A 144,179-nucleotide genomic window follows, 5' to 3' on the forward strand; every position below is an offset into this window, starting at 1 on the left:
TCTATTCTAATGTCAAGAAGGGGCTCTGTTTTTGATTTCTTTGAGAGCCCATTCGTTTCCCCAAGTAGGCCGGTGCACTCATTTGATTTCCTGGGCATCGCGATTCCGCTCTTTGTACATCAGAGCGCTGGCGTTTAGGAGACTGAAAGTTGCATGTAGGCTGTCTCAACTAACCGGGGCTTGGTTCCAGTTGGAAATTGGGCCCCAGCTCCCATATTTGGTAAATTGGCACCAGTTGCTGAGCCGTCTTCTGTAATCTGTACAGGCTTTCCACTGGGTGTTGCAATTGCTGCTGCCCTGTGGTGGACAATGTGTTTACCAATGCAGAGGTTGGCAAAAAATATTCCCTATAAGCCAAGCTCAGGTCATCTTGTTCACCCACACTCTCCATGTCCGAATACACTTCCATGATGCTGTGATCCGAACCTTTGACAGATTTTCCAGTGGGTTTTACCAACTTGTCAATTGGGCCCTTTAGCCCTTTGTTTGCTTATTTGACTTCTTTGCCTTCTTAAGAGGCACATGCTGGCTGTTTGCTTGCATGTTCAGCAGCTGTTCGATTTGGCGGGTTGTTGGTTCCAACCTCCTTGATTGTAAGGGACTGGCTTTGGTTTGGTCTGCAAACATCCTCCTCTATTGCAGGGGGAGACCAACTATGCCATAAGTTCCTCATGAAACTCAGTGAGCCGATTCGCCCTCGGTTTGGGAGAATCGTCTGATTTTGGGATGCTTTGGTTTTAAAGTGAACCATTTTGTTTCCATCCCCACTGTATTTATGCCTTGTTCTCCATTTTTCGCTGCTCGGTTCTTTCAGTTTCTTTCATTTTTGGAGAGAGGGGCACAAGGACAGCACTAGTACAGGCTTCTTGATCCACACTCCTGACTGTGGTACCCCTACTTTGCCATAACGTTCATCTTGGCATTGAACCCTTCGATGGATTAAACCTCCAGAAAGGCCTATTTGAATTGCAGTTAGGAAGACGCGCTGTTTGCGAAATTCCTCTGAGATCGAGTCATATGAATTCCCCATCTGGGAAAGGGTAAAGTTCAGAGCATAACGGGCAGAGCCCAGTGTGTTGGGTATGTCGTGTATGGTAGTATGCATGTGGATGGATCCCTCTTCGTTTTGAGGGGAATCCTGCAGTGAAAGGTCCAGAGGAGAAGGCATTTGCTTAGGGACCAAGGACTCAGACGTAAACAACGTTGGGGATTGGGATACATTTTCATCTGTCACAAATTGAGGTCCTGGAAAAAAGATTGGCTCAATTTGATGTAGCAAAGCATTGTTTTCTCCAGATGATCACTTCTTGCACTGGCTCCGCAGGGGGCTCTATCATATTTTGTTGTAATTATTCAAAATAGTTGTAGGAACGCCGTGTCTGTAAAAAATGGGGAAGCACTGGAGACACAGTGGGGCTTTGTTTCTGAAAGTCTGCCTCCTGATCGGTTATCCCAGTGTGTGCAGCCAGGTTTTCGGTGTGGGAGATCTTTGCACCGCTCCAAAGAGTATATACTCATTTGTGACAGGCTGGGCAGATTGAGCTAGACCGTATAGAGGGAGAACATAGAAATAAATGCTCCCTTCTGTATTATAACCTTCATATCGATGCGAGAACCGTTTAGCAGGCACAGCGTACCCGTGTGACTCACTTTACTCAACAGCAAGCGCTCCTTCCTTCCCCTGGCTTCCGTCCACTGCCTCTTTGACAACACTGGCTCAAATGTCCCATGGGGTGATGTAACCTTTCCGTAGAGCAGGGCTGGGAACATCAGGAAACCAGCAGGTAACACACTTGCACTAATCCGCTTCACTGTAGCTGCAGGTTTTAGCGTGGATGCTCCGCCTTCACACAGATGGAGACGGTAGAAAGACTCCTGTTTAGACTGTCAGGGTAGAGCTACAGTAACAGTAAACACACTCCCAGCACTCCCTGGTCTAACTTGTTTAATTGGTTGTGTCCATTGATCATTGTTACTAAAGTTCCTATTTTCAGAGCCTTGATTGACATTCTTTTATTTTGACACCATCGTAATATTGTTTGTGTTGCAACTTTATCAGCTCACACCGCCCCTGAAGATTAAGCCCATCCTCAGGCCACGTTAGCAAAAGAGGTGAAGGTGATATACCTATAAGGCTGTGCCCGTTTCATTTGTATCACTGCTGGTTTAGTAGCAATGTCGGCCCGGGTAGACAGTTTAGCAGGTACTCATGCAGAGCAGAAGTCATTTTTTCGCAGCTATGAAGAGCCATGGTACAGTCAGTATGATAAATGCAGCTTGTATGTTAGGCACTGCCACATATTATGAAATATGATATAATAACGGGCCTATACACAAGTGTTTCACACCCTCTGCTCCCAGCCTTGCAAGTTACCAAGATCCCCAGTCCATTCTTGCCACCCCAATTGCCTGCGCTCTACTCCCCTCCCCTCGATTACTGTCTACTACTACTCTACTAAAACATCAGTGACACTCTCCCCAACAAACCCCTTCCAATATCTGCCAATCTCTTTTTTTATCCCCACTACCTTAGCAGGAACAGCACTCGTCCTCTGGTCTGCTGACACTTCCCGTGCTTCTTTTGATCCATTGTCACCCAGGATCATTTAAGGTGCCGACACCCCTGCCTTGCACCTACTGCTCTCACATGTTCAACATCTTGCGGTTCACTGCAATCTTCCTAACCTACAATAGGTTGCCTGCTGTTCTACTCTGTCACTACTTCTGATGGGGGTCTAGTTGGGGGAGGGGTGAGGGTTGGAAGGGTAAACAACAGCTGATGCCATAAACTCTGCTCAACACGTCATGTCTTACTTCTCAACTATTTCAGATTTCATGAGCACAAGGTGCTCAGCTGTATCATCATAAATTGTGATGCATGGACTGAGCAGCACCTTAACACATTAATACCCGCATCCCATTTGAATTCCACAGTGAAACAGCACTAGCCCATGCTTCAAACCTCCTCACCACTCCCAACAGTCTCTCAGATTTCTGATGCCTTCTGCACCGTTGCCACCTTCCTTTTTGACTGTTGCACCACAGCTTGTAGGGCAGTGCCCAAGCCTATATTGGTACCTACTTACTGAAATGCCAGTTTGTCTCCTCCTTTAGAGTTTCTCTGGCACAAGCTTACAATTAATTTCCACAATATCAGGGCCTTCTGTACCCAAGTCTCGCTCACGCAAAGTCTCTTGCTTCAGAGGGTCTGATAGTTATAGACACAAAACAAAAGTTCCTTCTGTTAATCTTCATGCCGGGCGATTATTTTTCACCCGCTGATCCCTCTCACACAAGCTTCAAAACCTTTCCTCAATTTTAGCCTCCCTCGATCGGGCTCAGACCATCAACTCACTGTGGACATCTCTCAGTCGGGTTGATGCTTGTCATCACAATGTTCACAGGTATCTTACTATTTACCCCAATTTGTAGGCATCCCTCAGTCGGTTTCACGCTTGCCAATTATAACAGATCACTTAGTTTTCAAAACCTGTCAAAGACCTTTGACTGTACAAGGGATTTGGCTTGACCCTCGTATGACCACTTTGACACTTCACGGTGGCCTCCCCTAGGCCACCTGGTCGCTGTAGTTTCAATAAACAAAAAGTTCTTAGTTCAAAATGTTCTCTTTCTTTTAGGAGAGGAATACCAGTTTGAGAATTTCGAATGAGCACCCACGTGGCACCGGACCACTCTATTGCAGGTACCAATTGGACTCACAAAAGACATCTGTCTATTATCTTCAGATACAATGTTGCCACTGCAACCTTGAGCCGAACACAGTCTGTCTACTATCAGCTTCTTCTGACTCACCGGCTGTGCTGAACTCGTTGGCATTTCATTACCCGCTGGAGTCAAGGACAGTACCACAATGGCAACCACTTCTCCCCGCCGTGGCAATCAGTGCGGGGGGTTTTCACCTACAACTGACAACAGACACCACTCGCCAGCTGTGATTCCCAGTCTTAAGTTTCCTTTCATGTAGGCTTTGCAGGTCTGTGTTGAAAAGTGCAAGGGTAATTCCCTCCTGCTCGTACTTTCAGATCTGTAAGCCTTTCTCCTCCATTCTAACTGCTGTCCTGGAATGGCTGCGTTCGACCTTGCGCAAGTATGCTCTGCCTTTTATCCCAGTGGGGAAAGGAAAGGGCAGTCAGGTGTGTGTAGTTATCAGCAATTGCCTGACCCTTGTGTTGGGACAGGTCAGGTAAACGGCTCTGGTGTTAGGCTGCTTTCTTTCACAGGGTTTGAAAGTGTTTGTGTTGGACGAGGGGGCGGGGTAGAGCTTCTACATATCCTACGGGGTAGTATGGGGAAAAGGTGTTGTAATAAGGGGATACCGCATCTCACCTTTCAGTGACCCACTTCCACTCCCTGAAGACCCCCCACCCATCCAGGTGATCCTCCCGCACTGGCCCACCCCCAGGAACTGGATCCAATAGCGATGGCTGTGGAAGACAGATACTAGGGGACTAGCGGGTGAGACACCTTCAGGATTTTCTTAGTCCGGGACATTTAAATCACTGAAGCAAGAAACGCAAGCAGGCTGCTGGCAGGAGAGAGTTGCTCATCTCCGTGCAAAGTGAGGTCTGGAAGGAAGTTGGTGAAGCTAACCTGCTCAGAGGAACCTGAAGGGAGAAGTCTGCTGGAAGTGGATGAAACACAGCAAAAAATGCCAAAAGCCAGTGGAGGGCTACTGGGCACTTGCTGGCGTTGGAGCACATCACTTTGCTCGCCAGAAAGCAGCAGACCACCATCAACAGTGGACCTTAGAAGAAATGAGATGCCATCAAGAACCGGTGCGTCCATAAAGGGACAGAGAAAAATGGGGTGTATTGGCGGCCGCATCAAACCTTACTGATAGCAAAAACAAGAAAGAGAGAAAAGGAACAGTTTCTAAAACCAGAGAAAGACTGAAGAGGCAGTTTTCTAAGAGGAGAGACTTTCAAGTTTGTCAATGCATGCTGCAAGCTATATCAGAGACAAAGAGACCATATATAAAAAACCAATTATATTAGCCAAGGAGGCTAAAAAGCAGAACCATCAAAAGGTGGGAGAGTGGGCAGGAGTTCACATATGAAAAGCCCTGGCAGGAGAGTATACCAGGTATCCGAATACCACATAAAAAGGAAGACAACCAGTTTGAAGAGAACCTTTGCTGTTGACCCACGGGAACGCCAAGAACTGTTCTTCGCACCCGGGAAAGACTGTCTGATCAATCAGAATCCAGCTTTCCCGTGCAAGATTCCCACAGAGTGCATCTCCCGTCAGGCAAAAACAAAAACAAAAAAAGGCTATCCTTGCCCCGGTTTAACGGCCCATTGTTTGGGCCTACAAAGCTCAGGCTAGTGGGCAATAAACACCACGTCCGCCCCAGCGGCAAAGCGTAAAAGCTAGATCTGTCACCCAAAAAATGTGATGAAGAATCCAGGGGAAGGGAAGAACCCTCTGGAGCAAGGATGCCCACACTTCTTTTTTGTGGGAGTTATCCCAAATAATACTTTGGACACAGGATGGTTTGGTTTTGGACTTCTGACACTGACAGATCATTAGTTCTGAGTTTAGGAGGGAAAACTCCACTAGTGCAGGGACAGCGAGCCCTTTTCCCAACTTAGCTGGTGTTAAAACAAAAGTCTTCAGCCAAAGCCTATCTAACTTTTGTCCCAGTATCATTCCTGACTCCTCAGTTATTAAAATCCTATGGAAAAGAAAGTTCATCCATCGCTTTTCTCGTAAGAAAAGTGACAGGTCATGCTAGCAAATGTTTATACAAAGACAGGAAATGTAGAAGGTGGGTTTAATTCACTGGATCGATTACTCAATTGTGTATCAATCCATTGATTTGTGAACACATCTTAATTTCCTCCATTTTTTCTTTAATGCCATATCTCATTTAGCTGAGAGTTAAGGTATGGGAGGGAACTCTTTGCAGATTTGAACACCAGAACCTCCTTCTCTTTACCCCACCTCCTCCATCACTAACACCTCCCACCATGTTCACCCCTTTCCCACCCATCTACTGAACCCATTACTACTTCTTTCTCTTTATCCCCACCTCCTCGGTCACGACGAGCTCCCTCCATGGTCACGCCTTTCCCACCCCTACTGCCCCACCTCCTCTGTCTCTACCCACTCCCCCTCCATGGACAAGGAAGTTTAAAAAGTGGACAATAACATTCATTCCAGCATAAAACTGGAATAGAGGTGCTCACCCCACTAATTAAAACAAATGAATCGCCTCTGTTCCAGGACGCAGTTTACACAAAAAGTCAGGGAAAAAGATTTAACACAAATGGAGTTACTAACAATGTATTTTTAATGTTAACACAGTGACATATTGGCTGAAGCTCAATATTCATTTCATCAGCATTTCATTCATTGTATGAATCCCGGTGGGAGACATTTACATTAGACATGTCAGTTTATCCAAGACCAGCTTTATTTTGTAAACATTTATTCCACTATTCCTTCTTGGAATTTAGAGAACAGCTGTGATATCATTACACCCACAACTCTCATTTCAGACAGAAAGGCACCATTTCATTTCCAAGTTTGCACGACGTTTATCGTCTCACACCACAGAGGATATTTCTATTCCACCGGCTCGTTCGACTATTCACAAAACGTCACTTTTCTAAAGTCTGTATAATTTAACAAACACTTGACATTTTCTCTGGGCTCTTCACATCAAATCCATTTCTTATAAGATAGTGCTTTGATAGTGGGCATGCACCTGCCCTTGTGCAATTGCACCTCCACCTGTCGATCCCAGGCTAGGGAACCATCTACTAATCCTAAATGCACCAATAGAGATAGGCAATAGTGTAACACACTAGAGGGGGTCCTGGGGAGAAAAGGAAACTGTAGTGCTGTAGAACATGCAACATAGTGGAAACACTGCAGCATTCAGGGAGGATGGCACTCCTTCTGATGAATGCATTTCTTGGAAACGGACTTCTGGAGTAATATTGTAGATTTCAGTTTTATTGATGCTACTCTCCATGTTTTCACTGTTGAAAAACAGTCTTTGCACATGTGTTGTGCCAAGTTTAGTCCAATTGCCATATGAGAATATAGACTTCTCCATTTTCATTATACATGAGGGCTCCAGAATCTCTATGTGTTGATGTTGAAAGTAAAATTACTTTATCAGGGTGTACAAAAATAATTCCCAGTAGAGGCATTTCTAATGGATTCCTTCCTGCCACAGATTCTTAATCTATGATATCCATATCCTAACACAGCAGTTCTCTAGAAAAATGTATGCAGTCAGAGGGTTCGGCCCAGCTCTGTGTCAGGTCTGTCCAAAGCCTCTAAGTGCTTTGCACCAGAAACAAAATTGAGGCCAGTAGAAGTAGTGTAGCCACGCCCCATGACCTCAGTTCCTTTTTCCACGCATTCACGCCTCAACAACACCGCACAATGATCTCCATAGGAATATGTCCCACTTCCCATCAACACTTTCATGTCGAAAAAGTATGACATTTACAAGATCCCGTAGGTTTGAAGCCCATGGATTCTAGAGAGGAGACACTTCCCGAGGAGTTTTATGGGAGTGGTGACATGCTGGACATGGCAGCTAACCTGCCAGGGGCAAGCAGTCCGGACAATTCCCTGTAGTTGGACATTCTACCAGTACCAACACCAGGTAAAACTCAAGCTGCTTTTTAGTGCTTGATGGCAAAGGTGGGCGATACCCTGGGTTCCTCTGTGCCGCCCAGGTCCAGAGTGCAATACGAACTCTGCGACATTCTAGACCATGCACCAAAGAGGCACTCCTGCCCTGCAATGTGGTGGTAGAGGCACCAGTGTTGGAAGCATGGGAGAAACCTGCCTCCGTCGACCCCAATGGACACGGATCTAGCATGGAAGCACTGTCCTGCACTTTCTGACCAGCCTCTGAAAGCCTGGTGGTACAGGCCACTACGGCGAGCCTGAAAACCTCTACCTCTCTACCTTTTCCCTCACTTACACCAGACAGGTAAAGCAAAAGGCTGGACGCATGGGGCAAGGAAGTGTTCGCGTCAGACAGCCTAGTGGTGAAAGCCATGAATGCATCTTGTGCCATGGTGAAGTTCTCCTTTGGCCTCTGGTTGGCTGTAGTCGGTGCAGCATAGCATGCTCCAGAGGGCAGAGAAGCAAGGAGACTGTGGTACTGGAGAAATAGGTGTCCCTGACGGCGGCTCATCTGGCCAAACGGGAGAACATCACAGCAGATGCATGGAGCAGACAGACCTCGGCCTACCACAAATGGGAGCTCCGTCAAGAAGTTCTGGTGGAGATCTCTCTTTAGGGGGTGACTCATCAAGTGGACCTCTTCTCTTCCAGTGTCAACCGGAGAGGGAGTTCCACTGCAGGGAATTTCCTCAGTAGGGAGCTATCGGGGGCATATTGACTATCGAGTGGACTTTTGATCTCCTTTATGGAGTGCCCACTGATCCCAGTCATCCCACTGGCCCTCAGGAGATCCAGCCTGCTCAAATGCACACTGATCCTGATCGCCCTGGGCTGGGCCAGAGAATGTGGTATCTGGAGTTGTTGGACAGGTCCATCTGCCCTCCCTTGTGCCAATGAGAAGACTTGCTCTCCCAGTCAGAGGGGCAGGTTCTCCACCTGAACCTCAGCAGCCTTAACATTCATGTTGGAGTACTGAGGTGCTATGATAAAAGGAGTGCTCCTTTCAATTCTGAGGCCAGCTACAAAATCCATTTATGCCTGCAGGCAACATACATTTTCACTTTGGTGCCGTAGAGGGCCCTGGATCCTTTATCCTTCCTCTGCCCCAATGTGTTGGATTGACTGCTTTCCTTGGCCCAAGCAAGCCTGCAGATTGACACTTGGAAGGTTACCTTGCCACTATTTCTTTGTTCAATAGGTCCCTAGAAAAGGGCTTGTTTTTCACAATCAACACTGTTATGCAGTTCTTGTGGGTTTGGTGTAACCAGTTACCTCCCTGCCAGTCTGTAGTTGCAGTGTGGGATTTGAATTTATTTCCAACTTTTCTTATGTGCGCTCCATTTGGACCCTTTCATTCCTGTTAGATTGATCACCCTTATGGGTGATTTTTCAGGTTGCCATCACGTCCGCGAGATGAGTGAGTGAGCGCCATGCTTCGTTTCACCTCTGCATTTGTTTTTTTTCCCTAAGAGAAGGTGACTAGGAGCGAGACCCTCCTTTCTGCCAAAGAGGATCTCGGATTTCAATCTCTCAGATCCATCTTCCTGTGTTCTTCCCTCCACCTCACCCTTCCAATGCAGATTAAAGATTTCATAGATTGGACCCAATACAGGTCCTTAATTTCTATGTGTCTCAACCTCGAGAGGCTAGGAAGGATGACCAGATTTCTGTTGGCTACGCCGGTGCTCGTGCTGGCAGGGCTGTGGCCAAACAGACCCTCCAGGTAGTTCATTCTCTGCATCTCAGAATGCTATGGTCTGGGTGTGAAGGATCTGGCCAAGGGTCTCGGGCTCATTCTACCAGGAGGGGCTGCCACCTTTGCCCTGCAGAGGGGGTTCCCTTGTCCTGGACATTTGCCAGGCAGCAACATGGGCATCTCTGCACACGCTTGATAAGCATTACTGCTTGGATTCCCTTGCGGGCCAGGATGCCCGTTTTGATAGGGCAGTCCTTCCGAGTTTTGTGGTTTAGGTGGTGTGCTTGCTTTCCTCCCTCCTCCAGATTACGTACTGCTTTGGGAGTCCATCAGAGATGAGGAATCCGTGGCAGGAAGGAATCCATTAGTACAACAAATGACTTTCCTCTCAGTAATATTCCTTCTGATGGATGTTTCTGCCATGGATTCCTCATTGCACTTCCGACCTGCCCCTCTTCTGGGAAGCTAGTACACCATCAGTTCTACAGTCCCTCAGCATCAAGAGTGCTAGGAAAGAAGGGTGGAACTGAGGTCATGGGGCACGGCACTGCTACTTCTACTGGCCCAGACATCATTTTGGTGCGAGGTGCGAAGAGGGTTGGACCGATACAGAGCTTCTGCAGCGCCCCCTATTGGCAGAAGCGTTTTTGGAGAACAGCTGCACAAGGATATGGATATCATAGATGAGGAATCTATGGCAGGTATATCCATCAGAAAAAACATTACAGAGAGACAAGTCATTTGTTCTTTTTACTCAAGTTGAAAGAAATTGCAACTTTTTAATTCACACTTCTTTATGACTAGCAATTCATGTAAAATAAAATAAACATTACTTTATAGCTTCTCTACATATCAAGCAGAAATCCCTGTAAACCACCATCCACTGGTACTGCATGGCTGGTATCACTGGGATGAACATATTCATGAACCCGAGTGGGAGAAAGCAGGAAGGTTGGCACCAATTTGTCCATTGCTTCCAAATTTACAGTAGGGAATTTGGCTACTTTTTTTAAGGGAGTGTTTGCCAATTCTTGGGGAGTAAATGGTTAATACACCGCTTATCTGTAGGGTTGGCATTAAGAGTTGCCTTAATATTTCTCTATGGCACTTATTCACCTAAAGGTTAATGGGTTCTAACAGTATGTGGTCATTCCAGATATGGGAGCAAAAGCCAAAAAAAAAAGTATACTATCTAGAGGAAGGGATTTAAAAGTACAGGGAGGACAAGGGTGGGAGGATCCCATGCAGAAAGGGGAGTTTGTCATAAAAAGCAAAATGAGTTAGACAAAGCACCTTAAACCCAATCTGATGGGGTCACAGAAAGCCAGTGTGTATTGTAATGAAACAGTTATATGGCCACATTTCTTAAGGATGAAAAAAAGCAGGTTGGCACTTTGTGCCACCTGACATTATTCACACATGCCTAGGAGCACAGGAAAAAAGAAATGGCACTGCCATAGTCAAATGTGGAAATATTTAGGGTTATAACAACTGACAGAGTTTGACGGTTGTGAAGCATCTATGCAAGGGCTGGCTGACTTGCTGAGGCGATGCTACGCTAGGATCCGGTCAGAGGGAGCAGGGGGTGCACGCCTTAAGCTGTCCTTTTGAGTCATGATTGGGACAGTATTGCAATGGGGTTTGCTTGACTGAATAATGTACTCCAATTTTGCTAAGCATTGGACATTATGATATACATTGAAATGTATTGCTTGATATATGGTGATTTTCCATTGTATAGGTTTGACGAGCCTATACAAGCTATTACTTTAGGTTTAAACTATGTGATTTGCCTTTAGAAATGCAATGCCAGTTTATACATATTGATTCAGTGATAGAGCAGGTCTATTGGGACTATGATTTTCCTGTAGCATAAGGGATAAAGCTGGACAGGACTTTTGTGTCTTTGTCAATGGAAAGACGATTTAAAACCCAGGAGGAGTTGGACAGGGGTTTATATGCATGGCATGTATTTGAATGCCCTTGACTAAAGAAGTGATGTAAATTGATTTGATTAGAGAAGATGAGACTTCTTATCAGACAAACAAATGTGTTCAAATTCTATGTGAACGTGGAAAGTTGGAATATTGTGTTATTCTAGAGGGAAAATATGAGGGGTTTGTATATGTGTAAACAAATACTTCCTTTTTACATTCTTGGCTCTAAGACTTTGGTACAGTGAAATGATAATTGATAACACGGTTATGTAATGCATACTATGCTTTTCTCCCGGAAGCCTTTCTGTTTTGTGAAAACCTTCTCTATCCCTATATATGTGCATGAGATGCAACAGGAACTACCGTGGATGTGTTAGAGAACCTGGCAGTAAGTTGTAAGGGATGTACGTTGATAAGCTGTGCAATGGAGTTGGGAAGGGAAATGCACTCTGAGCCCCTCCAAATCCACTTTTAGAATCTATGTAGCAAGAGCATAATATCAGTACTGAAAAAGACAAGATGCCCTCTGGGTTCCATTTCAGTAGATGGGAGCTTCCCTGTTGCACGGGGAGGGCGCTAGACCTTAGCTAAACCAAGAGCTGGGGGGGGAGACCTCCATTTAAGCTCAGAGCCCTTCCTAGCTACTGGGGTCCCAAGGGGCACCTCATATATCCTATGAGAGTCTATAGTTATTGATTCAACCACTGACTCTTTAAGCTTTTCCAAAATGTTGGTGCCCATAAATTTGCATGAGGTCCTTAGGCAAGGTTTTTCATAGGATGGTTACCTTAATACAGAAAGTACAGTCTCCCTTCTGAATATTCCAGAAGGGATGCATTCCAAACAGCAGTGATTCAACAATCATAATCAGCCATCATTCGTGTGCCAAAGGAAACCGAGAACCACTGTGGAGGCAGGTTCTTCACAGTATTAGTCAGCCATGCCAAACTCAGTAACATTGTAGAAGCACCTCCTTCTATCAGCAGCACCTTCAATTGCAGAAGAGATGTCACCACCTCCATGTCCTGTCTCATGGCAGATAAGAACATCCTGTGTACTCAAGTATTCGCCACATTCACTAAACTGAAATGGACCATGGCATGCATGTTTTGTCTGGTGCCTAATAAGGTGACTTTTCCGACTGAAGCATTTTCCACATTCAGTGCACCAATAAGGTTTCTCTCCCGTATGTGTTCTCTGGTGGTCAACAAGATTTACCTTATACAAAAACCTTTTCCCACATTCAATGCACTCATAAGGTTTCTCACCTGTATGTGTTCTCTGGTGGCTAGTAAGATATCCCTTCTGAGCAAACCAATTCCCACATTCAGTGCACTCATAAGGTTTCTCAAATGTATGTGTTCTCTGGTGAATAGTAAGGTGTCCCTTCTGAGCAAACCCTTTCCCACATTCAATGCACTCATAAGGTTTCACACCAGTATGTGTTCTCTGGTGGATAGAAAGCTGTCTCTTTGTAGCAAACCCTTTCCCACATTCAGTGCACTCATAAGGTTTCTCACCAGTATGTGTTCTCTGGTGGATACTAAGCTCTCCCTTTGTAGCAAACCCTTTCCCACATTCAGTGCACTCATGAGGTTTCTCACCTGTATGTGTTCTTTGGTGGTTAATAAGATTTCCTTTCAGAGCAAACCCTTTCCTACATTCAGTGCACTCATAAGGTTTCTCACCTGTATGTGTTCTCTGGTGGATAGAAAGCTCTCTCTTTGTAGCAAACCCTTTACCACATTCAGTGCACTCATACGGTTTCTCACCTGTATGTGTTTTCTGATGGACCTCTCCCTTAGAAGCAAACCCTTTCCCACATTCAGTGCACTCATACGGTTTCTCACCTGTATGTGTTCTTTGGTGACTAATAAGTTGTTGCTTCTGAACAAACCCTTTCCCACATTCAGTGCACACATACGGTTTCTCACCTGTATGTGTTCTCTGGTGGATAGTAAGCTTTCCCTTCCAAGCAAACCCTTTCCCACATTCACTGCACTCATAAGGCTTCTCACCTGTATGTGTTCTCTGATGGATAGTAAGCTTTCCCTTCCAAGCAAACCCTTTCCCACATTCACTGCACTTATATGGCTTCACACCTGTATGTGTTCTCTGGTGGCTAGTAAGCTTTCCCTTCCAAGCAAACCCTTTCCCACATTCACCACACTCATAAGGCTTCTCACCTGTATGCGTTCTCTGGTGGACAGTAAGCACTCGCTTTGTAGCAAACCCTTTCCCACACTCAGTGCACTCATAAGGCTTCTCACCTGTATGTGTTCTCTGGTGGACAGTAAGCACTCGCTTTGCAGCAAACCCTTTACCACATTCAGTGCACACATGAGGTGTCTCACCTGTATGTGTTCTTTGGTGGATAATAAGATCTCCCTTCTCAGCAAACCCTTTCCCACATTCACTGCACTCATAAGGCTTCTCACCTGTATGTGTTCTCTGGTGGATAGTAAGCTTTCCCTTCCAAGCAAACCCTTTCCCACATTCACTGCACTTATAAGGCTTCACACCTCTATGTGTTCTCTGGTGGCTAGTAAGCTTTCCCTTCCAAGCAAACCCTTTCCCACATTCACTGCACTTATAAGTCTTCTCACCTGTATGTGTTCTCTGGTGGACAGTAAGCACTCGCTTTGTAGCAAACCCTTTCCCACACTCAGTGCACTCATAAGGTTTGTCACCTTTATTCATTTGCTGGTGGCTGATAAGTGTATCATGCAAATGGACACTATTCTCATAGTCAGTGCACTGATAAGGTTTTTCACCTATGTCCTCATGTGGGCAATAAGTATGTTCTTGAAATGGCAATTGTTCCCACATTTTGTGCATGTGTAAAGTGTCTTGCCAGTTTATTTTTTCAGGTGCCTAGATTTAAGAGGAGCCTTTTCAATTAACCTTTTCCAAATTCAGAGCACAAATGAGAAATGCTTTTCTTACTGCACATACCACATTGTCATGGTCGTGCTATATCCCCCAGGATATACAGAATCAACACACTTGGTTACTGGATGTTACCACAAAGTGATTGCATGGACGGAAGCCATCATGTATCACCAGGCTTTGCAATCCTAGTACCTGAATACTCTGAAAAGGCAACTGGGCCCCAAACGTTCACTCTTCTAACATGCTTGGAAATTGCATATTCTAACAATGAAGCTTTTCCCTGCGATAGTCCAGAGAATCAAAATCACCATTGCATTTCTGGGGCATCAGTCACCTATTAAGATAAAAGGAGACACCCATTATTAGTTTCAACATGTTCACAATCACAGGCAGCACACATAATAAGACCCACTCAGTAGTAACTCCTCACGTAATGACTTTGAAGTGCCATCTATTGGGGAAAGGAACCCTAATAGGTGGCAGAGAAGTGGTGCTCCAATGGGAACATTTAGTGGAACAGGTAACATGCAGCAGGAATAATGCATTTTTATTTAGAAAATGTTTTGCATCCAAAACAATAGGGGGGAAAAACAGCCTGGGTGAACAAACATTTTAAAAGCATATTATCAAGAACATGTATATGTTCTAACAATATCTTTATTCAGAAATGGCTACATTATCACACGGAAGTTCCCAATTTCCACACACAAATGATAAAGGAGTTTGCCACCAATCGGATGTCGGCTTGACCAGTCCACTGTGTAATAACGGATGACTTGTGTATTGGCCAATACATGAATAATGTAACCAACAGCACCATCGAGGAGACTGGGATTGTGATTTAAAGGGAAAGCAACAATCTCTTCCCTTGGTGAGAATGGCACAGGCCATGCTGCCACTACATTCGAACATTGACTTTAAACCTCGATAAGCTTGTTTTTCTGGAGATGAGGGATGGTTTGGAGTTTGTGTCAGAGACCAAAAAAATAACGTTTATGAAAGACTCCAAAATATCATCCCATTTGCCTTCCGAATTGTTCACATAAATGTCCCATTGCCAGGTACAAAATTTAATTGGCCAGAAGGATCCCACTTCTCTTTCCCTGTTCAAAATACCACGGTGTAGTTTTCATGAGGTGGTACACACTTGGTTTTACTGTTAGGGAGTGGGTGTACATGGGTCTGTTACTTACCAAGATCCCATAACAAGACCCCTTTTTGTGGATTCTGATCTATGCACCTTAGGTTGAATCTCAGCGCGCCCCTTTGTGCTGTTACCATCACATCCCTAGTAACCAATGGAGATGTTGCCCAACCACTGCCAATATCCACAAATTGATGCCACCATTCGTGATTATACACATGATTGCCGTCGATCTAATGTGGAGATTATACTCACCCTACTCCAGGGGAATCCGCTCAGCATAATCCCGCGGATCCATGATAGGGTGAGAATTTCATTGCCAGCATCTCTTGCAACCCATATAGCAGCGACCCTGGAATAAGATGTATTTACATGTGAATAGTATGCATACTCTCCCTCCCCCCCACAATGGGCAAGTGTCCACCTGTTCGTCTGTCAGTCCTACATTTATTGTGTGGGTAGCTATCACAACAATATATGCGAGAACCTTTGACTGTCCAGTATGGGGGACAAACACCAGCTTTAGGTGACACAATGAACACATTTTTTTGAGGTGCTAAATGTTCCCAGTGGATAATCCTTAGAAAACAACCTCCCCCTCATCTCAGGTGCATCGTCTGTGCAGCCACCACCTTAAGCTCTGTGAGCTTAATCTCTCTCTCTCTCTCTCTCTCTCTCTCTCTCTCTCTCTCTCTCTCTCTCTCATCATGATCAGATATTAAGTGCGAGTTAGTCACAATTTGGCGTGCGTTTTCTCGCTGGTGCCTTGAAACTCATTACCACGTTTGGACGCTTCTCACCCTTCTTCACCAGTGCTGAGAGGCGGAGCACGATGCAAGAATAGGATGGCCCTGAGGTGTCAGGAATAAGCAATTCTTTGTTTCTCGCGAGAACTCAAAAACTCACATGAAGATGGCAACAGCAGGCTTGAGAGTGCTCGTCCCTACGTGCCACAAGTTGGCATGAGGGCAACCAGGGTCCAGAGTACCCACTTGGTGGGCAGCTTTCAACTCTGCTCTGTCGTGAACCTGCTACAATTTAGGGAGAGCTTGGATCAGGGAGAGTCTTGGGGACATAACTACAGTGTGGGCACAGGTAAGCGACTGACAGCGATACAAGATACTGCCTCACAGCACTGCTCTATACCCTCACAGAACATCACCATAAATTATAATAGAACAGCACAGTACCATGCCCTGTTAACAAGGTGTGTCCGCTGCATCATAACATATCACTGCTGCATTAAAACGTGGTGACCGCGCCCATTCACCATTGGCAGAAACGGTAATTCCGTCCAGCGGAATTACTGCCGAAACCGAGTCCATGGGAGTAATTCTGCCCATATTTGGTGGAATTACGGATTACTGTTACTGCCAGAACGGGAAGCACAGCTGCGGCCATTTTGAAAAACTCTATCCACCACTTCCTGTAGCCATCTAGGAGGGAGAGAGGGAGAGAGGGAGAGAGGGAGAGAGGGAGAGAGGGAGAGAGGGAGAGAGGGAGAGAGGGAGAGAGGGGGAGAGGGGGAGAGGGAGAGGGAGAGGGAGAGAGAGACCATGTGCAAGGGGAAGGTGCCTCGTCAGAGGCTGAGAAAGCAAACATTTTGTGAGGTGGACCTGCAGGTCCTTGCTGACACAGTGATGGTCCATGCCGAGGAGCTATATGGCTCCCAGCACCTTAAAAACATCAGTGCAAAGGAATGCAGCCATCTGGTTAGGCATCTGCAACAACGTCACAGCTGAGGGCACAATCCCACAGGACACTGAGGACTGCAGGAAGCGGTAGAATGACCTAAAGGGCAGTGTCTGGAGCCTCCTGGCCAAACACCAGCAGTAATCATTAGACACCAGAGGCGGCACTGTGGACCTCCTTGACCTGACCCTCCTGGAAGAAGGCCAGCTTCATCCTCCACATGGAGTGGATCAAGGGAGTGCCAACCCATAGAGCCAGCAGCCAAGTTAAATCTGATGAGTTTGAATGCATCCCCCCAACCCTTCCCCTCACAACGCACTGGCCAAACGATCATAACAAGCATGTGGCCCTCAGCATAGATGGGCCTGATGGACAGGTAAAGATGTCACCACATGGCAATGCTCCAAAAGGAACCACCATCCAATGCGTTTCCAAGCAGATCCTGGTTCAGGCATGGGCGATCTGGGCAGTCGCATGGTGCACCACATCAGCACCCACACCAAACACGACAGATTGTCATGGTCTCACAAGGGCACCCCCTTGCTGGTGTGGTGAAGGCATCCAATTGCAATGGAAAGCACCCACAACCCGTACTGGAGTGGGGAGTTGATTGCAACCGAGCACCGCTGCCATACCTGCATGGTGGTAGCCTTCTGGTATTAAAGTGGTGCTCAGTTGAAATCATTAACGTCCTGCTCCAGCATTGGTGCTGGGTGCTTTACACTGGAATACAGCACTCAAGCACCAGCACAAGTCTGCAAGGCTGCCCTATGCCGTTGTGGCACAGCCACCACAAATTGTGCCAAGACCACGTGCCTCTCTTGGTGGTGGTACCAATGAAAAACAGTATGAATGTGCATGGAAGCAATTGCAATTATATGCAGCACCCATGTGCTCTGAGAAAGGACAAGTGCCAAGGGATCTCTGTTTCCCTGTCCCTTGACAATCAGGTGGCTAGTGTCTGTAGTGCTGGGCACTTTAAACTCTGCATCTTGCGGAAAGTCTTGCCTTTTATTCCTGCTGAATGCCAGGCCGTGGTAGTGGCAGCTTTGGTCCTCAGCACTCTTGACTGCTGCAACTCTCTCTATTTAGCCCAGCCTCGCTATCTGATTCAAAGGCTTCAATTACTGCAAAATGCCACCGTTCGTTCTACACTCTGTCCTCCCTTTGTATGCCACATCTCTCCTCTGCTCAAGAAACTTCACTGGCTTCCTGTGGCCAGCCGGCTCTTGTTCAAATCACTGTGTCTGATGCATCGTGCCGTTTATGGCGTGGGTGCCGAGTACCTCCAAGCAAAGTTTGTTCATTACACTCCTGTCCGCTTGCTACGCTCTCACTCTGCGTGTCTTCTCACTGTCCCCCGTTATCGTCTGTCACGTATGGGAGGACGTGCCTTTTCGGTGGTGGCTGTCATAGCGTGGAACAAGTTGCCTATCACAACTGAAGACCATCTTACCTTCTGCCGGTTGCTGAAAACCACTCTGTTTTAGGCCATCTCTCTCTTATGGTACTATCAGTCATTTTTGCTTTTTATTCCTCCTGAGTAACTAGCGCCAAGATGCCTTCAGGTGTACGTGCGCTTTACCAAGTTTATATAACATAACATAACAAGGTGGACCCCCCACCCCCCCAGGACACCCGTACATACAGACCACCTTGGCAGCACAGATGCAAAGAGCACATGCCAATGAGGTGTACAGCCTCTGCAGACACTAGCGCCACCTTACTGTGGCCATATGCATTGGCCTGCAATGAACCATACCGTTCAAACCAAATGTAGGATGCCCCCCCCACCATGTAGCACATGTGTAAGTATGCAAAATGACTAACATCATGTGATTGTTCACCCAACAGGTTCACAGGCGACGGAGGAGGAGGAGGAAGATGCATGCTCATCTACATCCCATGGCCAGGCCAATGCCAACAGTCACCACCCCTGTGCCGCCATTCGGTGGGAAAGGAATGGGCAGAATTGTGACAGCAGGGCCCAGCCGAGCCGCACACGCCAGCGCAGACACAGCACCAGAGAGCAGCGATCATGACACAGCTAAAGGTATGGCTCCTGAAACCACCCACCCCCCAATCCCACACCAACAGACAGCCACTGCTGTCATGGCAGGGGAGCCAGAGGCTGGCAGTCACACAGAAGTAACTATGCACGCACCCGTGCACGCACACACCCACCTGGCCCACGATACCCCCTCGTCACATAAGTGGGGCACCCAGCTGCATTGTCACTGTGGCCAAGTGACAGCAATGGCAGGTCATACGGCTCAAGCTGCATACACCCCAGCACACTCCATAGCCCTCAATCCAAGCATCTCAGGATGCCATATGGAGGAGGCCGTCGCTATGAGCAGCACCAGGTGCGCTTGAAGACCCATGCGGACACACAGGTCCAACACCTTCAGGCCATCCGTGTATGTGTTCAGGGCACCTCACGGAGGATAGCAAGTGCAAAGGACCAGGACAGACAACAGTTAGCTGTAACATCTGCCACCCTGACTGTCATCACACAGAGGGTGGGGGAGATGACAGAGCGCCTCGGCTTTTATAGAGGCAATGCAGGCCAGTATGCTCTCAACAATGCAATGCATCCGGGGGTCTGAGTCAGACCAGTCCTCCGTCTGGGGAGGAGGAAGTTGCGAAGGGTTTTCGCACATTTCAAAATTAAATAATAGTTCACTTGAAGCAATGCTAAGACATTCCTTATCGTGTACATGTATATTCCTTATTCTGTACAGTGCACCAGCAGTATTTTCTACCCATACCATACCTGCCCTCCTCACACACGTCACGGTTAAGGAAACCGCCATGAGGACTACCATGAGCAACAATGAACAATGAAACCCGCCCACCCCCTACAAACGTTACATGACACTACATAGGGACATATTGTACTAGACATGGGTAAGATCCCCCGCCTTTCTTCTCTTTCATTTCAAAGGGTGTGTCAGTTGCCACCACCTTCACTCCGCCTCCTACTTCTGCCTCCGACTCTCATCCTGACAGAGCCCTCACTAACCTTCATATCTCTCTGTCTCTGTCTCTCTCACTCTCTCTTCCCTTGAGACCCACCACCCCCTCCCATAACACCCGATTAGGTTTCTAACCAATTCCGCTCTAAAGTCGCATCCAAACGATTGCGCCCCAGGTCCTCCAGAATTATCGAGGACAACATTGTTTCCCTTGCTCCAGCCTTGGCCAATTTCTGCAATCACTCCTTTGATTTTTCACTCAGCAAGCACTCCTTTGTTCACCTTCTCCTTAAAGCGTATTCTGCCAACCCGTCCTATCCGGCTAATAATTACTACCCTATCTCCATTACCCCCTTTTAGGGGAAACTCTAGGAGAAGCTGGCAATCTCTCAGCATAGCCACCACTCTGAATCTGTTGGTTGCCTCCATGTCCTCCCGTCTGCGTTCTGAGCTTCTAGAAACTGCTCTCCTGAACACCAGTGAAGACTTCTGTTCTCATCCTACTTGATCTTTCCTCTGCCTTTAACACGGTCAATCATGCCACCCTGATAAAAAGACTCCATGACACCCTTGGCAACACAGACTTGGCTCTGGACTGGTTGACCTCATTCCTCTCTGACTGACCTTCTCAAGTTCAACTGGGCTCCTTTCTCTCCACCATCTCACCCTCCACCTGTGCTGTCCCACAGGGCTCTATACTCTCCCCTGGCTGTTCAATATCTACTTGGCTTCTCTGCTAACATCCAGTGTTCTGCAGATGACACAGCTATCCTATCAAATATGCTCTTCTACCCCCCGCTCCCAACTCGTCCTCATTCATTCATTTCTTCTACACTATGGCCACCATCCATGGGTCCCCGTCCCCTCACCCTCCTGTGAAGCTGAAAACCTTGTGTAATCTTAAACTCCTCCCTTTCTATCTCCGACTTTGCCAAGAAGGCTCACGTTCAACAGCGCATTCTCAGAGGCATTCTCCCTTTCCTCACCTTCCCCCAGAAACTCAATGTCTCCAGAGCTCTGGTTCCTTTTAGGCTGGACTACTGTAACAGCCTCTTTCTGAATCTGCACCCTCCGCCCCCTTCAACTAATCAAGAACAGGACTGCAATACTGATCCTTGGCCTCAAGTCTATAGACTGCATCTCTACAGCCCTAAAATCTCTCCACTGGCTCTCGGTTGCTGCAAGGATTAAATGCAAGCCCCCCTGCATCATCCACAAGTTTTTCTGGGGCCTGGTACCCCACTAGGGGGGGTAAAGATCTCCTCCGCAGGTGCCTTACACTCATGAGTGAGCCAGATCTCCTTAAGTTCCAGATGCTTCTCAGACCCTCCTGTTCTTCCCTCCCCCTCCCACTCCCACTCCCACTCCCACTCCCCTGCCACAGTGACTCAAGACCTTCCTTTTTCTCCTTTTCCTTCCCTCTCCCCTGCAATTTTACCCAGCTGCCCTGGACTGGCAGCCTGGTTCCTTCAGAGTCATACAGGGCACCAGCTTCCCCCACCCCCTCTCATCTCTATGGATGACCGTAAAGATGAGCACATTCAGGGTGTGCATGGCTGAGTGAGTCGGACCAGATGAAAGAATGGTGAGGGGATAGTCAGGTTGCAGAAGAGTAATGTGGCTGCTTCAGAAGAATCAAGATGAATATTAAAGTCTCAGAGGAAGAGAAGCTTAGAGGTCAGGAGAGAAGAGGCGAGGTTGACACACGTCGAGAGGAAGAGGGAGACCAGCCCAGGGGTCCTGTAGATGGTGGCAAGTGTGGGGGAGACACAATGCTTGATTACGAGGCAATCAAAGGAAGAGAAGGATTGTGTGGGTATAATAGAAGCAGAGGACCATTCACGGAAAACAAGTGGCCTTCTGCCACCCGACCGGTTAGGCCTGGGCTTGGAGAGGATCTTGTAGCCCTCAGGAAGGAGACTGTCAAAGCACTGTTCAGTGAGGGTGAGGAGGTCAAGGCCAAAGTCATCAAGGAGCTGACGGATGACAGAGGAATGTTTAACAGCAGATCAAGAGTTGATGGTAGCTAAGTGAAGCTGGTTGCTACCTTTAATTTAAAGGTCTTCCGAGGAGGGGTACAGGGACAAAGTACACCCGTCGGTGGGGCCGAAGAGGCCAGCAGGGTGGCAGATGGAGGAGTGGCAGGAGAAGGGAAGAAGTTATTGAGAGATGGGAGGAGCCTGTCAAGAAGGAGGAGGTTGGGCTGATAGCCTTGGACCATGACCATGATTGTGCATTTATCATGTGTACCAGATTGGCACTTAGATGAGAAGTGAGCCAAAAGCACTTCCCATCTGGTTCCTCCATTAATGATCGAAGAAGAGAAAGGGGAGAGGACTGAGACCATATGGGGAGTCCATAGGTCCAGTAAGAGAACGACAAAGAGGATGTCAGTAATAGTCTGCCTGGAGGAAACATGGACATAGGTGACAGCAATGGGAAGGCCTGGGTTAGAGACCAGGACACCTTTCTTAAACGTTTTCCTTCCAAGCTTCATAAGAGAGGGAGGATAGGCAATAGAGTAGCAATTAGAATAGACAGGGGAGATGGAGAGCACCATGGGGGGCCGGGGCTCTAGAGGCATACCAAGAGGAGAGGGAGCGAGAGAACTGCACAATGCACGAAAGAAGGCACCAGGCGGCTTAACAGCAAAAAGTGAATCAGGTGCAGGGAATTTAAACAAGGGCAGCAGATTTAAAAAACATCCAGGTTTGGAATTTCATAGATTCAGGAAAGATGCTAATATTTAAAAAAGGGCAGCAGAATTAGAAACATCCAGATTTGGGTTACCAAAATACAGGAGAATGCCAACATTAAGTTACATGTTGAAGATATATTGGAGATGGCCCAGACCCAAAGAATGCTGCTGAGTAAAATGGACGTTGTAGCAGAACAAGGTATTTTCTTTGCGAGACAGAAATTCTGGGAATGCGGGGATAAGAGTAGAAAGTTGCTAGCTAACAGATTAAATGGGATGGCAGAGAGGTCGCTTATTCAGAGCGTTGAGATTGAACAAGGTTGTATGTTATAAAATACAGACATATGTAAATGCTTCAAAAGATTCTATGAGAAATTTTATACAGAAGAAGTATTTCCATTGGAGGATTTATTTGCACATTTAGATATCCCTAAGCTAACATTAGAGGAAAAGGCATGTCTGGAAGAGGAAGTGGAGGCTAACGAGATCCTGCTGGCAACTGAACAACTTAGGGTAGGAAAATCCCCAGGAATGGAGGGTCTGCCGCTGGAATTTTATAGGAGATTTAAGACTTTTAGCACCTATTTTGTGTAAATTAGTCAATCTTTTTATACAGGAAGGGGAAATATGCCAATCGATGAGTGGAGCAATAATACCTTTGATACCAAAAGATGGAAGAGATTGTAAAAATTGAAGTACAGACCCATTTCATTACTGAATGTGAACGTGAAAATCATTTGCTAATATTATGGCAAATAGATTAGAAACATGTATTGGAACATTGATTGATGAGTCACAGGTAGGATTTATGACCAACAGATTTGGTGTGTGTTGTTGGCTGGAACTCTGGGACATGCCTATCCTTCAATAGTGGATACCTGTCCTCTTCTTCGGCCCAGTACTAGAGTGGAGTTTCATATAGGAAGTGTGCATTACTCCAGTCCCCTTCTTCATCATCTCAGTACTAGGTAGGGGTGAATGGGGAGGTATGGGTTGGGATTGCATAACACCCATAAAGGTTGAGGTAGGGTAGGTCAAGTCTATCCCCAGTCTATCCCCAGTCTATCCACAGTCTTCCCAAGGACCCTCCACCCAGATAATCCTCCCTCGCTTGTCCGCCGCCAGGATCAGGACAAGGATCCAAAAGTGATAGCCATTCCCTGGCCACCTGAATAGAAGATCCCTTGGAGTGTTTGAGAGAGTATGATAGGTTATTTATAACGCGCTTAATAAGGTTTCTAATCGCAGACCTGGGGATCGAAACTGTGTTGCTCTGTGTCGTCTTGCTTCCCAGGTGAGCACGTTGCCACTGAGCTATCCTCATGAGTACCTTCAGGTTTCTCACATACCCTTCCCCTATGCAGGGGGGACAGTCATGCTTAACAGGGGAACAGGGAGAGGAAGTCCACATTCCCTTGCACTTGTCCTTGTCCTTGTCCTTCCCAGTGTTCCACTGAGAGGCAGTATGGTTGGTGGTCCCAAAAACACCACATAACCCTAGGGTTTGATTCCCCTCTATGGTGAATCCAGACTAATGGAGAGTGGTCTGTAATAAGTCTGAATCTTGATCCCAGTAAGTAGTATTTAAGATGTAATATCACCCATGTTATGGGTAGTGCTTCCAGTTCAATAACTGTATATATTTTTTGCCTGAAGAACAACTTCCTGCTGATGTACGGGATGGGATGTTCTAGGCCATCAAGATTTTGAGATAAGATGGTACATAGACCTGACGCTAGACCCGACGGGTGTAAGGAACTCATGGTGTCAACAGTAAAGACAAACACAAGTGAATATGATTCAACAATATGCAGGTTGGAAAAACGTCAAATCTAACCTAAATCTAAGACGGGCGCAAGCTTCGACCATCAAATGAAAAATAAGGCAGTCCTTTTGGCACCTGGTTAAAGTAAAAGGGCCTATACTAAAAAGCCTATTGCCAGTCCTTACAACTAATAGAGAAAGAGTGTGGGATACGGTGTACCATAAAGAAAAGAAGTGCTCACAAATAAGTCAGGATGTGCTAGCCAGGTTTCTCCCTTCCCCATGTTTTGAGCACAGGACAAGGTGGCACTTCTGAGTACAGGACACCCTCGAGCTTTCCCAGCACGAGCTGACAGCTACCAGGTTCCCCGACAGTAAAGTCTCCTTACACAATAAGTCTCTTTCCCTCGAGGACCCAATGTATTGCACAACAAAATAGTTACAGTGATAGTGGTTCACCCCTGGATCCCACTATTCCAGGCACAGCCCCTCTGAATTCTCAGCCTCCCTCAGTCAGGTTGACTATCGCTCTTGTTCACACGATTTCTCCTTTTCTTTCTCCAGTCTTTGGGTGATGTCTTTTCACCCTAAGATCCCTCTCTGATGCGCTCAGACACTTCTTCACTGATCACCTCCCTCCGTCGGGTTCACTACGGCGTCTCACAACAACACTTGGTCTTCTTGTATTCACAAGTCTCAAGGTCTTTTTAAACAACTCCTGTGGACAATTTTCCCTCCCTCCGTCAGGTTCACTATGCCCTATCACACAGAGACCTTTTTTCGTTCCCACTATTTTGTTGGTCAAAGACTTTTGACTGTGCAGAAGATTTTGTATGACCCCTGTATGACCACTTGGACCTTTTGGTGAAGGTCCTCTTAAGGCCTTCTGGTATCGGTAGTTCCAAAATATGGAATTCACCAGAGTGATTTCAAGTACACACCCACATGTTGCCCGATCCCTCAGAAGCTGGTTTTCCCTTAAAGTAAACAGTTCTTTGAACTTCCCTTCGTTTGCTACTTTGCAAGTTTCACTCACAGTTCGGTTTCGTATCAGCTCTCCTCTCAACTCACTGACTGTGATGAACTGTTTGGTTTCTCTGGTATCTGGAGTCAAGGACAGTACCAAGGTAGCAAGTGTCTCTCTTGGTCCTGCTCATCAGCGTAAGTATGCTCCGTGTTGCTACACACATTAGCTATCGTCCACGGTCTTACAGTTCCTTGCAGGGAGGTTCCGCGGGTCTGGATCAGAAAGGGCAAGGTTGCATCTCTCCTTGTTGCCCCTTCGGTTCTCGCCACCTTTCGCCTCCTCTTGAATTGCTGTGATGGGTTAGCCATCTCGTTGTGCAGTTTGCCTTGCTCATAGTGTGCTCTCGTGCTTCACCTTTTATCACAGGGGTGGGGGAAGGGCTGTTGGGTGTGCATGGTTTTGGTCAATTGCCTGACCCTCATATTGGGACATATTAGGTAAATTGCTCTTGTGTTAGTCTGTTGTCTTTTGTGGTGTGTGCTTGTGTCGGAAAAAGAGGGGGGGGTAGTGTTTCTGAATATCCTACGTGGTAGGATCAGGAAAAGGTGTTGAAAGAATGGGGGGATACCGCATCTCATCCGGTGTCCCACTCCCCGAGAACTCCCCCCTGCCCCCATCCAGTTGATCCTCCCTCACTGGTCAACCCCCAGGAACTGAATCCAATAGCGATGGCCGTGTCCTAGGCCACCTGGATGACAGATCCCCGGGGACTAGCTAGGGAGACGCCGTCAGGTTTCTCACATACCCTTCCTCCATGCGATGTAGCCACATTTGTTCACAGGGGAAAATGGGAAAGAAAATCCACATTTCCCTGGTCTTTTCCCTTCCGGTGTTCCACTGTGAAACAATAGGGTTGTAGATCTAGAAACCAGTGCACAACCTGAGGATTGGACTCTTTGCGTTGGCTAATCTAAACAAGGGGTGAGTGGTCTGTAACAAGTGTGAACTTTCCTCCCAATGGGCAGTACCTAAGATGGATAATGGCCCACTTGATGGCTGGGGCCCCTAATTCCACCACAGAGTCATCTTTTTCACATGGGAACAACTTACTCACTGGTATATAGTATGGAATGTTTAAGTCCATCGCAAATTTGGGACAGGGCGGCTCCTAACTCTGTGAGGGGGGCATCCATCTGTAACACAAACTCCTTTGAGAAGTAGACTACCTTCAGGAGTGGGTTCTGGCATAGAGTTTGCTTTAGGAGGTTATAGCATACTTCATTGTTGCCGTTCCAATAAAGTTTCTGGGGGTACAGTATTTTTAAGTATGTGAGCCGGGCTATTTTGTCTGAAAAGATGGGGATAAATGTACGGTAATATCCTATCAACCCAAGGAAAGCTCCAAGGTGTCTTTTGGTCTTGGGAGTTGATGTATCTAAAACGGCTATTACCTTGGGGCTGTACATTCCCATTTCCCTATGAAGAAGCAAAGACTTTCCCGATGTTAGAACGATGAAGAGATGGTCCTTCCAGGTCTTACTATAAATGACAATATCATCAATGTAAGCTCCAGAAGAACAAGGCTGTAGGATTTTATCCATGAAGCGTTGGAACACAGCTAGTGCACATTGTAGTCCAAAAGGGAGAACGCAGTTTTTTTCCTTATCCGGCCCATATACAGGAACCTGCCAGTACCCCTTGGTCAAATCTAGGGTGGATAGAAAGGAGGCTGTTCTGTTCTGAGGTTATCAATTAGGCAATCGATGTGTGGCATGGGATATGCATCGAAGTTCGATATGGCATTAAATTGATAGAGGTATGTGCAGAATCTCCAGGAACTGTCATGTTTATTGACCAGCATGATAGCAGAGAACAATGGACGAGGAGGGCTCAATAATATTGGCTCAACATTTTGTTGACTTCCTCGATCACCATCCGTTTAAGGGCTTCTGGTAGACGATGGGGTTTTAAGTGAACCACTTTATCTTTAGGTGTTTGAATATAAATGGTATGTACCTTTTACGCTTCCTGGTATTCTGAGAATACATCAGGAAATGAGACCACTACATCTTTTAGATCTTCTCGTTGTTGGATAGATAACGTGGAAGGAATGAAGTCAAAGTTATCTATGTCTTCAGGAAACAGGCAGGCTAGAACTTTGGCATAGGTGGCATTCTCTTAACACTCCTTCAAGAGGTTTGTGATATAAGGGAACCTTCTGTTTTCTGTTTGGTTGGGCTATTGTATACGTGCCTGTTCCTGTTCATTCTATTATCTCATAAGGTCCGTGCCACTTGGAGACAAGTTTGTTTTCTGAGGTGGGTAAGAGGGCCAGTACTTTGTCCTATATAAAATCTACTTTTTATATCATAACTGGCCTCTTGCTGGCTCTGGGCCTTCATATAAGCACAAACCAAGTCCCCAACCAACGTCATGTGTTCTTGCATTCTAATGGTGGTTTGAGAGATTGAATGGGGGCAGTTCTTCCCAGGTTTCCCCGAGCATGTCCAAGACATCTCTCGGCTCTCGGTGTTTTGGGGGGTGGGGGGGTTTGTCATTGCAAATAGTGCCCATGGGATCATTCGATCCCAGCCTTTCCCGCCCTTGTCTACCAAATTCCATAAAATTAGTTTTAGGGTCTTATTGAATCTTTCTACCAGACCATTGGTTTGAGGATGGTAAACAGAAGTTCGCAAGATGGTAATTTGGATTAGCTCTTTCACTTCGGCCATAAACTGAGAGATACAATTCAAACCCTGGTCTCTTAGCATTTCCAAAACCTTGTCTTTTAATAGTGGAGTAGATTAGTCCAATGAACTACCTCCTTGACTAAGATCATAAGTCTTCTATATCTGTCCTCCCTGCCTTGTTTTGTTTTTTGTGCACCCTGAGGCCTTTGGGTGTGTTGGCACGTTATACGAAACAAAGTAAAGTAAATGATGCTCCTATTCTTAATGCAACTTGCTTCAATCAATAACTGACCGTCTCTTCAGTTCATCAGTATGACCTCAATGTTCAGCTAAACAAAAACAAAAAAAAGACACCACCCTCAGTGTTCAGTCTATAGTGGGATTGCACTACTATAACCAGAACATTCCTAGCATGATCATGAACTGGGGTGCTGCAATTAAACCAAGCACTATGCTTTCTTCGTGATTAGGGACTCATGCTCACTTATTAGTGCAAGTGGTGATCAGTCCCAATGCCAACAAAGACCAATCCATGGATTGCACAGGTTCAATGAGCTTCTTGAGTTGTAATGGTATCAAAGCTTGTACATATTCTACATCAGTAAAATTACCTGTAACCCCAGAATCAATCATTGCTGAAGCAAGGATGATGATGTCATCAAAGACTAAAGTGACTGATACAGAGATATGTACTCTACTCGAAGAGGCATTTTAGGGATATACGTAGGGGTGAGTACCCTTCCTCCCGACATTCCCCATACCCACACTTCACTACTTTTCCTGACTGCAAACTTTTCCTGAAGGACATGGCACCCTCTCCACCCCCCCATTAGGACAGTTAAGCATTGCTCATTCCTGCTCCTTTAATTAATTTCCTCTTGACTCAAAGGTTCGGTTTTCAAATACCTTATCTAACCTTATGCAAGCAGTCACCTCATTCATCTGTTCCCCTTTTCTTTCCATTAACCTTAAAGTCAGGTCAACCAAATCAGCACCAGACAGCATCCTTCAGATCATCCTCAGTCCTCCCTTCACAATGTACTGTCTGCCCATCTGAAGAGATATTTGGCAGATAAACGCAGCGGGGAATCCACCCGACTTTGGATGCACGAGGAGCCCCGTTGACAGAGATGTGGGCCTTTGCTCAGTACAGGCCTGCGACCACACAGAGGCCACCGGTACGCTGTGAGATCTGAGGTGAGGCGCTGCAGTACAACAAAGGGACGATTTACAGCAGCACACAGCACAATAACCATACCGGTCTGCGAGGCACCGTCAGATGTGTCTAGGAGCAGAGGGACAGCGCCTACAGCATTGGTATGGCAATACGTGGTGTTAAGAAAGCTTCAGATATGGGCCGGTGAGTCCAGAAATCAGAAAAGCTTTGAAACCCTTTCCATTGTTGAAAGTGAAGACTATGTATCAAGTGCGGTCGAGTTAAAAGGAGAATGCCTGTTAGTGGAGCTCCCTATGTTTGAAAGTGAAACCGACATTGTGGAAAGCAGAGCAGAATAGATACAATGTGACCAGGGCTCTGGCATTCTCTTACTCAGTTGCATAGAATGATCGCAGGCAGAAACAAAAGTAACCAAAAGATGTTTGCTGATGAAGTGATTTAAAAGCACAGATACGTTGTACAAATAAATTGTGGAACATATAGTGCAAATTAAACACACGAGCAGAGGATAAGGAAAGGGGAGTGTCCCCCTGGCAAACAACTATTTGCCCTTCCTGCGCAAAGTAAGTGACGGCTGGCCTGTCTTATTGCCTCATCCAGCTATCTCCGTGAACCGTAACTGTGCCAATCCTATTCTGCTTTTCTCCCTTGAACACCAATTTTCTTCACTGCACTCTGTGTTCTACAATTGGTAAATTCATTCTAGTTGTGATTCTCCCTTTCATCTAGCATGCCTGTGTGCCTGTGGTCACTGCACTGTGGTTCTGCTTAACATCTTGCATCCATTTTCTGCACTGCATTGTGATTGTTCTTAACATCTTGCATTTTTGCATTGAGATCCTTTTTAAAATTGAATCCTGAACCCCACCTACTGCTCTGCATTTGTATTTATGCCTCCCTTAGCTACTAGGCTGCCTGAGAGTAAGAGTCAGGACTGCAGTGCAGCACCCCACCCCACTTTTTTTCCCCTTCTCTCATCTATCCTCTGCCACTGAGATGGAACTCACCATCTCTCTAAACTACTCAAAACTATCACCCATCCTCCCTTGCTCATGAAAACCGAATGTTAAAAGCGCACACACACAAAGACACCTTGGATGCAAATCCTGGCCTTACAATCGCATTCACCTACGTTAGTGCATCTTCCAGAGAGATCTTCACCGATATCCTCTTCTCTGTCCCCTCTCCAGACCTATGGACTTCTCATCTCTACTCTTCCCACTTTCACATCCTCTCCCATTAATTGTGGCACCAACACCAAGTGGGAAGTCTTCTTGGCGGGCTTCTTCTCATCACGCTGCATCGCAAATGTATACCACACTGGCACTATCCTGGCTCAGGGTCCTCAGGCCAATCTCTTTACCTTTGACTGGATCCTGCAATCCCTCATTAACTTTCTTCCTTTTCCTGCCTCTCCCCCTGCCACTCTCTCTGCCGGGGCCCCCTTGAAGTACCACGCCCATGTGATCCACCTCAGAAAACCTTCAAAGGCAGAGACCGTCTCCACCTGGCGACTTGTCTGCTCAGCCAACAAATACTCTGCTGACATTGACTCCTTCAAAGCACTGACTTGGATATTCTCGCTCTTACTGAGACATGGTTCAATGCCAGCTCAGTCACTGTATTTGACTCCCTCCTACCCGATGGCTTTAAGATAATTTCCAAGCCGTGGTGGGGTTGCCTTAATCTTCCCAGAGTGGGTTCTTTCTTCCATCTTACCCATTCAGCTCTACTCTTCCTTTGAGAGCCAGATATGCAATCTCTCCCTCCTCCAACCTGACCATTGCTACCATTTACCGACCTCCAGGCGCTACCTCCCTGCATGGGCTGATTTCTGTTCCTCCTTACTTTCAATCTGTTTCTATGAGGTGACTAACTTTCAATTGGACTCCCCTGGCACATCATACACCATTCATTGGCCTCCGCACCTCTCTATCCCTCTCCATTCTCCCTTCTGGTCCAACCCACTCTGCTGGACACACTCTGGATGCCCTCATTCACTCCAGCTGACCTCTCATCTCCTCTACTCACCCTTGTCTCTTGGTCAAACCACTCTTCTTTCCTCCAACCTGGGTCCCTGTGGCCCTGTTTCCGCACTTCCAAAAGCCCTGCCAACCTCCTTCACGAACATCCACCCGATGAAACGAGCGTCAGCTGCTGCCTTCACTTCCACATTTATCCTCCCCTTGCCCACCCCCAACTCAAACCTCTACCACCAGCACCAGCAACTTTCTCCTGTCCATCACCAACACCCATGACATTATTGCCAAGTGCAACACCTGGTACGAAGGTTATACATATTCCAGCACATAGAGTCATTTGAGGTCAGTAATAACAGTTATTTGGATCACCATTACAATATTGCGTTTTAAAGAGGAAGTGGCTGGCTAAGTGGGAGCAGTTACTTCAGGATAACGCTTTGCCTTTGGTGAAACTGACTATGTTTCCATTGTATTCTGTTTACAACAGCAAGACCTGGCAAAAAGAATGCTATCGCTTTAAGGGGGAAATGAAAGTGAGGGGACGCAGTGTTGAGCGGACGTGCTCCACCTCCCACCTCCCACCTCCCATACTTAGTTTCAGCCACTCCACGAATCGGTTGGCTAAGTGGGAGCAGTTACTTCAGTTAAATCAGTAAAATTAAAGATCACTACAGAAAGGGAGAGGTTACTCTTACGGCACCCGCGTTGCACAAGGTCTGTATCGGCCCTTGCTGGATAATGTGTTCGGAAGCCCAGATCGCCATCAGGTCACCACTAACAGGCGTTCGCGTAAGGAGCCATCTAGGAAGCTGGTTTCTGGTCTATTGTAACACAAGTAAGTGTACGCTATACACAACACCGTTGGTGAAAGTCACGCAGCTGGAAGACAGTTGGAGTTGTTCCTTTCATTCTAGCTGCATTTGTTTCCGACTCTGTGGTCACGACAGAAGCGTATACTTAGACAGGATATGTTTTGTTACTTGGCATTCATATAAGCGCTTTATATATCATTGGTATGACTTCAAAGCGCTGGTAGGTTGAACGCCCTCGGGAACCGCAGTTTGAGTCAGTAGAGAGTGTGTCGAATGGTGCGTGGGCGCACTGGGTATGTGTGCATCTGCTGTGGTTGGTGCACGATAGCTGCTTCTTAGCGGTAGGTGTGGTGCTGAGGACATCAGTTGGATGTGTTCAGTCTGGAGGGTGGACACCCAGACTGGGTTCTGGCTACGTTAGGCCTGAGGAACATCTATGCTAGCCGGAATGTGCTCAGGTAGCTGTGTTTTATTAGGGTGATAAGGTGTTTGTGGGGTCATGTTAGTATGTGAACAGCTAGGCCGAATTTATCATGGTATAGCTGTGTTCTAGTTGAATGATGGTGCATAGGGGAAAGTAAGCGTAGTAGTGTGTTATGGTGATTATCAGTAAAGAGCCTGAGAGCAGGACAATGGGGGTGTGCATAGCGGCAAACTTATATAAAGCGACAGGATGGATAGGGGTAAACATGGGATACAGATAAACATGGGGATACAGGTACATAGCATATGAAGGAGATACAGATATGTTGCAGCATCCGCACTGTCCGTGCAACGGCTGTACCAACCATAGCATCCACCAGATCTGCGGCATACGCAACATCTGCACAATCCTTAACATCTGACAACTGCGTTGTCTTTGACATTCGCACCATCAAAGAAATTTGCTTGGTCCGTTCCATGTAGTCCCAACTGTCCCATCCACTCGATCTGTCCCATCCACTCGATCTGTCCCATCCACTCGATCTGTCCCATCCACTCGATCTGTCCCATCCACTCGATCTGTCCCATCCACTCGATCCGTTTTTCGCTCAATCCATTTCACTCACTATATCCGTTTTAGTTGTTCTATCCGTTCCATCGACTCCGTTCTTTTATTTTCTTTGTTCGAAACAACCCTGGATTTCTGTTTATTGTGACTATTCATTCTATTTGCTCTAAGCATTGGTTCTTTATGGGAAGAGCCACGTTTTGAGTAATTTGCAAAACGACAGGTAGTCTTCGGTGTGTCGAATGTGGGATGGAAGCGAGTTCCATAGAGTGGGGGGCCAAGGCTGAGAACGAGAATCCTCCTAACCTGACTGAGTTGGTGATTGGTATCATTAAAAGGAGGGCAAAGCTTGATCTTAGAGTGCGCGGTGGGTGGTAGGGTTTAAATTTGTCATGTAGGTATAAAATTCCGGTTGTGTGCACTGCTCAGTGGGTGATGCATAGGGTTTTTAAAGTCGCCCTTCGTCCAACTAAGAGCTGGAGAGGTGTGGTCTCTAGGGCCAAGTGCTGAAAGCATTTTGGCTGCAGCGTTTGTGCTCTTTGTAATTTAATGAGGTGGCATGCTTGGACCCAGAGGTAGAGGGAGTTGGCGAAGTCCAGCCTTGACATTACAATAGATTGGACAGTGGCAAATCTGTTGGGAAAGGAGAGGTACGGAAAAATGTGTCTAAGAATTTTGACGTGGTAATGGCAGGACTTAGAAACGTTGTTGATTTGGCGAGAGAGGTTTAGGTCGGAGTCGAGAGTGCATCCAAGGTTTTTTACTGTGGTCGAGGTGGTGGGTGGATTGCCCATGGATGTGCAAACCATGATTTCGGTTTTAGTGGGGTTTAGGAGGAGGTGGTTTGTAGTCCCCCAGCGATCAATGTCAAGGAGGCAGACTGCGAGTTTGGGCACACAGTTGGAGTTTGAGTTGAGGAGTTTTAGGATTATTTTGGTGTCATCTGTATAGTTATAGCACAGGACATTGTGCGGGTGGATTATTCCCGGGAGGGTGGACATATAAAGGTTGAATAGGAGGACTGATAGGCATGCACCTTGTTGAGGAAAGATGCTATCCATTTGAGAGCGTTTCCACAGATTCCTAAGCAGTGGAGGCGGTCAAGGAGGATTGAGTGGTTCATTGAGTCAAAGGCGGCAGAGAGTACTAGAAGGATTAGTGCAGAGCATCCCATAGATTCCGCAGCGATCTTGAGATCGTCCCAGAATGAGGTAAGAGTGGTTTTGGTTCTGTGTCATGGTCTGAAGCCTGATTGTGCAGGGTCTAAGAGGTTGTTGGATTCGACAAAGGCATTTAGTTGGGAGTATGCGGTTTGATCGATGAGTTTGGCAAGGAACCTGGTGTTTGAGATTGGGGCGGTAGTTTTTGGGGTCAAGGGAGAGTTTATTTTTAGAAGAGGTTTGACATGTGCAGTTTTGAAGGCGTCAGGGAAGATTCCCGAGGTGAGGGAGTCATTTAGGATGGTTATTGCATACTCTCCTGCGCAGGTGGATGAGAATATTTCTTTGAAGATTGAGGCAGGGCAGGGGTCAAGGGGGGAGCCAGATGGTTTGCGAGCAGAGAGAAGGTTGAGAAATTAGTCTCTCGATATTGGTGTGAACAAGTCAAAAGGTGGGTTGGGTTGTTGTTGCCGTGGCAGGCAGGGGGGTGACTGGTAGGGCAGATGCATTACTTGGCGGGGACAAGAGGGCCAGTTTGTTGTTAAGAGAAGTTGTTCTGTCGAGAGCAGTGGTGTAGAAGTGGAGAGAGAGTGAGTCGCTGAGTGACTGAGTTGGTTTGGTGAATTCAGAAATTATTTTGTGCAGTTCCTTGCTGGGGTTTTCACAGTTGAGAATTCAAGAATTATAGTGGACTTTTTTTGCTTTTCAGATTTCGGCTTTGTAGTGGCGATGGTGCCGCGCCAGGGTGGATCTACAGTTGTTTTGCATTCTTCAGTTCTGGCGTAAACCATCTGGGATAAGGGCCAGGGCGAGCAGAGGATTGGCAAGTGAGGGTGAGCGGGGTTAGTGAGATATTGAGCCAACAGTCAAAGGAGTCGATGGTTAAGGGTTCATTACGTGGGATGGTTGAGGGAGGAGTTTGAAGCAGGGCTTCCGCTGGGTCAGGGAGGACCTTTAGTTTCTTCCAGCATTCGCTTTGATTGAGGGGGGGGTTTGTTCAGGTATGGGGATGGAGGCGGGCAATCGAATGGTGAAAAGCCTATCTGGTCGTGGGAGCTTAAAATGGCATCAAGGGTGTGTCCTTTAGAGTGAGTTGGGCCGTTCATGTTTAGACGAAGGTTAAGCGCATCTAGGCAGTCGACCAGTAAGTGGGTCATGGGGTTGGTGGTAATGTCAAGCCAAGTATTGAAATCCCCTAGAAGAGTGAGGGCGGGATGGTTTATTTGGATGGTGGCTATCGAATCACAGAGGTTGCTTGAGAAATGTCTGTCATAGCCAGGGGGTCTGTAGATGATAAGGACACTGTGGGAGAACACGGGGGAGGGATAGTTTAACGAGAAGTGATTCACAGGAAGGGTTGATTGTTTGTTTGTTTATTCATTTATATGGTGCACCGGACCAGAGGTTATGACGGCGCAGGCATAACAAGGATATTCTCAGCTTAGTTACAGTGCTGTACATTAGTTTACAAAGTGTACATAGGTTAATACAGTTGCGTCGGGAACAGAGATATAGTTACAGTTTATACATATTTACAATAATACCATCAGAGATGTCAGTTATTGGTCTTTGTTCTTTAACCACTGAAGGTAGTTGTGTCTAAAGTGGAGGTAGGATTGCGGTGCTCTTACGGATGGTGGTAGGGAGTTCCAGTGTTGGGTAGCTTTCACCTGGAAGCTGTTGCCACCCATTTTCGTTTGTTTGAATCTAGAAATGGAGAGCAGGTCTGCATTGCTATTGTGTCTGTTGGCTGTGTATCTAGCTATTCTGTCGGCTAGGTAGCGGGGGGCTGCATTGTTGAGGCATTTGTGAGTTAAGGAGGCTACCTTGAGGAGGATTTTGTCATTGGTGGTGAGCCAGTTGTGGGTTCTCCTAATATTGGAAATGTGTTCTCTCTTAGGGAAGCTGACCACTGCTCTGAGAGCATTACTTTGTAGGATCAGGACCTGTTTATTGGCACCTACATAGAGAGCATTGTAATAATCCAGTTTGGATAATACGAGGGCTCTGGCTATAGTAATGCAGCTCTGGGTAGATAGGAAGGGTTTGACTGATCTTATGAGCTTGCATGTGTAAGCAGTGGTGGAGGCCATAGAGCTGACCTGTTTGGGGAAGGAGAGGGTGGAGTCAAGGTAAATACCAAGAGTTTTCACTTCCCTGGCTACCTTGATGGAGTTGCCATCTATGATGAAGCTGGAATAATTATGGTCCAATTTGTTTAGGTTATTGGTGGATCCTAGGATGAGGAGTTCAGTTTTGTCATCACCCATGCATAGACTATGGGAAGCCATCCACCAAGGTGAAATCCAGGTTGTAATATCCTGTCAGCGGGATTAGGATCTGGGTATCATAGGCATAGTTAGTGTAAGGTGATACCCTACCGTTGAGATCGTCAAACAGGGGCGTAGTGAACACGTTGTACAGTGTGGAGGAGACGCAAGAACCCTGAGGGACCCCACATGTGATGGGGATGGGGTCAGCAGAAGCCAAAGTGGAAAAGACACGCATGGATCTGTTACTGAAGAATGACTTAATCCAGCCAATGGCTTCTTGGGAGAAGTGGGCAGCCGAGTCTAAGTGGTTGCATAGGATTTTGTGATCAACAAGATCAAATGCTGCCGAGAGGTCTAGGAGAAGCAGTAAGGCAGTTTTCCCATTATCTCTCAGCGTGTCAATTTGAGCCTTGAGATCAATGAGAACAGTTTCTGTCCCGTGTTGGGGTCTGAAGCCTAATTGCCGGATACCTAGGAGATGATTTTGTTTGAGGTATTTTTGTATTTGTTGATAGGCTGTCTTGTCTAGGATTTTAAGCAGGAAGGGGACGGTGGTGATGGATCTGTAGTTTGTGGGTATGTAAGGGGTCCAGGGAGGGTTTTTTTTAGTAGGGAGGGGGGACCCAGGATTCTTTGAGGTTATTGGGGACAGTACCTGAAGAGAAAGAGGCGTTGATTAGTTTGGTAATGAATGGTGAGAGGTCTCTTGCTGCATCTTTGATTATTTGTGGTGGGCAGAGGTCACCCTGGCAATTAGATGGCTTGAGGCTAAGTATGATTTTTTCCACTTCTAGCGTGGAGACTTTGGAGAAGCTGAAGCGAGTGAGTAGGCTGGGGGAGGGGTGCTGATGAGTAGGGCGCAGGGGGGTGTTAGAGTTAGAGGAGTTGGTTAGTGCTTCTTTTTTGTTGTTAATTTTGATTTGAAGGCCTGTTATTGGAGAGGGCATTTTGGACACTGGTGCACCATTGTTTATATTTTATACAAGTGTCTGAAACTGTGATAGGTGATTCCAGCTCTTTTAAGATGGTAAACAGTTCTTTAGTGCTAGACTTGGCTTGTAGAATTCTCTGGTTGTACGATTCTTGTTTGGCAAGGATAATTTCTTTTTTGTAAGTTGAAACTATTTTGTTAAGGATCAGCTTGTTGATGTCTGTGGGGAATTGTCTCCATATTTGATCCTTTTTGCGTTTCTCTAATCTGAGATCTTTTAAGTGGGCAGTGAACCAGGTGTTCAGGTGTTTTATCGGCTTACATTTTCTCAGTTTTAGTGGTGCGATAGCATCTAAGGCAGACCGCATACTATTGTTGTAGCTTTCGACAAGATGGTGGGGGTTGGAGTTGGCTGGGAGATGGTTCAAGGTTGGGAAAATGAGGGGGATGAGTTTATCCGCAGTTATGTTTTTCTTGCTTCTCGTCGGGGTAGCTATAGCTAGTGGGTTATTCGTGATGGGGCTTGAAGCTTCAAGTAAAAAAGTCAGGAGGTGGTGGTCAGACCATGGTTGTGGGGTGATGGCGGTAATGGAAGCCATACAGTTATGGTCTGCTATCCAGTCAAGGGTTCTCCCTTTGTTGTGTGTGGGGGTGGACACTCTTTGGGTAAAGCCTAATTCTAGCAAGGTATTGTTGATGCTGGTCGCTTGGGGGTCTTTTGAGTCATTGAAGCCAAGGTTAAAATCTCAGAGGAGAAGGCTCTGCGAAGCATTTTTTAAGGTGTTGGAGAGATAGAGTTAAGGTCTTCCTCAAAGGAGCCTAGAAGTCCTGGAGGTCTGTAAAGTAGGTGGAGGGTAATGGTTTGGGAGTTGGCGGTGGGGAGCTTAGCTGTGAGAGATTCACACGATGAGTTATGGTTAGTGGTGTCTAGTTTAAAGTTGAGGTGAGTTTTGGCGATTATGGCGAGGCCTCCGCCTCTAGATTCTGTTCTGTCTGCTCCGCTTCGCCTTGTGTAGATGCCCATTACACCCCCACCCCATGCATATGCCCACTACACCCCCACCCCGTGCAGATGCCCATTACACCCCCACCCTGTGCAGATGGCCACTACACGGCCCTTGTGTAGATGCCATTACACCCCCACCCCGTGCAGATGCCCCCTACACGGCCCTTGTGCAGATGCTCATTACACCCCCACCCCCTGCAGATGCCCATTACACCACACCCCTTGCAGATGCCCACTACACAGCCCTTGTGTAGATGGCCAATACACTGCTACCCCGTGCAGATGCCCATTACACGCCCCTTGTGTAGATGCCCATTACACCTCCACCCCATGCAATGCCCACTACACCCCATCCTGTGCAGATGCCCACTACACGGCCCTTGTGCAGATGCCCATTACACCCCCACAGATGCCCATTACACCCCAACCCCGTGCAGATGCTCTCTGCACGGCCCTTGTGTAGATGCCCATTACACCCCCACCCAGTGCAGATGCCCACTACACGGCCCTTGTGTAGATGCCCATTACACCCCCACCCCTTGCAGATGGCCACTGCATGGCCCTTGTGTAGATGTCCATTACACCCCCACCCGCGTAGATGCCCACTACACGGCCCTTGTGTAGATGCCCATAACACCCCCACCCCGTGCAGAAGGCCCATTACACCCCCACCCCGTGCAGATGGCCACTACATGACCCTTGTAGTCGTGGGTTAGGATTCTTCTCGGTCTGTATGGACTTGTCACAGTAGGGCTGGTTTCACAGGGTCTTCGGTGTGATGGGCTGCGGGTAGCAGTCGAAGGCTTTGCAGTGGTGGCAGTGAGTCTTCTGATCAGAAGGTTTGGGTTCTGATCCAGTCCTTGGCAGAAGTTCTTACTCAGCTTCCCTAGATCTTCGTCCAACAACTCAATGTCTAGGTCTCTGTGTGGCCATTCTCCCTTGCGACCCACTGATCTAAGTCTAAGCATCATAAATTACATACAAATTGAGGAGTGCCCCCGATTACCTAATAGTTTAGGTCTCTGTGAAGGTCTGCTCTCCGTGTAAAGATTGGAGCTCTAGACGATATCCGCAGGGCCTTGTTCTGGGATATCATTCTTCCGGTGTCGGTCATGGCAGGTCATCCAAGTTGGGGACGTATATGTCAGCGTAGGTCTGATGATCACCTTGCAGACGTTGATCTTTGTTCGGAGGGGCATTCACTTGGTCTTCAGGAGTTTATACAGCGCTGCCATCTTTCCTATTGCCTTCTGATGAGTATTTTCAATATGGCTTCCCCAGTTGAGTTGCTGTCCAGGGTCACACCGAGGTAGTGGCCGCTGCTCTGCCATTTGATGGTCTCCAAGTTAAGGCTGATGTGCGGGTGCTCCTTGATCTTCTTTCTGGTGAACAGCGTTGCAGTTGTCTTGCTGGTGTTGAGTTCTATCCGCCAGTTGGCCAGTTGCTGTACCGCATCTAGATGGTATCCAATGAAGCTTGCAGGTTCTTCGCCACTTCCTTTTCGCTGAATGACTAGGAGATGACTACAATACCTTCCGCATACAGCGCCAGGTCGGTCTTGTGGAGATCTGTTGGGATGTCGTTGGGGAAGATGTTGAACAGGAAGGGTCCGAGGTTCGATCCCTATGGCAACCCTGCACGGATGGGATGTGATGAGGACATCTAAGACCGCATTGCAGCATGGAAGGTGCAGTCTCCTAGGTAGCTTGCCATCGTCTTCACCAGGTAGTTCGGAAATCCCAGGTTAATCATCTTGTACAGCAGTCTCTTGTGCCAGATTCAGCCGAATGTTTTGGCGACATCTAAGAAGACGGTTCCGGTGGACTTCTTGATGTTGAATCCGGGGCTGATGGTGTCCACTACTATCAGCAGCTGATGGGTCGTTGCATGCACCTTTTGAAATCCAAACTGCTCCTTTGCTAGTAGATTTCTTTCAGAGCGAAGCCCCTAAAACGGGCGAAGAGGACCTTCTCCAGGATCTTTGATAATACAGAGAGCCCAGGTGGTCCAATGGCAATTTGTGCTCCGGCAAAGAAACGGACCTGCAGCCTCCCACTGTTTGCGACCTCGGAGAGTGACTGCGGATTGGCTGAGCCCAAGCCCAGCGTTGCCAGGTCTGAAAGAAAAAATAAGATGAATACCCCTTCAAAACAAGCCCAAAACAAGCTGCCTCCCAACCAAATAAGTGGAAAAACAAGTGCACCAGTGGATAGGTCTCAACATTAAGAAAACAACAATGCAAATATATATAGAGAACACAAACATAATATGTTTGAACAAAAAGCATTTATTAAAATTGCATTTTATTTTTCTAACAACTGGTGTCTATTTTCATTTCTTGTGTATGTGTGACTTATAAAAGCACATCATTAGCTTTTTGGATCCTTGGCTTCTCTGGTCCATCTCCAACTGGTCCTTGATTCGTTGTTCTTCTCCGGACCTTGGCTCCCTTGCATACCTACCAGGTAGCCCGATGAATTTCGTGACACTGAGTCAGCCCAGGAATTTCCTGTAAAATGCTACAACTGGTATTTTTGGTCTTCCCATTATAGGTATGGCCCTACTAGAACCACCATGCAAAATGAAAATCCAGGACTGGCTCATGGCGTCATGCATGACATGCACCCCCCTCTTGGCAGCAATGTCCTTGTGAGTTGCTCCTCTTTTCTGTCACTGGTCCATGTGAGTCACCCTCCTATGGCCAGTCACCCTTCTGGTCTTGTGCAAGCTGGTTGATCGCTCTCATCTAGTCCTTGGTTACATATGGTCCATCACCCCTCTGTTCACTGGTTCTATCATGACTTGCTCCTCTAGTCCATCACTCCTTACATTTTGATGTAATCATAAAGTACCTGCGTGGTTAACTGGGGATAATTTTGGACGAAATAAGGTAATATGTTCCCATCAAATGTCCAAGTGTAGCCCATGGTTACATAAGTAAGCACAGGTTACAGTGTAACAGGCTCAGGCTTTGCCTTCATGTGTCTGGTACTATTTCACATGCCACTGAAAAGCTTTATATGCCTAATTACTGTCATAATGTAGGTACATAGCTCATATGCGTATGTAAAGCTGTACCACCTTCTCTGCCCCCCTTAGCCGGCTCAGCTTAAAAGGGGACTGGCTTTTTTAGCTTAGGGTGTTATATGTGTAAACCCACATTTACTGTGGTTTTTGTTGTGTGCATGGGCTATGTGTCACGTTTGCGTGTCGGGCCTGTTTGTTTGTTTTCCTTTCTCAATGTTTGTTTCATTTATTCTGCGTGGGTTTTGGTGCGCAGAGTTTGTTAGTACCAACATGGTAGCTCCCACCAGCAGGTGGAGCGGGGCTGTCCGTGAGGTGATTTCACCTCAGGACCGGCACAAGCTCCCCTGCCGGCAAAGACCAGTGGAAAGTCCCAGCGGAGGTTAAGAGCCCGAGGGCCTCGTGAAAGGTAGAGAGCCGGGAGAGACCAGAGGAGAGAAGGGAGCTCCAGACCCCCACGGAGGGCATCCAGGCCCTCGGTTGTGCCCGGGATGTCCGTCCACCTGCATGCGCTGGCAATTTCTCTCTCCCCCAACCGGGGTCGAGAGAATGTGCAGGGATTCGATACCTGCAGGTGCCCTTGGCTAGTGCTAAACCCTGCCCACCCCGCTCATGAGAGTAGAGCAGAGTTGGGTCTGCGCTGCGTCTTAGTTCAGGTAGGAAAGGGAAACAATGAGAAAAGGACATTGGGCCCTGTGTGTGCCGGCATATGGCGAACACATGGGCGATGTAGGATCAGCCGGAAAGAATTACTCTCCACACCCGTCCCATGTGACGCTGAGAGGCTTGCCACTCTCAGTCGATCCGCGGGATGTGGGGATGATGTAACTTGCCTAGTAAAGAGGTGAGTAAGGCCCAGTTGTGCCCTGAGGGGGGTCTGTTCACACATGTATTTGAAGGGTCCCCCTTATCTATCCAGAGGCCAGTTCGGGCCCTTTTTTTGGTGTATTTTTAGAATCGATCAGTTTCTTTCAGATATATCCGCACTGGAGAGGATAATGATTAAACCAGCTCAGAGCTTGGCACTTCGCCAGTTTGTGGGGAATCTGTGAATTCCCACTGGTATCGAGTCTGTGGGGCCTGGCATAGCGCAGTGCTGAGGTGTATCACGGCCCGGTAGCCTGACTGAGTGATTGGTGTAGTGTTTTTGATAGTGTTGTATGCCCCAGTGGTAGACTGCAGCTACCTGTAGTGCGGGGACGCTGGTCAGATAGAAGTGATTATTTATTTATCAAATGTGAGGGTGTCCATCTTCAGGTGACCCCAATGATATAATTGATTATTTATTTAGCGAATGTAAATGGGCAGGTTCTCAGGTGCTCCCACTGATATAATTGATTATTTATTTAGCAAATGTGAATGCGCATGTGCTCAGGTGCCCCACTGAGTTAGTTGCATATTTATTTATCAAATGTGAATGCACTTGTCCTCCGGGGACCCCACAGGACCTATCAATATTATTGCAGCTCATGTGTAATAAATGCTCCTGAAAGTGAGGGAATGAGAACTGTCAAGTATTTGGTTCTTTCATTGACCAGCAGAGAGCACCTCTGCTAGAAGCACAGTAGTGTAAATTGGTTCATGTGTATCAAGGATTGGGTTGACAGATTACAGATACATAACCGAAAGCGCTTCACGCTGTTATAAGAAATAAGGCTGTCTCTTTTTATTTAACCAGGAGCACCAGTATCCCTGTCAGTTATATGGGCTGACCGACTCTAGGCTCTCAAGAGGACCCATCCATAGTCCCCTGGGTTTTATCTTTTTTTTTTTGCACATGTGTGCAGTAAGGTATTAAACTCCTCTGCACAGGTCTCTTACAGGTTGCAGCAATCATCCCTACAGATTAAAGGGGAGAAACACCTTACGCTTTTTGGAGGCACTGCTGAGATCCCAGGGGGGGCTTTATCAACAGGAACTTGGATCCAAATCTTAGTGGTTATTTACACATAGTCAAAATGGTGCATGAATATGTGTTACACTGCATACGAGCTGAAGGGCTTAGCACCGAGGCCTGTTTCATCATAGGTGATGTCCCTTTACACATTACGAAAGATGAAGTATTATCCATGACTGGTCCTTTAGAATCCATCACTGGTCAAGTGAAAAGTGTGGGCCGCATACCTGGGCCCGATACCAAATGTTATATGCTACGTTATGGTGGAGTTTCTCTTACAGGGAAAACCTTGCCCACAGAAATTCAAGGTGGGGATCCTGCGTTTACCTACCCAATGTGGCACTTAGATTCTTGGCACAGAATACCTCTCCGCCCAGAAACTACAACCCCCACCAAGGATATTTTGGTCATTGCTGCTGCGGTGGCTGAAGCAGTTAGAGTAGCTATGGAGCTTCAAACATGGTCGCCCCTTAATTAGTGAACATGGGGCCTACTCCCGTTTGCATCTTTTTTCAAGGATGGTGGATGGCCACCACTCAACTCGTTTATGTGACTAAGATCAAGACTATGCCCAAGTGGCTGCTTGATTTACTGCACTGAAACCAGCTCCAGCCCGAGCATTGTCGGGAAGCGCACAGGAGGTTGTAGCGGAGCAGCAGCTAGAACCTCGAACACAGTAGTAAGCGCTGCTGTCAATAACTCCCATATATCCATAAGGACACAAAATTCCAAATTAATAACTACTAAGCACCAAATTAAGACTCAGGAGGGTCCAAAAGATGAACATATCTGTCTAGTGCAGGAGCTTTGCAACTCTAAGAAGATGTCACCAGCAACCTGCAACAGACTACAACCTCATGCCCGCTGTTCCAGGGGCATTCCTGCGGGCATGATTGGGCTACCCATGGCAATCTGAGTTAAACTTGAAGGCCGAAGGACTACAGAACTACTGGACATTGGCTCCCAGGTCTCTATTGTCTATGAGCCCTACTATCACCAACACATGTCACATCTTCCGATAGAACTGCTGGAGGGGCTAAATCTGATGGGAGTCGGAGATGCTGCATACCGATATCTGGGGTACATCTGCGTGAAGATCCACCTTAACCAGGAGTTGGCTGGTGTAAGCACCACTTTGTCGCCCTAGCATTAGTATGCACCACCAAGAACCCATTTCCGCAGGTACCCCTGGTCATGGGCACCAACTCGGCCCTCTTTGGTACCCTAGCCAGGATGTGTATGGAGATGGCAGGACCGCAATTTGCACATTCTCTGCCGATGCACCCAGCTTGCCAACAGGTCTACCCTAAGAAAAGCATGGAGAAGGTGGCACAACCCGATGGGCCCGTGGGAGATGTGACCACCACTAACTACAGTCAACTTGACATACCATCTGGCCAGACAATAATGTTGCCTGGCCATGTGCATCTCCAAGGTCAAATCTGTTACAAGAAATTGGTGAACGAGGCCCCTGAAGGTGAAAAACTGCCTGGAGGCCTGACAATCGCACAGTTTCACATTGCTGACTTGGTTGGACATACGGCTGGAACCTGAAGAACATATCATCCCTTGGATGTGGACAAGATAAACTTTGGGGAATCACTGCTGATGGAACGCGAAAAAGATAATCTACGAGACCAGCTGGCCCTGAGGGCAGATGTGTTTTGAACCAGTGACTGGGACTTGGATGAAGCCAAGGGAGTGCAGCATCACATCCGTTTGAACAATGACACCCCTTTAGAGAAAGATTGTGACGCCTGGCACCTGCGGATGTGGAGGATGTCCAGCGTCATCTTGTAGAATTGCTGCAGGCAGGTATAATCCAGTTGCCAGCCCCTATGCCTTGCCTCCCACATAGTGGTGGTGTGAAAGAAGAACCAGGATGTGCGGCTGTGCATCGACTACTGGTGGCTAAACAGCAGAACTGAGCCAGACCAATATACCACCCACTGATTGGATGAGGCACTTGACTGTCTGGTTGGGAGCTAGTGGTTTTCAGTCTTAGATCTCCGGAGTGGATGTTACCAGATTCTCATGTTACCTGAGGATAAGGAGAAGACGGTTTTCATCTGCCCCTTAGGATTCTACCAGTTTACACGGATGCCACAGGGGATATTGGGTGCACCAGCCACATTTCAACGCTTGATGGAACGAACAGTGGGGGACATGAACCTACTTGAGGTGCTGGTTTACCTAGATGATGTGATTGTGTTTGGGAGGACCTTGGAAGAACATCACCAAAGGTTACTGAAGGTGTTGGATTGTCTCCAGCAGCAGGGGCTGAAAGTATCCCGAGAAAAATGCCAGTTTTGCCGCACCAGTGTAAAATATATTGGCCATGTCGTATCTGCCGAAGGCGCGAGTGTGGATCCCCGCCAAGATAGAAGCCCTCGGGACTTGGCCCTGCCAGCAGAACCTGCGAGAACTGAGAAGTTTCCTGGGGTTCTGCAATACTTAGCAAAGATTTGTGCCAGGTTTTGCCAACATAGCCCAACCGCTCACGGAATAGACCAAGGGTTATCCAGCCCCACAGAAAACGGCGGATAGCAGTAGGAAGCAGTCCACAACCCGGTATCATCCTAAAGAGAACGTTGGTCTGCGATGGACTGAGAAGTGTGAACAAGCCATTGCCCAGTTTAAAAAAAAAACCTCTTACTGAAGCGCGGGTAGTAGCATACGCTGATCCACATCTGCCCTATATCCTACATGTGGATGCCAGCTCTGATGGGTTGGGCGCCATACTCTATCAGGAGCAACAGGGAACTGTCAGACCCGTGGCTTTTGCCAGCCGGTGACTGACCCCTCCGAATTGTACTACCCCACCCATAAGCTGGAGTTTTTTACCCCAAAATGGGCAGTGTCTGAAAAACTGTATGACTACCTGTATGGAGCTACCTTCACAGTGAGAACAGACAACAATCCACTAACATACATCCTCAAGTCCGGCCACCGGAAAACAGAAACATGCCCAATCGCCAGATCTATTGCAAAGAATGGAGGTCCTTAGTGATGAAGGGAGGAGTACTGTACAATGAGAGTCAAATCCAAGGGCGCCTTATACACCGGCTTGTGTTGCCACACTCATTGCGTCCACTGGCTCTGCGTGCTCTGCATGACCAACATGGACACCTGGGAAGTGAACAGACAGAGTTGGTACAAAATCGATTTTACTGGCTTCGCCTAAGCCCTGAAGTACAAGAGTATTGCCACACCTGTGCCCATTGCATCGCCCGAAAAACCCTCAGTCATCCAGCTGCATCACTTCAACATCTATGGACGTCTGGACCCATGAACTTAGTATGTGTGGACTTCCTGAGCCTTGAAACTGACATCGGAGGGACACAGAACATCTTGGTAGTGACAGATCACGTCACTCGATATGCCCAAGCATATTCCACCAGAGATCAGAAGGCGACTAAAGAATCCAGACTCATCAAAGAACTCATGCAGTTGATTGGGCTTAAGAAAACTAGAACATACCCTTACCACCCTCAAGGGGATGCACAAGCTGAAAGTTTCAATCGCACATTGTTGGGCATGCTGGGGACACTGAGTGCTAAAGAAAAACTGAAGTGGAGCCAACATGTGGCCACTCTCGTGCACGCCTACAACTGCACCAAGAATGACAGCACTGGATTCACCCCGTATCAGCTAATGTTCGGCTGGGACGTCCGGCTACCCATAGACTTGAGCTTTGGGGTCTCCTCTGATGGGACAGGGGTAGAAAACTACTGCAAGTATGTGAGGGACCTTCAAGACCAATTGTCCCAAGCCTTCCAACTAGCGTGAGCCACTGCCAAACTTAATGTGCAGCAAAACAAGAAGAGGCATGATGATAAGGTCCGGTTCCACAATTTGCAACCTGGGGATCGGGTGATCATTAGGAGTTTAGGGAATAAAGGACGAAACAAGCTGGGAGACCGCTGGGAATCTCAGCCCTATCTGATTAAGCGTCAGTTGTCAGGGTTGCCCGTGTTCAGACTGAGAAGGAAAGAGAAGGAAAGGCCCCCTGAGGGAGGTGAAGACCCTCCACAGGAATGATCTCCTGCCCATGGGATATGGTGTGGAAATGGATCTGAATGTTGCTAAAGTTCCTTTTTCCCCCCCAGTAAGAGGAGCACCAGAAGTCATCAACCGGAGTCTGTCCATGAGGAAATTCAACAGCCTGCAGGCCCAAGTACTGTACCGTCTGTAGCCTCCAAGTCAAGAGAGAAGAGAAACGTGGAGGATAGTGAGCCTCCAATCCCTGAAGGCTTAGCCATAGGAAACTGGTATGGAAGTGAGGATCCAGGGCCTGCAGATCAGACTGGGATCAGAGAAGAGGTATCGGGTTTTGGGGACTCCAACACGTTCTTCCCAACTCAAGGGGAAAGCATGCAAAGGCCAGACTCTGTGACTAGGATTGTCGTGGCCACAGGGCAAGGAGCACAAGCTCCATCATATAAAGGGTCCAGTTGGACCCAGTGCTGGCACCTTTGGTGCCAGGCTCATAAGAAAATGTGCTCTGCACACTTTTATTCTGGTGCACGTGCTATTTCCGCCCCTGCAGGGCCTCCACGTGCATCCAGGTTGGGCGTGGCCATAGGAATACATTGGGCTGCACGTGCAGCATCTTCTGGGAGTGGAAGGGTGGGGCCACAAGCAGAGCAAAGGGGTGTGGTTGGAACCAGGCTATTTAAGCCTGCCCAGCCCGCATGCAAGCGCTTCGCGTTAGTCTGCTTATAGCTGCATAACGCTCACCGCCGCCTGAAGTGCATCTTACCTGATTCCAGCAATACCATCGTCTGAAGCGCATCTTACCTGATTCCAGCAATAACCATCGCCTCCAGCGCATCTTACCTGATTCCAGCAATACCATCGCCTGAGGTGCATCTTACCTGATTCCAGCAGCAACCTCAGTCAGAGCGCATCCTTACCTGATCCCGGCTTCCAACACTTACTCGGGAGTGCATCTTCGGCCAGCATCCTCTTGGATCCAGGCATCCATCACCCACCGGCAGATCTTCAGATAGCAGCAGTCCCGTCTCACTTCGCCATGCCACCCCTGCAAGAGAAAAGGACAATCAAGGTTAGAAACAACATAAAGACAAACACTAAGGTTGCGCGCAACACAATCTTTGCGCTTGACCTTAGAACCAAACTTACCACCTATTGGAACATCGTAAACTCCTCTGTCCTCCATTGGGGCTTGCTTCTTGCAACGCAATTCCACTGGGCCTCACATCACCTATTGGGATGTAGTATAATTTATTGTGTTTTGGAGTACAGCGCCACTGCATATGATCACATTATTGCTATAATTGCCATATGTTGCCAGTGTAACATATGGATATGCAAATTGAGACAGACTGCAGATTTAAAAGCACACCAGCATATTTTTTTTCTTTTTTCTCTTATTTGAAATGCCTCATTTACAGGAGACCACATTAGCTATCTAATTGACTGACTTAATTAACAAATACTAACACTAGTACTAACTCAATAACATTATAATATGCTCTCCATGTGGAAAAGAGAGGCAGAAAAGACATGCTCTGAGAGTCATTTTAAACGTGCAGTTAGATTTTTTTTTCTTGCTCTCTCTGTTCACTGTCTTTGCAGGAAGCAAAATCTGCATGCCAGGAAATTAGTTTAGATACAGTTTCTTACTGTAAAAGTGAGCTATTGTCGAAGGAAGTAGGATACAGTCTTTTGAATTTGATTGGTGACATGTAAGGCTGGGAGGATGCAACAGAGTTTTGCTGGACAAGGTCTGACAGAATTGAGATCAGATTGCTTTGACAGAGCTGCCGTGAGGAGTTCGCTTTGGCAGGGCTGCTGACACAGACCTTCAGAGGCTGGGCATTTGTGGTCTCACTTGGCACCGGCTTGAAAACTATGTTTTCGCTGTGCCCTTCAAACTGCAAGTTTACGAGGATAATCCTGGGCCATTCCTCAGAGGCAACAAGCCAAGGGAGTTCGCGCCTAGGAGAGCTACAAATAGCTGGTAATTATCTAAAGTGAATTGAGGGTGTGCCGCACGGATTATATGTTTCTCAGGCAGGAAGAATAGCAATAGGGAATCCCTGTGTTTAACTGCCACGTTATAATGTTGCAAAGTAAATGCTGTTTCATTGATGTAATTTTTTCCTTTTTGTTACAAATAATGTGAAGTGAATTTCATTGTATTATTGCATCTGTTTCTCTTCTGTTTATTTCAGAGACAACTGTCTAACAGGAAGGGTAATGTATTATTTTGAAATAAAATTGTTATAACACATGTAGAGTGTTTTTGCTTTTGTCTTTTTTTTTGGTGCATCTAAAATAATATCCTGCGAGAAGGGGAAGATGTTTAAGTAATACATGTGTCATGTTTCCCATACAGATGGACTAATATCATTAGCAATTATAAATAGCTGTGTGCGTGATTCCACTCAGTGTGTGTGTGTGGTTTCTGAGCGGAATATAATACAATAGTTCTTGCTGGGCATACATGAATCAGCAAAAAGAGGCCTGTGGAAACATAGTTCACTAATGTAAATAAATTAGTGATAATACCACAGGTTATTGAGAATCCTGTATGTGAAAATGGTGGTATTTCTGAATGTAGGTCCGAGGCCTCTAGAGATAACACGAACAGTCTAAGCAAAAGGAAGGGTTTTTTACATTGGGGCCACAAATAAAACAGAAAAATTATGCTCACCAAAATACCACCAACAAAATGTATACCACCAAATGATTCTGTGTACTGAAATAAGGAATGGTCCCTGAAAGGAAATAAGGCCAAACCCAATCTAAATGCAAGGAGTAATCATTGCAAATTACCATTATTTTTGGCGGTAAGAAATTACCGCCAGGCCCCAGCCCACCTAGGCGTGACCATATTTTTTGATTAAGGAAATCTAACACCATACACATTCTGTGCATTATATCATTGCCCATGTAAAAGTCATTTTGTGTCCCACTCACTATCCAGACATTATGGTGAATTGTCTTTTGTCCAATACTAATCTTCAGCATGCATCTGCCTGCAGTTCGGTTTTCAAAGTCTGGACTTTCCAAACCAGAGACATATTGGTTTTTAATTCTAAATTTCGGGATCTCCTCCCTCTCCATTATTTTTTGCAACAATTTCTCATTAATGAAACTCCTTTCTTTTTCAAGTGCTAAAGTGGCTTTTGTTGTTTTAGAATAGTCATTTATACCAATGTGAACCCATGGTTGCTCACCTTACATGTGTATTTCAGCAAGAGTGGTGATGTGTTTTTCTGTATCTGTTTTAGGAGCAGTATTCTGTTTGCATGTCTGCTCTTTTAAATAAAAACAATGTGTGCTCATCTATGGCAGTTTGCCATTTTTTCCTTGGGTCCAAGTACATTTGTACAGATTGCTTCTCATATTCTCTCTGCATTTTATCTTTACACATTAAGATAACAGTGATGCTAGGTATGCAGCTATTCTGGAGATGTACCTCCACTGCATCATTTGTTTTGGCAACGGTGTGACATTCATTTATATTGCTGTTTTGTGATTTTAGTTTCTTAGGTCTCAATGGTTTTTTGGTTAAGGACCACAGACCACATTTTGTAAATAGTTGTTTTCATCACTCATTTTATTAATTACCTCCTGCATGTTGCACATTTGCATTTGTCATTCTTTGAATTATTTGTTTCTTATTTGTCTCTTTCTTGAAGCATTTTAACCATTTCCTGTACTGCATTTTGGAGATCACGTTCTTTTTCAAAATGTTCTTTTTGTAAAACCTGCATTTCTGAAACCATCTCATCTTTATCTTGTCTAATGTGGTCCACCAATGCTTTTAAGTGTACCAATTCTTGCTCACTGTCCTCAAACTGTTTCTTGCTTTTGGACAATTGGATATCAAGAGCTCGACATTTTAACTGCATGTCTTTTTTACACCCTTCTAATTCTACTCTTAACATTTCTTCTTTTTTACTTGCCCCATGTAGGTCAGCTTTTAACCTGTGAATCAGCTTAGTATCATTTTCTTGCATTCGCAGGGACCTATTCGAAATAAACCAGGCCTTCGCACATAGCTGTATCAGACAATCATTCTCTGCATGTTTATCAGCTGCATTTAATAATCTCAGAAGGCAGACCTGAATTTTGCTGCCTTCTGCAAAAATATTGTCTAGTTTTTCTTTCTGCACTTTACCATGAATGCGGTCGTGCCATTCTGTGGCGTTGTTCAATGACCACGTCCCATGTGCATATAACTTTGGCTCTAAATATTGCACTAGTTCTGAGAATGTGGCTTCCATTTGAGACATTCTGAAATTCGTTTTTAGTGACACACTGCTATTATGAAATGGGTTCCCTCTAATGTACACATGGTAGTGTGAGACACACTTGCCACGCCCAGCAGGTGCTCTATGATCACTTTCCCGGCCAACGCACCATAAATATGTTGGCTATTTTGTGTAGATGTAGGGCCTGGCGGTATTTTCTTACTGCCATAAATAATGGTAATTTGGCAATGATTACTCCTTGCATTTAGATTGGGTTTGGCCTTATTTCCTTTCAGGGACCATTCCTTATTTCAGTACACATAATCATTTGGTGGTATACATTTTGTTGGTGGTATTTTGGTGAACATAATTTTTCTGTTTTATTTGTGGCCCCAATATACAAAACCCCTTCCTTTTGCTTAGACTGTTCGTGTGATCTCTAGAGGCCTCGGACCTACATTCAGAAATACCACCATTTTCACATATAGCATTCTCAATCCCCTGTGGTATTATCACTAATTTATTTACATTGGTGAACTATGTTCCATAGGCCTCTTTTTGCTGATTCATGTACGCCCAGCAAGAACTATTGTATTATATTCCACACAGAATGAAACAAGAGGTAGTGATCACGTCTATTTGTGAAATTCCATTTCTGATGGGAACAGATTGCCTGAAAAGATTGTCTCCTCTCATAGATGGGGTTAATGGAGTACTGTGGTCCTTAACCAAAAAAACATTCAGACCTAAGAAACTAAAATCACAAAACAGCAACATAAATGAATGTCACACCGTTGCCAAAACAAATGATGCAGTGGAGGTATATCTCCAGAATAGCTGCATACCTAGCGTCACTGTTATCTTAATGTGTCAAAATAAAATGCAGAGTGAAGATGAGAAACAATCTGTACAAATATACTTGGACCCAAGGAAAAAATGGCAAACTGCCTTAGATGAGCACACATTACGTTTTTATTTAAACTAGAAGACATGCAAACAGAATACTGCTCCTAAAACAGATACAGAAAAATACATCACCACTCTTGCTGAAATACACATGGAAGATGAGCAACCATGGGTTCACATTGGTATAAATAACTATTCTAAAACAATAAAAGCAACTTTAGTGCTTGAATAGGAAAGGAGCTTCATTAATGAGAAATTATTGCAAAAAATAATGGAGAGAGGGGAGATCTCAAAATTTAGAATTAAAAACCAATATGTCTAGTTTGGACAGTCCAGATTTTGAAAACCGAATTGCAGGCAGATGCATGCTGAAGATTAGTATTGCACAAAAAACTATTCACCATAATGTCTGGATAGTGAGTGGGACACAAAATGACTTTTACATGGGCAATGATATCATGCGCAGAATGTGTATGGTGTTAGATTTCCTTAATCAAAAGATATGGTCACGCCTAGGTGGGCTGGCTCCTAAATTTGAAGACAAAAGAAGGCATATCATTGCACACAGCTGGTACCATATGCAATTGAATTACAACTGAGGAAGGATACTATTATCCCTGCATTCACCAAACAGTTTGTAACATCGCTAAAGTGCAAAAATGGACAGCAGATGAAAGATTCTGATGCATTTGTGTGCTTGAATGATTCCATAAAACAGCAAGGCCTGGATTATGAATACATTCCATTGATACATGTTGGTGAAGGGTCTGTAAATAAAGGATGTCAAGATATTTAGAGGAAAATTCTTCATTAGGAATGGCCATACAAAAATCACATTATACTGCTGATCTAAATAACATGGTGATTGGAAATATCCCTAAAAAGTATGTGGATGCCAGGGGTGAGTTGCCAGAATACCTGGATTCTCAGCCCAAAGGAATATTTAAAGTTCATTCTGTGTACCCGTATGATTCAAGTAAGATAGTGTGCTGTCATCAATAGAATTGCATAACATTTAATTTAAATGAAGATGAAACAGAAAATCAGCCCATTGAAGTGGAAGCTGATATACCAAAATATTTAAAAGTGGCAGCAGTAGAAAGAGACACAGCCACACAGTTAGAGGAAAGCACAGAGATTCCTCCACTGGAAGATTTCCCAGAATTTTCAAAAATGGTAGAGGAGTAGATTTTATCAGCGGATGCATGCAACAGCGATATGGATAGAAATGAACTGAGGAAGATATTTATGGAGTTTAAAGATGTATTTGCTAAAGACGCTTATGATTGCGGTCTAACTAATTTACATGTGGCCACGCTACCGGAAGGGTGTAGTAGAAGCCCAGTATTTGTGCGCCAGTATAGATTACCACTGGCATGTTTAGAGTCATTGGCAGAGATAATTAAAATGTTGGAGTCTCAGGGAATTATCAGGCCTATTCATAGAACATCCAATACACCTATTTTAGGTGTGTTAAAGCCAAATGGTCAATGGCGGCCATGTGCAGATTTGAGAGAATTAAATAAAAGAGTGCAGTATCCAGATGGCCACTGCAATTCATTGATCAAGGCCTAGCTCAAGTACATGGTTCAAAAGTGTTTACCATATTACATCTCACTTCTGGATATTGGTGCGTGCCATTGGCAGAGAGGAGATTCAGAATTTATTTTCATTTTCATTTGATAAGACTCAATACGCATGGGTTAGGGTTCCATTTGGGTATGTCAATAGTGGAAGTGAATTTGGAATATTTTTGAGAAAAGCCATGCCTAATGCAGCGGAAAGAGGAACCATAGTTTATGTGGATGATGCCCTGATAGAAAATGAAAGCTTGAGAAGCCATTTTGATGGAATAAGACATGTCCTTGGCCAATTGCAAAAAGCAGACGCCAAAGTATCTTTACAAAAAGCACAATGGTGCAGAAAAAAAGTGAATTTTCTAGGCCATGAATTGACGGAACATGGGCAAACCCCACAAAAGAAGAAAGTAGAGGCCATACAGAAACTAAAAGACCCTAAAAGTGTGAAGGGGGTAGAAAGTGTATTAGGAATGACGGGCTATAACAGGAAGTTCATTGAAAATTATGGTGAAATTACTCAACCATTGACTAAACTGTTAAAGCTGAATACACCCTGGAAATAGGAAAAAGAGCAGTCTGAGGCAGTGGCTAAATTAAAGGAATGTCTTGTAAAGGCACCATGTTTAGCATACCCCATAAAGGATAGGGATTTCTTTATAGAAATAGGCTTTTCTGAACATTGTATGTCAGCAGTGTTATCACAAAAACATGATTTGAATCACAAAACCATTGCCTATGCAACTAAGGTGTTTTCACAAGTTAAAGTTAAATTGAATGAATGTGAAAAGGCCCTTTTGACCACTGTGTGGGCGCTACAACATTTCCGCCCCCATTGATCAGGGACGAAAGGTGATTATTGAGACGAATCATCAACCTTTGCAGTTTTTAGAGAGTATAAGAATTAGGTCAGGTAAACTAGCACAGTCCAGAATCACTTCATGGACGCTGGCATTGCAGGGTTTTCCTGTAGAAGTGAGATACGGCCAAAATAAAAAGAGCCCAGTTGCTCAGGGTTTGGCAGATCTACATGACTGTGCAGCTGAACATGTATCAAACGAAGTAGAAGTGGAATCTAGTTTACAGGAATTTGGGCAATCACCACACAAATCTTTTGATGAAAAGATATGCAAGGATTTACCAACTGTATATGTTGACGGTTGTGCTTTTCACATTGAAAATGACAGTAATAAACAATTAGTGTCAGGGATAGGAAATGTCTGGTTGAAATGTGAAGGCATCCCCAGTATAGGGATGAGGATTGGAGCTAGGAGCAGTCAAGTAACGGAATTGGCAGCCATTTATAAAGCACTTGCAACTGCAGTTGACAATAAATTTAGTGAAATTGTCCTGCTGGTGACTGATTCTGATTATGCACGAAATAGTTTCATGGAATATTTGCCTGGCTGGAAAGCAAGAGGCATGGTTACATACAATAAAAAGCAACTTAAGCATGGAAAAATGATACAAGTCATAGACAAATCGGTGTCAGAGAATAATTTGACAATATACTGGAGGAAAATGTGTGGGCATTTAAAAACTCCAGGAGAGGTTAAGGAGGGGAATGATAAGGCAGATCACCTGGCTAAAATTGGGACTGTGATGGGAGAATTGCTACCTATTGAACATTTACTTGGTGAAATACAAATTGATGCAGTAACACACTCTAAAGCACCAAAAGAGGTGGATCAACCAGTAGTACAATGGCGTTACGATGCACCAGATCAAGATCTGATTAAAGCACAAAAGGATGATCCAATTTTGGGAATATATTATAATCATTTAATAGACCCTGAACAAAACCCTTTAACAGAAAATGATTGCGTGGGAAAAGAAGAGTTGAGTGTGTTATTAAAGAATAAGAAACAAATTAGACTACGGGATGGGCATATGATTAGAGAATCCATAAAGGGACAAATACAGTGGGTGGTGCCCCTTTCGTTCAGGGGTCTAATGCTACACCATGCACATGATGTAATAACTGCAGGCCATAGAGGTTCACAAAAAACATTGGAGATACTGAAAGATTATGCTTACTGGCCACATATGTCCCACAATGTGGAATTATATACTAGAGAATGTCTAGTATGTGCCCAATTTAAACCTGCTTCACCCATGCATAGAGCTCCATTAATGAAAAGAGGCTTAACTCTTCCATGGTCAGATTTGCAAATAGACTATGTAGGGCCTGTAAAGAGGTCGAGTAGGGGGAACCGATATATTTTGAGTGTGGTATGTTTAATGTCAAAATGGATAGTGTGTATTCCTGCACCAGATTGTAGTGCGCAAACAGCAGCTACATTACTGGTGAATCATGTCTTTTCAAGGTTTGGGTTACCACAAAGAATAGAATCGGACAGAAGAAGTCATTTCACAAGGGCTCTAATGAGTAAGGTATGGCAAATACTGGGAGTGAAAAGAAAATTACACATTGCATATCGAGCTGCTTCTTCTCGGGGAGTTGAACGCTGTAATAGGTCTGTTGTGGATATATTAAAGAGGTTTGTAGCAGAAGCAGGTTCCAGTTGGGATTTACGTTTACCTTTGGTTTTGATGGCAATCAGATCAACTCCTGCCAAAGCAACAGGTATTAGCCCCCATGAGGTTTTGACAAGTAGGAAGATGGTGTTGCCGCTACACCTACTATACAGAACACATGAGCAGACACTTGTGAGCGCATCTACAGTTCATGAATACATGGATGAGCTGAGGAAGCATTTACAACATGCATTTGCTTTTGTGCAGTGAAATCTAGAAAGGGCTGCTGACAGTGCAAAGTCATATTATGATAAAAAGACATCGGTGAAAGAGTATTGTGTGGGGGATCAGGTGTATAAATTTCATTTTGGACGAAGTAAACAGAAAAATTCTAAATTTCTGGCATTCTGGCAGGGACCATTTCGAATTATAGATAAGATTTCTCCCATGGTGTACAAAATTATGAAAACTGAAGGTGAAACAGTAACAGAACAGTTTGTTCATGTAAATCAAATTAAACCATGTCACCCCAAACATGAGGTAAGGAGGTTGGAGCGTGTAGAAACAGATAAAGCCCCTTAAATACATGAAGGAGGATACATGAGTCTATTCATAGAATAATAACAGAAAGATAAAAATAGAAGTAATTGTTGCAATAGAATAGATGTGGACAAAAAGACTTTATGTGATGTTCATCATAATCATATGTTGTGTATATTTGTTTTCTCTCTAACATGTGTTTAATTTCAGAAGGCGAAATAAAGAGGACAAATGGATATATATATATTTTTTATTTTTTGGCAAAAGGATGAAGTTAGTATTGTGCTATGTACTTAATTTGTTTATTTTCTATTTGATTTAGAATATTAACATACATTTAGTCAGAGGTCACGGGACCGGAGAACACAGGAGATGATGAAGACCTGGAGTCCCCTGGATGAAGATCAAATGATGCCTGCCTCCGGGTGGAGGTGAAGACAAAGTAACCGGGATGCCGAAAGAGATGACTCCTATGGAAAAAGCCTCCCAGGGCTTTTTCAAACTAAGAGCTAAATCAAACATTGGAGATGTGTACAAATAAAAAGGGAAAACCTGAAATTCCAAAGGAACAAAGGGACAGATTAAAGAAAAATGACTTATGTATGGGGAATACCAGTAAACAGGGAGTAAGTGGGGATGCTATAACTCCTTCCCTGGGCAATCAGAGCAATAACCTAATACAGGCAGAAACAAGAAATACTCAAAAGGAGGGTACAGGTCAATCACCTGAAGAATTCTTTGAGCCACATATTTTTGAAGAAGGTAAAAGGACTGGGACCATATTAAATAACCACAAACGCATAGAGTTAGACAATGACAAATTGCCAAGTGATGTTGTTACACATGTTCAGTTGGAGGATTGTAATGTGACCTCTGATGATACCTGGTTGGATGGCCGAACAGTGGCCACACTCCAAAAAACCTCTCAACATGGAGAAATTAATAAAGTCTCTCACACAGAAATGGGCAAAAAGGAGCGAAACATCTCTTTCCATTTACCAATGTGCTTAGCCAAAAGTGAAAAGGCCTGAGAAAGGTGAGCCCTGAAATCAGTAAGAATGTGCACTTCTTATGTGTGTTAGAGGAAGTTGAAGACAGGTATTATGCTCCCATCACTGTAGAAGAAAAATGCAATACATTTGCAATGATTGACACTGGCGCACAGGCTACAATTATGTCTAAATTATTGGTAAAGAGCATCAATGAAGGGAGATCCCCACAGAATCAGATCACAGTGAAGGAAAATCAAGGTCCAGTGCATAATCTTAATGGGGAGGAGGTGCCCATCATAGATGTCACCGAGGTTGACATAAAGATAGGAAAGCACAGAATGAAACAAGAGGAATTGATCACGTCTATTTGTGAAATTCCATTTCTGATTGGAACAGATTGCCTGAGAAGATTGTCTCCCCTCATAGATGGGGTGAATGGAGTACTGTGGTCCTTAACCAAAAAACCATTGAGACCTAAGAAACTAAAATCACAAAACAGCAATATAAATGAATGTCACACCGTTGCCAAAACAAATGATGCAGTGGAGGTACATCTCCAGAATAGCTGCATACCTAGCGTCACTGTTATCTTAATGTGAAGATGAAATGCAGAGAGAATATGAGAAGCAATCTGTACAAATGTACTTGGACCCAAGGATAAAATGGCAAACTGCCATAGATGAGCACACATTATGTTTTTATTTAAAAGAGAAAACATGCAAACATGTTCACCATACGGATCACCATATGGAGCATTCATATTATCAGTGTGTTTATGCCCAGACTGCCAAATTGCTGTGAATGTAAGCATTTGCACGTACCTTGGCTAGCCTGTAGTTATGGTCATCTTGAGCTTCAGGACAAGGCAATACAAGCTGCTCCTGCTTGGTGTTGCTGTGCTCCGGCCAGAATGGCCATCCGGCTCCCAGTCCTGTGCCACAGGATGTGGAAACCTGGCATAGAAGGAAATGGCAATGCGTGCTCAGTGGTCAGGGTGCACAAATACACAAAAATACAATTGCAACATGCGCCTAATGAAGAAATTAGGCAAAGCACCATGCAGGAAAAGCTACAGCAACACTTGACTTAAAGCGCCACACAGTTGTGTTGGGAAGGGGACAGCAGAAATGCATGCACTAGGCCTAAAATCACAAGTCAAGAGAAATCTCCAGCCATGCCCGAGCTCCACTGAGGACAGCCCACACCCCCAATCACCACAACGCCTCTTCATTGTTCTAATAGTGTTGCAAAGATGTTCGGGAGGAATGTGTTCTACAAGGCTGTGATCACAGACCGGCACCTGGTGTGCATGTTATCTCACACTGGCTAAAGCATGACCCGGCCCTTCCTCAGGCGACCACAAATTACAGCCCACATAACTGACTAAACCTTACGATCCCTGAATTCCATGGCACCAGGTGCCCGTTGACCACCAACCCCAAAGTAACAAGTCCTGAAATGTTCCAAGAGGACGGACAGGGCACATCATTGAGCGACAATTGTGTGATTTATGTTGTGAGGTGCTGGGAGGGATACATTATAGGTCAAAACGAGGGTGGAGAGCTTGGAGACGGATGGGAGTGAGTGAAATGTGTGTGTGTGAATGTTAGAGTGCCCCAGAACCTCCTTTGTGCTCGTCTTAAGACCTGCCAAGTGCACAGTATGAGTGATAAAATAGTTGTATGGTAGGAGTATAATTAATATGTTTTCTGACCTTCGATGTGAGAAGATGCTCACCGTAGCACCCACGTGATGGAAGACGGATGGTCTGGGCTGAGCTGGAACCAAGAGCCTGCCATCCCTCATGGGGTCGGGAGATTCTGTATAGGCACACACCAACCGCCGTGCAGTATTTTACCCTACTTAAGTGTGTTATATAGGTGTGTTGCTTTATAAGATTCTGCTTGTACTACTTTTCAGTAGAACGTTCTTAGCAGCAGAGTTCTTTGCTTTTGCTCTCATCTGCGTGTGAGATTAAAACGTATTATCCTTACAAGATCGACTTGGGCATTTCTTCCCTAGTATTCTCTCTGGTGTGAGCGTTCAGGGGCGTGGATTCAATTGATGGCCCTCAACGTGATCCCAGTGCCCTGGTACCTGCAGAGGCTTCCAGGCCGCTTCTCCAGAAGGAGCTGTATCCACCTACAGAGACAGGTCCCGAAAAAACATGTTTTCCGAGTGGTTTAGCAGGAGCCATTTTAAGAGAAGTCCTCTCTGTTCTTTGAAGTGGGGCGTGGCTCTGAGGAGAGTGCAGGCCAGTGTTGGAACCCTGTTGAGGAGTTTGGGTGAGCCACACGTGAGTAGACTCTTGTAAGAGATAACAAATAGTGGACAGATGCATGGGGAAGTGTGAAAGGCCTGAGTACATGGAGAGCGAGGTCGTCGATGTGACATGGGTGAGGTCAGAGTTATTTGTTATTAAAATATGTACTATGAAGAGTGTGTTAGGTAAGGCAAAGGTAAGGCAGGGAGCCCCTCCTCGGAAGCGGAGGGAAGGTGGAACCACAAGACATTATATTATTTAGAGGAGGAATACAGAAATAAAACCAGTGGTCTCATAATAGGCCTGGAAGTAGTGTTCATCCTGTTAGCTTATTTTATTGTATTTGTGTTGTATTGAATAAAGAGTAGGCCCTAGAAGGGGCGGTAAGTGTGTGCATTACGGTGTGGTATGGTATGGTATTGGATGGTTTTGTGGAGTGGTGTATGTGTGTAAGGAAGGGGGATAGAAAAAGGTTGAAGCTGAGTTTCTTTGTTTTTGTTGTTATAAGCAAGCAGCAGCATGTGTGGTGCCTTAGTACGTCTTTGCAGGGTCAGTAAGAGATAGATACCACTAGCATGGGGAGCTGGAACAGCAATAGAACATATGTATAAAGCCTGCCACTGTATCATGACAGGGTGGAAAAATATAAGCAGTGGATTGCAGAGACATGGGGTTTGCGGGGATGCCCTACCCATGGCCCGGGTAGGGCTCACACAACAACAGCATCATAATCATCATCTTGGAACACATGTCCACATTTTTATTAGCAACATATAAGGGAAAGCAGCTACAGAATAGAAAATAAAATGTAGATCTCTGGCGTATGTTTGAAGACGCAGAAGATCAAGGGAACGGATTAGAGGCGGAGAGACAAAGATGGAAAGTGCAAGAGGGGAGAAGGAGAGGGTGTGGCACCATTGATGTGTGGGGGATTATATCCCTTGACAGCATATCCCGGAGAAGGGTGCACCAATCCAAGCTATGTACCCGTTGCAATAGGGAACCCTTCTGCTGTGGTAGGGTCCTCTGCAGCACCAGCAACAATGCTGGCTACCGATCCCCACCTCTGTATATTCACCCGCCTGAAGTACTGGCATCAGTGGGTTACAGGTCAAGGGAGTTTGAGGACAGACTGACAGGATTGCTAACAGAACTAAGAAGGAAATAGGGTCTTGAGAAAGGAAGAAGCCTGGGTGGGTGGGTAATCTTGGGAGAGGAAAATACAGTGTTGGGAGAGAATGTGGAGGAAGAGGACGATGATACATTTGCGGAGGGTCAGAGCAAAGGAGAAGGAACGGGTGAAGGGGCAGGTGAGAAAAACCCTCAATGTCTGTGAGCTGGGGACAGGTTGAGGAACACGGCCGGCCGGATGGCGTTGGTAAAGAGGAGAAGAGAAGTTGTGAAGAAGGGTGTGGGAAGTAGGGAAAAGATGCAGATGACCCTCATACATAAGGGGGCAGGGAGAACACAGTATGTGCCCTGGCCCCAAATGGATACGAATAATGTAATTAAGGCCCTCCAACAGCTTACAGCAGTGGCGAGCAAGTGGATATATGAATTAGAAAAAGCAAGCAGCAGGGATGCCACTGGCAATAGGGAATTTTAATAGCTTGATGGTTGCTATAATTGGGGACCAGGCTGGGGATATGTGGGTTACGGCCAGATACCCAGGAGTAACCCTGGGGAAGATGCACATGATGGAGCAGCGTTCAATGGAGTAAGAGCACAGGTATGGGATGCACTACGGAGGGCCATCCCAGATACCCAATGTACAGTCCCTGATGCAGAATAATATGGGTGATGATGAGGACCCAGATAGATTTATTCTTAAAATGCAAGACATGTGTAGAGCTGAAACGGGAAGGCCGTGGGATCAGTCAATGCCACGTTTCCATTTTATTGTAAAGAGGGGCTTGTCAAAGGAAGTGCAGAAGGCCTTGGATATGATAGTGGGTATTGAAGCGATTTGACAGCGGGATTGGCTACAACAGAGTTTAAAATACTCTCATAAGTACTTTTTGAAGCATGGTCTTAAACCAAATCTTCTTAAAACAAAGGAAAGTCAAACTTTTAATGGATCCTGGATAACTCATTAATTGGGGTGGTGGATAAATACAGGTATTTGGGTTTGGCCTTTCCTCACGAGGGGGGCTGCAGATGTGGTGGCAAAGCAAGCAACCATGGGTTAAAAGTGCTTTCTCGGTTTTATCATCAATTTGGGAAAACTCCTGGATAAGTGTCTCCAGGTGATGGAGTCCAAAATTAACATGGCTATCCTCTATGGTTTGGGGGCATCTCCCTGTGGATGCTTGGAAAGCCTCCAAAACTCAGGGCTTTGGAGGGTCACAGGTTCCCCCTCAACTAGTTCCCCGGGTGATGGGTTGCAACATGAATTGGGGCTTATCAGTAGAACCATCCAGGTCCAGAAAAATGCTTTTGAAATGTTTCCTGAATACCCATCTTGGCACCCCTACAAATCCAAACATCTCTATTGCACTAGGAGTATACCTGTGTTTTGCCAGCAAAGATTATAAGAGGTGATATAACAGCGGGATAACTCTAATGAAACAATGAGGTTTGAGGGATGCAATAGCCCTTGCTGATCTATCGCATAATCAGTGCGAGGTTATGCTTAAAAAAAAGGGAGCCGATTTGGAATCCGGCGCATTACAGGATAGAACCACAAAACTGCCCTTATTGCAACATTATCTCCAGATGTGCAGTTAAGTTTAAACCCTCCTCAATCTTCTTTCACAAGCTCTGAAAGTCTTCCATGAGAGCCGGTGCAGTATGAGAAGCAACCATGAGTGTCTGTCTTCTGATTCGAGGAAACAACTTTCCTGAAGTGAGAAAGATCAGCCACCAACCACCTTAGCTAGTGGACTCCCCAGCATTTCTGAGGACAAGGAAGACCTTGAGACCAGGAGGGCTCCATTTAAGGTACATACTATCTAAGGAATGCAGCCTTGCTTAAGGATACGAGGAAGGTGCTGTTTATGCTACCTTAATCTTGGAGAAGAAGAAACATCACAGTAGGCCTGTCCTATACACCATGGAGCGCCTTTGATATGGATATTCTTTTTCTAATGTATATGCAGTTTTTCCTTCGTAACAGCAAATATTTATGCATTCAGCTAAACGCATGTTAGACACAAATAAGATGACATTTATGATAATGGCCTTGTTGTGCATGTCCCTAATCATGGTAGAACTGCAATTGTGTCTGCTGTAATACACAAGCATTGTACCTACGGCCAGTGCTGTATCTGGATGTCTAAAGCAGGCATTGGGTCAGAGATCCACGACTAGAGGAGATTTCCTGGGGACCCTTAGAGACACTGCATTCCAGTAAAAAACCTAAGAAAGCCGAGGCTGGTTATGAAGGGGTCAGATACATTAAGTGGCCCCCTGACCAACCAGGTTCTTGAAAATTCCAGGTGACATCAAAAAATTACTGGCATGTGTAGTATTGATCATATGCACAAAATATATACTTTGTGGTAGTTTTAGTGAGGCAAATGTGAGGCAGGAGTTATATCATCAGAAACTAGATATGGAGGAATACTTTCCACGACGTCACTTGCTGTGTGACATGTAGTACTGATGTCTTCAAGGATGGACACAAAGTTCATCAAATCTTCTATATCTCTGTTACTTATGGACATATTTTAATTAATTCTCAAAGGAAACTATTTTCAACCCCAAGGCACGACTCGGAATATAAGGCAGACATTTAGCCGTAGGGTATTCCGCAACGGCCATAAAAAGCCTGGTGGACCAGGCAAAGGGCCTTAAACTGAACACGTGTGGCAACCGGCAGCCAACTGAGTTTACGGATAAATGTGACAGCCGCGTGGCAAAGTTCTGAAGATTTTGCAAACGATCCAGTACATAGGCGCACTGGAATATAGGAAATGACCCATTGCAGGAGCCTGAGCTGGAAGTGGCCGTGCCAACCTGTGCCTCCATGGACAAAGATGAGGTAAGTTTAAACCCCAGGTCCTTTACCATGGAAACTGGCTGAGGAAAGCGGACCAGAGAAGACAGCCAGTTACTTACATGTACAGTCAACATATTAAACTTCCACACACCAAGTGACTGTTAGCATGCACCACACTTAGAATTCTGAACCCTAGCTTGCGTCGCATCCAGATGGAAGTGTGACTGTTAGCATGTGCCACACTCGTATGGAATTCTGAAGTTTAGCTTGTGCCGCACCTAGATAGAAATGTTATTCTTAACATGCACCACACTTAGAATTTTAAACTTTGGCTCGCGTTGCATTTGGATAGAAATGTAAATGTCAGCATGTACTGCACCTAGATGGAATCCCATAATTGCAAGGACAGCAATGCCAACTAACCAACCAACTAACAATTCCATCCCTCTGCATACACCTCTCAAACTCTAACCAAACACAACCACAAGCCGAAAACGCAGCAATCCGCACAAACTTCACAACAATGCAACAACAAAACAAACCACACAGACTTGCACAACAGCACACGACGACTACGGACCGTAAAACACCCCAAGCCCAGCCAATGGACCAACCGGGCTGAGGCTGCCAACAGCACATCACTGCTCTCTTGCACTTTTCCAGCTTATTCCCACTAACCCACCCCACCCCCCTTTTTCAGAGCCGCCAGAGCGCCAGGGGACCATTTCAGTGGTGATAGTTGGCGGTACAAATGTCCTTTAACATTAACCAAGTGCCACTGCTTTATCTTTTTTTTAGAAAAAGGTTAGACACACTGCTGCTGTAAATGCACATATGCACTTTTCCTTTTTCAGTCCATATAAAACATCATACTTTCCAAGCTTTCTCATTGCATCTCTTACAGTGCCACCATTCCCACCTGCTCACACGTGTGTATACTGGCAAAGTATCTATGTAGAACACTTCACCTTACATATAAAGAACTGTTCTTTCCCAACCACTACTACTAGACACCAAACACTGCTCCAACTACAATCTGCCATTGCATTATCACTAGGCCAGTTTACCTATTCTTTAAAAACACATTACAAACAAGTTGCACCACAAACAGAGCATTTCTCTTATTTATTTTTTATTGTATTGTGCATCTTAGCCAAAACAAATTTCGACTTTTTAAATAGAATACAAATAGCATAAAACCATGTAATATTAAATTATATAATTGAAGCCAAATGAAGAAATTAAATGACTACATAGAACTTGCTCAACTGCATAAAAAAGAGAGAGAAAAATAAAACAAAACAATTTTGATAAAAAGTATAAAAGTTTCCATACTCTCGACAGATAAACATCAGAATATATGCCAAAGAATATAGAAGAAACTAAAGAAGATAAAAATACAAGGATATGTACTCCTCGTGCAAGTACCAAGCATTAACTTTCAACACCAATTTAAATAAGAACATGTTCAACCAGTTTTAAATCACTGAGAGGTTTTACCACTTCCATTGTCAAGAAAACTTTAACTGAGATAATTCTCTCCCACAGGTCATCAGAGTCCAGCCATTTCTCCCTACCGAAGAACCTCTGCAGTCTCCCCCATCTCAATTCCCTGATCCCAGGACATGTTTTGCTGTATGTTTAGGGTTCATCTCACAGTCCTGACATATGTCCGACGGGACACCTGTCTTATCCCGATTGTGTAGAATTTCCAAGGAGGGCAGGATGTTTAGTTTAAATTGAAGGAAATTCATCCTGGCCTCAGGGAATTTGTGTACATAGGTTGGTAGAGCTCTAGGTTTATCATAAGCTGAAAAATATGTGGATAGCTTTGCTGATGGTAATCTATCGATTGTCCTGAATCAATCTCTTCTCTTGGTAAATTCCTTAGATCTTAAAGGATTACAATTCAGGTATCTATGTCTGAGTCCGTGGTGCGAAGGGCCGCATTACGAGGTTGGAGGTAGCCTTGCCGGTTTTACCAGCAACGCTACCTCCAAACTCGCATCCGAGTCCGGAACCTGTGAATGGGCAATTACTGGGCTATTCTGGCCCAGCCGGACCTGGTATTTGCCCTTTTGTGGGTGCCGGGCCCGGTACATCCCCATTTGAGCCCCCATAGGGGTCTTTGGGAATGGAGAAGATGGCAACACCTGTACCGTTAATAACAGTAAAGTTGCTCCCATCATGTTCTGCTCGCGGGTGCCGGTACGGCCTCCATGTCAGACTTGGTGGCTGCAAAGGGCCCCGCAAGCAGAACCCCTATTATGGCAGTACGGTAGCAACGGTGCCGGTAGCGATACCAGGGCCGTTGTTGCCTTACCGTCATACTCGTAATGAGGCCCATTGCCTCCCTTAAGCATTTGGATTTGAACATCCTTGTAAAGAGAGTCAATTTGATCAACGTCCCTCAATCTATATGAAGTAACCCATCTTAATTCCATTGATAAAAGAAGGGAAGACAGACCCAGCTCATAACAGATAAAGGCCATACGAACTGAGTTGGGAAGATTCAATACTCTCTTCCATATACTTGCTTCAGTACGTTCACAGTTTATTTCAAAGCTTTGGATGTTACACTCCAGTCGGAACAACAAGGTTGGTATAACCTTCCCGACATAGAATTTTATCAGTGGGATAAGTGAAAATGTACAATATTTTAAGTGGATCTTGATCATATGAGATCCTAACTTTATTGCTTCCAAATCGAAGGCGTTATTCAGATCCAATTTAGTTGGACAAGATACATGAGTTCGCCTACCAGAGGAACAGAGTAACCATCAATTTTCTGGGGAAATGGCTTTGTTTTTGTCAGTGGATGCTTAAAGATCAAAACTCTGGGTTTATCTGGGTTAATTTTCAAACCATTATACTTTGTATACTCTCCCAGGGCCGTCATGAGCATTTGAAGGCCGATTTGCGTATAATCCAGAACAATGATATTGTCCGCGTAAACTAACTACGATAACCTGGTCTCTCCGATCTTAGGGCTGGCCAGCAGCAGAGACAAAAAACAATGAAGCAAATCAGATAAGTAGAGATTAAATAGGAAGGGGGCCACCAAGCAGTCCTGGCCAACCCCTCTATCACCTGCGATAGTTCGCCAGCTGTAGATAACCTCACTCGTAGGGTGGAATTGTGGTGGGTGGTGGAGTTCTATAAGAACAGCCAAAAGGGACTCCGGGATCCCCCAGCTCTGCAGTTTCCACCACAGATGCTCTCTATTTACAGTATCAAAGTCCTGGGATAGGTGCACCCAGGCCCCAAAGAGAGGTTCCCCCCCCCTCTTAACTGCACTCCCCGAGTTCAAACAAGTGAGAATGAGGTTATTCAGTGTAGTAGATAAAATTCTGCAGAATCCAGTCTGAAACTTAGAGAGAATTCCCTTAGCTGTGGCCCAATCTTCAAGGTCTCTAAGGACCAGACCAGCAAATATTTTGCTATCAGCGTCCAGTAGATAAATCAGATGATAATTGGCCGCCGCTAGGCGATCACCATGCTTAAAGAACGGAATGTTCATGGAGCTTCTCCAAGAATTTGGAATAATAGCTGTTCTAATGACATTATAGAATAGTGCCTTTAACACCGTGGACCAAAGTTCAGGGTTTGACTTAAACATTGCATTGGAGAGTCCGTTCGGCCCTGCTGCACGTGACACTGATGATTTAATTATTAATAATCTGATCTCTTCCAGAGAGTAGGACAGGACCCAATTCCCAGGAAATATATTAATTGGAGCAATACTCTCTGGTGAGCCAAAGATATTAGTAAACTGCTCAACCCAGGAGTGCTCCTGTATAATCGTTTCTTGTCCTTGAATAGATCTTTTGTTAATCAATGACCAGAAATTAAGAGAATTTTTGAGACACACTGTTTTTAGCATGTTCGCTCCATCTCTCTTGTAATCTTAACGAATGCTGGGATCTTATCCAGTTCCTAAATGTATTATTTATTTGCCTGGCCTGTAGATAGTACTGAGATTCGGTCTTATTGGATTTTTTTAGGAGATAGATCTCCCTTCTTCTTTCTCTCTTATTTTCTAGGATCCTAATATCAAAACAATGGGTATGAGTTTTTTTTTTCTTTTTGGCAGAACAGACTTCTGGTGGATCTAAGTTCTATAACAATTTTACAAAATGATTCGGTTCAAGATAGAATAATAGCTCCTAATCATTCCAATCAGAGATCATTGTCTAGAGCACAACATTGAGGTTCTGTCTCCTCTATCAAATCTAACCACTACTAACTACTATCAGCTACATTAGATAGCAATATCAGTTTCATGTGGGTAGTTTTCTGATTTAGAGGAATATCGAAAGAAGCAATCAAATGGTGTGATCACTCAACTTTTCTTCTACAATCTTAAAGTGACTACACTTCTCAAATAGTCCCTGAGAGGCAAAGATGTAATCAGTGGTAGAGTGTGAGGAGCCCCTTCTCCAAGGATGGGCAGCCCCAGTATCCATCCCCATATTACCATTGAAGGCCAACAATTCCGATTCTTTCATAAATTCAAACCACACTCTACCATCCGACATCGTTTGCTTTCGCTGAGCCAGATGTAACATATTATCCACTAAACAGTTTGAGTCAAAATCTCCAATTATTAATATATCATCTGTTGGATATTGTGTCGTAAATACAGTCAAATAGTGCCACAATTTCTGCACAAAGGGAATAATTGGATCCGAGCAGGGCTCCAGTAAACATTTACCATTAACCAACCCCTGTCCCCTTTCATGTTCTTCAGCAAAGCTCTTATGATGATCCCCAAGATTTCATTAACAAGGACAGCTGACGTCCAAAAGATCTTATTTCTACAAAATAGAGTTAAGCCACCCATAGGGCGCCCAACCTCCTCCCTCATGGACAGTTGGTGGTAAAATGAAAAACCATCTATATTGAAAAGCTTGGAAAGCCATGTTTTTTGAAGAAAAATCAGATCATGAGAACCAAATATATACTGTTTCATTACATCATTGCTGAATGAACGAGAGCCCCTGGAATTCCATGACAGGGTTCTAATCATCAATGTAGTTAGAGATGCTGATCCCCAATACCCAATTTGAAAAAAATCTGAGAGACAATCTCTGGCACCATTTCCAGCACTGTTGTTGAAGAGTTAGTTTTTTTCATGTGTCTACAGTCAGAAAGATCCAAGCCAAATTTCGATTAGAGGAAATGTTTCCAATGGGCTTAATTGGCTGAGATTCTGAGATACTTAGACACCTACAAGACCACTCGGCACTAGTTCCAGTAAAGAAGACCACCCAAGCTTAGATTTAAGTGTAAGCTTGACGATGTTCATATTGGGAAGACAAGGAAAGCCAACAATCTTTTTGATTAGGCACATCAACATGCCCTCCCATTTCTACAGATGACAATTTTTTCTTATCTTGGGAGTTTCACCCTCTACCAAGAACTGATTGAGCTTGGCCATATCATCTCTCATCGCTTCCCATTTTGAGAGTATGAGGTCGAATTTCTGTGATTGAGTTATAGCTTGTTGACTCAATTCAATACGTGTTTTTTTGATAAAGTCATTTATAGCTGATTTTAGAGAAACCAAGGAGGAATCATACATTTCCCGGTCTTTCATCATTTCCAACAGGTGACCAGAATTTATTTGAGCTTCAGTCTTGGTGTCTTCACAGACCTTTACGAGTGAACCCAGGACAAAGCTGAGGGCTCCCATAGATGGAGGATTGAGGTGGCCATCCTGGTGGAGGTTTCCTTCTTTTCTTCCTCAAAAGCAGTCAGTTCTTTATCAGATCTTTTTTCCTGAAAGACTTTGGCTACTCTCGATACCTCCAAGAGAGCAGAGATGGCATTCAGCTCAAAAGATAAATCCATATTCGGCAGAATGTCTGAGTTAAGCAAATCTTCCTCAGGTAGATCTATTCTCCATTTGCCACAGGTCACAGCCTGTGATGGCGACTTAGCTGGCATATGACTCCCTTTAGTGTTTTTCTCACTAGCACAGTTCTTTATGTGGCCGAGATCCCGAGGGAAGTAGTTAAAAATTTTATTTTTTATGGAGGTGGCCGTCAAAATATGATCGCTGTTTAAAGGCAGATTATGGATAGAAGGAGGCCCTCCACTTCTCTTTGTACTGACAGAGAAAGTTGCGGGAGACCTGAGCATGATGGATTTTGGCCATCAACCGGGAAAATGCTTTGCTTCCCAAAAAAAGGCACAATAGTTTTACTCCGAGGCAGAGATTTAAAAATAGATCTGTTAACTCTTGGTATAATAGATGAACTGGAGCCACAATCCTCTAATTCGGGGGAACGGAGGTCTAAGCCAGCTGATGCACTTTTCAAATTATAGGTTTTCATTAGATCAAAGGTAGAGGTCTCACTTTCCCTCCCCCCCCGCTTTTTTTTCCTTGGCTCTCTTCTCTTTCCCTTCTTCTCTTCTTTTCCTTTTTACCCACCCCAAGGAGAAAAGAAACTTAACCAAACTGCACAGAGTTCACAGAAGAGTAGAGTAATGTGCTGCAACCACCCGATAACACAGAGCAGCCGGCTCGCAGTCCCCACCCCAGCAGAGGACTTTGCCTGGTTACTCGGCAAGAGAGCAATTTCACAGTGATTCCGCAACTAGCCCAACAACCATCGGTGGGTCAGAGGTAAGTTACTCGCAGTCTCCACCCGACTCATGAAGCTCTAATGGGCACTATTCTCAGGATATGCAAATCGAGCCGACTGTATGTGTATCACTGTGTCATCTCAGAACACAGACGGTGCAGAAGCTATCAGCTGCTATCACAGACGCTGCAGCGGCTATCAGCTAAAGCAAACATTAATGTCAAAATCCGTTCGAGAGGCAAAGTACCTTGAAGCAGACAGTCTGAGACAGAATTAAATACACGGGACAAAGCCCCTGATCGAGTGTTGCTAATGTCAATAATAAGTTAACACCTCATAAGGTACTCACGGAAAGCGAGATCCGAGCCAGGAAGCACAATCAAAATCTAAGCACGCACACCGTGTCTTCCTTGATTGAAAAGCCTTCACCTCTTCATCTTTTGCAGACGCCCAAGCCGCACTGCCCACCACAGTCTGCCATGGTCTGCAGCTACACTCTGTTGCCTCACTCTGTGGCCCGCTCCGCGACCGCAATCAATTTTTAAAGGTGTTAAATGGTAACAGGCTCCACCTTCCACAATAGTAGCAGTAGAAAGACTTGGGTTCCAGGACACAGTCTGCCAATGTCTGCAGCTACACTCTGTTGCCTCACTCTGTGGCCCGATCCGCGACCGCAATCAATTTTTAAAGGTGTTAAATGGTAACAGGCTCCACCTTCCACAATAGTAGCAGTAGAAAGACTTGGGTTCCAGGACACAGTCTGCCAATGTCTGCAGCTACACTCTGTTGCCTCACTCTGTGGCCCGATCCGCGACCGCAATCAATTTTTAAAGGTGTTAAATGGTAACAGGCTCCACCTTCCACAATAGTAGCAGTAGAAAGACTTGGGTTCCAGGACACAGTCTGCCAATGTCTGCAGCTACACTCTGCTGCCTCACTCTGTGGCCCGATCCGCGACCGCAATCAATTTTTAAAGGTGTTAAATGGTAACAGGCTCCACCTTCCACAATAGTAGCAGTAGAAAGACTTGGGTTCCAGGACACAGTCTGCCAATGTCTGCAGCTACACTCTGCTGCCTCACTTCCGCATTTCTCTTATAAAATCAAGAGCACAAAACTAACGAACATATGCATCTGTTTCACACACATTTTTGCATTGTTCCGCATAATATCACAAAGAGCACTAGTCATAGTCCAAATCTTCTAACATAGTTAACATTCTTTACTACCCTACCCATAACACAACTTTATTAACCCCCCCCCCCCCAACAACTCCTCCCAATGATTGGAATGTTCCTGTGCTTAATGATTGCAAGGCTCCTGCACCAGTTCTCAGTACTGCCTCCGAACCCACTGCTAGTACAATTGCCAGGCCAAAGGCCTACCTAATGATTGCAAAGCTCCTGTGCCTAATGATTGCAAGGCTCCTGCGCCAGTTCTCAGTACTGCCTGCGAGGCCACTGCTGGCGCAATTACCATGCCAAATGCCGAGCGTGGTGTAGGATCATTTGCCACGTCATCCGTTTTAAAGGACCCAAGCTACAGTCAGGGATAAAAAACCTCTCACCTCTCTCATGTCACCACGAGGTCCACAGGCGGGAAAAACTCCAGCGCCGAAGAAGAGGTCTCGAGGCAAACAAGGTGGCCCTGGGTCTCCAATCTGATGGCCCTCAAATACAGCGCGGGTAAGAGTTCATACTGCGCATGTGCAGAAAGGCCGACTGTCTGCAGGGAGCCTGGCAAGTAGCTATAGAAGCACAGTGCGCATGTGTACTGAAGGCGCGTTTCAAAAATGTGCTTGGCAAGTATCTGTTGAAGCACAGTGCGCATGTGCACTGAAGCAGTGTTTTAGAAGTGAGCCTGACCAGTAGATTTTTCTGGTCGTGTCTCTGCAGTGAGTGTGTTTAGGAGTCTGTAGGGTTACAGTGCGCATGTGCAGAGAAGCAGTTTACAGCAGGAAGCCTGGCTGAAGGTACACAATGCGCATTACCTTCTCGGAAGATGAGTGGATGCAGAAAATGAACCTGGCTAGTAGTATGTGGGTTACACCGCGCATGTGCAGATACGCTGTCTGCCGGAATCCGGCCTAGAAAGTAGCTGAAGACACTGCGCATGTGTAGATGATCAGTAAGGTTACAGTGCGCATGTCCAAGAAAGTAGTATCTCTATAGCGAGCCTGGCTATCAATCTAGGCTTACAGTGCGCATGTGCAGAGGATGGGATAGGATCCTGGCGCAGTGGGCCCGGAAGAAGGGACACAGAGCTAATTACTTTCTCCAAAGATCACGTGTGAATGTCGTCCAGTAGGAAGAGTGAATTCTGCTCTTTCCTATCACTCTCCAGAAGGCCACCGTGTTCACAGGGAGTGAGTGACCTGTGTGCATACAGATGTGAAGTGGTGCTGGAGCGCTGTGTTCACTCATGGTCCCCGGACTGTACACAGGGACTGAGTGACCCGCGTGCGCCCAGGTGTGAAGTGGTGCTGTGTACTGTATATACAGGGAGGGGTGCTGTGTTCACGCATGGTCCCCGGACTGTACACAGGGACTGAGTGACCCGCGTGCGCCCAGGTGTGAAGTGCTGCTGTGTACTGTATATACAGGGAGGGGTGCTGTTTTCACACATGGCCCCAGACTGTATACAGGGAGTGAGTGACCCGCGTGCGCCCAGGTGTGAAGTGCTGCCTTGTACTGCATATACAGGGAGGGGTGCCGTGTTCACGCATGGTCCCCGGACTGTACACCGGGAGTGAGTGACCCGTGTGCGCACAGGTGTGAAGTTCTGCTGTGTACTGCATATACAGGGAGGGGTGCCGTGTTCACGCATGGTCCCCGGACTGTACACAGGGACTGAGTGAACCGCGTGCGCCCAGGTGTGAAGTGCTGCCTTGTACTGCATATACAGGGAGGGGTGCCGTGTTCACGCATGGTCCCCGGACTGTACACAGGGACTGAGTGACCCGCGTGCGCCCAGGTGTGAAGTGCTGCCGTGTACTGGATATACAGGGAGGGGTGCTGTGTTCACGCATGGTCCCCGGACTGTACACAGGGACTGAGTGACCCGCGTGCGCCCAGGTGTGAAGTGCTGCCGTGTACTGCATATACAGGGAGGGGTGCTGTGTTCACGCATTGTCCCCGGACTGTACACAGGGACTGAGGGACCCGCGTGCGCCCAGGTGTGAAGTGCTGCCGTGTACTGCATATACAGGGAGGGGTGCTGTGTTCACGCATGGTCGCCGGACTGTACACAGGGAGTGAGTGACCCGCGTGCGCACAGGTGTGAAGTGCTGCCGTGTACGGCATATACAGGGAGGGGTGCTGTGTTCACGCATGGTCGCCGGACTGTACACAGGGACTGAGTGACCCGCGTGCGCCCAGGTGAGAAGTGCTGCCGTGTACTGCATATACAGGGAGGGGTGCTGTGTTCACGCAAGGTCCCCGGACTTTACACAGGGAGTGAGTGACCCGCGTGCGCACAGGTGTGAAGTGCTGCCGCGCACTTTATATACAGGGAGGGGTGCTGTGTTCACGCATGGTCCCCGGACTGTACACAGGGAGTGAGTGACCTGCGTGCGCACAGGTGTGAAGTGCTGCTGTGTACCTTATATACAGGGAGGGCTGCTGTGCACTGTATATACAGGGAGGGGTGCTGTGTTCACGCATGGTCCCCGGACTGTACACAGGGAGTGAGTGACCCGTGTGCACACAGATTTGAAGTGCTGCTGTACTGTATATACAGGGAGGGGTACCGTGTTCTTGTTTGTTCCCCGGCAGGGGCGGTGCTAGGCATGTGTGGCAGCACTTGGCTCTGTGCCTGCTAGGGCCCCGTGCTGAGGGTGCTGTTGACTTCCTCCCCATGCATGCTGCAGTGTGGGTCATGTTCTCCCCATGCATGCTGCAGTGTGGCTCATGTTCTGAGTGCCTAAACTTGCTGCCGTCCACTCTGAGCACACACCTAGATGCCATCCTCTCTGTGACCCACCAAGTGAGTGCAACTGCCTCCTCTGCTGCCTACACATCCAAACTGATAAATGCTTCCAGACCCTTTCTATCCACTGACAGCCACAGGCACTCATCTGGGCACGGCTAGATTACTGGAATGTCCTATTTGCTGGGACCTCCTTCCAAAACGTACGACAGCTCCAAATCTTTCAGAATAACGCTCTCTGAACAGCTCTCAACATTTCCAAATGGGAACGCATCTCTGCCGCTAGAAAAGCAGCTCACTGACTGCCAAGCCGGGAACAGGCAATTTTGAAAAGCATGCCCTTTACTCACAGATGCCTGTCCAACACGGTGCTCCCCCGCCACTCTCAGAAAATCAGCAACGCTCAGTCATCAAAGCCTACCATGACCGCCTCTGCAATCCAAAGACAGACGTGCAAAAGCCGGAGGTCCAAACTTCCCATCGATTGCAGCCAAACAAAGGAATTCACTTCCTCCCTTTCTGAGCGCAGAACCCTCTTACTAAGTATTTCCAGAAATACCTCAAAACCTGGTTGTTCGCCTAATTGCCTTCCCTACTAAAGACATGCTGCATTGTGTTCTGATTCAAACTGATCACCTGTCTGTTTATCTCTTATGCAAGTAACTGGTTTGTAACAGCACCTCAATGCCTACGAGTTTCTGCAAGATTTGTTAATGAAATAAAATAAATATACAATTAGACAATTATCCAAAAGTCAGAATTTAATTTGTGATATCCAAAAAGTAGTAAATAATGATGAACAAATATCATGCGCTCTATGTGTTTCGGGATCATAGTGCCTCATCAGGAGCAATACTTCTTAAATAAAGTGACAATGTATCTTCAAGCTTCTACCAAAAGGTCAAGGAGGAAAAAAATGCTTTACGTCCAAGGATCTTTTAGCAGAGTCAATATTTTATGTTTAAGTATGTTAATTTCGACTGTGATGTGGGATAAGTGCAATATAACGTCCCCTTGGTCATTACTTGCGACTCAATAAACTTGTCAATTCTTCCAAGGAAAGGTACTCTGAATGAGTTTCAACATAAGGAGAAGGATGTTGCTCCACCTTTTGTAAAATATGTGGAAGGTACAATGTACAAAATGTATACTTAAACTGGTAGGATAGAGTTGTCTGACTGACTAGAGGAATGCCTACCCTATAATAGAGGTAGCCACTTCACAAGTAGGTAGAAGGCAGTGGGGCCCCTCATGGGCATCTTATAACCGTGCTTATTCACCATAGATATTCTGAAAACATATATGCATACTGTAATCAGAAAATAATCTTAACAATATATAATCATGCATATAAAAACACATATTATCAATGCTACAGCAGTGAGACATACTCACATGGTGAAGGATTCAACTAATCATGGATGTAGAGGTCAATTAGAGGATCTGGATGTGGTCGATGTAAATTCAACTCAAATTAGTGAATGGCTGGATTCAGCTCAATTCACTCTGTAAATATGAGGTATATAGTGATCAGTATCATGGGTATAACCATAGGTATTGCCATTCCATCTATGTAATAAGTTCCAAATAAACAATACCAGGTTTTACCTTTGTCTTGTTCGGCTGTGAGGGCAAACCAGCACACTGTGGTCAAAATGGCTGCTTTAAGAACCGGCGTGTTTTGCCATCAATGTGGGCAGGAGAACATCACATCAGTGATGTTATGTAAACAACGGTCTACCACTACTTTTGTCAGAACAAACCATAAATGAATAGATTGTCTAATTGTATAGAAACATGCTTGAACCTTGACTGAGTTCTCCCAGACAGTTTTGGTGTACACAGGACTGGAATGTGCATTAATTGGGACACTAGTTGTTTCTTGTTCCATAGTAGCAGCTTTTAGTGCCAGAGCTGCGTGTTCTCCCCCGCATCCACAACATACTCTGTCAGAATTAACAACACACATTCAGCATATTTTGTAAAAACTCAATATTAAGTGTGTGTATCGCTAGATCTGGACTTTATCATGGATAGGCAGCCAGTGGGGAGCTGACAAACGAAATGCCCACTAAAATGCTATTAGTCACTCTTTGACAGAAGGGATGCAACAGGGTCATAAGAAGGTTGCTGGATACTTCTTCAGGCCTGAGAGAGGTGATGGCTTGATAGTGCCAGCAAAGGCAGCCTATAGCGTATGCATTGAAAGGCACACATTTAATTTCACAAATCAAATTAAAAGGATCATGTTGCAGTGTAATAAAACTGTCAACATGGAGCAGCTGCTTGCCCCCACACCCTCTCGAGGCTCATGGATAATTTCAATTGAAAATGGTGAAAGGCCCTGACACATCCCTGACAAACTGAAACAAATCTCTACCCATCAAAGTTAGTGATTAATTGGCATTTTCTCAGCCCTGTTAGTAGTAGGGCCTCAGAGAGGACTTGCCCTTCAGAAGGTCAATAATTCTGCTACACCAGTTGGAGCGTGGCAAATCCCTTCCTTGATCCTTGCGGCATACCTTTTGTGACTAAGGGTTTTGTCTCTGTGTAAGTGTCTGGCAACACATTTCTTTTACAATTCCTGCATCCGCCCATTGTTAGGAAAGATTTCCATGTCATGTGTAATTTTCTCTCCAGTTGTAAACCCCCCAACTTTTTGCTGCTGTTTAAACACCATAGTCTGACTTTGCCAGTGAAGTACAGCCTTCTGCTGCACTCCAATGGGCTTTTTGCTCACTTAGTTATGGGAAAACTGAAATGCCCTTAAAGACAATCAGTACTGGGAGACTTTGTTTCTTTTAATCCTTTAATACTTTTTCTGCAACATGTTACAAGTGCACAGAGTACCTTACAGTACAGTGTGCTTGGGTTCTTTAGTCATTTCACAGGGCCATAGACAATCTCAAATGGATTTTTTGAAGCAGTGCAGATGTTCTACGGATGTGTTTTACACGCCCCCATCCCACCTTCCCTAACCAAAGACGAGGACTGGTGTAACAAGATTCAGGATGCCATGCTCGACAAACTGAACACCCTACAAGACAAAATCATCAGTCACCAAAATGCACTGAAACAACAACTATCCAACCTACACCTGGATCCCGCCTGCGAAATCCCAGCCTTCTCATTCGAAGAGATGAAGGAACAGGATGTACTGGCAATCCTCATCTCTATCAAGCCATCAAACTGTAAGGGTGAATCCCGGCCCGCACAGCTCATTAAAGACAGTGCAGCCACCATGGCACCTTTTATCACAGCGTTTATTAACGCCTCCTTCAAAACCAACTGTGTCTCATCATGCCTCAAAGAAGCCTGGGTGCATCCACTGCCGAAAAAACCTACACTGGACCCTAAACTCCCGGGAAACTACAGACCTATTACAACGGTCCCTTTCCTGCTGAAGATTCTGGATAAGGCAGCCTACCTACAGGTCCACAAATACTTGGAGACTCATCACCTACTAGGCTTCCGTCCAAAACACAGAAAGGAAACAGCATTATTAGACTTAAAAAAAAAATATAGGCAAACCCGCCCTCCTGCTACTCCTCATCTTATCTGCGGCTTTTGACCTTGACCACCATGATACTCTTTCCCACCACCTCTCCACAGCCGCCATATTTTCGGCAGATACCACTGCCTGGATTTCATCCTTCCTCAAGGAAAGAGCAATGAAGGTCTTCTCAGACCAAACCAGTGCAAGGCCCGAACTAATGAAATGTGGAGTACCACAAGGATCTTGTATCTCGCCCACTCTTTGCAACCTTCATGAGATCGCTATTTAATTATCTGGACTCCCTAGGCATCACATATACTCATTATGCAGATGATACTCAGGTCCTCATACCCCTGACAGGAGACTATGAGGCTGACCAGAAATCCCTTGACTCCATCTGCGTCACTATTCAAACCTGGATGGGTGAAAATTGCTTGTGCCTCAACAGTGAAAAAACAGAACTCTTACTCATTTCATTGGCTCACCGGAAACACTCAAGAAACTGGATGCAAAATACAACTCCTTCTGCATCAACAACACCCTCAAATCCTTGTATCGCAGGCAGTGAAAACTCTGGAAGTCTACTTAGACTCGAACCTCACTATGGTCAGGCAGGTTAACGCCATATCTTCAGCATCGGCCTATCTCTCAAAACTAATCACAGCAGCCAGACCATTCCTGAAGCAACAAAACTGCCTCACCATCTCCAGAGCAATAATTGGGTCCCAACTGGACTATTTTAACGCACTGCTGCTAGGTACCTCTGCGAGAAACATCAGGAAACTCCAAACGGTACAAAACAATGCCCTCAGAGCCTCCACTGGCATCTCAAGAAGAGACCACATCTCGGCCACTAGAAAATCTGTTCACTGGCTCCCCGTCAAGGAGCGTATTATTTTTAAGACTCTGGCACTCACTCACAAATGTCTCCATGACGCAGCACCCCTCTACCTCGCTCAGAGATTCAACCCTCCACACACCGACAGACCCACAAGAACAGCCTACACTAACCATTTGGCCATCCCCAAAAGCATCAGGGCACGGGCAGGGGGTGCAAGTTTCCCAGTCAACGCGGCCACCAACTGAAAACTTCTACCCCCCTCACTCAGGAGCATCGAGTTTCACACAGCGTTCAGGAAAGCAATCAAAACACTCTTGTTTGTGTAGGCTCCTAAACACCTGCGGCCTTATATGTATAATATATGTAGAACTGTACTCCTTAAGACAGAGGGGCTCATTACACAGTAGGCGGTAAGGGTTTACCGGTACCAGTATTTTACCGGTACCAGTAAATCCTTACCGCCTTACTACGAGGTCCCTTTGCGGGTTGGGGAATTTAACGCCTGCTTTTTGCAGGCGTTAAAAACCAACCCGCAAAGGGACCAGTGGAGCTAATTGCGGTACCGTAATTAGCGCCTTCTCCATTCCCATAGAGCCCTATGGGGCAAAAATGGGAATGGGGAAGGGCAATGGTGGAAGGGGGAATTACCGCCCCGCCAACCTTGGAATGGGGCGGTAATTCCCCTTTCCACCAAGGCGGTGTCGGTATTTTACCGGCATGAACCATGGCGCTAATAGCGCCTTGGTTCACTGCCTTCCGTGTAATAAGGCTCAGAGGCTCTTCACACAACTAAGACATCCCTTGTATGTATCATATGAATATGACTGTATTCTCCAATGCACTTGCTCCCTGTAACCTTTGCAATGCCTCTTGTTCACGCAACTAAGACATCGGGCCTCATTACACGGTAGGTGCTAAACCATGGTGCTTTTAGCACCATGGTTCATGCCGGTAATTTACTGATTCCGCCATGGCGGAATGGGGAATTACCACCCCATTCCGAGGTTGGCAGGGCGGTAATTCCCCATGCCACCATGGCCCTTCCCCATTCCCATTTTTGCCCCATAGGGCATAATTGGAATGGGGAAGGCGCTAATTACCGTACCGCAAATTGCAGTACCGTAATTAACACCAAGGTCCCTTTGCGGGTCCCTACTTTAATGGCTGGTCTACACCAGCCGTTAAGGTTGGGTCCCGCAAAGGGACCTCGTAGTAAGGCGGTAAGGGTTAACGGTCACCAGTAGCATTACCAGTGACGTTAACCCTTACCGCCTTCTGTGTAATGAGGCCCATCTTCTTGAAACAGCAGCTCGATGTTGCAGGCGCTTTACAAATACAAAAAATAAATAAATAAATAAATAGGCGCGATAAGACAAGGAGGGGGAACAAGGGAGGACAAAATAACAATCTTACTAGGCCTTGTGTCATTCACATCGCGCAAGTGCGGGGAGGGGGAGAAGTGCCTGGGAAGGGGGAAGTGCAGTTAACTTACAAGTGCAGTGAGCGGGTGGCTCATAAGTGTAGACAGAAGGGACTGTAGAGTTGCAGATACAGACCCTTAATTGCTGGGGAGCCCTGAAGCAGTGCGAGGGCAACTGGACATGGAGGAGCCTGGGCCAGAGTTCAGGGGTGACCAGTGCACGGAACAGTCAGGTGCACCAGCAGGGGAGAGGAAGAGAAAGCGGAAGCGAAAAAGAAGGTCTGAAGTTGATTCCGGAACCGGATGTGGTTCCGCTCAAGTTTGAGAGAGGCAGGGAGGCTGTTCCAGAAGGAGGCCGCAGCCGAGGAGATAGATCTGCCCCCAACTCTCTGCTTAGAGAAGTTTCTGCCCCTCAGAGAGTTGGAGGTGGATGAGTGGAGAGCTCGAGAAGAAAGTTGTTTTGGAAGAAATATTTGGAAGTAGAGCAGTCCCAGACCCCAGAAAGCCTTTTGGACAATGCAGAGGGTATTGAAGTTGATCCTTGCAGCCACAGGGAGCAAGCAAAGAGATTTTAAAGCTGGAGAGATACAATCCCTGGGCTTGAGGCCAAGGGCAAGTCTCGCAGCCCTGTTCTGGATACTTTGTAATGGTCGACGACGAGAGGCAGGAAGATTTAGAAAGAGAGGACCAGAGCTCTGGAGACAGTGAGCATCTGGGGGAAAGTGAGAAAAGGAAGAATACATCTGAGGAGGTGCAGTTGATAGTTTAACTTCTCAGAGACATCAGAGATGTGAGGAGGGAGCAGAGAGTGGAGTCGAAGATGACACCAAGGTTCTTAACCTCACAGGAAGAAGCAGGTAGAAGTACCAGAGTGGGCGGCCAGAGAGAGGGGAAAGGAGGGAGCAGGTGTCCCAATGAAGAGGATCTCAGTCTTACTGGCATTAAGGCAGAGATCACTGGCGGCACACCATTCCTGAATTGCGGCCAGACAGTCTGGTATGAGAGAAGAAACAGAGGTGGCTGAGGGGAGCCTGAAAGAGAGAGGAGTGTCACCCGCATAACATTAAAAATTGGAGCAGAAAGTAGCGATGCGGTGGGCAAGAGGTGCCAAAAAGAGAGAGAGAGAGAGAGAGAGAAAAAGAGAGAGAGAGAGAGAGAGAACCCCAGTTGGACCCGAGAGGGTCGGTTGGTGAGATAGGAGGTCAACCAGGCCAGGGCCTGATCAGTAATATCAAGGTTGTCCCAGAGACGATTGAGCAGATTGACTGTGTCAAAAGCAAAGGACAGATCAAGGAGAATGAGGACAGAAGGGAGATTAGAGTCAAGATTGGAGAGCGAGTCTTGACAGGTGTTCAGGAGAACAGTTTCTGTGCTTCTGGCAGCTCTGAAGCCAGACTGGTGGTCATAGAGGCAACCAACAGATTCATCATGTAGGTTAAGCTGGGAGATAGCCAGCTTTTCCAAGAGTTTGGCCAGAGTGATGGAGATCGGGCGATGGTTAACCGGAGAGGAAGGATCGGCCGAGGGCTTCTTTAGAATGGGGTGCACAAGAGAAAGCTTAAGGGGGCAGGGGAAAGTACCAGTGGCAATGAAGTGATTGCAGAAATCGGCCAAGGCTGGAGGAAGGGTGTCGATGTGGTCCTTTATAGTTCTAGATGAGCAGGGGAGAACCTGCTTTGATTAGACTTTCATAGATCAGACATATCTAGAAACATCATCAGGGGTGAACAGGTGACAGGAGGAGGAGAGACTGCCTCAGACAGGCCAGGAGTGGTAGAGAAGGAGGAATAGGAGGAAGAGAGGGTGGGCATATCCCTCACATAGCACATCTTGCAGAGTTCGAGAGGTGTTATGACTGAATCATGCTACTGTTAGCAACAGTATCTGCAGGGAGTGAGCTGTGAGGACATGATGAAGATCTAGGCCAAGTTGATGGAGCCACATCTTGGAGATTCCCTCCCAAGGCAATGTATGAGAGAGTGGTTCAAAGTGGGTCTTCATCAGGAATGTGCATGGGGTGCTAGCCAATAGGGGGCCCTACCACCTAACAATGCCAATTGGTCTTTATTTCCCATAACTGGAGACAAGAAGTTAATAAATAAGGGATACAGATGATTTCCGGAGCCTGTAATATTCTGATCACCTGACTTGCTAACTGTTCACGAACCGGTGCAAGCAGGCACGTCACTGTCCTTGACTCACCTTCCTTCACAAGCATGAGAAAGGGGCTTCCTTTTAAATCACCTCATGTTGTGCCCCTCTAGCGGGTGGGTAGGCAAGGGGAACGTGGGTCTGTCATACTTCTGCACTCCACATCCGATAGTTAGGGGAAAGTATGTTCTTAAAGATTTGATTACAATTTACTGGAGTAGTTTTAATAATAATAGAATGAAAAGAAGATTAAAGGTATTTGTACCTTTTTCTTTTATTATTTCAAAGCATTGTAAGCTATTGATATAATGTTTTGAGAAATTAGCGTTTCTTTTTTTACTCAGTGCTTTTAGGAATCCTGTTTATTCATAGTAATGTAATGAAATGCTTCCTCTTTTCCCCCACTATTTTATCTATTGTCGTTGGTGCAACTGGGTGAATAGTTTTTTTAACCAATAATAAACCGAAATAATTGTTTTAAACGTCAGCATCCCATACCATCCTTTCCACCTCATGCTCTCAATACCCCTCCAGACCACCCACACGTTCATGTTTACACACATAACACCACCAAGATGGACAAGATGCTGTAGTCACCCACCAAAGTGCAGATCTGGTGTTCTGTTTCATTCAGCCCCTCCTCAATCCCATGCTCCCCAGGTGATCTGGAAGGAGAACAACCAATACTGCTTGTAGCTACCAATGTGCGTATTTATTCCACTTGTAGAACTCCAGTCCTCCACCCCCTATAGCAGTGTACTGTGATCCACCATAGAGGTCCAATAGGGAATTACCAATTGAGTTTAATAGGACGGCACAGAGGAAAGGATTAACATAACATACTATGTGTATTTGTAGAGTGTACCCAGCTCCCCCACACACACTAATGTATTTTGGTGTCCTAGACAGAAGGTAACAGATTTTCATTGTTACAAAACTCAGAGGCTCATTCTGTCAATCTTGGATGGATGAAGGGCTGGGTGGACCTGCAGAATTCAAACTAGTGACTATGAGATCACACAACCATAGATCCTACCAGAGAATGCACTAGTCCACTGAGCCACAGACCTGGATGCTAAACCTGGATCTGGACACCAGTTTCAGGAAGAGGCAGGTATGGAGACAAGACAGGAGAGAAGGAGACATGAAGGGTACAGGAATGCAGGGTGGGAGACCGGCTAGCTCAGAAGCATAGGACAACCTGTGCAGACAAAAACTACAGCAGTTATTTACCTTTTGGTGCCTGTGCTTCTTACGCTTTGCAGAGAAGGATGACACAATATTCTGTTTAGATCTAGAAATGGAAGACAATATGTTATTAAATACTACACATGCAAGACATCCTATAACGATATATAATCGAAACATCCAAAGAGGAGTTGCCATTCCCCTCTCCCCACCCAGGAATGCATCCTCCATCACACACACAAGAGACAGGATTAACTGGAGGTTTATGAAGAACTTTACACTTGGCCAAAGGAGGGGTGAATAGTCGCCGGTCTCTCACGCACAGCAAATGATTCCCCAATGATTCCTTAGAATATTGTAATGTATTTCACATTTTAAATGGCAGTATTTGAGGTCCCAGGGAGACAATAAGGAGCGCTCAGGACCCCTGTGAGTGACTGCAGATCGGGCAGACTAAAGATCGGACATGCGCACTGCTGAGACACTAATATACAGAGCATGCGCAGTAAAAGGATGCCGGGTCAGGCACGAGTAACACAAGCACACACAGCGCCTGCTCAGTAATTACCCTACGGCGCAGCGGTGATGAACAGTCGGGACACCGATCACCCGAACATGCGTAGAATCAGAATGATGAGCCCCGTACATTTTGGAAGGTAGTGCACATGCTCAGTGTTCCTGTGTAATGCGCAGGACAGGATGAGAACACAGTGGGGCAGGCATGCTCATGGGTAGCATACGCAAAAATAGAAATTACGAATCCCGAAGGGCAGGGCATGCTAGAAGGAAAGACATGCCCGGATTACTTACCGGTAATCTTCATTACTCCTCGTCGTGTTCTTCCTCGTCTCAGTACTTACCTTTGAGTATGTCCATGCTCACTGGAACTCTTTTTTACAAGCTAGCTCATTCTGGCCCCTCCCACCCCAGTTGGTATAACTTCCTGATAAATTCATGCGTGCAGGGAACCAGTAATCAAAATAATCATGTTGAAGTCTAAATAATGCACAGCGCTAAAGGTGTAGCTTCTTTATTCACTGGCTTGTAACTGCCAATTTAGCGGTAACTCCGCCCACACCACGTGATCGGCTGGCACCCGATCTAGATAGTGAAATGGGGCAAGCTAAACGGTTGTCCCCTTAGACATAAACATAGGACATTACACCTCCCACTTAATCCAAGGCAGTAAATCCAGACTTCCGCAATGGGCGGGTGGGAAGAGTAGTGCGTACTGGGATGAGTAAGAGTAGGACTAGGAGTGATAAAGAAAGTAATCCGGCTTTACTTCTGTGTCCCTCTTCCTTGTTCAGTACTTACCTTTGAGTCGCTCCAAAGCAAAACAGGAAGCATAGCTCTCAAACATTTATGTCGCAAAGGCGGGTGAAAACCCCCAATTTTATTTTTGGTGGGTGAGAGGCCCATTGAAATGAATGGGCGTGCAGGAGGCTTGGCGGGTGAGTTAGCTGTTTACAAGGCGGGTGACACCCGCCAAAAGCGTGTGAGTTGAGAGCTATGCAGGAAGGATGCCCATGCACACCACAAAAGACGCAAACAGCAAGGGTAATGCAAAAGCAACCCAACACCTATTTATTCAAGGAAGAAAAAACAGCAGGAAGACAAAGTCCTCTGCCCCCTCCTAATCCAGACACAGCTCCCAGAACCCCCACTCCAAAGGAAGTGCACCGGTGCCCCCTCAACGTTGAGCTGGTAATAAATGTCTGGTAAGGGCACCCCCGCAAATTAGCCCCAGGAGGCCCACCCCCCTTGTGTCCCGGCCCTGGCCCCGGTCCGCCGGGCAGATTCCAGAAGAATCATAGGCAAGGAGAATCAAGGACTTAATCCACAGGCTGATAGTAGTATTGGAAGCCCTGCAGCCACATTCCCCCACCCCAAAGGTAACCAAGATATGGGCAGAGAAATGAAAGGACTTGGTCCAGGAAAGACAGTGCAGAACGACCATCTTGACATCCAGGCAATGCAAAGCCTCCTCAGGAGAGGACGGATCAGGGAAAAAGGCAGGAAGGACAACCTCCTGACACCGATGGAACCAAGAGGAGACCTTAGATACAAAGGAAGGTTCACATTGCAGTAACAAAGGTAGTCTTGAGAGTCATCCACTTCAGCTCGACATCCTCCAGCAGTTCAAAGGGAGGCTTCTGTAACATAGCCAGGACGTTAAGGACAGGTCCCAAGGAGGATCCCTAACCGGGCCCAAAGAATGAGAGTTCGCCCACCCCCTTCAAGAGCCTCGAAACCAGAGCCTACCCTCCAGTTGGAGGAGACCAGGAAACACAAAAGGCCTGAATGGCCACCCACTGAGAACGGAGAGCAGAAACAGCCAACCCTTTTTCAGCACCCTCCTGGAGAAAAGGCAAAATGTCAGGAAACCCACAGACCAGAGCCTGAACACACCTCGGAGAACACCAGGACAGAAAATTGGTCCAATAACGGATGTAAGAATTAAGGGTAGAGGACCGATGTGCCCTCTGGACCATCCCAGCAACATCTGCAGAAAGGCCTAACGCTTGCAGACCCCTCCTCTCAGTTTCAAGACCCCCAATGGATGAGACAAAAGGGGGAACCGGCCACCCTCATGGGAGATGGCCAACTGGGCAAGATCCACATACTTGCCAACCCTACCGATTTAGGCAGTAGGATCCGCTTTTTAAGCAGTCCTACCGACTACCGATTTAGTGGCAACAAATACCGATTTTTGTAAAAAAAAAAAAACTTTTTTTTATGGGTTTTAAATATTTTATTAGCCAATATGTGGACATTGGGTCCGTGTGAGTCCAAGCTCTCCAACATTTTAATTCCCATATTACAAACCATTCACAACGCAATCTATTTTGCTCAATATTCCATCTCTGTACACACCCCAGATGACAGCTGAAAGCACCCAAATTATCATTTTGCCAAACCAATCAAAATGAAAAGCTAGAATTGGCGTGTTAAAAGTGGCATCCGTCTGGACACGTATGAACCAGATGCAACTTGTATGCTATGGTCCAAAGATACCAAAGCCAGCGGTTGCACCAGCTTGGATAGCACCAACAGTAATGTTTTAGACTGCTATATAGTATCTCAAGGTGACCCTTTTCCTAGCCGAGGTCCAAAAGACAGACAGGAGTAGGAATGACTTGTCAAAGAGTTAACATCTGCAGCTGCAGACAAGAGCAACATTTCAGCATGGTTTAACCGGCCAACACGGAGTCACCTTCAAACTAACCAGCAGAGCAGCACGCCCTTTCAAGTAGCATGTTCAATACACAGGGTAATGCACGAGTGTCTTTACAGTGCCACAGAACCAGAAAATAAATTAAAACAAACAGAAAACAGTACTGGTGGTTCCTCAAGAACTGCATCCTTAAAAGAAGTACTTACAGTGTATAAAAGTTCACTTGCTTAGGTATTTGAAATACAACTTTATTATGGTCTAAACGAAAAAAGGAACGGGAATGGCAGTAACAAACAGGGTTCACCACTGAAGTGATGTGACTGTAGCAGTCTTTAAATTAGATTTGAAACTTGAGGGCTAAAGTAATTGCAGTCCAAAACAGCTAAATACGCAGGTCCAAAATATGAAGGAATACATTTTACTGCCACATTCACTCCGAAGCCCATTCATCTCCTTCAGCATCCCAAAGATTAGGCACATGTTCTGCTCAGCTAGATAATAAAGTGGCAAACCCACTGCACCATCGACATCACAGGACAGTTGCCTATAAAACTAGACTTCTGACGCTGGGCTCCAGCCGCTCTCCCTCACAGATTGTCGTCTTCATCTGGCAGTGCAGTGGTTTGGGCAATCTGTAAATCTTGTTCATACTGTGCTGCCAATGATGGGTCCATAACAACTTCAGGGGGTGCGAGGGCAGGCATTGCTACAAACTCCACGTTGGGATCACCAATTAGCTTTCTTGCAAGCCACAGAAAGGGTTTTTCAAAGTTGTAGTTACTCTTGGCAGAAATATCGTAGTACTGGAGATTCTTCTTCCTGTGAAAGACTATGGATTTCGCCTTCACCATCCTGTCTTTAATATCCACTTTGTTGCCACTGAGCACAATGGGGATGTTTTCACAGACTTGTACGAGATCTCGATGCCAGTTGGGGACATTCTTATATGTGACTCTTGATGTGATGTCAAACATGATTATTTATTTTTTTGGCCTGGATTTAGCAGCCTGTTCAGCCATGGTTGCAGGGTGAGAAAGTACACAGAATCCGAGGAACGTTCTTCAGTGGGGATGTGCCCAAGCTGCTGCTTTTATAATGGTGTGTTCTTACTGGAAGCAGGTAGCAGACCAATGCGCCAGTGCAACCTCCCCAGACTGTCAGAGGTGCCCGTGAGAGCCGCTCCAGCACTTCAGGAGATCAACAGCCACATGGTTCACTGTACCTCAGCTCCCCGGTGCCAGTCATCTACACGCTGGGGCGAGCCGCTGAAGCAATGGTGAGCCACTCCTCCTAATGAGTTCTGGCAGGTGTGAACTTGTGCCAGGAGCCGGGGGAAACCACCTGCGTGAGTCTCGCCATTTCCACCCGCCTGCAAGTGCAATATGCTATTTCTTCAGCGTAGCTGCACAAGGCAGCGCCACTCTCTCCGGCACCTGCTACATACTTGCCAACCCTACCGATTTAGGTGGTAGGATACTGCTTTTTAAGCAGTCCTACCGCCTACCGATTTAGTGGCAACAAATGCAGATTTTTTTCAATATTTGTTTTCACAGAATGTTGGCATGAATGGATCCACGGAGGAGCCAATTGCCACTCTAGAAGACAACATAACCACCCCCACCAAGTCCAGTAAGGGACCACCAGGATAAACATCCCCTAACACATCTTGATCCTGCTGATTACCATCAGAACCAGAGAGATAGGTGGAAAGACACAAAGAAGTTCCGGATGCTAGGCCAAGGAAAGAGCATCCACCCCTCAGGCCCCTGTGGACGGAGTCCGGGAACAAAACCGGGGAAGCTGAGCATTGCAGGGGGAGGCAAAGAGGTACAACCAGGGATGACCGAAACTCTGACACACCTGCAGAAAAACCTCGGCCAAAGGGACAACTCTCCCAAGACCAGAAAACACCCAGCTGAGATGGTCTGCAGTCACATTATCCACTCCCGGATATGTAAAGCCCACAAGGAGACCATGTGTCCTGATGAACAAGGCCAGGTCTTCCTTGGAGCAAGATCCTGTGCCTCCCTGATTTTGTTATATAAGCCAGAGCAGCGGTATTGTCTGCCCGAACCAGAACATCCTGCTCCTGGACCGAAACCCGGAAGATCACCAAGTCCCGCTGAACAGCAGCCAACTCCTTCCAATTGGAGTACCTCCCCACATCCAGAAGAGACCATTGTGCCTGATGAGTCAATTCCAGTAGAATCCCCCCCCAGCCCAGGCCACTGGCGTCAGTGGTAAGAATGAGCGGCAAGGCAGGGGCCAAGGGCACATGCAAATCCACAGGAAGCCATGTGACCCCAGAGACACAAACGCTCCCTCGACGTAGCCCGAGGCCTGCGGAAGATATGCCTGAGAAGAGTCTGGAGCCGGTAAATGCTGGCCATCAGGAGCTGGATGAGGGACTGCATGGTTTCCATCTTGAAGCATCGAGACCGCACAAAGGTATTCAGGCTCCAAAGGTGGATGATGAGGCAAAAGGGGACCCCCCTCTGGCTTGGGCAGCATAGATAACCGGGAATAGAAGCCTGACCCCCGCCGGCTCGATGGAACCATGAAGGTGGCCGTTTCATGGAGAGTCCTGGAGAGCAGAGTGCAAGGCCAACTGGTGACGAACGTCCCTGGACAAAGGAGTCACACAGAGAAAGACTCCGGAGGAGGAGAAACAAAGTTCAGCTGGTACCCCAGGTGAACCCGTGCAACAGGCCCAGGAGTCAGAGGCCAATCGGTCCCAGATCTGAGAAAAGTGAGACAAACATTACAGTGCCCCCAACTGCGGAGAGGGCAGGAGCCCCCACATCTACTGAGGAGCCCAGCCGCCCCACTGCCTCATGTGCCGCACCATCCAGGAACCGTGTGACCATCTGCAGCGACCCGAGGAAAGCATCAGGGATTCGCCCCCTGCCCTGCCTGGGCCTCACCCTGCACCGTCCTGTGCAGATCACTGCTGCTATTGCCCATATTCCTCACCAGGACCGCACGTGCTGATATTTCACAAATTCAAAATGTCGTGCGCGATGCGGCCTGAAAACGAGGCTTACCATCGGTCTCGTTGCCAGGTAACGTGTGTTTGTTGCTATTTAAACAAACACTTCCGCCTGCAGGCGGAACAGCCGGCGACCCCCCAAGGCCACAATAAGGCCAAGCAACCCTGTTTGCCCCTGTTTGCACCGGGAGCATCTAAGAAATCCAGCCCCTCATCCAGACTAACTTCTAGCGTGGGCTCATATCACAACACCCAACTGCCCTACCCCACCGGGTCACGTATAATGTGCCTATTAGTCACCAAATGCTCTTCTATTATTACTAGCCAAGTATTAAACAACCCCTGCCTACCTGTAACTATTGCATCTGCCAATGCGCTACTGTTTACTTCATCTAGTCAAAACCAGAACTAGCCTACTTTATCCAATTGTATTAACTGCAACAGTGCCCATTTTGAATTCTGCTTTAGCAGGCCTACTATTTGATTTCTGCTACTTTGAACTGTGCTAACTGTGATTTAAGCCCACGTATTGCCTACTGTGTCTATTTTGAACTGTGCTAACTGTGATTCAAGCCCACTTATTGCCTACTGTATCTATTATGAACTGCCTAGTCTCTAGCCAACTTTGACTATACTCATGGACACAAACCGATTGTTCATGGCAATCCTTTTCTTACCCACTCTCACCGTCTCAGTAACTCTCTCCCTACTTCACCCTAACAACACCCCCCTCCCCTCAACCCCGCCTCCCCAATCACCCCCATCCCACCATCCTACATACTCCACAACTATGGGGTACGCCGATACTAAACAAATTAACCAGCAAACTGTGCCTTCAGCCGATTAGAATGGATCCGCCGATTTTCTGCTCCTCCCACACCCTGGAAGCACTGCCCAGTGAAGGACAAAAACCTAAGACTTGGCTCACGGTTCGTACCTCCCATATCGCTGACTAAAAAACAGCCCCCTCACCCTCGTCACAACCAAGCTCAAGCCAGTACCACACAAACTCTGGATAACGCCCATAAAACCCCCATCAACATAACTGAACCTCCCACGATCAAAAGTGCTCTCATCAATGCCCACTCATTGGCCATGCGCTTCACATTGCAGACCTCATCACTGCTAACAATCTGGATATCCTAACTATCCCCGAAACTTGGCTGCATCAGGCAGCAGGCCCAGCTCTATCCCTCGCTATTCCAGAAGGCTACTCAATTCTAAGGAACGACAGGGACTCAGGCAAAGGAGGAGGAGTAGCCTTTATCGCCAAAACAATCCCTTGGCCTCAGAATGACCACTACATCCAGCCTCCTGTCTGCCGAACTCCTGTCTGCTAAGCTCCAACTCACTGCCACACAAACTGTCCTTCTGCATCTCATCTATAGACCCCCAGGCCCCCTCTCCTCATTTGAGGAAGAGATATCCAACCTCCTGTCCACCAATACCAAAATAGGATCTCAAATCATCCTACTGGGAGACCTTCACATGGGCCTTGGGGATCCCAATGACGCCAATGCGCTCTCCAAGGAAAATACCATCTCCCAACTAGGGTTCCAGCTCAGGATCACAGCTCCAACTCACAACAAGGGCAGAACCCTGGACTAGCTAGCGGACCACAACTGCTCCACAACCATCCTTAAACATGAGCCAATTGCCTGGTCAGACCACCACGCCATCCACTTCGCCATCCAAGGTATGACTCAACCAAACATCCCTCCGGCTACTATCCCGCAAACCCTCACCAGGAATAACCGCAACATCACTTTACAAAGCCTTCGTCCACTAATCCACAACATCCTCACTCCCGCAAACTACGCCAACCTAGATGCTGATAAACTTGCTGACCTCTACAATAAAACACTCAGATCAGCAGTAGGTATCATCGCCCCTATCAAACTCACAAAAGCTAAACCAGCAGCCCACTTGAACAAATGGTTCACCCCGGAGCTTAAAACCCTCCAGAACACCAAACGGGCGGCAGAAGCCACTTGGAGAAAAACTCCTAATCAGGCCAACAACACACTACTCACGATACCTGCCACCACCTACAAAACCTCTATCCTCAAAGCCAAAAAAGACCCTATGACAACAGAATTGAAAGCGCCAAATCTAAAACAAAAGAGCTCTTCACCATCCTTAGGGAACTTGAGTCCCCTTCCACACCTTCTGAAACATGCGTGAAAGATGCAGACTGGTGTGAGAGGATTCAAAAAGCCTTGGCAGACAAAATCGCCAGGCTTCAATCCAGAATCGAGCAGAAAAAGCTCAGCCTAGCCAAAAAAAACAACCCTCCACCCCTACCCACTTCTGAAATTCCCACATGCCCCCTTCTCCTTTACCCCAGTATCAACAAAAGAAGTGGAAAGCATCATCAAAGGCCTCAAGCCCTCCAGATGCCAAGGGGACTCCTGCCCAGCTCCCATCATCCAGGAAGGTGCCAACAATCTGGTCCCTTTCACAACAGCCCTTATTAACGCCTCCTTCAAATGAAGCTCAGTCCCTAGCAGCCTAAAGAAGGCTTGGGTCATGCCACTTCTAAAAAACAACCTAGACCCTAATAACCCAACCAACTACAGGCCAATTACCACTGTACCCTACATCCTAAAGATCTTAGACGGAGTGGCCTATTTACAAATCCAGAAGCACCTGGAAGAGAACAACCTCCTGGGCCTTAGACAATATGGCTTCAGACCAAGGCACGGAACAGAGACAACCCTCCTGGACTTAAAAATCCAGATGGACGAGGCAAAGGATAAGGGCAAATTAGCCATTGTCCTGCTGCTTGACCTCTCAGCAGCCTTTGAACTCGTCGACCATCAGATCCTCACGGAACATCTGACGACTTCAGCTGCTTTCTCTAACCAGGCGACTGCCTGGGTTCAATCCTTCCTAGCCGACCGACCCACCTGGGTCTTCTCTCTGGGGGCATCAGCCCACCCCATCCCCATCCTCTGTGGCGTCCCACGAGGGTTGTGCGTCTCGCCGACCCTATACAATATCTTCACCAAGCTATTGTTCGACCGCCTTGACAACCTCGGTGTCAGATACACCAACTATGCTGACGAAACCCAGGTTCCCATCACCCTATCAGGCTGCTATGAAGAGGATTCCATGCGGATCAACAACCTATACCTGGAGATCCAAGCCTGGATGGCAGAACATGGCTTATGCCTCAATGACGAGAAAACCGAGCTCCTTCTTGTCGGCTCCCAACCTCGGCTAAACAAACTGGACCCCCGTTACGCATCTATCAACATAGACGGTAACCTAATCACTGTGGCCAAAGAAATGAAACCTCTAGGAGTCTATCTAGATTCCACACTATCGCTCAAAAAACAGGTGAATGCCACAGCCTCCTCCACAGCCTATACAAATAAGCTCATCAGTGCCTGCAAACCCTTCCTCTCGCCCTCCAGTTGCATTACTTTAGCCAGAGCACTAGTGCTCTCAAAAATGGACTACTGCAATACTCTCTTTCTTGGATCCCCTGAACGCAATTTGAATAAACTTCAGGTGCTACAGAATAATGCACTCAGAGCCGCTCTCAGCATCCCACGACACGTACACATCTCAAGCTTCAGACAAAATGCCCATTGGCTCCCTGTACGAGATAGAATCACCCTAAGATCCCTCGTCATCATCCACAAAAGCCTCTCCAATGACGCCCCCAAATACCTTGCAGACAAGTTCACCAAACACACTTCCTCCAGACCAACTAGAACGGTGTACTCTCACTGTCTCTCCATCCCCAAATTCTCCCTAAAAAAAGCAGGCGGATCCAGCTTCCCTGTCCTGGCCGCTAAACAATGGAACGCTATACCGCTGAACCTCAAAGTAGAACCTTCCTTCTGGACCTTCAGAGCAGAACCCTCCTGCTGGACCTTCAGAGCAAAAACAAAGTCCTGGCTTGCCAACAAGAATTCCACCGCTATCTGACACTCTAGCGTTCTCTCCCAACCACCATGTAACCCGTTCAAATGCACTTACTGTTATCATCTTGTATGTATGTATATACTCTGCTGTAACCTCATCTATGTCTCCGGTGCCCAGTTACCCCAGGGGCACGCGGTATAAATAAAGAAACTAAACGCCCATCCCCCCACCAGACAAGGTTGGGCATCAGGACTTCTGAGGTTTGGTGGGGGGGACATGGGATGACAGAAAGGACCCCGGAAACCCTGCCTCTTGCGGTCTGTCTGGGGACAAGGGACATAAGACTTGCAAGGTGGTCGGAAAGCACAAGAAGAGGCAGGAGCCACCTTCTTCCTCAATTTGTCTGCATGTTTATCTGCCTTAAAGACCCGGTGAACCTTCGACTCCAGCGTATCGCCAAACACATTTCGACCCTCAAAGGGAAACTTCAAGTCAGCAGGCTTCTGGGACCCCTCTGTTAGGCAGAATCCTGTGCAGTGCCCTTAGCGACCACTACACACAATTAAGACTACAGGTGGCAATACAAGTTTTACCTTTGGTACAAGCCTGTACCACTATGTTAGAGTGGTAGCAGTAGCGGAGCAGCCAGGCTTATCTCAAGAGTATATGAGCAGTAGCAGAGATTACACAAAGGGACCACAATTACTGTGACTCAAGCAAACACTGACTAAAAAATATTAGTACCTTTATTTTTACACCATTTGTTATCAACACGACACTTCTATAAATTCAAAAACCACACGTAAAATATACTAGAACTAACCAATTCACTTTGTACAGTATTATTCGAGGTAAGTACCCTGTGTTTGAATGGACCGGTGTTACGAAACAGAACACGTTACCGTGAATACAATTGCGATCACTTTGACAGTTCGGTCTACTAGATAAACGCGTATCTGCGGTAAGAAATGCTACCGGGGTAAAAAACACACTTAGCACCCGAAGTACCCAGAGAGAGTTGGGGCAAATATCACAGGCAATATGTTGGTTAGGCAGACAGAATCGATGAACACACATAGACAGGAATTCAAGAATCAAAAGGCTGGAGCCAAAGTCAAGTGACACCGGGTGCCTGTTGTCGAGGATCACACAGTCGGACAGTTCGCGATTCAACGTTGCCAAGAGTACTTTGATATTGTCAATGTTCGGAAGCAAAAGTTATAAGAAGGAGGGAAAAGTAAGGACAAGCCTTAAAGTAGAGAAATTGGGATTTCACCCAAAATTCCTCGAACAGGACACAGTACCTTTCTCAAAGAACGAAGCTGGTGCCACAGCAGTTGTTCCTGTTGGTTTCCTGCAGACCCACGCTTTCCTGCAGCTTCAGCACGAAGAAGGACGATGAGGGGGTCCGCACCACACAGGGATGAGGCCAGCAGCAGCGGCAATGAATAAAAGTTGCGCTCCTTAAAAACAGGAGAGGGACTTCAGGTGGCTATCCGTACCACTACAGCAGTGTGCAGCGATTTCGACCACGAAGGCGACCTCTGCCTGAAGAAGGTGAGCTGGTAGAAGATGACTCTGGACTGGATCTCCTCTCAGTCGTTGAAGGGTAGATAGCTCAGGACTGCAGCAGGGCTTCACCGGTACGTGGTAGTTGCAGCAGTCGACCTCTCCTTCACTTCTCATCGGTTCCTTGTAGTTCCAGTGACGACTCTCTGACTTCCAGCCCAAGAGACCTACCTTTTATGCGAAAAACCCATTCACACAGCCTGGCTGTCAATCACCCAGCAGGGAGGTTGTCCAGTCCGGACAACCACCCTGGTCAATCATGACAAAGTGCGACTTGAATTTCCTAGGATACCCTGTGCAGGGGGTGACTACACCCCTCCCTCACATTCAGCCCACCTAGACACCCAGGTGCCTTGAGGAGGGGTTCTAGGTAGAAGCCCGCCAAAAGACAGTGAACAAAGAAGGCAAACCTAGTTTGCCGCGCAAAGTAAAACACAAGAAGGAGTTTAACAAAAAGAAATGGCGAATAAACTGCACCAGAGCCAAACGAAAAAGGATTTGGTCAAGCGGGTTTAAGTTTGAGGCTAACACAATAGCCTACAATATTACCACGATTATATAAGATAACCACGGTACACATTTAGGGTAGATACCACTGCCACCAGCCATGTCTAAATTTTAAAAGAGCGAAACAATGCTCTAGGAGGTACAGATAAAAAGAGTTAAGAGTTCACCCTTCCAGCACTCCATGTAGGATGGTGTGTACTGGATCTGTGGTTAAATTCGACTAAGTAAAGTTAATGGAAACTTTACCATTTTCTGGGGGACAGTAGTCACCTCAGAAATGGAGTCGGTGGGAAGTCTGCACGACAACCCTGTGCCACTGCACAGAAGGTGCTGTGTGACACACACAAAGAAGGGGGCTACTAAGTGGTGTACTCCAAAGCCCACAATCACAAAAACAGGTAAAACACATAGCAAAATACAAGTAAGAGTGGTGAAAAGCTCACACTCTTACCAAGTGGAAAAGAAACAGCTCCAGAGATCCAGCAAAGCTGCTGGGGGACTCACTAGGTCAGGTAAATTAGCTATGAAATGAGAATTCTCCCTAACACCCTCCGCCTTCCAGTCCGAAGACACAAATGCTGTGTGCCAGAGATGGTAACGCCCATAGCCATAGCAGTACCCCAAACACCATCATAAAACAGGTCCAAAATGAAGTCGGACCGACTCTGCAAGTCCAAAAGGAGCTGGGAACAGTCAGTGCCATCATCCAGAGCATGACACAGCCACTGAAACTGAGCCAACACAGTGTCCGCAGCATAGGAGCCATAGTTGTTGTAGCGCAAAGCCAGATGGGACCTTACGTAGGATGTTTTGAGCACAGAATCCACTTTCTGGGCCACCGGGTCCCTGACAGCCACTTCATCAGCCGAAATGGAGGAACGGTCCACCAGACTGGCCATAATGTCATCCACCTCTAAAGTGGCAGGCAGCCGGGCCTCCTCACCCCTGACAGGGTACAATTTTGCCATAAACCGGGTGTCATGCGGCCAATCAGCTGGCACTTGTCTGACAAGGTTTCTTTATCACAGCACTTCCGTTTCCTTCCCCGATCCAAGATGGCGTCCGGATGCCTCAGACACGCTTTTATGTCATAACGCGTGCGTGCTGTGACTGCCCGTCATCCAGAAATAAAACAGTATCAGACAGTAATAGCCGCGCTTTGCAATTGCCCTACATTGCTGTACACTGTGTTGAGCTCTTATCCTCCATGCTTCTTCCTTTCCTTGTACTCATTTTGTCCTGGTTTCCTGGTGCCTCGCATTTACTCCTGGTTGCGCTTGGATCCTCCTGCGGCCCGGCCGCCACTCTTTCTCCTTTGTTCCCGGACTCCCTACTGTTTTCCCTTTCACTTCCCTCCTCCCGCGGCCTCTACCGCTTGCTTTTGCAGCTTCCTTCCAGTTCCTGGTTGCTGGTCCTCTTGCTCTGCGCTTCAGAGCATCGTAGGACCTATTCTGTCACCGCTATTGGAAATTCATTCTTCCCTCCTCATACTTGCGCAGCAGATTCCTTCTGCTATTTCTGTTACTTGGCCTTCTTTCACATCCTCGAAGACTCTTCCTGGGATTGTGCCACTTGGATTCTCTACTCTGTAAATTGGTTTCCCACGCCCGTTCTGTTTTTTTTTCCCTGGGACCTGGCTCTCAGGGCAGCCACAGTGCTTACCTGTATTCTACAAACTGGGTTGCACAGTGGATACCTGGAAGAACAGGCCTTACCTCTTCACACAAAAGGATTCCAGAAGCAAATAGGTAAGGACTGATCCTGACAACACCCAAAGAAAAAGAAAGAGAAGAGAAGAAGAAGACCATGGAGCAGGTACAAGAGCTCATGGCCGCCGTCTAGGGTCTTTTCATGGAGGTACAGAATCTAAAGATGAAAAATGCTGTGTTACGTCAGGTCCTGACACAAGGCAACCCTGCTGTGGGTCAATCTTAGTATTGTGGTCCGACCATAGTACAATGGAGAACCCAAGAAATATAGGGAGTTTATGAGTTTGTGGACGTCTGCACTGTTGCTTTTACCTTCAGGCAGTCAGCCTTTCCCTCTGACCGCTCTCGTGTGGGTTTTGTGATCACCCATTCGGACGGTAGTGCCTTGTCCTGGGCTACGCCTCTCGTGGTTTCTGGTAACCCACTCCTGGACTACTATAAAGGCTTTATTGAAGCCTTTTCAGGTGTTTTTGATCGCCCAGAACTCACCTACACCAAACAGGATTCCTTGTTAGACTTTACTCAAGGCACATTGGATGTCTTAACATATGTTACCCGCTTTAAACAACTTGCTCAGCAACTGGCCTGGCCGGAAGAGGCATGTGTGACCCTATTCAGGAGAGATCTCTCCGATGAACTAAAGGATGAGCTTGCTTGGATACCGTGCCCTGCTTCGTTTGAGGAACTTGTGAAACTTGTTCTCCAGTTTGACTATCGTTTTCAGGAACGCAAGTTGGAGAGACCGTGGTCCAGGAGCTTGCCCCCTCGTGTTCTTCCGGTAACGTCTCCCCCGACATCTAAGGCCAAGGAAGAGCCCATCCAAATAGGGTTAATACGAGGACCCCTAACCAATGAAGAAAGACAAAGGAGGAGAGAAAAACACCTATGCATGTATTGAACATTTGGTCAGAGTATGCCCATTGGCTCCTCCTCGCAGGTCAGGAAACGACAGCTCCCGCTCATAGTTGGGTCCTACGTTCGGGAGGCTTTACCAAGTCCGAGGAGTGTAACCTCTGAACAGACTCCTGAAACAGAACTTTTGATCCTGCGAATCAGCTTGTCCTTACCCGGGAAAGGCGTAATTTCCACCTTGGCCATGGTGGACTCGAGAGCCACAGGTCCTTTTATGGAGCAGGATTGGGCTAATTTGAAACCCCTCCAAAACGGAAATCATGATATGTGGCAACTCAGAACGTCTTCCGCACCCGCTACCCTGGCCATCCACCATGGGCAACTCACTGACCCCCTCCAACTCAGTGAAAAATCTTGGATGCACCCTTGACTCTGATCTAACACTCTCTCTAACAACGTCTCAAAGTCCTGCCACTACCACCATAAAACCCTTAGGCGCATCTTTCCATATCTCTCCTTTCCCAACAGACTCTCCGCAGTCCAATAAATCGTTATATCAAGACTGGACTACGCAAACCCCCTATACCTTGGAGCCCACGCGTACCAACTGAATAAACTCCAAAGGGCACAAAATGCGGCTGCCAAATTGCTACTTGCGCTCGGCCCAAGAGACCACATCTCCCCAGCCCTTAACACGCTGCACTGGCTCCCAGTAGCCCGAAGGGTGACCTTCAAAACCTTATGCATCTCCCATCGAGCACTGCATAAAACCCAGCCTCAATATCTTCAAGACAAGCTAAAACCCTATCACCCCCCTCGCACCCTGAGATCAAGCTCAGCCGGCCTCCTAGTCATACCAAAGACAAACTCAGTCTGGTTAGGTGGATCATCATTCTCAGCCTTGGCGCCCTCGTTATGGAACTCACTCCCACCCCACATCGGCCTAACCGAGGATTTAAGGTCTTTCCGCAAACTGCTGAAAACCTGGCTCTTCCCCTAAAAACCAACCTGTACCAAATAACCCAAAAAGACTAACAGCAACCCAATGATACCAATCCAACAAACTACCTGATGCAAGAAATTGACAGCCAATAATCGGTTCTAGGTCATTTGGTGGAAAATAAATGGTCGACAGGACAAATGGTTGACACCAAAAGGTCGACAGGTCAAATAGGTCGAATTTTTTTTCTGTTGGTTTTTTCACATTTTTTTTTTTGGGGGAGGGCCTTTTTTCGGCTAAAAACCCTTTTTTCCCCCTAAACGAAAACCTAAAAAACATATATATAAATTTAAAAAAAATTCCACCATTACACCTGTCGACCAAATTGTGTCGACCATTTGTTCTGTCGACCATTTGTATGTCGACCATTTGACTGGATACCCCAATAATCCCCAATATAATCTATAAGGACAACCAGATTTAACAAATAAAGTAGATCAAAGCAGTGAAATGGTTAATAAGAGTAAACCTCACGGAATCAGTAACGAGATTTAAACTCCTGAAATAGACAGAATGCATGACGAGTGAACAAAGTGAATGGCGTGGGTGAAATAATTAGAATAAATGAAGCAGGTGAAGCAGATGCACTGAGTGGATGAATGCATGAATGGAAGAACAGATAACTATATAGTTCGAAAAGAATGTGGAAATTGAATGAAAATGTAGATCGGATGAGTGTATAGAATGGATAAACATATTTAGCGGATGAGTGTGTTGAGCGGACGAGCGTCTAGCATGGATGAGTGCGTAAACACAGTGAAGCGAGTAGAACGCAGAAATACGTAAGCCTGATGAATGTGCAGAACGGATTAGTGTAAACCGGATGAGTGTGTAGAACAAATGAGTATGTGGAGCGGATGAGTATGTAGAGCGCACATTTGTGGATAGCGGATGAATATGGAAAAGCAGAGAGTGTGTAGATAGCCGGAGCAGATGAATGTATAGAACGGTTGGGTCTATAGAGCTCATGAGTGTATGGAGCGAAATGAGGATATAGAGCGAAATAAGTGGATAGAGCAGAATGAGTGTATAAGGCGGAAGAGTGTATATGATGGATGTGTGTATAGGAATGATAAGTGTATGTGTCGGATGTGTGTATGGGGCGGATGTGTGTATGGAGTGGATGATGTATTGAGCGGATGGTGTATGGAGCGGATGGTGTATGGAGCGGAGGGTGTATGGAGCGGAGGGTGTATGGAGCAGAGGGTGTATGGAGCGGAGGTTGTATGGTGCGGATGGGTGTATGGAGCGGATGGTGTGTGGAGCGGAGGGTGTACAGAGCGGATCGGTGTATGGAGCGGATGGGTGTATGGAGCGGATGGGTGTACAGAGCGGATCGGTGTATGGAGCGGATGGGTGTATGGAGTGGATGGGTGTATGGAGCGGATGGGTGTATTGAGCATATGGGTGTATGGAGCGGATGGGTGTATAGAGCGAAATAAGTGGATAGAGCAGAATGAGTGTATAAGGCGGAAGAGTGTATATGATGGATGTGTGTATAGGAATGATGAGTGTATGTGTCGGATGTGTGTATGGGGCGGATGTGTGTATGGAGCGGATGGGTGTATGGAGCGGATGATGTATCGAGCGGATGGTGTATGGAGCGGATGGTGTATGGAGCGGATGGTGTATGGAGCGGATGGAGTATGGAGCGGAGGGTGTATGGAGCGGAGGGTGTATGGAGCGGAGGGTGTATGGAGCGGAGGTTGTATGGTGTGGATGGGTGTATGTAGCGGATGTTGTATGGAGCGGAGGGTGTACGGAGCGGATCGGTGTATGGAGCGGATCGGTGTATGGAGCGGATTGGTGTACAGAGCGGATCGGTGTATGGAGCGGATGGATGTATGGAGCGGATGGGTGTATCGAGTGGATGGGTGTATGGAGCAGATGGGTGTATGGAGCGGATGGGTGTATGGAGCGGATGGGTGTATGGAGCGGATGGGTGTATGGAGCGCATGCGTATATGCAGCGCATGGGTGTATGGAGTGACTGGATGTATGGACCAGATGAGTATATAGAGAAGATGACCGTGCAGAGCAGATGAAGGTATAGAACAGATGAGTGTATGAGATGAATATACAGAACAGGATATTGCTGCTGGATGCGTGAAAAACACAAATACTTAAAGCAGATGAGTGCAGAGAGGGAATGAGTGCATGGAGCAGACGAGTGCGTGAAGCGGATGAGCGTGCAGAGGAGATGAGTGTGCAGAGGGAATGAGTGTGCAGAGGGAATGAGTGTGCAGAGGGAAAGAGTGTGCAGAGGGAATGAGTGTGCAGAGGGAATGAGTGTGCAGGGGGGATGAGTATGCAAAGGGGATGAGTGTTGCAAAATCTGTGCTCGTAGGTCACTATGTGTACTTTCCGGAGGGATTTCTAAAGTGACATATTTGTGAATGAACTGCAAAACTGTTTCATCACTCTCCTCGCCAAATTTATCAGCATTTTTAATCCACAAAAGCATGTGAATGTGTGGTGTTCCTCTGGCTTGATATTCTTTTCTCCAAAATAAGTGTTCTTCTTCTCCGAGGGAGGAAGTCTTTTATTGCAAATGAAGTGCCGCATCGCAAGGAAGCAATGATAAAAGTAGCGTGAAACATTTACTGGATCGAGAGAGCACAGCTCTCCTGGTGTTTTCATGTCTATACCTGTTTTGTGTTTGCTATGCGTAGTCTTCCCATGCATACTCAGCACAACTTAAAGTGACAAACCATGTGGGTGGGCCAAAGTTGTGTAGAATACACTGTACATCTGCGTGCCGTCTGAACCAGTACTCTTTCGTACCAGGCATGTTTGCCAAGATATTTGTAACACTAGTTTGGAATACTTTGTCCTTTTCTTGCACCTTTTGAAGTAGTTGTATAGCAGACATGTTTTGGAAATGGGGACCCGTTTTAATGTGTGGGCAACTCCATAACATAGGAATTGCTGCTAATTTTTTGAATAGGCATGGGCGAACATTGCACATTCGTGTGCAAGGCCATTTGTAGGTGAGGTATGTTGGTTTGGTGGATTGGCGAGTGCCATCTAAGTTTGATGGGGATATTTCTGAAAGAGGTGTTTCCTCTTCTATTATGGCATTGGCTATCTGTTCATACCCTGGTCCACTCTGATGTAAGGCAATTTGGTTAGTTAGTTGTTGTTTGTAGGATTCTTCAATGAAGTATGGCTCTGTGTTGGTGGTGTGACTCCACTCACCTGTACATATGTGGCCAAAGGTATCTATGGTGGCATTGCATTTGTTTCGAAGTAGTGCTTGCAATTTACCTTTTAATCTTGTTAGTGGTTTAATTCTCTTCAAAGTTACTATAAACAATGTCTGCTTCACACTTATAGCACTGTCTACAAGAGCTTCTAGGAAGACTTTTCTGTGGTAGATTTAGAGGGTTGAGCATGGTTTCTGTTCTCTACTTGTAAGGTTCTGAAGGACTGTGTGGTGGAACATTTTATGTAAAATTAGTTTTTTTGAATGCTTGCTTGTGATTACACAACCATTTGTATGTGCTCTTTTAGGAGTAGTCTGTGTTGGACTGTATTTTGTGATTTCCTGTACATTCTCACATTTTGCCAGATCACCTACACTTTACTGGTAGATGGATTTGTTTTCCATAATGACTGAATAAACTCTTCTCCTGCACCTTTCTGTTTAGGTTGAGTTTGCAGTGGATGGCTGCTTTCTGTGTATGTAGGTTGCCTGGCATTCTTTCTGCATTGCTTTCTACAGAATAGCCATTTGGTAGACATTGTGTAGTAGCTGTTGGTGAAGAAAGGAAAGTGTGGATGTGCACATTTTGCCATGCATATGTGTGCAATGTGCGTCAGTGGGTGAATGGGAGGGTAGGCAGCTATTTAAGTGCAAGTGTGTGGCTGTGAAGTGGTGTGTAAGGTTAGGTTGGGGACACTATGTTAGGATGTGGGTATTATTGTAATGGTGGCGACATAAGAAACACTTAGCACTTAGCACCTGTAGAGATGTGATAAGTAACAATGAAGTACATACTGCTGGATGGGCACACATGTACAAGCTACAGTACAACATTAGAGCACTGGTTTAGTAAGACATACAAGAGAATGCTGGTATTGGACTTACTTTGTTGATTGCAGAGAGTAGGTGTCTTCTAGGCTGTATTCTGAAGTATACGCTCCTGTAGCTTCCCAGAGAAAGTTGGGTACTGCTCCTGTATAAGAAGACGGTAAGAACATATGTTGGCTAATGACATAGCGCTTACATTTGTAAATTACATTCTTGAGAACTGTAGGGGAATGTCTTGGCAGGAAGAGAAAGTGTGTTTGTATAAATGGAAGGTGTACAATATGAAGGGCGGTTGGGAGTATAAGTATGTTTGTTAAGGGAGTAGGTGGGCTAGTTGGGAGTTTAGTGTATCACAGGTTATGAAAAACGTGTGCGTATTAGTGTAGGCCTAGTTACTTGACAAATGCAGTACTGTGCAATGTGGGAGGATGACACAAAGGTGCGGAAAGATGTACAGAGTGGAAAGTACAATGTTTTTGGGCGTCCATTTGCATGCAGTTCTGTGCATATGTATGCTTAGTACCTGAGTGCAGGCATTGCTTAGGGGTTTTCATTTCATTATGCACATTTACATATGTTACTGTTTTGAACGTGGCGATAACTTTTTTTATTGCTTAACTGCTGTTGTTATGTATGACGTACGGGTGGAAATTGTTGTTATGCTTGAAATGCCTAGTTTGGTCAGAAAGGCTGCCTGATAGTTGTGTTTGCGATTTGTAAAAATTTGCTAGAAGGTGGTGTAATGGGGCAAACAATTGTAAAAAAGACGGAACAAAAGAACACAGTATCCTTTTTCGTCTACCAATGCATGTTGTGGTCAAATGGAACCTTTGCCACCACCTACCACTGTAGGAGCAATTTAATGGTATGTAATGGGAGGCACAACGATACAAATTATGAGTACGTCATGGAGATTTATACCTAGGTACTCTGTTGCTATGCATCATGCATAGTTCTCAACCTTTCATGGCCCTTGGGCGGGTGAAAACAACTGATTTTGTAATTGGCATGTGAAAGCCCATTGACTGTTAGGGGCGTTTAGGGAGCTTGGTGGGTGAGACAAGTGCATAAGTGGCGGGTGACACCCGCCAAAAGCGTGTGATTTGAGAGGTATGCGGACGTATAACAAAGTTGGCACTGTACTATAGAAAAAATAGTAATACCTACTGGGTGTGCTGATGAGTAGTGATGTTGATGTTTGTGGGTGCAGAAAGTGTAGATCGTTGACCCGTACTTTCTCGTGGAGGTGCTTTTGATTTATAAGATATGTCACCTCTGCGTGAGTAACGGCTGTTATGCACTGTTCATAAGATGTGATAGAATTAAATGCACAGTTCTTGGTTGTAATTGGTGTATGCGTGCGTAATACTTTAACAGTAGCCAATCAGGGAGTGCTGCTGAAAGACTACTTGAAAGGGAAGAAGGACTTGACCTGCTCTACTGGGCCGCGGTCCTCGCAGTAATAGGGGAAATCGCACGAGCTAAATGCCGTTTTTCATAATGTGCTTGGTATGGAAATGGGACTACGGTTGAGTGATTCACTTGTATGTATGCTTTTGTGTTCCATGGTAGGATGTTGTTTTGTGGCCATGATAATGTTAGTGCTTGTAGTGTGATGTTTGTTATTGGCAGTAAATTTTTGTTTCCTCTATTGCAATTAGTAATCTGTTGCCGTTTATACTATGTACGCTGCAGACACACATGTAGTAATATACGGAGCACAAGCCGAGAGCAACCCATAACAAGGAGCACAGAAGAAGGTGTTTCTTGACACGTCCCTTTAGCAAAATTAGAAATAAACACTTTCCATAACTTCTACGAAGATGCCGATTTTTTATTACGCTTAAAATGTGTTTGTTTAGCTGCGTACACGTGGCAATATGATGGGAAAATCAACCCCTTTTGGGGGCCTGCACGTGCTACATGCGGGTATTGTGAGGGTGGCTGCAATGGAAATGGGACTATGCAGGAGTTGGGATTGGTCAATATGAATTTGTGAGTGTGGTGTGTAGGAACAGATTGTGCCAGAGCGTTTGTTTGCCAATAGGAGTGGACATGGCTATGGGGACGGGTGTGCCGTTAAGTAGGCAGACTATATGGCTGTTGGGCAACTCGTGGATACATTAGGTACAACTTTACGCAGAGCGTTGTGCAGTAGCAGCACACCTTGGTTTCGATAATGTTGCTGTGCACTGGTCAGGAATACGTGGAATGCAGTGGGTCGATGTGGGTCCTTTTTGTGCTAGTTTGGTGACACTTCCTCATCCAGAAATTATTATTGTTCATTGTGGATTGAACAGCTTAGGGCGGCAGATGTGGCTGCGTTCTTTCTTCTGTGGCCCACAAATGGAGATAGCGCAGCGCAATGTGAACAAGGCTGTGTCCGCTTTTCTGCGTGACGTTGGCATGTTCTCCTTCCACAATTAAAACATTACCTTTCATAGTAGGAACATTTTTCGTTCAGATGGAGTTCATCTGACTGATGCTGGCAATGAGATCTTTCTGTGTAATATCCAAAATGCCGTACAGCGCTTCCTGCAAGTGTAGGATGCATTTTCCCAGTGCTCGTTCACCAAGTGTAACGCTTAAAATACAAATAGTACCCAAAAGGCTCTTTTCAGAGCCACTACATTTTTTGTGGAAATGCGTACAATGCTTTTGACGGCATTCCACCGCTAATTGTTGCCATCTCTGTACGCGGCGCTTAGAGGCAGCATCCCCGCCTGCATGCTTCAATTGACGTTCTATTTTTGAACAATGCAAGGTGGCTCTGAAAAGAGTCTTTTTGTTCCCCCACTTTCTGGCTGTTTGTATAAATTTTGCAGTCCTTTGCGGCTTTGGTTTCCTAAATTGGCGATTTCTAACTGTGCAGTAATAAATGATTTGTTTGTTACCTGGATGCTGCACCTGTTGAAGTGTATATTGCGGCTGCTGCAATATAGAGCAAACTATTCTTTTTATTAGAATGCTTCCTTAGAGTGCGCTTCCGGTATTCCTTTTCAAAATTTTTTAAATCAAACAGAGAAACATCTTTGATCGATTAAACACATCTTTGTTTTTTTATTTCCTTTCAAACAGAATTATCTTCTCCAAATAATTAAATCCATTCAGTCTCTCAACACGTGTTTCTCCACGTTTAACGCACGTGGTTCATCAGGAGAGTTTTCAATTATTACAATTTTTTCTTTCCCTTTAGTTTAATACGCAATTGTCCTTTCTTAACTTCCAAACCAATTTTTTGGGATTCCTTATTTATCCCGGTACGATTGCCTTCAGTCCTTCTCAATCCATGTTAAGATAATTCTGTTTGAAAGGAAAATAAAAAAACAAAGATGTGTTTAATCGATCAAAGATGTTTCTCTGTTTGATTTAAAAAATTTTGAAAAGGAATACCGGAAGCGCACTCTAAGGAAGCGTTCTAATAAAAAGAACACTTTCTGGCTGTGTAGCATGTTTCCTGTTGTTATAAGAGATGCCAGAAAAGACAGCAATGGAAGGGAGATTTGACAGAGCGTACCAACCACAGGGATAAGAAATTGTACGTGGAGAGCAGAAGGTGTAAGGTGCACCTTACTTGGGTAGGGGGCAGTGTTTGCCATGGTCCCAGGTGCAGCCTCAAAGGCACTTTGCAAATGTTCTCCCCTAGACAGGACCGCGTTGCAGTATATGCACAATAAAGTGACCTTTGAAAGGTAGGGGTCTGTTGTATTGCGTATGTCCTCCAAGGTTGCTTGCGGGACGTGGTGGCCCACTGGAGTGTCCCTAGTGGTGGTAGGAGCAGATGCGGAAGATGTGTTAGTGGACAATAACATTGTCTGTGCCAATAGTGTCTGTCCCTGTCCGGGCCTGGATTTCCCTCACAAAATATGCCTCGGCCTCTAGACTTGATCATTGGACATTACACTCCCCGCATTACTAGAAGTGAGTGATGGCTGAACTCCATCATTACCACCTCCACCAATCCTACTGAACCTTTTCACTCTGCATTGTACTCTGCCCGCTTTGCCTCTACTGGTCTACTTCTCATCACACTGCCTCTGTACCTCTTTAAAAAAAATCGATTTTAGGCTGTGTGAACTTTTTACATCTGTGCACACCTCTTATTTTTTCCTTTCTGGATGGCATTCATGGCTTTGTGACTTTCACCCTGCCACCTGGTGAGTTAAGCTAGAACTGTGCGGTGCAGCCAATCTCCTTTCATTCCTCTACTAACCTCCCCCCCCCACGGCTCTCTCCATCCCTCCTATTTTCTCTAACTGCTACACCATCACCCATTCCCTCTCTCTCATATGAAGTCCGGTAGACAACACACAAAAAAGACATCTTGAGTGCAAACCCTTGACTTCCCATCGCAGACACCCATGACAGCCCTTACTCCAGAGAGGTTTTCACTGATATCCGTTTCTCTATTCCCTCTCCGGATCTATGGACCACTCATCTCATCTCCACTCTCTCTCCTTCCAAATCCTCTACCATTTACGGTGGCACCAAGTGGGAAGTCAACTTGGCTGGCATCTCATCCTCACGTTGCTTTGTTAATGTCCATCACACAGGCACTATCCTGGTTCAGGGCTTACAACCCAACCTCCTTCTCTTTGACCAGATCCTGCCTCTCCCTAACTTCCTTCCCTCTCCTGCTTCTCCCCCTCCCTCTCTCCCTCCTCTGACTGGTGTATCACACCCCTGTACACCACCTCAGAAAACCGTCAAAAGCAGAGACCTACTCCATCTGGCGATTCTTAATGCCCGCTCAGCCAACAATTACTCTGCCGACATCTGCCTCCTTCTTGAAGACATTGAAGACATTGACCTAGACATTCTCGCTCTTACCGAGACATGATTCAATACCAGCTCAGTCGCTACTTTCGACTCCCTCCTCCCCGACAGCTTCAAAATCATCTCCAAGCCTCAAGCTCACTGCACTGGCGGGGTTTTGCCTTAATTTTCCCTAAGTGGGTTCCTGCTTCCATCTTACCCAACTCTTCCTTTGAAAGCCTGGTTTGCAGGTTGGTCATCTCTATCATCTCCACCCTGACCATTGCTACCATTTACCGGCCTCCAGACGCCACCACCCTGTTCCTCTCTGAATGGGCTGATTTCTGCTCTTCATTACTTGCCACCACATCCAACCTCCTGCTCGTGGGTGATTTCAACATCCACTCGGTTCACAGACCTCTGCACCTCCTTTTCCCCTCCATTCTCCCTTCTGGGCCAACCCACTCAGCTGGACATACTCTGAATGTCTCCATACACTCTGATCCCTCTCTCTCCCATCTCTATTCACTCCTCTCGCCTGGTTAGACCATTTTCTCCTCTCCTCCCACCTGGGACCCTTGGGCACTCTGATCGACCCTCAAAAAGCACCACCAACCTTGTTCACTAACATCCGCCCGATGAAACGAGTGTCAGATGCTGCTGTTGTTTACACCTTCATCCCGCTTTACCCCACTACCTCAGATTCTACCTCTGACTTTGTTCTCAGCAACCACCACCTTTCCATCACCAATATTCTTCACATTCTTGCCCCAGTCATGAGGATATGCCTGAAACCTACCTCTAAGCATAACACCTGGCATGACTCTGAAAAGCGGCAGACTTCAGGCTCATCCTCTGACAAACTGGCCTGCCGCCTGCTCCAAAGGCAATACAGTCTCTCCATCCGTGCCAAGAAAAGAGCCCAGATTCAGGCACAGGTTTTTGGTGTATCCAACAACACGGCTGAACTCCTAAGAAAACCTTCAGCAGACCCTACCTTCCCTGCCTACTACTGCCCTATTTCCATCTCCCCCTTACTGGGGAAGCTGCTGGAGAAGTTGGCATTGCATTGCCCCAACTCAACTCACACATCGAGCTTGTTGATGGTCTCCACGACCATCAATCTGGATTCTGAGCATCCAGAGGCACAGAAACTGCTCTTCTGAACACCCGTGAACTGCTTGCATCTTGGGATTCAAACTCCCCAGCTGTTGATAGCCTTCTCGTTCTTTCCTTTGCATTTCACACAGTCAACCATTCCATCCTCATACAAAAGCTCCACGATAATAATAATAATAATTTGGCATTTATATAGCGCTACGAACCCTCAGGTATCTGAGCGCTGCTTATTATTACCCACGGTGTGTGGTGCTCATTTATCGACCTCGGAAGGATGAAAGGCTGAGTTTGGCCCGCCGGGATTCGAACCTGCGTTTGCAGGCTCGGCACGGATGTCAAAGCGAGCGCTCTACTCGCTGTGCCACTTGACCGGCTTTACTTTTGGTATCTCAGAACGGGTACTGGACTGGCTGACATCCTTCCTTACAGACCGCTCTTCCAAAGTCATCCTGGGCACCTTCTCCTCTCCTACGTCCTTCTCCATCTCTGGTGTCCCCCAGGGTTTTATCCTCTCCACTTGGCTCTTTGACATCTACCTTTCTCTGCTTCATTGCTTCATTGCCTCATCTCCTCCTTCTCTTCCAACTTCCAGTGTTATGCAGATGACAGACAACTCTTTTTCAACTTTTCTGCTGACCTTCTTACACCCTCCATCATCCTTGACTGCCTACCTGCCATCCAGTCCTGCTGCACCTGCAACAATCTCTGCCTCAACACCTGAAAAACTGGGATCTTTCCCCATCGGGACCCCTGCTCCCTCCTTCCCTTCTCTCTGGCCTTCCTCCTTGGGTTCTCCCCCTGCTCCTCCTTCTGAAACCACAAACCTTGGCATCATCTTCGACTCCTCTCTTTGCTTCCTTCCTCATACAGGCTTGACTATTGCAATAGCCTCCTCCTGAATATAACTTCTTCCACTCTGCAAACCCTCCAGCTAATCCATAATAGGGCAGCAAGACTTATCTTCAGCCTTAAGCCCAGGGGCTGCATCTCTCCTGCCCTAAAAAGTCTTCATTGGCTCACAGTTGCTGCACAGATGAAATTCAAATCCCTCTGCATTATCCACTAGGCCTTCTGGGCCCAGGGACCACACTATCTCCAACTTTATCTCACTAAATACTCTCCCTCTAGACAACTAGGTTCCTCTGGTACCAACTCTGTGTGTAAAGCGTTTTGATAAACAGAAGTTAGGTGGTCGATCGCTTTCCTCAGCTGGCTCCCTCCTATGGAACAGCCTCCCCCTGCACCTGGTTTTGTCTTGTAGAGTTTAACTTGGCAATGTCGCGGGGTAGCCGTGCCGCCAGAGCCGAGAGCTGGCACTACAGAGTGTCAGCTGGCAAAAAAGAAGAGGCAGAGCGAGGCAATTTCATTGTGAACTCTGGGAGCCGCAATACGGCGTACGCCGGGGAATCTAAGTAAGCAGCATCTTCCTCGAAGTCAAAGTCCTCCATGACCCAATTTCCCAAGGGATCCCCCCTCGCCTATGGGGTATCCTGCCGATCTTGCTGAGAAATGGGTGAGGGATTCAGGGCATGAGGAAGGGAACTAGTTTTCTCCGGTTCAATTGAAACTGTCGCAGTTGGGGAGTCCTGCGGACAAGACGGCTTTGCCCTTTTGCCCCCCCCAACCCTCGACAGGACTCTTCTCCAGGCCCCCTTTATCAACCTTCTGGGTCATTTGAGTGGTGGGCCGGTAGGTTACCTCTTGTTCTCCAACACTGCCGCTTAGCGGATTGACTTGAGGTAGCGATTCATTCACTTTAGCATTGGGGGTCAGGGACCCTGTTTGCACACTTAGCATAGAGGTTGCCGTTTCCTCTTGTAGCTTCCCCTGCTGTCTAGTGCACGGACCCGCTGGTAGCATACTGCGTCACTACTTCACCACTAGTACAAACTCGAGGCGGCACTTCAGATATATCGAAGTAAAAATGCTTTACAGTCACAGGACAGTACTTTAGTCGCACGATGGCCGTGTTCTTACTTTTAGGCCAAAATCCATCCATTTGTGCAAGAGCTGCAGACCAGAGCTGAAAACCCAAAGCCTCACCAGGCAAGCCTTTCTCCCAGCTTCCTGTCTGAACAGCTCCGCGGCATGCTCCACGCTTCCTCCCAGTAGATGTAGGAAAACACTCCCATTCCAGTGATAGATAGCAAGATTCTCTCCTCAAAACTACTGCACACCTCAGCAGCACAGCTCTGCGTATAGCCTACTGTAACAACTTCCCTCTCCACCCTCCCCATGGAGAGTAGTACACATTTTTTGTTATACTGTGTCCTGTAAGGAAGGCACCACTATTTCCACAACACTGGGGTGAGGAAGAGGAGTGGAGTAATGCAGAGCACAGGTATCCACACGCACAGGCAGTGCTCTAGTGGCAGCAATTGCACACCTGTGTCGGGGACATTTAAATCACTGAAGCAAGAAATACAAGCATGGTGCTGGCAGGAGGGAGTTGCTCGTCTCTGTGCAAAGGGACACCTGGAAGGAAGTTGTTGGAGCTCACCAGGTCAGGAACCTGAAGGGAGAAGGCTGTTGGAAGTGAATAACACAGAGAGGGAGAGATCACCAGAATCCAGTGGAGGGCTTTTGGGCACTTGCCGGTGTTGGAGCACAGCGCTTTGCTCATCAGATTCCCATGCAGCAACAAGAAAACAGTGGAGAAACTGTTGCGAAGCAGAAAGCAGGAGAGAACCGGGGTGTATTGGCAGCTGCACCAAGCTTAAATTACTCATAGTGAAACCAATTGAGAAAAGGAATGGTTTCTAAAACCAGAGAAAGACTGAAAGAGCAGTTTTCTAAGAGGAGAGACTTTCAAGTTCGTAAATGTATGCTGTAAGCATATTAGAGATAAAACGACCCTATATAAGAAACCAAGTATATTAGCCAAGGAGGCTAAAAAGCAGAACCATCAAAAGGTGGGAGAGTGGGCAGGAGTTCACATATGAAAAGCCCTGGCAGGAGAGTATACCAGACTGTTGCAAAAGGTGTAAAAGAAATCCTGACAGGGAAATACACCAGGAGAGTTGGAAGTGAATAAGATACGACATAGCCAGGAGGCTGTGTTGGTTTAAGAGACTGGCAAGAGAGTACACCAGGTATGCCAACAACACATAAAAAGACAACAAATTTGAAGATAAATGTTGCTGTTAATCCAAGGGAACGTCAAGAACTGTTCTTTTGCACCTGGGAAAGGTGGTCTGACTAATCAGAATCTGCCTTTCCTGGTTGGGATTCTGCCTTCACCGCTTGCAGCGGCGCAAAAAAATAAATAAGCAAAAGGAAATGGTCGCCATTAAAATAGAAAAGGGACTTGGTCCCTTTTCGGATGACAGTGGCCATTTTGAGCATATTTTCAACGGCAGCCATCATCTGAAAGGGGAGCTAGTCCTTCTTCCATTTTAATGGCAGCAGCCATTCTTTTGTCGTCAGTTTCCACCCTCCAACCTCTGCCCGACAGGGGATGCGTTCACACAGAATACATCTCTGGTAGGGCAACCCCCCCCCGAAGAAAACTGTCCACACTCCGGGAAATTCCAGGGTGCGAATAGCTTTCACGCCCCTCAGCCAGAGCGGACATGGCATTTAACAGCCTGCAGCTGAACATTTATAAAACACTCAAGGCCAAAGACATTGGGCCTCATTACGAGGTTGGGGTAGCCATGCCCTTATTAAGGGCATGGCTACCCCAAAACTTGTGTCCAGCTCTGGGTCCTGCGAAAGTGGAATTACTGGGCTATTCTGACCTTTGCTGGGCCCGGTAATTCCCGTTGTGCGGGACCCACACCGGTACGTCCCCATTCCCATTTGAGCCCCCATAGGGCAGAACTAGTAATGTGGCGGCATGGTAACAACGGCGCCGGTAGCACTACCGGCGCCGTTGTTGCCATACCGCCATTATTGTAATGAGGCCCATTATCCTTTTCACCATAGAATTCGTTTGTTTAGAGTGTGAGGGTCAGAATAGTACTTTGGACACAGGATGGTTTTACACTCTGACACTGACAGATCCTTAGTTTTGAGTTTAGGTAAGGAAACTCTGCTAGTGCAGGGACAGCAAGGCCTTTTCCCAGCCCTCCACTGACCCTATTACCAGAAGCTCTGTGGTGGGTCCATCCAAAGCCTCCTTGCGCCAGAAATAACATTGAGGCCAGTATAAGTAGTCGAGCCACGTCCCATGACCTCAGTTCCCCTTCCACGCATTTACGCTTCAACACCATCACGCCATGGACTCTGTGGCTCTGTGGGAATATGTCCCGCTTCCCATCAACACTTTTATGTTGAAAAGTATGACCCAATGAGGAAGGCGACCAGATCCCATTTGGGTTGGAGCCCATGAGTTCTAGAGAGGAGAGGGACTGAGTTCTATGGGAGTGGCGACATGCTGGACTTGGCAGCTGACCTGCCAGGGGCCAGCGGTATGGACACTTCCCTGGAGCTGGACATTCTACCAACACCAGGTAAACCTCCAGCTGCTTCTTAGTGCCTGATGGGAAAGGGGGCCGATACCCTGGGTTTCTCTGCACCACCCAGGTCCAGAGGGCAACACAAACTCTGCGACATTCTGGACAATGCACCACAGAGGCACCCCCTAGCGACGGAAAGGTTCCTGGAGAACAGCTGCACAAGGATATGGATATCATAGATGAGGAAACGTGGCAGGTATATCCATCAGAAAAAAACATTCCCGAGAGGCAAGTCATTTGATAGTTTACTTCCGTAGGAACAGTTGTAACTGTTTAATTCACACTTCTTTATGACTAGCAATTCATGTAAAATAAAATATACATGTTTTACTTTATACTTTATCTACATATCAGGCAGAAATCCCTGTAGGCTGGCATCACTGGGCTGAACATACCACTATTGTTTTGAGGATTTACCTCAAAATGTCCCGCTAACTCGTAATGAGGCCCCCTGTGTAGTTTTCAGGAGGGGCTACATTCCATTTCATTGTTGTGTGGCTATAAATGGGCCTTTTACTCACCAGGCTCCCACAACACAATCCAGACCCCTTTTTGTGGATTCTGATCATTGCCACCTAGGTTGTATCTCAGCATGCCCACGCACCCTCTGTGCTGTGACCAGGAACTGCTTTACTCACATCCCTAATAACCAGTGGGGATGCTGGCCCATCACTGCTAACATCCAAGAATTGATTGCCGCCATCTACTGATTACACACGTTGATCTACGGTGGAGATTCTTCTTATCATACTCCAGGGGAATCTGTGCAACACAATCCCACATAATTCCATTGCCAGCATCTGTTGCAACCCATATGGCATCAACCCTGGAATAAGACCTCATGTACGTGTGAATAGTATGCATAGTTAGTCACCCCAGGATGCGTGAGACACCAACCATCCACCTGTCAGTCCTACCTTACTACATTTATTGTACGTATAGTGCAGGTAGCTATCACAACAGTATATGCGAGAACCTGTGAGCCTTCCAGTATGGAGGACAAACGCCAGGTTGCTGTGAGCCGATAACGTCATTGTTTGTGAGTGAATCATGTTCCAAGTGGATAATTCCTAGAAGACCCCCATCTGTTCTCAGGTGTGTCTACTGTGCAGCCACAACCTTAGGCTGTGTGTGCTAAAACACCCTCCACTTTCACTATATTCTTAAAATGTGGCTATTCCAGGCCTTCCTGTGGCTCCAGTCTGTATTCCTCTTCGCACCATGAGGCCTCCTGGTGACCGTGCCGCTATAAATATTGTTAACATAACAGAACTTTTTTAGGATGTCAAGGCCCACAATATTTAACAATCTTGGCCTAACCATATCCATGTGTGGCACGTATCAATCTGAAGTCCCCTTTGAATCACCTTTGAATCCAATTCCGGTGATCCATTTATCTGTGCCACAATGTAATGTAATGACCGATTGCAATCAAAAAAGCCCTGCTGTACTTCAACACCCTCCATCCTCGTCTCTACATGTGTGCTTCTGAACTCGCTGAGTGAAAACGAATTAAGAACTCCATCAATGAGGTTCCTCACTAGGAAGTAGAAAGAGCCAGATTCCTGCCCTTGACCCAGTACCCCTCCCAACAGAGCCAAGTGCATTGGTTCATTCAAGAGGCACTTATATCTTTGTCATCATCTTCCTCTACCAAAAACATAATGAACATGTTTTCCCACATTCCTGCATTGCTCCAGAAGTTGGTGTACTGCTTTCAGCAGGACTTTCAGGATCCTATAGCTGAACACTTCCACAAGTTGGCAATGTATCGATATTGATATTTTATTTGTATCACGCTCATACACAAGTGTTACAGAGTGGGACGGGGCAAGGGAGGGGAAACAAGGGAGGACAAAACAACGATCTTACTAGGCCCAGTGACAGTGGGAACACACAAGTGCAGGGGAGAGGGAAGTGGGAAAGTGCATGCGGGGATAAAGGAAAGTGCTAAGCAAGCGATAAAACAACAACTGGTAGTGCAGCCAGTAGGGTTTCAAGTGCAAGGTTAACAAGCCGACAAGTGGTGTCTGCAGGTAAGGGGGCTGTAGGGTTGCAGATACAGACCCAAGTGCAAGGGTTGCCAAGAGGCAGTGCAGGTGAGTGGATTGGTCAGCAGGGACCTGGGCCCGAGGTCGGAGGGGAGCCAGGTGCAGGGTACTGAGGCAGATAGATCAGCAGGGTAGAGGAAGATCGAAGGCAGAAGCAAAGAGGAAGGTCTTGGGATTGCTTCCGGTACAGGTGGGTCTCCAAGTTTTAGAGTGGCAGGGAGGCTGTTCCAGGGCGAGGCCCCATCCGAGGAAAGAGTTCTAGCCCCAACTCGTTTCTTGTAGAAGTGACAGACCCTCAGGGAGTTTGAGGTGAAGGAGCGAAGAACTCGAGTGGGAAGGAATTTACGGAGGTGGAGTTGGAGAAGACGGGAGCACCATTCAGGTTCCCTACACTCAAGGGGTGTCTTTTGAATATAGTACACACCACTTTGGCTCCCTCCCTTGAGGTCTAAGTGTCATGAAAGTGGTACTTGGGCACCATCTTTATGGCGGCAGTGTCTTACGTACCTCGTACCACCCTGCCTTCTTTATTGTTTTACCGTAACTAGTGGTATGTGTGGTGTAACTGAAATGTCTTCTGTAGGAATGACTTGGATACGATTGGTGAGTGAGGTAAAGCTACGTAGAACATGCAGATGTCATTTCTGTGAATGCACTTTCCCAGCACTGCAGAAATGATTAGCATGTTAGAGGGAGTGTGTTTAGTGTGGGTAAGGTTGCACATATGAATGTTTCAACATACTTGCTATGGGCATAGTCGGAAGTTGGTGTGAAAGACGGCGCCTCTAGGCCAGGTAGCCAAGTGAGCCAATGTGCACTTGCTATCAGTGTGCAGATACGATTGCAGATACATGACATTTGAATGCCGACACAGTTGATATGCAATTGCTGGAAAATGATGTGAAAGATATTGGCAGAGACACGGTTGCATTGTGAGCAGATGTCCACTTGCTGTGAGTGTGCAGATACCACGGGAGCCGATTTATGAATTTCCCGGGGGGTGCCCAAATGTAGAAAGTGACATCACAGGCAGTTATATGACCGCATTTGCACGTAGTTGCCAACTTGGTGTAAGGGGGTGGGGCGCAGAACAGTGGAAACATTGGCTAACTTGTACTGCATATACTAAAGTCAAGTAAGAAGGAGGTTTAAACCATCCAGTTGCATTCCAGTAGGCAATCACTGCCCCTACTCCACCCCTCTATAATAATCCAGGTTGTAGTAGCCCTCAAAAGGCAGAGCAATACAAGCAGGATGGGAGAATGAAATGCCATCCCATCCTGTGAGTGTGTCAAACCTCAGGGCAAAGACTGTGCGTGTGCGTCCTAGCTTGGAGCACAATCTCACTAATTTGGTGCAAATCTCGCAAGTGGGAGCATGGGAATTCCATGCGTGTGTGTGGGCTGCAGACCTCGGATCATATGCTCACTTTTTCAGTGTGAAATTCTGGCCAAGGCTCTTTGGGCAAACATTCAGGATGGGTCTCACACATTTAATCAGTGTGATATATTGAGTGGGCACCTCACTCATTGGATAGTATCACCTGTTGCTGGTAATCTCACAACTGAAAGTACAGTTTCACTCTTGGTCATCTCAGTGACCCTATTTATATTAATGGAGTGAGTCTCCCATCTGGGAAGACAATTATATATGCTGATATCTTACAGCCACAAGCCTTCTATCTCTTGCCCCATGACGGCTTCCAACATCCTGAGTGGCAGCGTATGGACAGTAGGCAGCTCGGGACATGCCTGTTGCCAATTGAATGTAGCCAGATCTACTATTTAGACACTGGGAGAGTCCAACTAGACCAGAGATGACAAATAACTATTGTTTTAATCAAAAGAGTTTTTTGTTTATTATCCGAATACACATGTCATGAAAAAATCGGCTCCACAAACCAAATACAATACATCCCACCCAGAACCATTCATTCATCACTCATCCATCCAATAATCATATTTGCAAACATTGAATAAAAACAAGGTGATACTTTGTATATACCACAAATAGTGAATCAGTCAGTTATAAGTTCAACACTCAGTTATTTTACAATGTGCCCCTCTGTTGGTATTCAGGGTTTTTTGAAAACTGTTGTCAACATGTTTCGGTTAAGTTTTCATACGAGGAAGAGACAGTCCCCTCGTGTATTGACTTAGTCTTTAACCTTCTTCAGGACAGGAGAGCAATCGCCGACTTGGCGTTGCCTCTTGGTAAAAAAACCAAATGTGAGCGGTGTGTGGCAGGAGGAAAATTGTCATCCCTGTGTTTACTCAACAAACTATTTACATAGTATCTACATATAGTTTACTTAGTTAACTATATATCACCTGTTAACCTCCTCTCAAACTTTCAGGGGCTGGTGAACCGGTGTGATGGAGTAGATCCCGTAGTGAATGCATCTAACAATGGCGCTTCACATAATGGATGCCCTATAGTAAAAAGGACATGTGTGTTTTAAAATTCAGAAATGAGAACCTACTCGGGTCATTTATAAATAATGGGTTGGTACTCACTGTTATTCTCAAAAAGGAAAATATTCTCTTTCTTCTAATTTCCAGTTCGAAACTAGTGCCAATTAATTCATTAAAGCAACTGTGTCTTTAAAACGCCTGCAAAGGAGAAAACGAAGCATAAGAAACATGCATTAACTGCTATGTTTCAAAGCGGTAGCCATCTGTCATTGTTGGATAAACTACAGCACAATCACGCTTTAAAAACCGGGAACACTTACTTGAGACAGCCGTATGTTAAATCGCTGTTCCGGCTCACTAGCAAGAAGTGTAGCAAGATTTACGGCCGTGAACCGAAGGGCTGCCTATGTAAACAACAGACACAGAGCGGCATGATTAGTGTCTGCTCATTAAACTTGGTGCACTTCGGCACTGCTATTTATGAAAATCATTCTTCTCTTACCTTGTTAAAGGCGAGAGCTGGAATCCAGGACTCTGCTGTGCAGTCAGTAGTCTGCGCTTCTATCGTCTGCCAAAGTTTTGCAAACGCTGTGCAGGCATGCGTTTAGACCTCACAAAACGGTCGCTTGGAATTATGGGCTTTGTAGTCTATATTGACATATACCAGCTGATGCACGTGTCACTGCCTAAGAAACTTGTGCATCCATCACAAAATATTCTGTTTGTCAGTCTTGTGTTTCCTGGCTCGACATCTGCTGGAAATTTAGCTCACCGCCTGACAGACTCATGTAAACGCTGTATAAACATGCGCTATGACCAGAGAACACCCATTTAGAATTGTGGGCTTCGTAGTGCGTAGTATCACTATGGATGATATAATATCGTCCATGTTTAAATATAATAAAATATTGTACTGTAAAAACTGATTCACATGTCTCTGCCATATCGTGCCTCTATCGCAGGGCTTATTCAATGGGTGAGGTTTCAAAGAGACTCCTCGCTACTTGAAAAATACTATGCACCAGTGAAGCGCTCACGTGTGCAATGTATTGTGGATGGGGTAGTTTGAGCTACAGGGAGTTAAGTGCTGTTTAGTACGTTCCACTCTACAGAAATGTTTAACCCATGATCTACTGATAGCCGGTCAGGTGGCACAGGGAGTAGAGCGCTTGCTTTGACATCCGTGCAGAGCCTGCTAACGCAGGTTCGAATCCCGGCGGGGCCAAACTCAGCCTTTCATCCTTCCGAGGTCGATAAATGAGCACCACAGACCGTGGGTAATAATAAGCAGTGCTCAGATACCTGAGGGTTCGTAGCGCTATATAAATGCCAAATTATTGTTATTATTATTATTATTACTGTATCTAGGGAATAAAACCATTTCTGTTCAAGGCGATGTAAAGCCATTGCCATATCTCCACCTCTTGATTTTGGATTTAGAGTCTGTAACTCAAACCACTTCATTTCTGTGTCTTTGTGATTAAGCCTCTTGAAATGCTCCACCAGTGGTTTGTCAGGGGTGTAATTTCTTATGCAAGAACGATGTTCTCCAATGCGGACCTTAACTGCTCTGACCGTTTTCCCTACATATAGTAGATCGCATGGACAGGATATCACATATATTGCATTTTTTGTGCAGCAGTTGGTGTGAATTTTAATCACCCATGTCTTATTCCCGTATTGAAAACTGTGTTTAGTCTCGGTAAGTGGACAGACACTGCAATTCCCACATTTATAATGGCCAATAATCGGAGGGAGGCCCCATTGGTTCATGATGGTAGTATCCCTGGGTTTCTCTCGATAAGTGTGAACCAATTTTTGTCTTAGATTACAGTTGCGTTTAAAAGCGAACAATGGTTTCTGTGATAAAGTACCGGGATTTTTTACCAAATCCCAATTCTGATTGATTATTTTTCTAATAGCGTTGCTGATGGGATTGAATGTGGTAACGCAAACCAATCTATCATTTGATTTTATGTCCTGTACTTGTAAAGAAACTTCTCTGTTTGTATTCGCAGCTCTTTTTAGATTGTTCTTCACCAGACGTTTGGGATATCCCCGATTGTACAACCTTTCTTTGAGTTGTGTGGCATGTATATTATAGTCATCCTTATTGGTACAATTCCGTCGGATTCTTAAAAAGTGACCATAAGGAAGATTGAATTTAAGACTCTCTGGATGAAAACTTGAATAGTGTAGTAAAGTATTCTTGTCCGTAGCTTTTCTGTAAAGTGAGGTGACTAGGTTGTTCCTTTGTTTTCTGACCATCAAATCCAGGAAGCTTACTTGTTCTTTACTCCATTCAATGGTAAATTTAATGTTCGAATCACACGTATTCAACCATTTGTGAAACGCGAGGAGAGATGTAATGTCCCCTCGCCAGATCAGGAAAACATCGTCGATATAACAACGCCACATCCTCAATTGTCCATTTGTCTGATTTTTTAGAATATCAGCAATATATTTTGATTCAAAATTAGCCATGTATAGGTTAGCTACATGCGGGGCAAATGTAGCCCCCATGCTGACCCCTTTCTGTTGTTTGTAGATCTGCTGTTTAAAGAGAAAGAAATTTTCTGTCATGGCCAGTCTTGTACATTCTAATATAAATCCTGTGGGTGGTTTATGTGGTCTACTTCGTGTGTCCAATACTTCAGCTATAACCTCCAAACAAGCCATTTGGGGGATGGATGTATATAACGCCTCCACATCCATAGTCACTAGAAGATCACCTGTTTCTATCGTGACATCTCGGAGGATTTTCAACATGTCCGTTGTGTCTTTGATATAAGACGGCATCGCCAGGACAAAAGGTTTGAGAAAAAACTCGCTATAGATGGAAAGAGGTTCCAATAAGGACTCTATTGCTGACACAATAGGTCTGCCAGGTGGATTTTCCAGGCTCTTATGCACGTTTGGTAATATATAAAATGCTGCCTTTTTTGGATGTTTTTTGTTGAGAAATTTTTCTTCATCCAAACAAATCCATTCTTCTTGTCGCGCATGTGCTGTTAAACTTTTAATCTCATCCTGTAATCTTTCTGTGGGGTCATGGTCCAATTTTTTGTATGATGTAGTATCGTTTAGCAATCTCATACATTCTTTGTCATAATTTACAGTATCCATCATTACTATCCCTCCGCCCTTATCGGCCGATTGTATAGTTAAATTTTCTTGGTTACTGAGATTTTGAAGACTCAATCTCTCATTTTTAGTCAAATTATCAGTACAGTGATTTTTCTTTTTTAGACATGTTAAAACTTGTTTGGTCACCCGATTTTCAAAGGTGATGATTTCTGGTGGGCAGGTATGTGGTGGTGGAAAGAAATTGGATTTCATTTTGAGACCTGTGATGTTTATATCTGCTGAATCCCCTGTTTTGTCCCCTATTTGTTTTTGGTTCTGATTAGGTAAAAATACTTCAAAGAAGTGTTTTGACCTGATGTTCCGAAAAAATTGTTGTATTTCTAGTTCTACATTGAAAGGGTCTGCTTTAGTGACTGGTACGAAAGAAAGACCTCTAGCTAAAATACTCTTTTCTGTAGAGCTCAGAATATGTGTAGATAAATTAAAGATCGGGAGTGTGTCTTGATTCATTGGTTCGAGTAGCATTGCCTGGTTCGTACCCCCTGTTGGTGCTGGGTTTGTTGTCGTGGTCGTCCTCTGGGGCCTACTCTGGGAAAACCCCCTTGTTGGCGGAGTATGCCACGTCCTCTCTGTGGTAATCCTGAGGGTCCAACAGGGGGTACGAACCAGGCAATGGTACTCGAACCAATGAATCAAGACACACTCCCGATCTTTAATTTATCTACACATATTCTGAGCTCTACAGAAAAGAGTCTTTTAGCTAGAGGTCTTTCTTTCGTACCAGTCACTAAAGCAGACCCTTTCAATGTAGAACTACAACAATTTTTTCGGAACATCAGGTTAAAACACTTCTTTGAAGTATTTTTACCTAATCAGAACCAAAAACAAATAGGGGACAAAACAGGGGATTCAGCAGATATAAACATCACAGGTCTCAAAATGAAATCCAATTTCTTTCCACCACCACATACCTGCCCACCAGAAATCATCACCTTTGAAAATCGGGTGACCAAACAAGTTTTAACATGTCTAAAAAAGAAAAATCACTGTACTGATAATTTGACTAAAAATGAGAGATTGAGTCTTCAAAATCTCAGTAACCAAGAAAATTTAACTATACAATCGGCCGATAAGGGCGGAGGGATAGTACTGATGGATACTGTAAATTACGACAAAGAATGTATGAGATTGCTAAACGATACTACATCATACAAAAAATTGGACCATGACCCCACAGAAAGATTACAGGATGAGATTAAAAGTTTAACAGCACATGCGCGACAAGAAGAATGGATTTGTTTGGATGAAGAAAAATTTCTCAACAAAAAACATCAAAAAAAGGCAGCATTTTATATATTACCAAAAGTACATAAGAGCCTGGAAAATCCACCTGGAAGACCTATTGTGTCAGCAATAGAATCCTTATTGGAACCTCTTTCCATCTATAGCAAGTTTTTTCTCAAACCTTTTGTCCTGGCGATGCCGTCTTATATCAAAGACACAACGGACATGTTGAAAATCCTCCGAGATGTCACGATAGAAACAGGTGATCTTCTAGTGACTATGGATGTGGAGGCGTTATATACATCCATCCCCCAAATGGCTTGTTTGGAGGTTATAGCTGAAGTATTGGACACACGAAGTAGACCACATAAACCACCCACAGGATTTATATTAGAATGTACAAGACTGGCCATGACAGAAAATGTCTTTCTCTTTAAACAGCAGATCTACAAACAACAGAAAGGGGTCAGCATGGGGGCTACATTTGCCCCCCATGTAGCTAACCTAAACATGGCTAATTTTGAATCAAAATATATTGCTGATATTCTAAAAAATCAGACAAATGGACAATTGAGGATGTGGCGTTGTTATATCGACGATGTTTTCCTGATCTGGCGAGGGGACATTACATCTCTCCTCGCGTTTCACAAATGGTTGAATACGTGTGATTCGAACATTAAATTTACCATTGAATGGAGTAAAGAACAAGTAAGCTTCCTGGATTTGATGGTCAGAAAACAAGGGAACAACCTAGTCACCTCACTTTACAGAAAAGCTACGGACAAGAATACTTTACTACACTATTCAAGTTTTCATCCAGAGAGTCTTAAATTCAATCTTCCTTATGGTCACTTTTTAAGAATCCGACGGAATTGTACCAATAAGGATGACTATAATATACATGCCACACAACTCAAAGAAAGGTTGTACAATCGGGGATATCCCAAACGTCTGGTGAAGAACAATCTAAAAAGAGCTGCGAATACAAACAGAGAAGTTTCTTTACAAGTACAGGACAAAAAATCAAATGATAGATTGGTTTGCGTTACCACATTCAATCCCATCAGCAACGCTATTAGAAAAATAATCAATCAGAATTGGGATTTGGTAAAAAATCCCGGTACTTTATCAAAGAAACCATTGTTCGCTTTTAAACGCAACTGTAATCTAGGACAAAAATTGGTTCACACTTATCGAGAGAAACCCAGGGATACTACCATCATGAACCAATGGGGCCTCCCTCCGATTATTGGCCATTAGAAATGTGGGAATTGCAGTGTCTGTCCACTTACCGAGACTAAACACAGTTTTCAATACGGGAATAAGACATGGGTGATTAAAAATCACACCAACTGCTGCACAAAAAATGCAATATATGTGATATCCTGTCCATGCGATCTACTGTATGTAGGGAAAACGGTCAGAGCAGTTAAGGTCCGCATTGGAGAACATCGTTCTTGCATAAGAAATTACACCCCTGACAAACCACTGGTTGAGCATTTCAAGAGGCTTAATCACAAAGACACAGAAATGAAGTGCTTTGTGTTACAGACTCTAAATCCAAAATCAAGAGGTGGAGATATGGCAATGGCTTTACATCGCCTTGAACAGAAATGGATTTATTCCCTAGATACAGTACATCATGGGTTAAACATTTCTGTAGAGTGGAACGTACTAAACAGCAGTTAACTCCCTGTAGCTCAAACTACCCCATCCACAATACATTGCACACTTGAGCGCTTCACTGGTGCATAGTATTTTTCAAGTAGCCAAGGAGTCTCTTTGAAACCTCACCCATTGAATAAGCCCTGCGATAGAGGCACGATATGGCAGAGACATGTGAATCAGTTTTTACAGTACAATATTTTATTATATTTAAACATGGACGATATTATATCATCCATAGTGATACTACACACTACGAAGCCCACAATTCTAAATGGGTGTTCTCTGGTCATAGCGCATGTTTATACAGTGTTTACATGAGTCTGTCAGGCGGTGAGCTAAATTTCCGGCAGATGTCGAGCCAGGAAACACAAGACTGACAAACAGAATATTTCGTGATGGATGCACAAGTTTCTTAGGCAGTGACACGTGCACCAGCTGGTATATGTCAATATAGACTACGAAGCCCATAATTCCAAGCGACCGTTTTGTGAGGTCTAAACGCATGCCTGCACAGCGTTTGCAAAACTTTGGCAGACGATAGAAGCGCAGACTACTGACTGCACAGCAGAGTCCTGGATTCCAGCTCTCGCCTTTAACAAGTTAAGAGAAGAATCATTTTCATAAACAGCAGTGCCGAAGTGCACCAAGTTTAATGAGCAGACACTAATCATGCCGCTCTGTGTCTGTTGTTTACATAGGCCGCCCTTCGGTTCACGGCCGTAAATCTTGCTACATTTCTTGCCAGTGAGCCGTAACAGCGATTTAACATACGGCTGTCTCAAGTAAGTGTTCCCGGTTTTTAAAGCGTGATTGTGCTGTAGTTTATCCAACAATGACAGATGGCTACCGCTTTGAAACATAGCAGTTAATGCATGTTTCTTATGCTTCGTTTTCTCCTTTGCAGGCGTTTTAAAGACACAGTTGCTTTAATTAATTAATTGGCACTAGTTTCGAACTGGAAATTAGAAGATAATATTTTCCTTTTTGAGAATAACAGTGAGTACCAACCCATTATTTATAAATGACCCGAGTAGGTTCTCATTTCTGAATTTTAAAACACACATGTCCTTTTTACTATAGGGCATCCATTATGTGAAGCGCCATTGTTGGAAGCATTCACTACGGGATCTACTCCATCACACCGGTTCACCAGCCCCTGAAAGTTTGAGAGGAGGTTAACAGGTGATTTATAGTTAACTAAGTAAACTATATGTAGATACTAATTAAATAGTTTGTTGAGTAAACACAGAGATGACAATTTTTATTGTTTTTTACTTTTAGATTTAAGGCTCCCCTGCCACACATCGCTCACCTTTGGTTTTTTTACCAAGAGGCAACGCCAAGTCGGCGATTGCTCTCCTGTCCTGAAGAAGGTTAAACACTAAGTCAATACACGAGGGGACTGTCTCTTCCTCGTATGAAAACTTAACCGAAACATGTTGACAACAGTTTTCAAAAAACCCTGAATACCAACAGAGGGGCACATTGTAAAATAACTGAGTGTTGAACTTATAACTGACTGATTCACTATTTGTGGTATATACAAAGTATCACCTTGTTTTATTCAATTTTTGCAAATATGATTATTGGATGGATGAGTGATGAATGAATGGTTCTGGGTGGGATGTATTGTATTTGGTTTGTGGAGCCGATTTTTTCATGACATGTGTATTCGGATAATAAACAAAAAACTATTTTGATTAAAACAATAGTTATTTGTCATCTCTGGTCTAGTTGGCCTCATTCCTTATTATATTACAAAACTGCCTGAAGGGCCATAGACAATAATCAGGCCTCCCTTTTTTCTACCTCGACACTGGGAGAGTGCCACGAGTCCACATTCGTGGTGAAGAAGTAATCAACATACAGAACACAATGGTATAGTGTTGCAGTCCTGCTGAGAAATGACAGTTTGGTCTGTTTAAATGTAAAGCAGAGTGGCTGAGAAGTACACGCACTGTGCCCTTTAAAAATAAAGCAACTGTGGTGGGTGGAAGTGCTGCTTCGGTGGCATCAAGAGTATGGATTCCTTGCGGGGTAGTGTTGATCATTTCCTATTGAAGTATAGCAGCCCTATTGAGAAGTGCCATTAAAAGTGAAGCTGTCCAGTAGGCTGGATCAGTGCTGCCCCATAAAAGGTGTAGAAGCCTCTTTGAGAAGTGGCAGTACTGTCCCAACAGTGAGAAGTGTAGTATTTTCACATTAACCATGCTTAAACACTTTGGGTTATTGAATAGTGCTGCTAGATTCTGAGTAATTCCATCCCTTTAAATATATTAGCTCTTGTATAACCACGACAGTGTTGAGTTATTCTGATGATGATGAAGATGATATCAGACTTGCTCAATAGTTCTGGTTCTGTATCATTAAATGTACTTCAGATCTTCAGGAGGATAGCTCATGGGCAACGTGCTCGCCTTGGAAGCAAGACGACACGGAGCAACACAGGTTTGATCCCTCAGTCCGCACAACACAGGCTCGATGCCTCGGTCCACGCTTAGAAACCTCTGGGTATTACGCGCATTATAATTAACCAATACAAATTTGCCAACTTTTAACCAAATGAACCAATAATTAACCAATTTTTTTTGCCAGCACCGGATACACACAGTAGGTTGGGCCAGCCTCCAGACTTCGGATTGGCTGCCTACCTGCACTTCTGTGCCTCCCCCACTGACAGGCAGAAGCCGGAGGGCGGAAGAAGTGCCCGACACAGAAGGGCCCAGCAAAAGGGCCCCGTCTGCGCCGCTGCCCTGGTCCTGGCCCCAGTTATGCTACAAGTCTTCACCTCTATTTGTATTTTTTTTGTATTTGTTTATTTATAATGCGCACCATCTGGCCCAAGGTCATCCGGGCACAACTTGTGCAAGGTATACATTTTATCTACCATCATATGTACAGACAGGTTATATACAGAAATCGTGATCAGCTTATATACATGCATAGAATGCAGAAAGAGATATACACGTGAATTACAGAAGACGAACACCAGTGAGGAGTAGGAAAATATGAACTGTACAGTGAACGGAGCTACTGGGTAACTGTATAGTGAGAAGGTTCAGTTCTGATCGAAGAGCCAAGATTTAGTTTTCAGCTTGAATGTATTGAAATAGTCTTCGGCTCTAATGGAGACCGGGAGGGTGTTCCATAGTTTGGAACACCCTGCTGTCGCGCCGTAAGACTACCGGATCACCATTGCAAACCCTCAGCTAGATATCATTTGCAAGTAAGACCTTTCATACACCTCTGACTGTCTATCCTTGAAACACCTTTGCATTTTCAGGCTAGCATTCCAATTGACAGCCGACTCATCGCAAACATTCCAACTCTTCCAGCCTCATCCCGAAACTCAAAACAATCTATTTATTCGTGCCAGAACAGCGCTACGTACCAAAATTCCTGTTAGCCCACTATTGACTCCCCTCTTAGACTCTCCGCACACCTGCCTATGCCGGACTACGTCTCTGACTCTTTGTTAGAGACGGCCTTGTGCCCTCCCAGTGCCTTGTGCCCTCCCAGTGCCGCTCACTGTTTCATACTCAACCGCTATTCCCGCTGCTGACCGCAGCGAAACCATGTGAAAAGACTGCCTCTGCATCCAACCAGATTACTGAACAGATTACGTGTACCCATATACTTGTACACTCAGACAGCCAAGTGGCATTCAGCCTGCCTATGCATCTTCACTACTGACCTTATTTTGCTTTAGCAAATCTGCATTTATGCTGCCCTCACATCTGTTTCAGCAAATTTGCATTTAAGTCACCTGTACATGTACCTATTTTTGCCTATGTTAGCAAATTCATATTTAGGTTGCCTGCCCATGTCCAACAGCTATCCGCCAGTACTTACCTATTTTTGCCTATTTCATCAAATTCGTATCTAGGTTGCCCGTACATTCCCAATAGCTACCAGCCAGTCAGTGCCCACCCACTCTCGCCTGCTTTAGAAAATCTGTATTTAGGTTGCCTGTACATCTGTTTTAGCAAATTTACATTTAAGTTGCCTGTATATGTCCACTAGCTACTTGCCTGTTCTAGCATATCTGCATCTAAGTTGCCTGTACATGCCCAACAGCTATCCGCCAGTGTTTACCCATTTTTACCTGTAATATCAAAGTTGTATTTAGGTTGCCAGCACTCTAAGCCACTTAAACTAACACACTATGTATCTTCCACTCTTCTACACGGTCCTACTTAGAACCATCCTCATTCTGACCACCCTTCACAACATGAATATGTCCCAGCCACAGAACCAGCTACCTCTAGGAAGTGTACCCTCGGAGTCAGCCAACATGGCCTCTAAACCTTGTAGCCTCCAACAGCGAAACCTTAAACTTTGCGCTAGACTCCCAAGATTTTACGACCCTCTAACGAATGCCCAATCCGCTACTAACCACCCCAGGCGCACTATGCATACCACCAACACCCCACCACACACAGATAACAATGGCCAACACCCACTACAACTCAACAGTCGAATCTTTAGAGATTCCACTTCCCCAAAGTGCCAACAAAAAGTCCAGTTGCCCTCTGCCCCACCTAGCACACCTGGAATAAAAGGCGCCTTAATAAACGCCTGCTCTATGGTAGCCCATGCCACTGAAATAGCGGCCATAATCCATAATGAAAACATAGATCTCTTGAGCATTACTGAATCCTGGCTCCACCCAGCAGCAGGACAAGCTATCATGCTAGCCATCCCAAATAATTACACCGTCATACGCTTGGATCGCACCACGTCCAGAGATGGCGACCTTGCTATAATTGTTAAAAACAACCTAATGCTAAGACTCTCCTCACCTCACAACACCAAGTCCTGTGAATCCCTCACAGCCAAACTCACCATAGCTAACAACCAAACTATGACCATTTACTTGATATACCGACCAGCAGGCCCCCTAGGTTCCTTTGAGGAAGACCTCATGAACCTACTATCTGACAATTTAAAAAATTCGACTCAATGCCTCATCCTAGGCGACTTCAACCTTGGACTTAATGACCCACGTGACCCCAATGCCCTACAAATTAACAATTCCCTTGAGGAACTAGGATTTACCCAAAGGATTACAGAACCCACACATATCAAAGGAAGGGCCCTTGATTGGATTGGCGAACACAACTACCCAACCACTATCACCTCTATAATGCCTCAGCTATGGTCCGACCACCATCTGGTATCCTTCACCATAGAAGCCACCCCACCTATGAAGAATAATATCCTAGCTCCTACCGCACCTACTAGAAATAAAAAAAAAACATTACCCCTGAAAATCTTATCCCCCTCATTCTCCCACCTTAAATTCTATTTCAGATCAGTCTGACCCAGCCATGGTAGTAAAGTACAACGAAGTGATGCTCGCCTCCCTGGACGCGATTGCATCACTGAAGATTCGAAAGAGCAAACCCCGCAAACACCTCAATACCTGATTCACACCCCTTCTGAAAGATATCAGACAAAAGAAATGCCTAAGCGAAAAAATCTGGAGATCAAACCCTTCAGACATCAATAAAAATAACTTGAAGAAACTAGCTTCCCTTTACAAAAAAGAAATCATCCTTGCTAAACAAACATCCTACAACAAGAACTGGTGCACAGGCATACACAATTCCCTTGCCAACAAGATAACAATGCTCCAGGCAAAGATTAACAACAAAAAAGCTGCCATAACTATTCCAAATACTGCTAACACCTGCACCACTTTCAAAACCACTACAAACACATTACCTATTCCACAATCTACTCCATCTCCACTCACACCAGACACCCCTCCCTTCTACTTTCGCAAAGTTTCCACCAAAGAAGTCGAGAAAGTCATCCTCACTCTCAAACCCTCCAACTGGCAAGGCGACCCATCTCCAGCCCAAATGATAAAAGACGCTTCCCGTGAAATCTCACCCTTCATTACTAAACTTATAAACACCTCTTTTACATCAGGCATCATGCCTAGTAATCTAAAACACTCCTGGGTCCTCCCTCTCCTCAAAAAGCAAACCTTGGACCCCTCCGTCCCAACTAATTACCGTCCCATAACTACTGTGCCATTCCTATTTAAAATCCTAGACAAAGTATCTTACTTAAAAATCCAGCACCATTTGGAACTAAACCACCTCCTAGGAGTTCGCCAGTCCAGCTTCAGACCTCAGCATTGTACTGAGACTGCACTTCTAGACCTTAAGGCTCAAATAGACTCCCTAAGAGATAAAGGTACGACATCACTCCTACTACTCCTCGACCTCTCTGCCGCATTCGATCTGGTAGACCACGCAATACTATGCAATCACTTGGTCACAGCAGCCTGCTTCTCTCATGAAGCAGTCGCATGGATCCAGTCCTTCCTAGATAATAGGACAATGCGAGGTTTCTCTCCTCTAGCTGCCACAGACCCTGCACTTGTATCATGCGGCGTACCCCAAGGTGTCATGTATCGACGATATAGACCCTTCTGGTCTGCCTGGTCCCTCAGTCAATAGACTTTATTGCAGTCACATTCAAAATGGCCGACGCTATGTTCAGAAGCGGTCTAGTTGTCCGTGCAGACCTCATGCTTCCTTGAAAACAGTCACGCCCCCGCGCTTCTGCACGTCTCAACGCTCTGCTTGCCTGCCCTTCGCAGGGCAAGTTGTGTACTCGCGTTAGCCTTTTCCCTTCATAAGCCCTGGCTTCCAATAACTTTCATTTCTGGTTACCCCTTTCCCCAGTGCTCTCTCAGAACCCCTTTTCCCTGTATTCTTATCCTGATTCCATCCTGGTTTCTTCCTGGACTCTTCCTGGAACAACTGAACGTACCCGAGCCTCAGCGTCTCCGCGCCCGGGAGCCGCGAACCTCAGCGTCTCTCCGAAGTCCAGCAGACTGGATTCAGAAGACTCCAGAGCCTACCTTTACAAGGCACGCTCATCCAGGAAAAAGAAACCCACACACTCAAAGAAGAAAACCACAAGAAGCAAACAGGTGAGTCACGAATCCGAGGACCCAGATTCTGACACAAGGCTCATGCGTATCTCCTACCCTATACAATATTTTCACAAAGCCCCTTTTCGATGATCTAGATGGTCTAGGTACCACCTGCACTAACTATGCAGATGATAGACAGATCCTCATCCCGTTGACGGGAGATTATGACAAGGATTTGGCCTTTGTGAACAGAGTCTACCTCATCATCCAGGCATGGATGGCCTCCCATGGTCTATGCCTGAATGATGAAAAAACTGAACTCCTCATTCGAGTGGATTGTGTCCTCAAACGTATTCCTAATCTTAGATGTATTCTATCCAGCTTTGCTGCTCTTCGCAAATTTTTTCGGCAGAGGGCACCGTGCATCGATGTCGTCGAGTCGATGGTCCCACAAAGGCCTCCGTCGAGTGTGACGTCATTGTGTGTATAAGTAGCATGCACTGCGCTCGTTGGCCTCAGTTCCGATTTTCCGCAGTTACGCTGCTTCGGACATTCGGCACGCCTCGAGTTCTGTGAAGAATATATATACAAACAAGAAGAAATATGTCCCCATCATCGACACCGACCACAACCCCGAGATCGGGTTTCAAGAAATGCAAGTCGTGCGGCTCAAAAATGTCAATCACGGACCGGCACCGCAAGTGTTTGTGGTGCCTCGGAGAAGGCCACGACATGGAGGCCTGTTCAAAGTGTCACGCGATGACGGGGAAGGCCTTGCGAGAAAGGAGAGGAAAGCTACAGGTAGGTCGGAAGGATCGAAAAGCCTCTAGCGTCGAGTCGAGACCCCATGAGGAGAAATCTCCTAGACGTGAAAGTCATTTATCTAGATCCCGAAACAATTCTCATCGCTCGCCGTCTTCGTCAAAAAAATCGAAGAAACCGCGGCACAGGTCTCCCTCCACCTCATCAGATGAGTCTCTGAAAAAAATTAAATGCCCCACGAAACATTCGTCTTCCGAAGAGTGGGAAGCATTCAGGGTCAAAATGATGGAGGTGTTTGAGCAGGCGAAGCCTCGGTCCACACCTTCTTCGGAAGCCGGCCAGGAGCGTCATCACTCCGACACTCGCGCGCCCTCGAGCCCGGGTGATCGTAAAAGGAAGGATAGGGAACCTTCCAGGATGCCGAGCGATAAACGCTTGAGTCGAGTCGCCCGCTTGAGGTCACTGACGCCGTCCGAGACCTGTCACACCTCGAAGGGAAAATCATCGAAGACTGCCTCGACGCCCTCGAAGCAGACCCTGTCGACGACCACTATGTCGTCGACGCCGTTGACGCCTTTATCGACGTCGATACCGAAACCCTCGGCGCCAAAGCTTCCAACCAAGCCAGGGCAGGCAGAAAAGGAGAAGGAGAAAGTTACAAAACATGTAATTTCTTCAGAGCCTGGTACTACACCTCTTCCTCCTCCTCTCCCAGAGAAGGTTTTCAAGCCTCTCCGTAAGTAGGAGTTTTTCAAATACTTGACTTCAATTTTTAAGGAACAGGAGAGATCCGACGAGGAAAAAGTACCTTTTGGATTGGAACATTGCACCCCAAATGTCCCAGAATGCTTAATCTCAGAGGAAAGCAGAATGAGGGATTTGGTGGAGTCTTTACATAATGCAAGTGGCATTGACACTTCTCCTGAGAATTACTTTGGTAGACCAGATCCAGGAGAGCATGCCAGTCCATCTTACCGTCAGTTAATGACCAAGGTGGTAGATTACTTGGGATGGGCTAGACCACCAGCCCAATTCGTTCAAGACGATTTAACGGACATATTGGACCATGGTTCCACTGAAGACCCAGTACTACCTTTTCATGTAGCCTTACAAAACAGGGTGGCCAAGAATTGGGAAACTCCGGATTCTATTCCTCTGGTAAATAAGTCCTTCACGTCAAAATACCGCCCAGCCAGTAGCGACCCCGGTTATCTGTAAAAACATCCAACTCCTGAGAGTCTGGTCATACAGGCAGCCACAGCTTCCAACAAACTTGCGTACCCGTCTATCCATCCAGACAGGGACGATAAGCGTGTGGATGGTTGGGCACGGAAGGTATTTTCAGCAGGGAGCATGGCATTAAAATCTGCCAACTCCACATGTGCCTTGGCAACATTTTTTTACACTCTGTGGGAGTGCATTACAATGGCAGCAGAGCATATACCAGAAGGGGAAGAAAGGGAAGGTTTCCTAGCCATCATTAGAGATGGAAAGGGGGCCATGCAGGAATCCCTTCAATCTGGATTGGACACTGTGGATAGTGTAAGCAGATCCATGGGCACTAGTACGGTAATGCGCAGGTTTGCGTGGTTACGGAAGTCGGGTTTTGCACCGGACGTACAGAACCGCCTTCTGAACATGCCTTTTGACGGGTCTCACCTTTTTGGCAACAAGGCTGACGAGAGCCTTGAGAGGTTGCAGACCTCAAAAGCAGCGGCCAAATCTTTAGGAGCTGCTATTAGGCAACCTCAGCCTTTTCGTGCGCAAAGGCAATCATGGAGGGGACGATCCTATCGTTATTACACCACATATGGAAAGACGAGAGGAATGGCCAGTCAAAGGGGCCAAAGAAAGGCCGCTCGTGGTGGATGAGGAAAACGTGCTAAACCAGCTCCAGTTGCAGCTTCTTTGCCATCAGCGGCTGCAACATCCGTCACAAAACACCTGTAGGAGGCAGGCTGTCGCAGCATCTGCAAGACTGGCGAGCCATTACTTCAGATGTTTGGGCTCTAGAAATAATAGCCCAAGGCTACTACCTTCCTTTTCTAAAGAAACCTCAAAGCAATCCACCAGGGACACACCCGTTGAAAGTTTCAAACCTGCTCCTACAGCAGGAAGTTCTAACCCTGCTGAAGAAAGGTGCTATAGAACAAGTACCTGCAGCGGAGAGGAACAAGGGATGGTACTCCCCGTATTTTTTGATCCCCAAAAAGGACGGAGTACTGAGACCCATCTTGGACTTAAGAAACCTGAACAAGTTCCTCAGGAAAGGCAAATTCAAGATGGTTACCCTTTCTCAGATCCTTCAGGCCCTTCAACTCCAGGACTGGTTGGTGTCATTGGACCTCCAGGATGCTTATTTACATGTGCCGATTCATCTCAAACACAGAAAATACCTGAGGTTCGTAGTTGGCGACTCACACTATCAGTTTTGAGTCCTGAAATTCGGGTTGACCTCCGCCCGAGGGTCTTCACCAAGTTAATGGTAGTGGTGGCAGCGCACCTCAGGAGAGGGGGGATTCATGTCTACCCCTACCTGGACGATTGGTTGATCAGAGTGCGCTCTGCTGAGCAAGCACTGGATCATCTGAAAGTCACCTGCCACTTCCTCCACAAACTGTGCTTCTCCCTCAATTTCAAGAAGTCTCAAATGACACCTTCCCAACAGCTTCAGTACATAGGAGCTGTACTAGACACATCCTTGGGAAAGAGCTCACCTCCCAAGACGAGGGCTCAAGACATTCTTCAGATGGTTTTAATCCAAATTCCAAAATGCCCAAAATCTCCAGGCTTACAACTTTTTAAGGTTGCTTGTCCTCATGGCATCCTGCATCTTTCTGGTACTAACCTCTTGGATCTCTTGTATATTTTGTATATCTTGTTCTGCCTTATTTATGTGTCACATGCATACTTGTACACTTACTGTATATACATCCTGCTTCTTTGACAGCACATGCATACAGCATTGTAACCATAGCTGCATCACCTTTCCATGTATAATCTGTAACCTGTAACCAAGCTTAACAATCCTCATTATGCCTTCGCGCCCGAATACCCCTGGGTCTGGTGCGCAATATAAATATTAAACACAACATAAAATAACATAACATAAAAATAAATACATTAGCTGAGAGGTGCTAAGCCTTGTAAGAGTGTAGCCACTCAACTGAGAAGTGCTATTGTTGTCCCATCAGAAGTATAGCAGCCCCACTAAGATGAACTAGCATTGCCTCAACAAAAGCATAGTATTACCGCTGAGAAGATTCAACAATTATAGAAGCCCTATTGGGAAACAGCAGTACTACCCCATCAAGAGTATAGCGAGCTAACTGAGGAGTACCAGCATTGCCCCATTTCAAATATGGCTAGCTCTACTAGAAAGTGCTGGCTCATATAGATTACACATCCCTGCTGAGAAGTGCTGTTACTGTCTCTATCGAAGCCCAATAGCTCTGCACCATTGAGTTACAGCAGCCCTACAAGTACTGTCCCATTGAAGCTATTACAATGAACAAGGTCAACAGAATGGCAAGATTCATACTGAGTTCTATGTGATAATTCTGCATATTGAAGAACAAATACAAAAAAGACAGATTTATTTCGGCCGATTTGTGTGGTCTTCAAAATGCTGAATTATCACATTCTACTGCCCCCCCACCTCGCCACCCCCCCCCCCAATATGGTGATCCCACCAAACCCCCCCACTCTGTTTCCTTCCTTAGAATTCAGGGGAGTTCCCTCCCTCAATGCCTCCGTTCCCTGCCCATAGCGTTCACCCTCACCACGTGCACACTCAGAGACATGCAAACAGTCTAATTTGCCCTCTCCCTGCCCCCTCCCTCCGCAGATGCAATGCAAGAGGGGTGCACCGATGTAGAGGTACACCCAACGCAAAAGAGGGACAGAGGCTCTTGCTTTGCATCTGTGCCTCCATTTCTAAAAATCGTTTTGGGTTGGGTATATCGCTACATCTGTGCACCCCTCTTTCAAAGAGGGGTGCACAGATGTACAAACACACCCAACCCAAACGATTTTTAGAAATTGAGGGACAGATTTGCTTTGCATCTGTGCCACTTTCGCCTGCCATACATGTTCCCGGCTTAGCGCGTCTTTTGTGGCACGCAGGTTTCCCCTGTTTGATTCCATGAATACGTGTTGTTAGCGCGTGTGTGGGCGTTGCGAGTATTTGGCAGCGGTACTTCACCCGTAACGTCCACATTTTCACATGTTGTTCCCCATTCCGTGTGTTCTGCCCCCTTTTTAGGTGTGTGCGCTGGGCTGTGTGCGCCTTCACTGGCCGTCTTGCGCACAGCCTTCGGGATGTTGCAATAACGTGTGCGCCACACGCAGATTCAGCGCAGATCACAGGTAACCCACGCACATCGCCTTCCATTAATCGACAAACGGGTGCTTGCACGTCTTTCGCACACATGCGTTGCGATTTTCACGCTTGCGTCCCCGTTTTCAGCACACATTAATTCCATGAATTACCCTGAATGTGAATTTTGAAGATATCAACTTTGACAATGGAAAATCTCAAACATGGGATTGGCTAGCTGCGGCACTGGCAAACCAAAATCAAAATGAATGCCAGATTAAACAGAATAAAGAAATACTGTACTTAAGTACATGGAATACTCATGGGTTTATGCATCTATTCAACATAAATGGAGACCGGGCAAAGTGTCTGGACCTGGTGTGCCTTAAAGAAACCTGGCTGGACAATTGCCCAGTTTCGGACAGCTTTTAAATAGCAATACATCCAGCGATTAAAAAAACGAAAGGACGCCAATGTGCAGGTTTATTAATCCTAGTACGTAAAGAATCTACTCTTTCAATATGTGAATGCATAAAGATTTCTTCATACATTCAAGTTGCCACCATAAATTGTACCACTGTTAAGAAGAAAGACGATCAATGGTTTTACATCATAAATCTGTCCTGGCACCATCAAGAGGCAGGTACACCGGTGTTCATTGATCAAGTGACCAAAATAATTGATGACATAATGATTGCTGATACAAACGTGCATATTGTTGTCTGTGGAGACCTAAATCTTAATTGCATAGATGTAAATGCTAATTCTTTTTTTTTTCAAATTTGATTTGATTAAGTTTGGACATAACATGTAAAAGCAACATACCAGGACCTTTAATCAGAACATTGTTCTTCATCTAAGTTATAGAACCATGTCGCAATACCAATGCCCCCCTCTGCCTCTCCCCACTCCCTAATACAGTGGGCCTCATTACGAGGTGGGCACAAAGGGATTACCGGCAACGGTAAGGACACCGGTGCTGGTAATCCTTTTGCGCCCTCTTCCGAGGTCCCTTAACGGGTCCCTCCCTTAATGCCTGGTTTTATCTGGCGTTATGGACGGGGCCCGTTAAGGGATTCCGGGGTCAATAACGGTACCACCATTTGCAGTACCGTTATTGCCCACTTCCCCCTACCCATTGAGCCCTATGGGGGCTCAAATAGGAATGGGGAATGGTTTTTGAAATGGGGACTTACCGGTCCCGCCAAGGTCGGACTGGGCCGGTAAGTCCCCATACCACCAAGTTAGTGGCGGTCCCGTTATTGGTGCTAGTCATGGCGCTAATAGCGCATGACTAGAACCAACCTTGGAATGAGGGCCAGTGTTTGTTACAATGAGTCCCTCTATAAATCTTTATTCACAAAATACTTCATGCGGTCATATCTGTGTCCATACAGTACATTAATGTGCAACGGCCACGATGCTTTCGAGGGGACTCTCCCACATTTGGTAGCCAGGGTCAAGGCCCTGTCTTGTGGCGGACATACATCTACGTTTATCTGTGTCACGATGTTTCACCACCCATGTCAACATCGCTTTGTGGTCTAGTGGTTGGTTACATACTTGTCAACAAAGTCTTGCCATTTTCCATCACGCAAATGCTAGTGGCCACATTTACCCATTCCTTTTGGACGGGATCACATCTGCTTTCCATTTTATAACTATACATGCTCAACAATACATACTCAGCCAGGAGTAAGGGGGCAATTAGTCCTGTTGCCCTCATGCAAACATCCTCATTCCTCTCCAGCCCAAATAGTATCAGAAGGGGCGTTTGGTCACGTTGAATCCCTTCTATGTCTTTGATCCAACCTAGCACTTCGTCCCAGAACACTCTCACTTTGGGGCATCCCCACCACATATGCCATAGCCTGCATTTTGACCACACTGCTGCCAACATTGCGGACCCACCGTTTGGTACATTTTGGACAACCTATGGGGGTCATATTGCCACCTATGGAGAAGTTTGATGGCATGTAGCTTATACTGTGAAGGGATTGATACCTTTGAGGTTCCCCCACATATCTCAGACCATAGCTCGGGGGTACTTTCTATGTTCATATCCATCTCACATCTTTCTCTGAGGTTGATTGTGGAACCCTTTCCTGCCTGTATCACGGTTCTATAAATGGCTGCGATTAAACCCTTTGGCCCTCATTACGACCCTGGCGGAAATCGAAAAACGATGGCGGAAATGCAATACCGCCATCGAATACCGCCCGTTGCGATTATGACCCGTCACCGTAAAGTACGATGCCATTAGCGACACCGTAGTGAACGCCAACGCTAACTGCACCAAGTACGCGCACGCGCGCACTGCGAAACCGTAATTACCACCATGGCGCAACGGTACGGGAATTCTGACCCTAGCGGACATGTACCTAACGCCATCAAGAATGGCGGAAAGTACCATTCCGCCATGGTGATAAGTACGGCATCGCAAACCAACCGTAAAAGGCCTTACTGAGTGCCTGTACACCACTCCCTGGCCACATTGCACAACTCCTCGTAGGTGCAATGAAGTCAAACAATGCAACCAGTGAAATGTACAAGTCACCCATGCATGCCAACGAACAAATGAATGTAGGGGCTCCAAGTGCCTTGTGAGTGGCCATCCATATTAGCCATGGCACCATTGCCGTACTGATGCAGCACAGGCATGTGAAGCTCCAAGTACAGCAACATGAACTGAAAACTGAGACAAACAAAAACAGGCCCCTCATCGCTTGACACCAGTGCAAGGCAACATGCAAAGCAGTATCCTGAGTGAGACTGCACCAGCCCTGTACTCCTGCCAGTAAACAAACCAACCAGTAGCATAAGCATGTACCACACAAGTTGGCAGAGTGACTGAGCAGCCAGGCACATCTCAAGAGGGGCCAATGGGAACAGCAGGGCACAGATGGCACGAATACAGAAGCCATTCCAATGGACATGACCTCAGTCTCCCTCCAAGAAACGCACGCAAACACAGGCACCTGTGACCAGCCATATTCTGAAAATCACATCATTCCACCAATCCACCTGGCTGACCGGCATCTGTTACACAAAAGCCAATCCCCCTCCCATGACCATGACATCATTAAAACAGTCATAATGGCAGCCCCTATCCCTGACCTTACTGGCCTTCGTAGGCAAACGCGCCCAGTACAGTACCACGCAACTATGCTCAGAAGGCCGAACCCAAAGCAGATCTCCTCACAATACATCGCTCCACAAAAAGGAATATGCTACATTACTTGCAAAGAATAACGCTACAAGGTCAATATCATAATCAAAATTTAATGCACAACAAAATCACCCGGGCCATACAGCTATTAGGTCATGAACTCCAAATCATATCTCATAATTGTGGGCTGCATCCGCAATAAATGACCAGCTTCTTCTTGTGTGACGCCCTGTTCCTCCATGGTACACAGGGGCTACATCCACGTTCAAAAAGGCAACATGGAAGCGCCTAGAACCGCAGGGCCGTCCCATTAGGTAGGCACTAGTCCAGCTGAAAGCTCGAAATGTTGCTCCTAGCCACTAGTACTGCATAAGGGCATGTGGGCCATTGGCGATCGTCCCATAAGATCGTAATGGTGCTCCACTGATTAACACGAAGCAGCAGGTGTCGGGAGTAAAAGCCATCTGCAGGAGTGGCATACAGATGGCAGCGGCAAAAGGGGAGGAGATACCTGTCACCCAAATGAAACGAAAAAGAATAGTATGGGCATCTGAACTCCATTTGAATTACTCACTTCAAAGATCACACTAAATCCACAGCCATATGCATGCTAGCCCACTCAAAAGGATTATTCGCACCCAATAATCACTTGCGAATCATAACCATATAAATCGAGTTGAAAACACTATTACAAACGAGTGTTTGTGTGCATGCGTCTGTTAAAACAGAATCCATTAGATGGGATTAGTAACGTGCATAGACACAAGTGTTTGAAGGCGCGTCGAGACAGGGAGGGTTCAACAAGGGCAGATAGACGATGGCCCCACTATGGCAGCCCTGCATCACATAGCGCAGAGGAAGTTGATAGATTCCAAAAAGCCATGTACATGGCAGACTCTCTATTAAATCATCTGTCCATGCATCCATACATTATTCCCTCATCCCGGTATAAAAACGCCTGATTATTTACTCACATAACATTAGAAATTTCCATTGAATCTGTGCTTAATGCAGTCTGCTAAATCCACTGTGCTCCAGGCCGGAATTCTAGTGTTGTGAAGTAACATGTATTTGGGAACGTCCTGCCTTATCCTCCACTACGCTATTGCGCATCCCATACTATTCATATCAATCATTGCATTCACGGCATGGCCCCTGTCCCAAGGACATTAAACAATAGAACTTTCTATCTGCAGTCAGACCTGTGGGCGTCTCCTCGCCGCTAGCTGGAAACCGAAAGCGCTGTCCTTCGAATTCCTCATTTACAACATCACGTCGAAAAGGCATCTGTGACCGCTTGAAATCACAAATCCATCCATTTAGTGCGGCAGTGTGTGAAAATGGCAACTGGCTACACTCACAAATGGGACGCCCCGCCCGTCGGTGAACCGCGGTACAGCGCTGCATGAGGGTCCACCGTTAATCGAGTACTACATTCCACGGACCCTTCACAAGTATGTTCCCGACTGCAAAGATAGTATGTGAAACAATGGGAGCATAGCAGAATTAACATATGAAGCAAAATCTCACTGCCATCGGGATGAAATACATGATTGTAATAGCAAGATGCCATGCGTCGATTTGCAGCGTTGTGTGCGGGACGTGCTCGCCCAAAGGGGATTGCAGCTTGCACAGGTGGAATGAATAACCACAGGTGGAGGCTATACAGCTTGGAAACACATAAATTGCACACCCAACCCCCTCCCACAACCACACCCACTCCAAAATGCTACCGGCAGGACTTGCGATGTTGGCCCTGGGGGACCTGATAGCACTGCAAGTACTCCAACTTCAAGAAGAAGACGAACACCAACTACTACAACAACCGGCCGCACAGAGGAGACACAGGAGGAGGAGGAGGGCAAGGCAGGGCCAGCAAGGCCCACCAGCACAGCCACTACCACCACGCAGGCAGCCCACAATCCCACGCCTCCGAGCACATCCGTTCAACCTCACTGATGAGCAGATCCACACCCTCTACCGTTTGGACCGGGACACCATAACCGCCATTGTGGACATGACACACGCTGACCTTGTCAGCATGATAGATAGCCCAACCGCCATCCCACCCCTACTGAAGGTGGTGTCTGTACTCCACTTCCTGGCCACAGGCACCTACCAGCACACAGTCGGACAGTTGCATGGCATTTCACAGCCACTGTTGTCACGGACACTATTGCAAGTGCTCGATGCCCTCCTGAAGCACGCAGACGACTACATCTCTCTACCACGCTCGGAGCAGGAAATTACGAACACAAAAGTGGGATTCCATGCACTTGCCGGCATACCGGGTTGCATTGGTGCCATCGACTGCACCCATGTGGAATTGGTTGTCCCACATGCCATGGAGGCCCAGTACCGCAACCGAAAACAATATCATTCTCTTAATGTACAAATGGTGTGTGACTCAAACAGGATTATTACACATTGTTGTGCCCGATTTCCTGGATCAACCCATGATTCCATGGTCTTACGGAACTCAACAATACCACGCTACATGGAGCGACATGCAGGGAACAGATCCTGGCTACTCGGTGAGTCTCATTTCATGCATGATAATGTGGGGTATGTGATGCGGCAATGACCTGCCAGGAAGGGGGGGGTCCTTATGTAGCAATGTCATTCCTCAAACATCCTTTATTGTCCACATACAGGTGATGCCGGGTATCCACTGAAGAGATGGCTCCTTACACCACTCCGGAACCCACAGGACCAGCATGAGGAGGACTACAACCATGCCCACTCACGTACCCGTGTAGTCATAGAACAGGCATTCGGCCTACTGAAGGGTCGTTTCCGCTGCCTCAGCAGGTCTGGCGGGGCACTCCTGTACCGCCATGAGAAGGTTGCTAAGATGGTCATGGCATGTGTCATGCTACACAACATGTGCATACGTAGAAATGTGCCCATGCCCCCTGACGCAGAACTGCAAGCACCAGAATATGGTCATGATGTGGGTGGGGATGTGGCAGAACCTCAAGGAGTCCGCGAGGCACAGGAGGGCCGTGAAATTCGTCAGAATATCATAGATTCATGCTTCTAGCACTCACGCCTGGTGGTTGATACATGGACACAGGAGTTGTGGCACTGTGTGTGTCTGGAACATGCACAATATGAACTGTACGCCTATGATGGCCTCGTACACAAAGATCAATGTCCACACATCTCATTGGATGATTGTGAAATGTTTATAGCAAATGTGAAATTGTGTTACACACCCCATCGACCCGCCACCCAAGTAAGCCCAACACACCCCCTCCACCCTCCTACTTCCCCCCCGAACACCAGTGTCCAAGGATGCTCATTGTCAGTGGGCAGACGCTATTGCAAGCCCCCTCTCCGGGTATCAGGGGCACCCCTGCCTGTGGAGCGCAGGTTCCTCCCAGATCTACGTTGGGGGCTGCCCTGGACAGAACTTGCAACGGATGATGTCTCTGCCTGCTCACGTCCATGCATGTCCCTAAGGGTTTGTGAGAGCTCAGTGAGCACACGGCGCACAGCGGCAAGTTCAGCACATACGTCTTTGGACGTCGCATGCAGTTCCCCCCTCAGGCTCTCGGTGCTTCTCTCCATTTGTACTCTCAGGCTCTCGGTGCTTCTCTCCATTTGTACTCTCAGGCTCTCGGTGCTTCTCTCCATTTCTGCCCTTAGTGTCTCTGTACATGTTTCTATGGCTGCCTTGGTACCCCCACATTCATCAGCATGGTCCTTGAGGAGCGTGGCCAGTTGCTGCTGTTGCACGATCACCTGGTCGAGGGACTTTTGCCTCTGCTGGGCCATGGCCATTTGCGGTGGTGTCACAGAGGGGCTGATCACCTCATGTTGCCTTGACACAGGGCTTGTGGGGGATGGCCAGTCGTCGTCTTGTGAGTGCCCCTGCGTGGTATCCTCATGTTGTACGGGATGAAACAAACAGGGGGATTGAGACAGGTCATGGATGGATCGTACATCGACATCACCGTTTTCTGTGTCGGAGCATGCTGCCATTAATGCAGTGTCACCTATGGTGCTGCTGCCACCAGAAGCAGTGCCTTCTGTGGCATCCATTGGGGGGGCCTGTGGTGGTGGTGGTGTTGTGGCCATGCTGGCTGCTGGGGTGCCTGTTGAAGTCCCCTCCTGTGTGCTGCCACTTGATTTGTGCTGCTGCCGTGTCTTGATGCGTGCAGCTGAGGTGGAGGGTCTTTGGCCGTTGGTCTTGGCCCTCTTTGCAGGTGTGCTGGTAGGGGTGTCCTGGAGCTCGTCGTTAGAATCGGACCCTGTGGTGGAGTAAAGGAGGGCGAGCGTTATTAATGGGTCTGTGGAAATTGGAATGGCAATGTATCACATGCATTGGGGTGGTACCTGAGGGTGATTTGGGTCAGGGCCTTGGAGGTGGTTTCATTTTTGTGTGGATTGAGGGTGCAGTTGTATTGCAGCCTGCAGTTAGGGGGTGCCTGCTGCACGTGTAGAGGGTGTTTTTAGGAATTTTAATTATTTATTTATTTAATGTGACTTTTAATGTCCGCTATCAGGCCAATGTAAGTGGACGTTCTCCTGGACATGTGTTTCTGTTGCACTATGTGGA

At 46.1% G+C, this 144,179-nt stretch overlaps 1 protein-coding gene and 1 pseudogene across 2 annotated transcripts; both read right to left on the reverse strand.

Moving 5' to 3' along the window:
• Positions 1-6,290: 6,290 nt before the first annotated feature.
• On the reverse strand, positions 6,291-84,369 carry LOC138498535 (zinc finger protein 268-like). Of its 2 annotated transcripts, XM_069622316.1 has the most exons (5): positions 84,201-84,369; positions 83,967-84,027; positions 58,928-59,059; positions 15,599-15,695; positions 6,291-14,533 (listed from the first exon to the last, which is right to left on the reverse strand). In XM_069622316.1, the coding sequence occupies exon 5, from the start codon at positions 14,143-14,145 to the stop codon at positions 12,238-12,240; it is 1,908 nt and encodes a 635-aa protein (XP_069478417.1). In that variant the 5' UTR covers positions 14,146-14,533; positions 15,599-15,695; positions 58,928-59,059; positions 83,967-84,027; positions 84,201-84,369; the 3' UTR covers positions 6,291-12,237. The 2 variants fall into 2 exon arrangements, with proteins under 2 accessions (XP_069478417.1, XP_069478416.1); XM_069622315.1 differs by lacking the exons at positions 83,967-84,027; positions 84,201-84,369 and adding an exon at positions 72,466-72,618.
• Positions 84,370-87,280: 2,911 nt separating this feature from the next.
• On the reverse strand, positions 87,281-88,073 carry LOC138498541 (GTP-binding nuclear protein Ran pseudogene; annotated as a pseudogene).
• Positions 88,074-144,179: the final 56,106 nt, after the last annotated feature.

The sequence above is a fragment of the Ambystoma mexicanum genome, chromosome 5q (assembly GCF_040938575.1).
Source record: "Ambystoma mexicanum isolate Mex_15411 chromosome 5q, UKY_AmexF1_1, whole genome shotgun sequence".
NCBI classification, from domain to species: domain Eukaryota; kingdom Metazoa; phylum Chordata; class Amphibia; order Caudata; family Ambystomatidae; genus Ambystoma; species Ambystoma mexicanum.

Excerpts from the sequence above, each read along its gene's own strand:
- LOC138498535 (XM_069622316.1), bottom strand. The coding sequence starts at position 14,145 with ATGCACAAAATGTGGGAACAATTGCCATTTCAAGAACATACTTATTGC.